This window comes from Aquarana catesbeiana, linkage group LG10 (assembly GCF_042186555.1).
Source record: "Aquarana catesbeiana isolate 2022-GZ linkage group LG10, ASM4218655v1, whole genome shotgun sequence".
NCBI lineage: Eukaryota > Metazoa > Chordata > Amphibia > Anura > Ranidae > Aquarana > Aquarana catesbeiana.
Window position 1 is genome coordinate 233,208,796 of NC_133333.1, and position 144,179 is coordinate 233,352,974.

The 144,179-nt window shown below is 46.9% G+C and overlaps 1 protein-coding gene across 1 annotated transcript; it reads right to left on the reverse strand.

Moving 5' to 3' along the window:
• Positions 1-13,079: 13,079 nt before the first annotated feature.
• Positions 13,080-70,225, reverse strand: LOC141111276 (indolethylamine N-methyltransferase-like). Its single transcript, XM_073603421.1, has 3 exons — positions 70,024-70,225; positions 68,159-68,366; positions 13,080-13,691 (listed from the first exon to the last, which is right to left on the reverse strand). The coding sequence occupies exons 1-3, from the start codon at positions 70,172-70,174 to the stop codon at positions 13,268-13,270; spliced, it is 783 nt and encodes a 260-aa protein (XP_073459522.1). The 5' UTR covers positions 70,175-70,225; the 3' UTR covers positions 13,080-13,267.
• Between the last annotated feature and the right edge of the window lie 73,954 nt (positions 70,226-144,179).

Sequence of the window (144,179 nt, forward strand, 5' to 3'; positions counted from 1 at the left end):
TGGTGTAGCATTAAGGACTTGAAATCTTTGGGATGAATGTATCCTCAGCTCAAGAATAAATCTTTGCCCGTCTGGATAGGTCTCTCTCACCAACCTAGCAGCCGGTACGCAGCACAAACAAAAGTCTCTGCCACAGACTTGATTGAAATAAAACCCATACGTTCCTTTGCCACAGGATGTATTAGTTTTGATGAACAGCAAACACAGTACAAGAACCTTTCACCTGACCCGGCAGTACTTGTGTGGTAAGGTAGTTTAGGATACGTCCTCCAATCGAGTCACCCAGCCCTTCTTAAGACCAGCCTTGCACGGTCCCTTCCAAGATGGGTCCTTCCCTGGATCTTCCCGATTGTCCGGCTTCTTCCCGCAGGACAGACAGCACAGGACCATCCCAGCAATAGCAGGCCCCAGACAGGCTTCTGGGTCCACCCGCTCGGCTGCCGTAACGGAACCCTCCAAGCCGGAGGGCCGCGAAGTAGAACTCACTGACACATGCCTCTAGGCCAGGAGGGCCAGGAGGGAAAAGCTCCCCAAAACATTGCATCTGTCCCATAAATACCCTCTTCCAGAATGCAACTCGGAGGACCACCTCCACCGAGTTATTTCCGGGACAGAAGAGCACTCATACACTTCAGCTTGTTGCTTTTCCAACACTGACCCATGGTGACAACGACACCCACAGGTACAGTGTGAAACTACACGCTACACAGCCAAACTGGAACAGAGGCTCAATCTGACAATAAACTAAATCTGAACTATGTACAGAACAGATGACCCACTAAATTTACCTAGAAGCAGTAGATTGGAAAATCTACCAGCGCTACACAAGTAATAAGCTTTTTTTTCCTCGTGCTGACAGTGTGAGGAGAAAAGAAAAAGCAGATCACTGGCTTCTGTAAACGGGACTTCGGTCATTCACACAGAGAGGCACTGCCGTCTTATCAGTGCCCACCAGTGCCCACCAGTGCTGCCAATCAGTGCCCACCGATTTTGCATCATCAGTGCCACCTATCAGTGATGCCTATCAGTGCCACCTACCAGTGCCTATCAGTGCCACCTATTAGTGCCACTTATTAGTGCCGCCTATTAGTCCCCTTCAGTGCCACCTATCAGTGCCCATCAGTGCAGCTTCATCAGTGCCTCCTGATCAGTGCCCACCAGTGCCGCCTCATCAGTGCCACCTATCAGTGCCCATCAGTGCAGCCTATCAGTACCCATCAGTGCAGCCTATCAGTGTCTATCAGTGCAGCCTCATTAGCGCACATCAATAAAGGAGAAAAATTACCTGTTTGCAAAAGTTTATAACAAACTATGAAACAGTTTTCTTTTTTTTCGGTCTTTTTTTATTTGTTTAGCAAAAAATAAAAACCCTAGTAGTGATTAAATACCACCAAAAGAAAACTCTTTTTGTGTGAAAAAAAATGACAAAAATGTCATATGGGTACAGTGTTGCATGACCACGCAATTGTCATTCAAAGTGCAACAGCGCTGAAAGCTGAAAATTGGCCTGGGCAAGAAGGGGGTTTAAGTGCCCAGTAAGCAATTGCTTAATGAGCAATTACAGTAAGTGCGAGATCTCTGTACTTTTCTCTTATACATGTTAATGGGCCAATACCAGCTGCTTATGAAACACAAGCCTGCTGGGATTTTTTAATACACCTCCTTTATCAAAGGGCCAAAAGTGACCATCAAAAAATGTACCCCTATTGACTTGAACACAGTTGAAATCCTTTCTCTGCATTGGGATCACCCAAGCTGATGTCTATCAGAAAAACTAGAGAGAGTTGGAACTGCTCAAATCCAAGGCATCGCTGATCTAAGTTCTATATATAAGTTACAGATTGAGCTATTGAAGTAGAAGCCCAATCAAATACTCTCTTAACTTCAACCTGCTCCCACCTTTATTCTAAACCCTATATTAACTACCCTGTAAAGGAAATAGGTACCAGAATACCTATTCTGAAGGTGCTCTGGTCCCGTCACATGATCTTCTCAGCAGCCGGCTTCCTTGGAGAGGAGAGATCGCCGACAACGGCTGCAGTGCCTGGGTGGTGACATCACCCATAAGCTTCACAGTAGAGGAAAACGGTCTGGTTGGTCACATGATCAGCTCCCAGAGTCGGCTTCGGTGTATTGGAGGGACAACTAACTAAGGATGCCCCATAGTAAGCCTATAGGTTATGCATAATCAGGCCCAGACTGGGACAAAAAATACGCCCGGGCATTTAAGACTGAGCAGCCCAGGGAGCCGAAGGGGGTTGTGTTGGTCCTCCACACTGTAATGTGCAGGGACACTGTGATATAAATATAAAGGGGACTGCACTGTAACAATTACAGTGCCCCTTTACAGTGCAGTCCCCTTTATATTACAGTGTCCCTGCAATCATGCCCCCCTTTTACTCTGCTTCCTTACATCAGAGTCCACACAGTGGTGTTCTAAGAACCCAGATTTAGGGGGGAATGCTGTGGACTCTGGTGTAAAGGGGAACTCTGGTGTAAGGGGGTCTCTGCACACCAAAGCCCCCCTCTTGCATCAGAGTCCACAGAGCACCCCTTAAATTTGTTTTATGTATACACTGGGAGGCAGGAAAGAGGGTGACCTTACTCACCCCAGGATGGAGGCTCAGGCTGCCTGCAGCTTTTAATCTTGTGTTAAATCTTCCTTCACATATCCCCGGGGATGTGTGGACGGGGCAGACACAGGGGCGTGGGCGGGGCAGACACAGGGGGCGTGGGCGGGGCAGACACAGGGGGCGTGGACGGGGCAGACACAGGGGGCATGGACGGGGCAAACACAGGGGTATGGACAGGGCATTCACAGGGAGTGTGGGCATGGCAGACAGGAGTAGAGAGGCTGGAGGAGGAGGAGCAGTGTCCGAGCAGTTGACGTTAGCGGCTGATTGGCTAAGCTGTATGTCTCTCTCACACACAGCTAAGCCAATCAGCCGCTAATGTCATTTGTAGTTGCGCCGGAGCCCGGAGATGACACAGGCTTGACCGCATAGTGGTAGGTGAGCAGCGGCCGCAGCCTGTGTTAGCCCACTCTAGGCCGTGGGCGCCGCTTAGCTCTCGCTGTGCGGCCTGATCATCAACATACCACGGCATCAACAGGCCCGGACTAGCATCCTATGGCCAGTCCGGGCCTGCGCGTAATCACCGCTCACGATTGGTCTCCACCTAAAAACATGAAAAAAACTTTGTATTTTAAACAACTTAATAAATTAAATATACTCAAAAACAATAGAAGTTGCCTTTAAAGAAACAATCTTCTGCAACCTAAAATGCAAAAATCAGAAAGGTGATAAATCACCTCGTTACTTCTAAATCAGCTGTGGCTGATGATGTATGTGACCAATCATATGCTCCGGTACGGTCATGTAGCCATCTGTTCAGTTCCATGATACATTTCTCTTGGAATTTTAATAGGACTATATTTTTGAAAAACTTAGAGACGAAATAAAGATGGTGAATGATGGAACCAAGGCTGATGTCAATCAAAAATGTACCCTCAGCTCGACCTGGAGGAATATTAGAGATTCAGATGTTATCTTACCCAAAACTAATTTCACTACCAAAAAAGAGATTTCACACTTTCATAACATTTGGCATTTAATGACACTGCTAGATGAACATAGCTTTAAAAAATCCCAACCAATATATAATATGGCTCTGGGATTTCCTGCTAGGCCAGCCACCATTATATGTCACATTATCCTCCATATATGAAAGCACCAGATTAGCAAGGAGCTGAGAGGGAGGGTAAGGAGAGTATAAAGGGGTCAGAGGGCCATTTGCAGAGAAACTTTGCTCTACATCTGTTCTGATCATTTAGGCTCCATTCACACTTGTGCGACTTCAAAATTGTGTGATTTCCACTGCGACTTTACAGTGTGACTTGATGCGACTTTGATGCCACTTTGGACAAGTGTGACTTTGCTGCGACTTTGGCTTTCACCATGTGACTGCGTGTGCTCTACAAAGTCGCGCACACATGTATATGATTCAGGTGTGACTTTCATGCGACTTTTGAGGGTTTACATTGAAGTCTATGGCCCTCATGTTGCATTAAAGTCTGACCAAAGTAATACAGGAACTACTTTATAGTCACTGTGACCTTAAGGCCTCATGCACACAGTGCGTGAAAAAAAGAGCTGCAAAGCCAGTACCGACACCAGGAAAAACACGCTTTTAGAAGCGTTTCGCATTGGCGTTAATGCCCATTTAGCTGTGTTTAGCTGCGTTTAGCTGTGTTAGCATTTAGCTGCGTTAGCGTTTAGCAGCGTTTCTCTGCCCTCTTCTATTTTCCACTCCCAAATCCAATTACTATAGCTTAAAAACGCTTGAGGCGGCCTATCGCTGTATACAGCATTAACATGCTTTTAGCCGCATCAGGCATTTTTACAGCTGTAACGCTGCTGCTCAAGAACACGCTGGCCCTGGGGTTTTTGCAGTTTGAAAACTCCTATGCCACTAAAACCTCCTAAAAGCCTATGTGGACACATAGAATAACATGGAGAGATGTTTTTAATCTGTTAAAAAAAAAAAAAAAAACGCCTGACGCTCCTTAAAGTCTGAGGAAAAGAGTCCTGAGTCTTAAGTTGCACAAATATGAACAGTACTCATTGGAAAACATGGGGTGCAACTTGTCATGTGACTTTGGAGTCCAAAGTTGCGTGACAAGTTGTACAAATGTAAACTGGGCCTTAAAGATAGAAAACAAGTATGATAATGTTTGTGAATAGACCTTTTACAAGCAAATACATAAAAAGTAATGACAAGAGTGATTCACCAAATAAAACAGTCATAAGAAATAAATTATCATTTGTTATCGTCTCATCATAATGTGGTACCAGTTTATGATTCTGTTTTACAATAATCTTCTTTGGATCAGGCTGCCACTGTTGACCTCTCCACCTCAAGTTCTCCATCCCTTCATTGTGCCATTGGATGGAGTAAATGGACAGAGGCTTAATCTGGAAGTTGTTGTTTGCCTCCCATGGAAGTGGCACCCAAGACAGCTTTTCACAATAAAATGTTTTTTAAAACCCACTGGAGAAGTTTCCAAAAATTATTTCTAGAACCCAACCTTGATTGGTACTGGTCTAAACTCTTATCCTGGACTTGCTTACTCCAGGAACATTAATTACCCAAAAGTAGACTTCATTCAACCAATTATACTAAATCAGAGGGTGATTGATTGCTCCAGAGGAAAACCAATTTTTTTGTGTTGATCGTTGTTATTTATTTACAAATTCAATTTAATTTTATGTACTTCAGTGTTAAAAAATATCAATCAAATCAATTTCAATTGCAGGTTGTAACACAACAAAATGTGGAAGAGCCCATAGTGAGGTACAGTATTTACTTTTTCCTATAGCAACAGCTTAATTTTTGAGTAAGAAATAAAGCATTCTCGCTCTAGCAGAAATAAGAAGCTGTAAGGTCAGAGCTATGGGGACTGCTGCTTAAGTGAGTGATACTCTTATGCTGCGTACACACGGTCAGACACTCGGACAGACCAAGTCCGGCGGACAATTCAATCCTGTGTGGGCTTCATCGGACCTTCAGCGGACTTTTCTAGTCAAAAATCTGCCGGACTTTAGATTTGGAACATGCTTCAAATCTTTACGTCGTAACTCCGCCGGACCCAGAAATCCGCTCGTCTGTATGCTAGTCCGATGGACAAAAACCGACGCTAGGGCAGCTATTGGCTACTGGCTATCAACTTCCTTATTTTAGTCCGGTGTACGTCATCACGTACGAATCCGTCGGACTTTGGTGTGATCGTGTGTAGGCAAGTCCGTTCGTTAAAAAGTCAGTCGGAAGTCCGTCAAAAGTCTGTCAAAAGTCAGTCGAAAGTCCATCGGACCAGTCCGGTCAAAAAGTCTGCTCGTGTGTACGCGGCATTAGATTTATTACCAACATTAGTCTTTTTTGTTGAAAATATCAATCTATGCTGTACATACCAGTGCAAAGCTGATAGTGAATCATCGCCATTGGAAATTTTAAAGTATCCTCTGCAAAGACCATGTCCTCCTTATTAGAGAAATAAATATCAAGATAACTTCTGGAATCCATTCCATGTACATGATAGAGTTTATGTGTTGTGGAATCCATCGTCCTGCAATGCTGAACTTCACCTCTTTGATTTCTGCTTTCAACTAAGCTTTAATGTTTGAGTTCTATTTATATTCTTTTGAAATAAGGTGTTTACATTTTATTGTAATATAATCATAAATATATTTATAAAGCAGTCATGGGAATAGTGCTGACTGAGGTATGATTGCCATCTGAGTTTGCAAAGGTTTAACCACTTTAAGACCAGGATTTTTTTTTACATTTGTTGTTTTGAAGTAAAAATCTGTATTTTTTGCTAGAAAATTACTTAGAACACCCAAATATTATACAGTGGGGGAAATAATTTTTTGATCCCCTGCAGATTTTGTAAGTTTGCCCACTTACAAAGAAATGAAGGGTCTATAATTTTTTATCATAGGTGTATTTTAAATGATAGAGACAGAAGATCAAACAAAAATCCAGAAAAACACATAAAACAAGTGCTATAAATTGAGTTGCAGTTCAGTGAGTAAAATAAGTATTTGATCCCCATGTAAAATATGACTTAGTACTTGGTGGAGAAAACCTTGTTGGCAAGCACAGAGGTAAGACGTTTCTTGTAGTTGGTTACCAGGATTCAGTGTTGCCAACACCCCGAAGTGCAATTTACTGGCAGGATGCCAAAATTTACAAACAGCACCAATTTTTTACTGGGAAAAATCATTAAATTTACTGAAAGAGCCAAATTTTTTAATGACGCTGCAAAAGTACCTAAAATGCCAGTTTTCAGTGCTAAACAGTGCAAAGATCAATATTTCCACTATAAACATGTAGCTAGTGCTATTAGTAATGTGTTTAAGTTAAACAAATGTCAAAAACACAGAGTTCCTCCTTACATCAGAGTTTGCAGGATTCCCCCTTACAGTGCAAGGGAATTCTGACATAAAGGGGAATTCTGCAGATCATGATCTAAAGGGAAACTCTGATGTAAGGGGGGGCTCTAGTCACCAGAGACCACCTTTTATCAGAGTCCACTGCATTCCCCTTTACATAAGAGTTCTCACTTACATTAGGGTCTGCAGCATTGCCTTTTACATCAGAGTTCCCCTTTACATCAGGTTCTGCAGAATTCCCCCTGCAGACTGATGGAAAGAGGAACACCTGGAACTCTGATGTGGGGGCCCTCTGGTGACCAGAGTCCACCTTCTGTAGAGTGAAAACACTAACGTAAGGGGGGGTTCCTGATATAAGGGGGAACCTTTATATCAGAGCCCCCTTACATTATTGTATTCACTCCCCCCTTACACCAGTGACCCCCCCTCAGACTGGCCTGATGGTGCTGTCACTGACCTCCACTCTGGTGCACCGTGCAGGGCTCAGACAGTCGGATCCAGCTTGGTGGCTCTGGTTTTATCCTATAGTCTCCTCTCCACAGTCCACACCGTCTCCTCCCGTAATCCCCATCCCAGCGGCGTTCTAACTTTCAATGCCTCTCTAGGCTCCCCCTCAGAGACTGCAGATATGATACAAGACAAGAGATGGTCAGAGATTGCAGACATGATACAGGAGATGGTTAGCGGCTGCAGACATGGTACAGAGGAGGTCAGAGGATGCAGACATGGTACAGAGGTGGTCAGAGGATGCAGACATGGTACAGAGGAGCTGGTCTGAGAATGTGCACATGGTACAGAGGTGGTCACAGATGAAAATGTATTCATTTTAATTTTTCCTGATAAAATCCAGTATCCGTGCATTAACAATGCAATCAGAAAGTGGTAACACCTCCGGGGAGGTTATGTTTTCCTGTTCAGAATCACATTTAAAACCCTGCTTGATAAACTATTTTAGGTGCATTTCTTTCTCCTGAATTTCCTCTCTGAATAAAATATTAAATGGACATTACAGGGAAAGTTTCCAATATTCTGCAAGTGAAGAATGTAAATTTTGTTTCTGCAATGAATTTATCAGCAACGTCTACAAGTTATATTCAGAATTGATTGTAAAGTCTAGTTTTTTTTTTTCTATAAAAATAACAAACATGTTATACTTACCTCCTCTGTGCAGTGGATTTGCACAGAACAGACCGGATCCTCCTCTTCTCAGGTCCCTCTTTGGCTCTCCTGGCCCCTCCCTCTTGTTGAGTGCCCCCACAGCAAGCAGCTTGCTATGGGGGCACCCGAGCCACAGATTCCTGTGTCCATTCAGACATGGAACTGCGGCCCAGCCCCACCCCCTCTATCTCCTGACTTTGATTGACAGCAGCTGAGTCTCAGCCAATCAGGAGGGAAAGTCTCAGACAGCCGAGACACTCGTGGACATCGCTGTACAGGGATGGGGCTCAGGTAAGTATTAGGGGTGCTGGGCCACTGCTGCATACAGAAGGCTTTTTATCTTAATGTATAGAATGCATTAAGATAACAAAAACCCTCTGACTTTACAACTCCTTTAACCACTTGCTGACCAGCCGCCGTTATTATACTGCAGCAGGTCAGCACGATCCCGTGAGCCGTTGTAGATGTACGTCGGCTCGTGGGATCGGGATAGCAGGCACGCGCATGCCGCCGGAGGCACACACATGCGCCCACTGCACTGTGGGGGTGCAGATGCTTGTGGCCGATGGTCGCAATGACCGCCAGCCACGAGCGATCGCAGGCACGAGAGGCAAAACTGGGACGTGTGTGTGTAAACACACAAATCCCTGTTCTGTGAGGAGTGACAGATCACGAGTTCCTAATAGCTAGGAATCACGATCTGTCATTTCCTCTAGGTCAGTTCCCTCCCCCTACAGTTAGAAACACACATAGGGAACACAGTTAACCCCTTGATCGCCCCCTAGTGTTAACCCCTTCCATGCCAGTGAAATTTTTACAGTAATCAGTGCATTTTTATAACACTGATCACTATATAAATGCCAATGGTCCCAAAAATGTGTCAAAAGTGTCCGATGTGTCTGCTCATCCATGTCTTTATGGACCTTGCTTTGTGCACTGGTTTGCAGTCATGTTGGAACAGAAAGGGGCCATCCCCAAACTGTTCCCTCAAAGTTGGGAGCATGAAATTGTCCAAAATGTCTTGGTATACTGACGGCTTAAGAGTTCCCTTCACTGGAACTAAAGGGCCAAGCCCAACCCCTGAAAAGCAACCCCACACCATAATCCCCCCTCCACCCAAGGATTTGGACCAGTGCACAAAGCAAGGTCCATAAAGACATGGATGAGTGAGTTTGAGGTGGAGGAATTTGACTGGCCTGCACAGAGTCCTGACCTCAACCCGATAGAACCCGATAAACCATCCAATCAACTGATCACATGTGCAGCTTAATGGCAGTTGAAGAGTAAACAGAGACCAAGATGACAGCTTCCTTGGCTGAAAATGATAGTTGGGTTTACTTTCACTTTAAGTTGAACAATAGAGGACACCGTCATCGAATTTAAGAGTGTTGACTCTTGGTCAGCTGAATAGAAAGGTTTAGGTTTGTTTTTCACTAGCTTGGCAGCAGTAATACTTGTAAGTTCTGAAAGCCTTGTAAACATGGAACAGTTTCAGTTTAAAAAAAGTTTACTTCTTTCTGGGTCCAGGTCTTATCTGTTTATGTACCAATACAACCCATTGTTCTGAAGTTCAAACAACCTTTCAAACTCTGTGCAAATTCTCAGAGTCTTTTAGTTTTCTGTTTTAAAAGGTTTATCCAGAGGTTGATTAGTATAATTCATTGAGAAGTTATATGTAATAATTTTGAGGCTCTAACAAGTACAAACCAAAGAATTTAAGCTTGGTTTCTAATTTTTTTATGAAAAGATGAACTAGCTCACATCACCCTAACACCCTTCCCCCAATCTCTGCTGCACTTATACAGTATATTATGACCACCCACACCAGCCTGTGTAACAGACCCCACACTTGGAGTATTCACTGCACAGCTCTTGGGGCTATGTACTATCACAATGCATGCAATGAGGTGAACTTAGCCTTTAACTAATCCAATAGTTTAGTTTATATATATCTACAATCAGCTCCTTTGGCTACACTGTTTGCATAGTGGTGCATTTCCTAGCTGGCCTTTTTAACTCCTTTGCACTGACAGTACACAAATATGTGGCCTCTCCGAGCAGCCGCAGATTTGCATATCATTTTGTAAACACAGCTGTGCAGAGAACACCGCCCTGTGCGCTCCCAGCACAGTTACCGGCGACTAACAGAAAGCTTTCCAATTATGTGACAGACAATCATGGTGGTCACATGATCATAAACCCCGCCCTGCCTCCCGGAATCTGAAACCCCTTAAAAGGACAGGAGGCTCTGGCTCCAAGGGGTTTTCTCATCACCATAGGTCATAGAAAATGAGGACTGTAGCTGTCAATTTCAGTGCTATCTTTTAAGAAGGTGCTGAATGCAGGACCACAAATGTGACCAACTCCATGAGGTAGAGAATACTTTGATAATATGTTTTTCCAATTCTATTGGTCTAAGACACAGCATTGGCAAATAGGTATAGATAAGACTAGGCCTGGCCTATTGCATCTTGTATTCACCCTCATTTCTGTTCCTTTATATAGTTATGCAGTTTATAATGTTGAAAAAAAAACATCCAGTTAAACCTATGTAGTGTGATTTTTATTCTCTAACAATCCCGGTAGTCTTGTATATTCTGTCTTGTGAAAAAGACATCTAAACGTTTTTTGAAGTATAGTTCTTTACTTACATGGCTCCATTTATGTGGCCTCAAATATCCTGGTCAGCACATCTTGTAATTGGCTACTATGCAGCTTCTGCCTGAAGACCTGCAGATGCCCTTTTGCAGGTACTTTGTGTAGCGGTGTAGTTGCCACTAGTAACAAACATCCACCATATCATCCTGCTGCCAGACCTCCATATATCACCTCTGAGACAATGAACAGTCATCTGCTTTGTTTTGTTTTCGTTTATTGGGGAGGTATAACTTGGTTGGGGGAAAAAGTGTATATGGGATGGTAGTGGTAGAGGGTGCTACATTTGCAAAAGTCATTTATGTTAGTACTGTCCCTGGTGCTGGTTTAAAAAAAACACTAACCTAAAGCTTTAGCTAACTTTAGTAATAACAAATGATTAGTTATTACTACATATATAAACACATTATAGAATCGAAAAAGTATAGCTAAAGAAAGTCACCTTTTGTGATAATGTAAACATTTACTTTTTAGTTTCTATGATGTGTATATCTAATTAACATTTCAAGTAATTTATTTGGTATGCTATTTACAAAATGTAGTTTATTTATTATATATACACTGTGATATTGGAGCCGGAGATCATCAGCCAAGCACCTTAGTAAAAGCAAACAGTCCCTTTTACGGTCAAAAACAGGCCAACAGAAAAAACAGCTGGTCCTCCGGAAACAAAAAATGTCGATCAATTGTTGGTACAAAACATAAACGCTCGGCTCACTGCCAGTCACACTTCCAATTTAACAGGGTGTTTGAAATCTCCTGGATGTCTAAGGGGTCCCAAAGAGAAGATCATCAGAGTTCAGCAACCTTGTCTCGGCCAGGCGCTAGTCCACATTGCTCATTTACTTGTGTTCTTCTCTACTTCACCTCACAGACTGGCACTGAGTGTTTCCTCCACCTTTTCTGGACTCTGATGCAAACAGGTGAACCCTTTCAGGGTAAAAGTCCCTGTAATGAGGGATGGAAGTTCTTTCTCACCCAAATATCTTTCTGAAACTCCAAATTTCGGGTCCCAAATGAGGGCTTATCAAACCAGAGGGGACCATAAGACAGTCCTCTTCTTTCCCTTGAGTTCAGACTCACTGATCACAGTTTGAGTTAAAGGGCCAATCACAGCGGTCCTTTACCACATGATCAGCTGTGTCCAATGATAGCTGATCACGGATGTAAACACAAGCCGGTTATCTGTGTTTCTTTCCTCACTCTGACAGTGCTAGGAGAGAAGAAGGAAGCCAATAGCCAGCTTGTGTTAAAGGGACATCAACACTAATAATTAGGGCACTGATTATCAGTGTACTGATTATCAATGCAGTCCCAACAGTGCCCACCAGTGCTGCCAATCAGTGACCATCAGTGCTTCCTCATCAGTGCCACCTATCAATGCTGCCTGCCAGTGCCCATCAGTGCCACCTATCAGTGTTGCCTACCAGTGCCCATCAGTGCCACCTATCAGAGCCCATCAGTGCCACCTATCAGTGCCACCTATCAGAGCCCATCAGCGCCACCTATCAGTGACCATCAGTGCCACCTATCAGGGCAGTCTCATCAGTATCCACCAGTGCTACCTATTAGTTCCCATCTGTGCCACCTATTAGTGCACATCAGTGCCATCTATCAGTGCCCATCAGTGCCGCCTCATCAGTGCTCATCAGTGCAGCCTAATAATGGCCATCAGTGAAGGAGAAAAAGTATGTTTGCCAAATTCTATAACAAACTATGAAAAAAAAATTATTTTTGAAAAATGTTCGGTCTTTTCTCGTTTGTTTACAAAAAAATTAAAAACCCAGTGGTGATTAAATACAACCAAAAGATTCTATTTGTGTGAAAAAAATGACAACAAAGTCATATGGGTAAAGTGTAGCATGACAGCGCTGAATTGTCAATCGAATTGTCATTCAAAGTGTGACAGCACTGAAAGCTGGAAAGTGGCCAGGGCAGGAAGGGGGTAAAAGTGCCCAGTAAGCAAGTGGTTAAAGGGACCACAACCCAAACAGTGGGGAAATAAAGCTGCCAGCCAGGACCCATCCCTGCCGTCCTGTACAACACTTATCAATTTAATCTCTTCCATATTTTTTCTCCTCCTAAACTTTTAATAATGTTTAGGTATTGAACCTGATAATGTTAATTTGTTATGGTTTCTAATATATTGTCCATACACTGTATCTGATATTGTATTTTTATATAATCTTTATCCATATTCTGATGAAAGGCACACAGTAAATGTCCTGAAATGCGTTGGTGATCAATAAATAGATAAAAAAATGTATTGTGTACATAAAAGGTTTACAATATTCTTCCAAGACAAGTCAACACACATTTATATTCTTAATGATCTTTAATAAGATAGCGATATTTGTTAACACAATTTAACACAGATTGATGCAAAATAACATTGCTGACTTTAGCGCAGCTGCTGTGATTTCTGACTGCAATAAAACCTGGAGGCCAACATAATTCGATTTCCCTCGATTTGGCTCCAGATGAATGCTATTGGCTCCAATCATCTACTCCCCTTTGCGTCCAACAATGAATAGAACAGCTTTATAATCAGTGAGATCGCTGACATTGCGTCTCCTCTGCAATGAATAGTAATCAATGACTAAACCCACCTTACCAAAGGCGTTTTTCACAAACTCCTCATTACATTTAAAACAATGGAACCGTTCTGCTCCAACAACCCAGTAAGTTTCATCTAATACTGCAAAAAGTAACAGTTGGCCTCCAGGTTTTAGCAGCTTTATTGTCTTCTCCAGATTCTTCATATATTCATCTTCATTTTTACTGATCATTTCCAGTATCCCCGCACTGATAACACAATCAGCAAGTGGTAGTAGCACCGGGGAAGATATGTTTTCCTGTTCAAAATCACATTTCAAAATCTGCTTGATGGACGACCTTAGGCGCATTTCTGTCTCCTGAAGTTGATCTCTGAAAGAAAAAAAAAAAACATAATATGGATATTACAGGAAATATTTCAATATACAGTGATGTTGTGTGATAAGCAATTCTGCTAAAATTCAGTTAGACTGTAATTTGACAAGTTAAAATAAAATTGTCATACTAGTGTAGCACTACCCCTGTAGGAGTTGCTAATTGCAGAGTTCCCCATTACTACACAGCCAGTCACACAGCATTTCCTTCTTATATCCAGACACAGTGATCAGACCTTTGGCTTGTGTTTTTGTTGTTTTATTAGGGGATGATAACTTAGATGGGGTAAAGGCAGGGCCATCTTAAAGGGGTTGTAAAGGTTCACGTTTTTACCTTAATGCATCCTATGCATTAAGGTGAAAAAACATCCGACAATACCGGCCCCCCCAGCCCCCCATTTTACTTACCTGAGCCCGTTCACCTGCTGCGCTCACCCCCGAATTCCTCTTCACCGCTCAGCCTGGCCATTGATTGGCTAGAGTGGATGGATTGAAAGCAGCGCACCCATTGGCTCGCGCTGTCAATCACATCCAATGACACGGCGCGCCGGGGGGCGGGGCCGAGTGATACAGTCAGCAGCTATAGCCGCCGGCTGTATCACAGGAGCGTGCCAGCAAGAACTAAACACCATGCAAGAGAGCTCGCATGAAGGTGTTTAGTTCTTGCGGGGTGGAGCTGAGACAGCCGCCAAGGGACCCCCAGAAATCCAGGTTCGGGGCCACTCTGTGCAAAACGAGCTGCACAGTTGAGGTAAGTATAACATGTTTGTTATTTAAAAAAAAAATACCTTTACAACCCCTTTAATAGCATCATGGGCCCCTGGGCAAAGTAATGCTCTGGGGCCCCTACCAGCTTGCCCCAATTTACGCACCTACTTTCAAGAATTAAAGTATAAATAGTTGATAGAATTAAACATAGATTCATTAGTACTTTCAATAAAATAAATTTTACAAAAAGAAAACATTCCATAAATCAAAGACTAATCAACACAAAGGGCACAGTGCAGGAGGGGTCAGGAGGGCACAGTATAGGTTCTGGGACGCTTCCCGGGACACGGCCATCTCTGGACAGTTTAGTAAAAAGCATGAATGTCCCAAGCAGTTGGCAAATATGATGTAATGTAAGATTATTGTGGGGCCCTTTGCACCCGGGGCCCCTGGGCAGTGCCCAGGAGTGCCTTTGCATTAAGATGGCCCTGGTTAAGGGATTATGGGATACCCAACTTGAAAATGTCCAACAATTAACACCAGGGACAACTTCCTCCCTATTTACAGATTCCTCTTCTTCCTTCCACCTGCACAAACTTGGTTCCATTGTACAGATCCTGCTGGTTGACTCCTGTGGGAACTAACTGTCCCTAGTTAGTTCAGCAATAGCCCATTACAGGCTGGGAACAGTCCCTTGGTAAACTTGCAATGTGGAGTGAACAGCATCTAACACAACCTTCTGCCTCTTTGTAGACACTTGTCCCAGTTCTACTGCTTGCAGAAATTCTAGCTCACCTGGCTGCCACCAGCCCACCTGGCTGCTTTCTCTTCCCACTCCTGTAATGGGATCCTTCCAGGCCAGCCTCCCCAGCTCCAGCCCGAGGTGAAACCCCTCCTGGCAGGGGTCCCTCAAGGGCCACGACAGACTCTCTTCAACACTGCTTGTCCTTCTGCCACTCAACTCCTCTGCTGGTATGGCTCATTAGTTTCCTGCCAGGCCCCCAACCTGAGTATTGGCTAAGGACCCCTAAATATTCAAGGCAAACCCTCCCAGCTTTCGCCCACTATCTTCCAGAATGTTCTCCAACATTCTAGAAACAGGGTGGGGGCATCAGAGAGCTGCTATGAGTCATCCAGCCCTGGCCTCTAATAACCCTGACCTAGATGCAGTGACTCAGGTTTATCCCTGGGCTTGACTATAGTTTGCCTAATCTCCCTTCTAGTAGCACACACCGGAGGGTGCTACACTAGGATTTTGAAGTTGAATTACATTGCAGTCAATAGGAGGTCATATTTTATGTTTAAATTAGGTCATCTGGAGGGCTTGACAAGCTATTGTCATTGAAATAACATGTTTGTGTTTGCTTGTTGTTACTTGAACTGGTAAGACAATGGGGTTGGTTTACTAAAGGCAAAAAGGTTGTTGACTTTGAAAGTGAAGTTGAACTTTGCAAGGGCATTTTTCCCAGAGCTTAGTGAATGAGGTGATATTTCACTTTGCAAACAATATAAAATCAAGTACAAAGAAAGTGAAAAAAAAAATGTTTTACTTGCATGTGATTAGATGATGGAAGTCAGCAGACCTTCACCTTATTCGCTAAGTGCAGGGTAAAATTCCCTTGCAAAGTACAACTTCCCTTGCAATGTCTATTTGTCTTTAGGAAATTAACTCCAAAAAGTGTTATAATAGCACCCTAAAAAACAAAGAGGCAATATAATGTGTGCATTTATTTTAATGTTATTTGATATTTCTTACCAAATAGCGTACAATGCATCCAAACACAGTAAATGGCTCTTGCTGTCCCTTTATCACACATCATTTGTTTGGTTGGTCAGCGCCTGTTAAAACGGAATTCCACTCAAAAATGGAACTTCTGCTTATCCGTCTTCTCCCCCCCTCCATTACCACATTTGGCACCTTTTGGGGGGGGAACGGGAAGCTGTTTTTGACAGGTATTGTTTCCCACTTCCAGGAGAGAGGGCCGCAGCTCCATCTCTCGGAAGTTCGGCCGCCTACTACTTCCTCCGGCGCTGGACCAATTAGAAAGCATGGCGCGCTACGCGCATGCGCAGTAGGGGCCTGGCTCTGAAGCCAAAAGCCGGGTTCCCTTACCTGAAATGGTGGCGACCGCACCCGACAGACAATCAGAAGATCGGCTGGGGTGCCGACATTGCAGGCTCCCTGGACACATAAGTGTCCATATATTAAAAGTCAGCAGCTGCAGTATTTGTAGCTGATGACTTTTAATTTTTCAGGGGCCTCCTTCTTAAGTTCATTCTCATAACTGATTATTCACTATGATTGTATTTCAATACATTTTACCTTCGACTAAATGCATTTCTCATTTTTGCATTCTGCCTAATAGTCCTTTCCTGTGCATGGCATTGCAGCATACTGATGGGTCAAACCTTACAGGGCAACAAGGCTGACTATTCCATAAGTAAAAAAACAATACCTAGCACCAGAATCCTTTTTTTATCCTCACAGTAATAGGATGCAGCTACTGTCCCTAACAAGAACAGAGTAATGTGGTGTTCAATCAGTGAAGCACAGGACATGTGTTCCATGCTTTTATTTCCATGCTTTCCAACAGGCCTCCTGAGCCAGTGCGAATGGGGATCATTACTTCAGATAAGCCAAACTGGCTCTAGGTATTGAATCTGCAAAAGCGGCTGGACATGGGAACTTGGATCACAATATGTCAGATGTCAGCACTCAAGGCTGCAGAGATCATTTCAGGATATTCTAGTCCGGGGCAAATCACCAAGGTCAGAAATAACAACAGTCTTCAATATTCTGGAAATACCATCCTGAAGGAGACCAAGTCAATGAGCGCTGCATTCTGCTCCCTTATTGGGCAAAGCTTTGCCCAATCATGGCGCAGTGTAAGCTGGTTGTTAAGGAGCAGGGCCGGGAAGCCGGACGCAGTGCACTTAACAACCGATGACTCATCAGCTGTCAGGGGGGTTCCCCCGCTGCAAAAAAAAAAAAGTGGCAGTTAAAACATAAAGAAAAAAATGGTGTGGTCTGGTATGGGTTTGGAGGGGAACCCCACGCCAAATACAGTGGGGACGGAAAGTATTCAGACCCCCTTAAATCTTCCACTCTTTTTTATATTTCAGCCATTTGCTAAAATCATTTAAGTTCATTTTTTTCCTCATTAATGTACACACTGCACCCCATATTGACAGAAAAACACAGAAGTATTCAGACCCTTTGCTCAGTATTTAGTAGAAGCACTCTTTTGATCTAATACAGCCATGAGTCTTTTTGGGAAAGAAACAACAAGATTTTCACACACTGGATCCTCTCCAGTTCTGTCAGGTTGGATGGTAAACGTTGGTGGACAGACATTTTTAGGTCTCTCCAGAGATGCTCAATTGGGTTTAAGTCAGGGCTCTGGCTGGGCCATTCAGGAACAGCCACGGAGTTGTTGTGGTGCCACTCTTTCGTTATTTTAGCTGTGTGCTTAGGGTCATTGTCTTGTTGGAAGGTAAATCTTCGGCCCAGTCTGAGGTCCTGAGCACTCTGGAGAAGGTTTTCGTCAAGGATATCCCTGTACTTGGCCGCATTCATCTTTCCCTCGATTGCAACCAGTCGTCCTGTCCCTGCAGCTGAAAAACACCCCCACAGCATGATGCTGCCACCACCATGCTTCACTGTTGGGACTGTATTGGACAGGTGAGAGCAGTGTCTGGTTTTCTCCACACATACCGCTTAGAATTAAGACCAATAAGTTCTATCTTGGTCTCATCAGACCAAAGAATCTTATTTCTCACCACCTTGGAGTCCTTCAGGTGTTTTTTTTTGCAAACTCCATGCGGGCTTTCATATGTCTTGCACTGAGGAGAGGCTGCAGTGATGGTTGACTTTCTACAACTTTTTCCCATCTGCCGACTGCATCTCTGTAGCTCAGCCACAGTGATCTTTGGGTTCTTCTTTACCTCTCTCACCAAGGCTCTTCTCCCCTGATAGCTCAGTTTGGCCGGACGGCCAGCTCTAGGAAGGGTTCTGGTCGTCCCAAACGTCTTCCATTTAAGGATTATGGAGGCCACTGTGCTCTTACGAACCTTAAGTGCAGCAGAAATTTTTTTGTAACCTTGGCCAGATCTGTGCCTTGCCACAATTCTGTCTCTGAGCTCTTCAGGCAGTTCCTTTGACCTCATGATTCTCATTTGCTCTGACATGTACTGTGAGCTGTAAGGTCTTATATAGACAGGTGTGTGACTTTCCTAATCAAGTCCAATCAGTATAATCAAACACAGCTGGGCTCAAATGAAGGTGTAGAACCATCTCAAGGATGATCAGAAGAAATGGACAGCACCTGAGTTAAATATATGAGTGTCACAGCAAAGGGTCTGAATACTTAGGACCATGTGATATTTCAGTTTTTCTTTTTTAATAAATCTGCAAAAATGACAACAATTCTGTGTTTTACTGTCAATATGGGGTGCTGTGTGTACATTAATGAGGAAAAAAATGAACTTAAATGATTTTATCAAATGGCTGCAATATAACAAAGAGTGAAAAATTTAAGGGGATCTGAATACTCTCCGTCCCCACTGTAAGAAAAAAATGGCATACGGTTCCCCCAAAATCCATACTAGACCCTTATCTGGGCATGCAGCCCGGCAGGTCAGGAAACCATACCAGACCACATGCCCTCAAATGGAGGGTGGGTGCCTTGGGGCCACCCCAAAGCACCTTGCCCCCATGTTGATGGGGACAAGGGCCTCATCCCAACAACTGTGGCCATTGGTTATGGGGGTCTGCAGACGGGGGGCTTATAAGAATCTGGAAGCCCACTTTAACAAGGGGCCCCCAGAACCTCCCCCCATGTGAATGGGTATCAAGTACATAGTAACACTACCCATTCACCAAAAAAGTGTCAAAATGTACTAAAAACAAGTTTTTGACACCTTATTAAATAATAAAAAAATGGTGTCCCTCGATGTAAATCCATCGTCAATCACGCAACCCGCCGAACCGCCGACCGCAAAAAGTAAATATAAATTGAAATCGCTATGCCTCCTGGGACGGCCTCCCACCAAATGCCTGCTCTGCACTTTGACATTTTTTATATAGGTAAGGGGTGGGGCCACCTGTCTACGTCATTCAGGGGGCCCTTGTGACATCACAGGCCCAGCATGCACCAGTCCATGAAGTCATAAGAGGGTGGTGACATCGGGTGATGCCAGGTGGCTCCGCCTCTTACCTATAAGAAATGTCAAAGCGCAGAGCAGGCATTCAGCAGGAGGCCATCCCGGGAGGTTGGAGTGTTTTTTTATTTATTTATTGCACCTGAGTGGGGCAGAGGAGGGTATGAAATCTAAGATTATCCGATTTGTCTATATGTGGAGGCTTAAAAAATATGATTGAACAAGTGTAGAAGTTTAAGGATTACATTTTTTAATGTTGTTTAGTTATTGATGTTCACTTTAAAATATGTAGTACGAAAAAGCTAAAAAAAATACATGTCTTAAAAGACAGGAGAAAAACTTAGGTGGCGTTGAGATTGTGCCATGATAATAAACCTGCGTACTAAATCCCAATCATAAAACTCAATCAAAAATGATAAGAAAAGGTCCAAGATTCATAAAAAGAAAAAGGGACAATACACAAATGTTTAACAGAAATATTATGTAACAATCTAAGCAAGCTGATAAAGTAACCTATAGGGACACAATAAACTGGGATGAGTCTATTTACAGGATTCACTTGAGTGAATAAATGATCTCCAACTGAGAAAAGGGGAATAATATGAATAGTCTGTGTAGGTTCACAAGATATCATGGAATCCAGCAAAGATGATGAATGTGTAAATGTAAAAATAAGTTCACAGGAATAAATGAAGTCCTGAACTCAGAGGTAAATATGTGTGGTTAAATATCACAAGACTGTGACATAGCCCACAGAAGAAAGTAACCTTGAGGCAAGATTAAGAGCTCGTTCACACTATACGTGCGTGAAAAATGTTGAACTGAAGGGAATGCAGATTTTACTTGCAGAAACATCAGTTTCACGTCAGTTTCCATCAATTTTTATGCGTGTCAGTTCTGTGCCCTGTTCACACCGATGTTGATGTCATGTCAGGTTTTTTCCGTGTGGAAAACTGCGTACACATTTAAGATTTCTGCATAGAAAAAAATCCACACGTGATACCAGTGTTGTGGTGTGAACAGGGCACATAGGGAACCATTTTTTTTTGTGCCCTTGCAGAACGCATGCAGAAAAACTGGAGTCTCTGCACCATGGTGTGATCCAGGGGCTAAGGCCTCGTGCCCTGTTCACACCTCAACATGCAGATTTTTTCTGCGCAGGAATCTGCAACGTGTATGCAGTTTTCTCCATGGGGAAAAAAACTGACATGGCATCAACATTGGCGTGAACAGGGCACATAACTGACACACATGAAAACTGATGTCAACATGCATGAAAACTGATGTGAAGCTGATGTCTCTGCAAGTGAAATCTGCTCGGTTTTCACTTCAGTTCCCATCAGTTTTCATGCATGTATGGTGTGAACGACCCCTCATGGTAGAAATGTTTTTAATCCTGATCTGATTAAATGCGTATGAAAGGATGGTGATACTCTCCTTGATAATGGAATAGACTATAATCCAAAAAAAACTTCAAAATGGCTCAAATATGCAAATATTACTAGTGTAAATACAAGACCACCCTCTCAATGTGCTACACTGGTGGGGAAGTTCATGTGTAAAAAAGCAGGCCCGGGACAAGGGGTGGGCAGGACGGGTAGCTGCACTGGGCACTGTGGGTTCATGTGAGGAGGGGGGGGCGCTGCGAGGAGGTCAAGGGAGAGGGTATGTGGACTTGGAGGGAATTTTGAGGGGTAGAGGATCTGTAGTAGGAGACATGACTTTTTTGGGGGAGGGGTATTTGTGTTGGGGGGGTTTAGGGGATGGGGGCAAAGATTTGTGCTCGGAGAGAGGATTGCAGCAGGGAGGCAGATTTGTACTTGGGCGTAAGCATGCAGATCAGTGCTCAATTTTGTGGGGGGGGGGGGGTTTGCTGACACATAATGCTCATACATCTCAACATCGCTCTAGATTACTTTGTGACAGCACTGAAAAAAGCATAATAAACCATGCATACCAATCAGAGTGTCCACTGAGAAAAGTCTAAGTGGAAGCAATAAGCTAAGTGTTTGGTATATAAAATATAATATGATAATCCCTGTAGGGGCATGCCGAAGTACTGAAATCTCTACCATAAAAAAAAATTGGGTAAAAAATGACTGGAGGATTTGTCAACCTAGGCCCTTACAAATTTAGAATAAAGACACAGACTGAGTGACATGGGTTTTATACGGCCACAGCAGCCAATTTTATTAACCAAAGAATAAAATAACATAATATTAAAACATACAAATAAGTGGAAATTCAGCAATGTAATGCCCAACAACAGGAGATCTTTGGGTGTGCTTAAGGCATAATTTTAACTGGAATCGTCCATGTCCTCAGCCTCGCCCCAACTGGCTCGAAGACGTTCCGACATCACACATAATTGCATATTCCCCCTCCCCCAGGAGACCTCACTCCTGGGAGAACCACCAAGTGGAAGCGCCATACCTTAGACGGGCCCCACAATTTTGTAACCATGTATTTACTGACCCCCCAAAGACCCCTAGACCCACCAACTGCTGTGACAAAATAAGCAACATACAACATTTAGTAAATTATATATATATATATCGTATTTATCGGTGTATAACACGCACTTTTTTCCCCTTAAAATCAGGGGAAAATCGTGGGTGCGTGTTATACGCCGATCCCCGTCGATCTCCGCTGATTTTTTGCGATCGCGCCGACATACACATCCGAATGTACAGATTTAAATATGGCGCCGGCGGATTCGGCGAGATACGCGAAGCTGAGTGTACTCGGCTCTTTTCGGCTCCGCTCACAGTCCCGCCACTGGGCGGGACTGTGAGCGGCGCCGAAAAGAGCCGAGTACATTCGGCTATGTGTATCTCTGCTCCGCCGAGTCCCTCCGCGGCGCCATATTTAAATCTGTACACTTGGATGTGTATGTCAGCGTGATCACAAAAAAATCAGCGGACATCGGCGGGGATTGCAAGGCTGCACTGGGACAAGGCTGCAATGGACACTGGGGAAGGCTGCACTAACAAGGCTGCACTGACATGGCTGCAAGGCTGCCCTGGGGCAAGGCTGCACTGAGAAGGCTTCAATGACACTGACAAGGCTGCATTGATGGGCATTTAAATGTAATTTTTTTTCCCTTAAACTTCCCTCCTAAAAGTTTTTTTCCTTAAAATTCCCTCCTAAACTTGGGGTGTGTGTTATACGCCGGCGCGTGTTATACGCCAATAAATACGGTATATATTCTTTTTTTTATATTATTATTATTTGTTTTTTTTTTTTATAAACTCGATAAAAACTTTAGACACATAAATGCAACCACTTAGCTATCCACTTCGGTAAACCCCTATCACCAGGGCGGGTGGGTGGAAAGCTGTGACTTCTCCTGACTCCTTAGGAATGTGAGAGAACTACCTTACCACAAAGACCCTCTAATATGAACCCTGCCCCTTCGACCTATGTCTCCAATCAGGTAAGGGCTACACCCCCACCAAACACACTGACCTAGCTGACCGTTCCCTGACCTTGTTCCTCCCTTAGTCATGCAGCTCATCTGTCCATTTTCTCCTCCAGGTCTCACTCGACTAAAGGATTCATCAACCTAGGTCCTTACAAACTTAGAATAAAGACACAGACTGAGTGACATGTGTTTTATACAGCCACAGCAGCCAATTTTATTAACCAAAGAATAAAATAACATAATATCAAAACATACCAATAAGTGGAAATTCAACAATGTAATGCCCAACAACAAGAGGTCTTTGGGTGTCCTTAAGGACCAATTTTAACTGGAATCATCCATGTCCTCAGCTGCGCCCCAACCGGCCCAAAGGCTTTCTGACACACATAATTCCATATTCCCCTCATCCAGGAGACCTCACTTCTCGGAGAACCACCACTAACCAGGTGGAAGTGCCATACCTTAGATGGGCCCCACAATTTTGTAACCATGTAATTACTGACCCCCCAAAGACCCCTTGACCCGCCACATGAGCTTGAGTGACACCTCATTCAAGCGAATCCCTCCACACCTGCAGCGCCCTCATCACCCCCTCCTTTAGGCCCAAAGACCAAATATCTGTCCCTACTGCATTCAGGTGAACACCATCATCCCTCCAATAGCAGACAGACTGATCCTCCAGATCCCGGTGGCAAACCACCATGCCCCGGAGCTTAGCCACAAACCCGTCTACCTCTTTGTTTAACTTAATTCTCGCCTTGTTCAGACAACCAATGGAGTGAGCAAAACACCAAACCTTTTTAGCCACGATATCTGACCATACAATGATGCATCCGGAAAAATCACGCATCATGAGCAATAGTCAAATTGCCGCCCCTATCCTCCGTGGCTCCTTTGCCTTGAGGGGTTCCAACCCCCAGCCGTCTGCATCTGCAATGCAGACATAACATTGGAAACGGAGGACGCGATTGCCTCGGCCGTTCGCCCGGATCCCAGCTGGCTCCGAAAGGCAGGGTGACCTAACCAGATGCTGCAGAAGATTCCCACTGCATCGGCGTCCCTTGCACCCTGCGTTTTGGTGACTCTGGCTCAGGGTTCCAGGAAGCATCATCGTCTGCCCCAGCCATATCTTGCAAGGATGATGAGCTGCGGGGTACCTCAGAACCCTCAGCTGCAGCAGGGACATGCTGTCTCTTTAAAGTGGCGGATCCCCCAGCTTGAGTCTCCGGCCTCCTTCCACTGGCATTACCAGGCTGCAGCGGCACTGGAGGGCAAGCAGAGGGTGCCCGAACCCTCCTGCTGCCCATAGCTGTTCTAATTTCTGGCCGAGCTCCTCTCTGCACTGAAGCCACAGAGAGAGCTGACGGCTACAGATCCTCGCAGCGGCGGCCGGCAGGGGAGTAAAGTGGACCCCCCCTCCATGCAATCTCCTCTAGCATCCAGGGCAGATGATCTCCCGCTGGGAGCAGCTGAGGGGAAATGACACCCCCACTGCGTGTTTCTGATTGTCTGCCATGCTGAGCCACTCCCCCGCTTGGAACCTCAGCAGGGGGCGCAGCCACAAACTCAGGCATCTGAAGAGAGGGGGAGGAGAGGGAGTAAGAGCAGGATCCCTCGGGTCCCGCTGGCGACGAGGATTCCTCCCGGGGCCACCTCTGGGACTTAGAGCAGGAAGCCCAGCAGCAGGCCCTGGAGGGTCCCTGAGACAGGGGCTCCTACATGGAGGCTGGACCTGGGGCACAGGTGAAGGACTCGGGCGCTCAGGACGGGGAACCCTCCTAGCCTGTTTCCAAGCAGATGTGGAAGTAGCAGGTGAGGGAGCTGCTCCTGACCCCCCCCCAGCATGTCTAATAGCTGCTGCTGCAGCCACTGCGGACCCGATCCTCTGCTGCAGCCCCGACCTGGCCCAGCAAGGCCTCCACTTCACTCATTCTGTGTTTCTCTTCCAGCGGGGGGGGGACCGAAGCTGCCACTTCTCACTTCTCCTGACTCCTTGGAATGTGAGAGAACTACCTCAACACAAAGACCCTCTAATCTGAACCCTGCCACTTCGACCTCTGCCTCCAATCAGGTAAGGGCTACACCCCCACCAAACACACTGACCTAGCTGACTGTTCATTGACCTTGTTCCTCCCTTAATCATGCAGCCCCTCTGTCCATTTTCTCCTCCAGGTTTCACTTTATACGTGATCACTAAAAAGTGAATATACAAATGAAAGATAAAATAAGCTGATAAGTTTAGACCCCTAAACAAAGGTCAATTGTGCAGGAAATTGCATCTAAAAGGTTAAGAAAAAATGCTCCAGCTGTGTAACTTAATAATATCAGCCATGGCTCACACATTCAGCAAAGTGTCAGATTAAGACATCCAAGGAGCCATTATACTTGCAGATAAACCATCAAAAAGTCTCAAAAAAAGGTAATTTGTCCAACTGTTCACAACAGTCCATTTGATCCAGTCAGAGACAAGAACGTAGCCTCATTGTTGAGATTGTTTAGACCTGCGTACATGCTGGGATGTGCCCCGGCTGACAGCTCATTCACCAGAGTAGTGTCTTCAGGTGAGGCATAAATCATAAGCAATGAAGATAAGAATAAATATAAACAGACCAAGCAAGCAAGATCCTGTATAGAAATCAGGCTCTAAAGTGCATAGCTTCAATTCAAGTACACAATGGAACAAAGCCGAGACCAGGGAACCCGGACGTACTCACTGTGACCCATGATAAATGCTTAAGGGTACCCGCTCATGTTGTCAAGGTCCCATGAGTTGGATGCTGCTGACTAGTGAGGGTGCAGGCTGAGGAGAGGTCCGCCCAGACCAAAAGCATACTGCAGAAATAGGAAGGTATAGTCCAGCCACTGCACGACTCACCTGGCCCAAGTGGTTAGCAGGTAAAAGGTATCTCTGTGTAACTCTAAACGGGTAACCTGTAAAAGTGTTTAAAGCGTCGCCTACGGAGAATTTTAAGTGCCGTAGTTAGGCACCATACCACGGGCGTACGCAATTTTAAAGTGTGACATGTTAGGTATCTATTTACTCGGCGTAACATCATCTTTTATATTTTACCAAAAGTTGGGTATTATATTGTGTTTGTGTGCAAGTAAATTCATTTACTTGCACAACTATGAACCCTTAGTTGTTCAGTAACTACAATTCACATTATGCCTAGTCTGTAAATGTCAGAGTTTTTCAATGCCTTATGGGATGTGTAGTTCCGCAAAAGTTGAAGGGCCGTAGTTTGGAGATCCCTATAGCAACATGCAGAAGATTTCACTCCATTGGAGATTTTTAAGGCAGCAATATGGTAGTCTTATGCTACCTCCTTAACACATGACAGGGTCAATCCTATTGCCCTTACCACGGTGGACTTTGGAAGATCTGTAGTTTGCTCTTCTACTTTCAATATTAATAATTAAAAGAGAAGTAAGGGTTTTTTTTTTTAGATTTATACTTACTTCAGTGTATGCAGCATTAGTCCGATGCTGCATCTGTCCCCCGGCGCCTCTGCACTGAAAACAGAGCGATTGAACACCACCGATCGCTCAGTTTTCACAGCTCTGTGAGCAGAGAGCTGTAGACTGTCAGTCACAGCTCTCTGCTCATCTCCCTCCGCGCTCATTGGAGCACTGAGCTGTGGAGGGGCGGCTCGCTGAGAGGCTGAGACAGGTGTCAATCCAGGCACCTGGCGGATGCCTGGACTGATATCCATGACGTCAGCAGAGAGGGGACTTCAGTCCCCTCTCTTCTGAAAATGGGTCACAGGAGTGCAAAACAAATTGCACTCCGGTGATCCATAGGAGAAGCTCAGCCAAACAAGCTTTGGCTGGACTTCTCCTTTAAACTTCATAGGTAATTTTTACTTTGTTTTTAGATTGTTATATACTATCACTATGATGCCATACATATTGTAAGTGTTAATAAAGGAAAATGACCACAGGTACAGTTTTCTGATTTGTATGTGTCTTTCAATATTTTATATTTCAGTATCTACTAAAGCTGGCCATACATGGATCGAAATTTGACCGGTTCAGCAGGGACATTGTATGGGCACTGTAGTTGTACAGAAGTGACTTCTGTACAACCACCCTGTTGAATTCTCCACGCTCGATCAGTGCTGCAGGAAGATAATGACACAGCAGGGAGGATTCATTCATCCACCTTGAATGTGTGGATAGGGGGATCTGATCATTTTATTTCATTCAGCCCGCTCATCTATGGGCAGCCTAATACACCACTCTAATACCCACTAGCTGCTCCAACATATCTGGTGTAGCAAGGTCCCAGGCCTCCTTTATTCTAATGAGAACCACCAGAGCCAGGGACAGCTGACATCCTTCTGTATAGAGTGTAATGTAAGGTAAATTTATGGTCACCAGACACTTCTTGAATGCAAAGAGATTTATTTTCTCTTGAACAGAACGTTATGGGCCGTTCGTGCCAAATTCGATTGACGCGTCATGGCCCATAATTCACTGCGGCATTGCAGTGCGTTGCTGGCTGATAATTGGCCAAGCATGCACTATGACCCGCATGCTTGGCCAATCACAGCACCGTCTGTACAGAGAGCCATAATTGGCCAAAGCCAGGGTGGCTTTGGCCAATTATGGCTCAGGGGGTTTAGTACAAGGCCTGCGTGGCGGCCTTGTGTAGGGTGTTGTGGCGGCAGAGAGCGATAGACAGAGAGACAGTGTCATTTCATTTAAGTTAGATAGAGTAGGCAGGGGAGTCAGTTAGCTGCACTTACAGTGTATTGTGTATATATATATATGCATCCTAGGTGTATATATATGTATATATATATATATATATATATATATATATATATATATATATATATATATATATACACACATGTATATATATATATATATATATATATATATATATATATATATATATACACATATACACTCTATTCAGTTTAGCTAGAGCCGTTCCTGTTATTCTCTTCCTAATATACTGACAAAATACAGTATTTACAGTATTTACAGTTAGTGTACTGTGTCCTTTGCACAGTGTGCACCTAAAGCTACCTGAAGAAAATTGCTGTTTTTCTTCTGATCCTATTAGTACCACAGGCAGGCAGCTGCAGTATTTACAGTTAGTGTACTGTGTCCTCTGCACAGTGTGCACCTAAAGCTACCTGAAGACAACTGCTGGTGTTCTTCTGATCCTATTAATACCACAGGCAGGCAGCTGCAGTATTTACAGTTAGTGTACTGTGTCCTCTGCACAGTGTGCACCTAAAGCTACTTGAAGACAATTGCTGGTGTTCTGATCCTATTAATACCACAGGCAGGCAGCTGCAGTATTTAAAGTTAGTGTACTGTGTCCTCTGCACAGTGTGCACCTAAAGCTACCCGAAGACAATTGCTGGTGTTCTTCTGATCCTATTAGTACCACGGGCAGGCAGCTGCAATATTTAAAGTTAGTGTACTGTGTCCTCTGCACAGTGTGCACCTAAAGCTACCTGAAGACAATTGCTGGTGTTCTGATCCTATTAATACCACAGGCAGGCAGCTGCAGTATTTACAGTTATGCCGCGTACACACGGTCGGACTTTTCGTCTACAAAAGTCCAACGGACGCTGACGGACTAAAGCTGGCTGGTAATCCGATCGTGTGTGGGCTTCTCCGGACTTTCAACGGACTTTTTTAGCCTCAAATCCGACGGACTTTAGATTTGAAACATGCTTCAAATCTTTACGTCGTAAGTACGACGGACCCCGAAATCCGCTCGTCTGTGTGCTAGTCCGACGGACAAAAACCCATGCTAGGGCAGCTATTGGCTACTGGCTATGAACTTCCTTATTTTAGTCCGGTGTACGTCATCACGTACGAATCCGTCGGACTTTTGTGTGGTCGTGTGTAGGCAAGTCCGTTCGTAAGAAAGTCTGCCGCAAGTCCGCCGAAGGTACGTCGGAAGTCTGTCGGACAGGCTGTCGGACTTTTGTAGACGAAAAGTCCGACCGTGTGTACGCGGCATTAGTGTACTGTGTCCTCTGCACAGTGTGCAACTAAAGCTACCTGAAGACAATTGCTGGTGTTCTGACCCTATTAATACCACAGGCAGGCAACTGCAGTATTTACAGTTAGTGTACTGTGTCCTCTGCACAGTGTGCACCTAAAGCTACCTGAAGAAAATTGCTGGTGTTCTTCTGATCCTATTAGTACCACAGGCAGGCAGCTGCAGTATTTACAGTTAGTGTACTGTGTCCTCTGCACAGTGTGCACCTAAAGCTACCTGAAGACAATTGCTGGTGTTCTGATCCTATTAATACCACAGGCAGGCAGCTGCAGTATTTACAGTTAGTGTACTGTGTCCTCTGCACAGTGTGCACCTAAATCTACCTGAAGACAATTGCTGGTGTTCTGATCCTATTAATACCACAGGCAGGCAGTTGATTCTGCTAGCTGCAGTATAATCAGTAGGGATGAGCTTCATGTTCGAGTTGAACCCATGTTCGACTCGAACATCCTGTGTTTGGTCGTTTGCCGAATTATGAACGATATGGGCCGTTCGCACCAAATTTGAGTGGCGCGTCACGGCCCATAATTCACTGCGGCATCACAGTGCATTGCTGGCTGATGATTGGCCAAGCATGCACTATGACCCGCATGCTTGGCCAATCACAGCGCCGTCTGTACAGAGAGCCGTAATTGGCCAAAGCTTATGGCTCAGGGGGTTTAGTACATGCCCCACACTATATAAGGCCGCCTACATGGCGGCCCTGTGTAGTGTGTTCTGGCATTGAGAGAGAGATAGATAGACAGAGAGACAGTGTCATTTGAATTAAGTTAGATAGAGTAGGCAGGCGAGTCAGTTAGCTGCACATACAGTGTATTGTGTATATATATACATATTAGGTGTTGTGTATATATATATATATATATATATATACACTGTATTCAGTTTAGCTAGATTAGTTCCTGTTATTCTCTACCTACTACTGACAGGCCGGCAGGTGTTTTTATAGTATTTACAGCTACCTGAAGAAAATTGGTGGTGTTCTTCTGATCCTATTAGTCCTATTAGCTACAGTATTTACAGTTAGTGTAGTGCGTCCTCTGCACAGTGTGCACCTAAAGCTACCTGCAGAAAATTAGTGGTGTTCTTCTGATCCTATTAGTGCAGTACCACAGGCAGCTGTCGTATTTACGACTTAGTATAGAGCGTCCTCTGCACAGTGTGCACCTAAAGCTACCTGAAGAAAATTAGTGGTGTTCTTCTGATCCTATTAGTACAGTACCGCAGGCAGCTGCAGTATTTACAAGTTAGTGTAGTGCATCCTCTGCACAGTGTGCACCTAAAGCTACCTGAAGAAAATTAGTGGTGTTCTTCTGATCTTATTAGTACAGTACTGCAGGCAGCTGCAGTATTTAAAAGTTAGTGTAGTGCGTTCTCTGCACAGTGTGCACCTAAAGCTACCTGAAGAAAATCAATGGTGTTCTTCTGATCCTATTAGTACCACATGCAGGCAGCTACAGTATTTACAGTTAGTGTAGTGTGTCCTCTGCACAGTGTGCACCTAAAGCTACCTGGAAACAATTGCTGGTGTTCTGCTCCTATTAATACCACAGGCAGGCAGCTACAGTATTTACATTTAGTGTACTGTGTCCTCTGCACAGTATGCATCTGAAGCTACTTGAAGAAAATGAGTTGTGTTCTTCTAATCCTATTAATAACACAGGCAGGCAGCTGCAGTATTTACAAGTTAGTTTAGTGCGTCCTCTGCACAATGTGCACCTAAAGCTACCTGAAGAAAATTGGTGGTGTTCTTCTGATCTTATTAGTACAGTACCGCAGGCAGCTGCAGTATTTACAAGTTAGTGTAGTGCATCCTCTGCACAGTGTGCAGCTAAAGCTACCTGAAGAAAATTAGTGGTGTACTTCTGATCCTATTAGTACAGTACCGCAGGCAGCTGCAGTATTTACAAGTTAGTGTAGTGCGTTCTCTGCACAGTGTGCACCTAAAGCTACCTGAAGAAAATTAGTGGTGTTCTTCTGATCCTATTAGTACAGTACCACAGGCAGCTGTAGTATTTACCGAGGACTCCTGGTCGTTAGTGAAAGGAACAGTGTGACGGCGAGGTGGTGGCTCCATACTGACTGAGAACTGCTGAAACGGAGGCATCCACCTGCTCGGATCCTGTGTGGTGAGAGGGTTAACAAGTTTATTTAAATGCTACACACACATTTAGAACTGCACAGAGTGTTGCTGGGACTGATAGTCCCACGGAACAAGTTAAGTTGCAGAACTTCACATCTGAATAGACTTCAGTATTCAAGAGCGAATGCTAGATGTTTGTTTTCTTCATATGAGAACACTTAGTCAATCTGCTGGATTACAATTGTTTTAGTGTGTTACATTACACTGCGCAACACCCAGGAGGAACCCCTTTGCGGATTACAATTATAAAAACTAGCGAAGACTGAAGACGTCAGGACTACCTTTTCATTGCAGGGCCCTGCATTTAGTTACAAAGGATAGTGACTTTAAGGTCTAGAGCAGGGGGAGCTCCTGGGTATAGATTTATACAAATATATATACATATACATATATATATATATATATATATATATATATATATATATATATATATATATATATATATATACACATATATCTGTGTCTGTTATTGATTGTCATAATCATTTCTTATACTATTACACTATGCTGGTGTGATAGTATAGTTGCTGTACTAACTCTTTATATAAATATATTATTTACCCAAAGAAAGAAGTTATTTTTGGTTATTATTGAAATTTGTGTGCAGTGTTGTCATTTCTCCTGTAGGTGGAGTTACCAGCACCCAGATAGAGGTAACTATAACTATAAGTGTAAATTGTGGGTTAAAGTTGATATTCATATTGTTACAACACTGCACTACAGTTGTGTCAAGTGGATTGAACAATTTAAGAAGGGTGAAGAGCATAGAGGGCAGGCCCGCTTAAATCAGCAGCTCCACCGAGACTTATTGCTACATGTGGGAGCTCGTCCGGGATAACTGTCACTCTAAAGCCAAACACCCTTTTAAGAACCCTAGAATGGATCCCCCCACTGTGGCACAGTGGTGTGAGGCGGAAAGCATCCGCTCAGAAGCGAGCTTGGCCATGGAACTCTGGGGAGATATCTGAGAGAAGGAACACATTAACCAAGTGGTAAAAATACTATCCCCAGGACAAAGAGCCAAGGTGGTCGCAGTAAGGCCCGACCATGAGACATTTTGCACCTATGCATTATTGGAATGGAGGAAGGGAATTCCGGAAAATTTCAGGGGTGCAAGTGTTGAACTCGCTGACAAGACCAAATTTTATCTGACCCACCCAAGGGAAGATGGGGAGAGTCCTGCCCCCTTCTCCCAAATGAGTTTCACAGGAATCAAGGTTCCATCACAGTCAGCACCAGCTGCAATTGAGCCAGAACTCATCACAGCCCTGGGAAATTTGGTGTCCCAATGTCAAAAAGGGAACCCAACCTACTCAGGGACTGGGTACCGAAAACTGGGCATTTTCTCGGGACAACGGCCTGTACCCAAAGGAGAAGATACCTTTGAGGAATGGTTGGTACAGACCACGTTGGTGCTGGATGAGTGGGACATCCCTGAAACACAGAAGAAACAACGGATTACTGAGAGTCTCACGGGGCCTGCTTTTGAGGCCATTCGAAATTTAAAGCTCAGCAAACAGAACTGTGTAGCCCAAGACTACTTAGATATCCTGCAAGATGTGTTTGGACGTACTGAAAAGTAGGGATGAGCCGAACACCCCCCGGTTCGGTTCGCACCAGAACCTGCGAACGGACCGAAAATTCGCACGAACTTTAGAACCCCATTGACGTCTATAGGACTCGAACGTTCGAAATCAAAAGTGCTAATTTTAAAGGCTAATTTGCATGGTATTGTCCTAAAGAGGGTTTTAGGGATCTAGATCCTGCCCCAGGGGACATGTATCAATGCAAAAAAAACTTTTAAAAATGGCCGTTTTTTCGGGAGCAGTGATTTTAATGATGCTTAAAGTTAAAAAAAAAGTGAAATATTACTTTAAATATCGTACCTGGGGTGTGTCTATAGTATGCCTGTAAAGTGGCGCGTGTTTCCCGTGTTTAGAACAGTCCCTGCACAAAATGTCATTTTTAAAGGAAAAAATCTCATTTAAAACTGCTTGCGGGTTTAATGTAATGTCGGGTCCTGGCAATATGGATGAAAATCAGTGAGACAAATTTAAAAAAAGGAAAGGCGTGGGGCCCCAGGCCCTCTGAACAGCAGTATACGGTGCAAACAAGACAGGGACTGTAGATTTGTTGTTAAGTAGAATCTGTTTGTAATTTTGAACGGGTACATTTTTAACGTGTTTAGCTCCAGCCAAAAAATCTTTTTTAAGCTTTTTGGAAAACATAGGGAAGGGTTATCACCCCTGTGACATTTGTTTTGCTGTCTGTCCTCCTCTTCAGAAGATTTCACTTCACTTTTTGTCCCAATGACAAATGTTTTTTGAAAATTTGGGGTTTTTTGTGGAACAAGGATTGGAAAGCATCAGGGGAAAGGAGAAATGTTTTTCCCATATTAACTCTTACAGGAGAGAATTTCCCTTCCTAGGGGTAGATTTCATCTCACTTCCTGTTGTCTTCTTCCGTTTGCAAGTAGGAGTCGTTTGTAAGTTAGATGTTTGAAAGTATGGGCCTGCCCTATATACTCAGCAGAAATTTTGGCCTTAGGTGTTGTTGTGGCCACAACACTGTAAGCCCTCACAGGGCCCTGCTGTGAAATATTAGATCAAGAATTGTAATTACATGCCCCTGTTGAACAGGGGTTGAAAAATTGGGCCTTTGGTGGTGGTGCTGGTGCCACAACACTGTAAGTCCTCACTCGCTCTTGGTGGGTGCAGAAATAGGCCCTGCTGTGAAATATTAGATCAAGAATTGTAATTACATGCCCCTGTTGAACAGGGGCTGAAAAATTAGGCCTTAGGCACTGGTGCTGTTGCCACAACACTTCAACCCCTCACAGACACTCTAGTTGGAACGCAGGAATGAGCCCTGCTGCAAAGTATTGCATCAAAAATTGTAATTACATGTCCCTGTTAAACAGGGGCTGAAAAATTGGGCCTTAGGCACTGGTTCTGGTGCCACAACACTGCAACCCCTCACAGATACTCTAGCTGGAATGCAGAAATGAGCCCTGCTGCAAAGTGTTGCATCAAAAATTGTAATTACACGCGGCTGAAAAATTGGGCCTTAGGCACTGGTGGTGGCGCCCAGAACCAAAAATTTTCTTACAAGCTATCAGCATGATGATTGAAGAGGAAGAGGATAATTACTCAGGGATAGTCACTCAGCATCAGCATAGGCAGTCTTTGAAGGGATCTGAGATTTCAAAAAAAAATTTTCGGTTACATCAGCATCAGGTGCTTGGTAGCTGGTGGTGATCCAAGACTGATTCATTTTTATGAAGGTCAGCCGATCGACCGAGTCGGTGGACAGACGCACCCTGTGATCGCTTACAAAGTGTCCAGCAGCACTGAATGTGCGTTCCGAAAGAACGCTGGATGCAGGACAGGCCAGTAGCTCAATTGCATACTGTGCAAGCTCTGGCCAGTGATCCATCCTCAAGACCCAGTAACCCAGAGGATTTTCGGTGGGAAAGGTGTCCAAGTCAGATCTTGCCCCTAGGTATTCCTGCACCATGTAAAACAGACGCTGGCGATGGTTGCTGGAACCGATCATACCTTGGGGCTGCGGACCAAAAAATTGTCTGAATGCATCGGTCAGATGGCCACCTTCTCCACCGCTCCTTCTTTGACTGACCGAAGCCTCAGCAACACATTGTCCAGAAACAGGAGTTTGTAACCTCCCAGACTCTGGGAACGCGTTGCACAGACCTTTCTGCAAGGCCTCACGAAGATGTTTCATCCTCTGCTCCCTCTGCGATGGCAAGATAAGGTCCACAACCTTACCCTTGTAACGTGGATCAAGGAGGGTTGCCAGCCAGTATTGGTCCTTCTCCTTGATACCACGAATACGAAGATCCTTATGCAGGCTTTGCAGGATCAGGGAGGCCATGCAGCATAGGTTTGCTGAGGCATTCAGTCCGGAGTCCTCTGGGTCACTAAGGACGACATGGTCTGCAGCCACCTCCTCCAAGCCACGTACAAGTTCATGTGTTTCTTGGGACTGATCCCTTAAAGACTGCTGCTGATGCTGAGTGCCAGGCTCCACCTCCATACTGATACAATCCTCCTCCTCCTCCTCCTCTTCCTGTGTGATCGGCGGGCACGCAGGAACACTGTCTGGATAAAGGGGGCCTTGAGAGCTAAGGAAGTCCTCCTCTTCCTGTCTCTGTTCTGCCTCAAGTACCCTGTCCATTATTCCATGCAGCGTGTGCTCCTACAGGTGGACAAGGGGGACAGTGTCACTGATGCATGCACTGTCACTGCTCACCATCCTCGTGGCCTCCTCAAATGGTGACAGGACAGTGCATGCATCCCTGATCATGGCCCACTGGCGTGGGGAAAAAAAACCAAGCTCCCCTGACCCTGTCCTGGTGCCATAGTCGCACAGGTACTCATTGATGGCCCTCTGCTGCGTGTGCAGCCGCTGCAGCATGGCCAACGTTGAGTTCCACCTGGTGGGCATGTCACAGATTAGGCGGTTCTTGGGCAGGTTAAACTCCTTTTGGAGGTCCGTCAGCTGAGCACTGGCATTATATGACCGGCGGAAATGCACACAGACTTTCCTGGCCTGCCTCAGGACATCCTGTAAGCCCGGGTACAGTACCTGACCGCGAGATTGTGTTTCCAGCGCGATACCATCGCGCTGGTTCTCGGCGACAGGGTACTGTGCATGTCACGCTGGCTCACTCATCGGGAGAGGAAAACTTTGTTTTCCTTCCACGATGAGTGACAGGCAGTGCTGACAGCTGACATTCGGTGGGGACGAGCGAGCGCCCCCCCTCCTGAGCCGTACCAGGCGCGCATGCCCTCAACATGGGGGGGTGGGTGCCTTGGGGGAGGGGGGCACCCTGCGGGGCCCCCCCCACCCCAAAGCACCTTGCCCCCATGTTGATGAGGACAAGGGCCTCTTCCCGACAACCCTGGCCGTTGGTTGTCGGGGTCTGCGGGCGGGGGGCTTATCAGAATCCGGGAGCCCCCTTTAATAAGGGGGCCCCCAGATCCCGGCCCCTCACCCTGTGTGAATGAGTATGGGGTACATGGTACCCCTACCCATTCACCTAGGGAAAAGTGTCAATATAAAAAAAAAACACAGTACACAGGTTTTAAGAGTAATTTATTAGTCAGCTAATAATACTGCAGCTAGCAAAATCAACTGCCTGCCTGTAGTATGAGAACACCACCAACCTTCTACAGGTAGCTTTTGCTGAACACTGTGCAGAGCTCGCAAAAAAATAACTTGTAGCTTTTTTAGCTGCCTGCGGTAGTGATAGGATCAGGAAAACACCACCAACCTTCTACAGGTAGCTTTAGCTGAACACTGTGCAGAGCTCGCAAAAAAATAACTTGTAGGTTTAGCTGAACACTGTGAGGTGGACGCACCCCACTAACTTGTAGGTTTAGCTGAACACTGTGAGGTGGACGCACCACACTAATTTGTAGGTTTAGCTGAACACTGAGGTGGACGCACCGCACTAACTTGTTGTTTTAGCTGAACACTGTGAGCAGGACGCACTGCACTAACTTGTAGTTTTAGCTGAACACTGTGAGCAGGACGCACCCCACTAACTTGTAGGTTTAGCTGAACACTGTGAGGTGGATGCACCACACTAACTTTTAGGTTTAGCTGAACACTGTGAGGTGGACGCACCACACTAACTTGTAGGTTTAGCTGAACACTGTGAGGTGGACGCACCGCACTAACTTGTTGTTTTAGCTGAACACTGTGAGCAGGACGCACTGCACTAACTTGTAGTTTTAGCTGAACACTGTGAGCAGGACGCACCCCACTAACTTGTAGGTTTAGCTGAACACTGTGAGGTGGACGCACCACACTAACATGTAGTTTTAGCTGAACACTGTGAGCAGGACGCACCCCACTAACTTGTTGTTTTAGCTGAACACTGTGAGCAGGACGCACCCCACTAACTTGTAGGTTTAGCTGAACACTGTGAGGTGGACGCACTGCACTAACTTGTTGTTTTAGCTGAACACTGTGAGCAGGATGCACTGCACTAACTTGTAGTTTTAGCTGAACACTGTGAGCAGGACGCACCCCACTAACTTGTTGTTTTAGCTGAACACTGTGAGCAGGACACACTGCACTAACTGTAAATAGTCTAGCTGCCTGACTGTTATACTAATAGGATCAAAAGAACACCAGCAATTTTCTTCAGGTAGCTGTAAATACTGTAACAAGACAAGCCTGCCTGTCAGTAAGAAGATAACAGGAACGGATCTAGCTAAACTGAATACAGTGTATATATATATATATATATGCAACACCTGGGATGCATACATATACACAATACACTGTAAGTGCAGCTAACTGACTGACTGTTCTGCCTAATCTATCTAACTTAAATCAAATGACACTGTCTCTCTGTCTATCTCTCTCAACGCCGGAACACACACTACACAGGGCCGCCGTGCAGGAGGCCTTATATAGTGTGGGGCGTGTACTAAATCCCCTGAGCCATAATTGGCCAAAGCCACCCTGGCTTTGGCCAATTACAGCTCTCTCCACTGACGGCGCTGTGATTGGCCAAGCAAGCAGGTCATAGTGCATGCTTGGCCAATCATCAGCCAGCAATGCACTGCGATGCCGCAGTGAATTATGGGCCGTGACGCGCCACACGAATTTGGCGCGAACGGCCAATATCGTTCGCAATTCAGCGAACGGGCGAACAGACGATGTTCGAGTCGAACATGGGTTCGACTCGAACATGAAGCTCATCCCTACTGAAAAGGTTTCCGACCTAATTTACCAATTAGAACACACCTATCAGGAAGCTGGAGAGAAGTTGTCAGACTATATGAGACGGCTGGACAAGGTCATTCACCAGATATTACTGAAGAAGGGACTAGATCCTTGGAAGGTGGATGAGATTCGAGCCAAACAAGTCCTAAGGGGTGCCCAACCCCTGGACCCCATCACCCTCCAGTTAAGAATCCACCAAGATGGAGGCATATTGAAGTACCCAGATCTAATTCGGATTGTAAGGGAGGAAGAAGCTATTCTAGAAAGGAAGAAGGAGAACATTCAAGAACCAAAGCACACTGTTGGAGTCCGAACAGTTAAGGTGATGGAGGATGACCCCCAGATTGAGCTTCTAAAGACTCAGGTGGCTCACTTAATGAAAATGATGGCTTTGCTGACCATGAGACCCCCAAATCTACCCAATGGAGGAACAGAAAAATCGAAGAGAGTACCAGACTCCACCTTTAGAAGCCGATCTGGACGTTGTTTCAACTGTGGAGGGGTTGGGCATTTCGGGAACGTGTGCCCAAGTCCGAGAGCAGCAGTACAATGTCAAAAGCCGGCGGAAAACTTCAAAGAGCCCCAGTGAAGGAGTCAACTGGGCGTCCTGTAACTGTCGTCAACTCCAACAAAACCCAAGTTCCCAAAGTTTTGAGAGAAAGGAGAAGAATGAAGTTGAGGGAGCGTCCATGGAAAAGAGGAGTCAAGATGCGCTCTAGTAGGCAGAAGAAGGCGAACACTCAGGGCGAATTTCCCCGCAACTTAGTGGGACCCTCTCCAATCATCCCAATTCAGGTAGAAGGAATCTACGCCAAGACACTGTTGGATACCGGAGCTCAAGTGACCTTATTATACAAAGACTTCTACATGAAGCATCTCAAGCATCTGCCCCTGCAAAAGTTGGAGTAATTGGAGATATGGGGTCTAGGTACCCAGAACTTTCCTTATGAGGGATATATACTGTACCTATCAAACTCACCTTTGACCCAAGTGTGGCTGGAAAGGGGGAACTTTCGACACCCTGGCGGTTGTATGCCCCCGACCCCCTGGGGCCCACAAAAGTTCCCTCATCTTCGGAACAAACACTGATCTGGTCAGAAGACTCCTGACACCACTTGTACAGAAGGAAAGTGCCCCGGCCATGAAGGTACATCCCATGCTAACCCAAGTGTACGAGGACATAGTACACGAGCAGAAGGCCCCACCAGAAGGAGTGGGAAAAGTTTGGCGTTTAGACCGAGGTGAACAACTACTACAACCGGGTGAAGTGGTATGCATGAGGGCCTCTGTTAAGTTGAGCTGGAGACGACCTGGTCCTTTCATTGTCTTGGAGACAGACACTCAGGAAGAGAATGTGGGTCTGGAGATACTTCCCAAAGTGTTATCTACTAAGGCACTTAAGAGAAGCAGGGGGAGAGTCTCAGTCAGTGTTCGGAACACGACAGCCTTGCCTGTGAAGATACCAGGAAGAATGCTGCTTGGGCAGGCGAATCAAGCAACCCCGGTTTCGCCAAAAGATGTAGAGTGGGGACCCGAAGAGGAGATTCCTATAGAGAATTTCTACCCGAAAAACACCTCCCTTACGCCTGCTTGGATGGAGAGGGCAAAAGCCCAGCTCATGAGATGGAAGGAAGTTTTCTCAAAGAGTGAGTTTGATGTGGGGTATGCCAAGAGTGCAGAGCACAAGATCCGGCTGGAAGAAGACAAACCCTTCCGCGAAAGGGTCAGGAGGATCCCATTGGGAGACCTTGAAGACCTCCGAGAACAGCTGGCTGACGGCGCTGTGATTGGCCAAGCATGCGGGTCATAGTGCATGCTTGGCCAATCATCAGCCAGCAATGCACTGCGATGCCGCAGTGAATTATGGGCCGTGACGCGCTACACGAATTTGGCGAGAACGGCCAATATCGTTCGCAATTCGGCAAACGGGCGAACAGACAATGTTCGAGTCGAACATGGGTTTGACTCGAACACGAAGCTCATCCCTACTGAAAAGGTTTCCAACCTAATTTACCAATTAGAACACACCTATCAGGAAGCTGGAGAGAAGTTGTCAGACTATATGAGACGGCTGGACAAGGTCATTCACCAGATATTACTGAAGAAGGGACTAGATCCTTGGAAGGTGGATGAGATTCGAGCCAAACAAGTCCTAAGGGGTGCCCAGCCCCTGGACCCCATCACCCTCCAGTTAAGAATCCACCAAGATGGAGGCATATTGAAGTACCCAGATCTAATTCGGATTGTAAGGGAGGAAGAAGCTATTCTAGAAAGGAAGAAGGAGAACATTCAAGAACCAAAGCACACTGTTGGAGTCCGAACAGTTAAGGTGATGGAGGATGACCCCCAGATTGAGCTTCTAAAGACTCAGGTGGCTCACTTAATTAAAATGATGGCTTTGCTGACCATGAGACCCCCAAATCTGCCCAATGGAGGAACAGAGAAATCGAAGAGAGTACCAGACTCCACCTTCAGAAGCCGATCTGGACGTTGTTTCAACTGTGGAGGGGTTGGGCATTTCGGGAACGTGTGCCCAAGTCCGAGAGCAGCAGTACAATGTCAAAAGCCGGTAGAAAACTTCAAAGGGCCCCAGTGAAGGAGTCAACTGGGCGTCCTGTAACTGTCGTCAACTCCAACAAAACCCAAGTTCCCAAAGTTTTGGGAGAAAGGAGAAGAATGAAGTTGAGGGAGCGTCCATGGAAATGAGGAGTCAAGATGCGCTCTAGTAGGCAGAAGAAGGCGAACACTCAGGGCGAATTTCCCCGCAACTTAGTGGGACCCTCTCCGATCATCCCAATTCAGGTAGAAGGAATCTACGCCAAGACACTGTTGGATACCGGAGCTCAAGTGACCTTATTATACAAAGACTTCTACATGAAGCATCTCAAGCATCTGCCCCTGCAAAAGTTGGAAGAATTGGAGATATGGGGTCTAGGTACCCAGAACTTTCCTTATGAGGGATATATACTGTACCTATCAAACTCACCTTTGACCCAAGTGTGGCTGGAAAGGGGGAAACTTTCGACACCCTGGCGGTTGTATGCCCCCGACCCCCTGGGGCCCACAAAAGTTCCCTCATCATCGGAACAAACACTGATCTGGTCAGAAGACTCCTGACACCACTTGTACAGAAGGAAAGTGCCCCGGCCATGAAGGTACATCCCATGCTAACCCAAGTGTACGAGGACATAGTACACGAGCAGAAGGCCCCACCAGAAGGAGTGGGAAAAGTTTGGCGTTTAGACCGAGGTGAACAACTACTACAACCAGGTGAAGTGATATGCATGAGGGCCTCTGTTAAGTTGAGCTGGAGACGACCTGGTCCTTTCATTGTCTTGGAGACAGACACTCAGGAAGAGAATGTGGGTCTGGAGATACTTCCCAAAGTGTTATCTACTAAGGCACTTAAGAGAAGCAGGGGGAGAGTCTCAGTCAGTGTTCGGAACACGACAGCCTTGCCTGTGAAGATACCAGCAAGAATGCTGCTTGGGCAGGCGAATCAAGCAACCCCGGTTTCGCCAAAAGATGTAGAGAGGGGACCCGAAGAGGAGATTCCTATAGAGAATTTCTACCCGAAAAACACCTCCCTTACGCCTGCTTGGATGGAGAGGGCAAAAGCCCAGCTCATGAGATGGAAGGAAGTTTTCTCAAAGAGTGAGTTTGATGTGGGGTATGCCAAGAGTGCAGAGCACAAGATCCGGCTGGAAGAAGACAAACCCTTCCGGGAAAGGGTCAGGAGGATCCCATTGGGAGACCTTGAAGACCTCCGAGAACAGCTGGCTGAGCTAAAAAGGACTGGGATTATCAAAGAGTCCAGGAGTCCATACGCCTCTCCGATAGTGGTAGTGAGGAAGAAAAATGGGTCACTCCGGCTGTGTATCGACTACAGGACTCTGAACCGACAGACCATCCCTGATCAATACACTACCCCCCGCATAGAAGATACCCTACAGAGCCTGTCAGGGGCGAAGTGGTTCAGTGTATTAGATCTGAAGAGTGGCTATTATCAGATCCCCATGAGTCCTGAGGATAAGGAGAAGACTGCTTTCATCACCCCCGTGGGGTTCTATTAATTCAACTGGATGCCACAAGGTCTGTCTGGTGCCCCAGCAACTTTCCAGCGGCTCATGGAGAAGACAGTAGGTGACATGAACTTGATTGAGGTCTTAGTATACTTAGACGATATTGTGTTTGGCCAAACTATTGAAGAGCATGAAGAGCGACTGGAAAAGGTTCTAAAGAGGCTACATGAAGAGGGTTTGAAACTTTCAATGGAGAAATGTCAGTTCTATCAATCTTCAGTGAACTATCTGGGGCACATTGTGTCTGAAGAAGGAATAGCAACTGATCCTGAGAAATTGGAAGCTGTTACCTCTTGGCCAAGGCCCACGAATGTGACTGAGCTCAGGTCCTTCCTAGGATTCTGCTCCTACTACACTGGAGGGGTTCGCAAAAATAGCCCACCCACTTACATAACTACTAAAGAATCAGGAAGAGGCTGATGTGGATTCGGAGAAATCTGGGAGACAAAAAGAAGGGCCCCGGAAGAAAAGGGAATCTATTCTGGATCAGTGGACTCAGGAATGTGAGGAGACATTCAGTCTATTGAAGAAGAGTCTTACAACTGCTCCAGTGTTAGCTTATGTGGATCCTACCAAGCCCTATAAACTGCACTTGGATGCAAGCCAAGATGAGCTGGGCGGAGTGCTCTATCTGGATCACAACGGACAATTAAGGCCTGTTGCTTATGTGAGCCGAAGCTTGTCTCCTGCTGAGAAGAACTACCCAACTCATAAACTTGAGTTTCTGGCCTTGAAGTGGGTTGTGGTAGACAAGCTGAGAGATTATCTGTATGGTGCCGAATTTGTAGTTAAAACAGATAACAACCCCCTCACATACTTATTCACCACCACAAAATTGGACGCCACAGGCCATAGGTAGTTGGCTGCTCTCTCAACATTCTCCTTCAGCCTGAAATACAGACCGGGAGTGGGCAACAGAGATGCAGATGTGCTGTCGAGGAGACCCCACAGTCCCCTGAGCTCCCAAGAGGATTGGACTCAACTTGCCCCTGAGGGGGTAAGAGCTGTTTCTGAAGGAGCAGTAAAGCAGGAGAAAGGTGGAGCCAGAGCTGAAGAGATTGGAGTGACTACAGCAGGAGTACCCAGGTATTACTGTAATGTCTCCCAGATTGCTCCAGAGGGTTTACCTAAATGATCAAGGAAAGATCTTAGGAGAGATCAACAAGAGGATCCACTCTGCAGCTTGGTATTGGAAGCTCTGGAGGGTAAACACCCTGATCTACTTTTGAAAAGTGCCCAAAAAGAAGCTCTGCTGTTACATAAAGAGTGGGATCGGTTGCAGTTGTTGCAAAGGGTGGTCTACTGAAAGGGCCCCTCTGAAGATCTGGAGTAGAAGTGGCAACTGTTACTGCCAGAGAAGCACAGAGAGACAGTGTTAATTGCTCTGCATGATTGTCATGGACATTTGGGGTCAGAAAGAACTCTTCAATTGATAAGAGATAGATTCTACTGGCCTTACATGAGGAAAGAAGTGGAGAGTTACTGTCACTCCTGCCATAGGTGCATCCAGAGAAAGACTCTGCCACAACGGGCAGCCCCAATGGGACATTTATCAAGCCAAGGTCCCATGGATCTAGTTTGCATAGACTTCCTGTGTCTAGAATCTGACTTGAGTGGGCATGGAAATATTCTGGTAGTTACAGACCATTTTACCAGATACGCTCAAGCTTTCTCCACGAAAGATCAGAAGGCAGTCACAGTGGCAAAGACATTAGTGGAGAAGTTCTTCGTCCATTACGGCTTACCACAGAGAATCCACTCAGATCAAGGAAGGGACTTTGAGAGTACACTCATCAGGAGGTTGCTGGATCTACTGGGAATTCAAAAGTCCAGAAATACACCCTATCATCATCCGCAAGGAGACCCTCAGCCGGAGAGGTTTAATAGAACTCTTCTTAATATGTTGGGGACACTGACCTCTGAACAAAAGCCCAACTGGAGTAAGCATATTGCCCCTTTAGTGCATGCATATAACAGCACCAAGAGTGACGTCACAGGATATTCACCTTATCAGCTGATGTTTGGGCGTGAGGCTAGGTTACCAGTGGACCTGGCTTTTGGAACTTTTCTGGATCACACATCAGAGGCTTCTCATCGAGGATATACAAATAGGCTGAGGAAGAGTCTGAAGGTTGCTTATGAGAAGGCTCGGACTCTGTCAGAAAGCAGAGGAAGTAGGAATTAAAGAAACTTTGACCTTAAAGTGAGGGTCCAAGATCTTCAACCCGGTGACCGAGTCTTATTAAGTAATTTGGGTATTCCTGGCAAACACAAGTTGGCGAATCGCTGGAGATCACAGCCATACGTTGTGTGTAAACAGCTCCCAGGACTTCCAGTATTTGAAATCAGGCCAGAAGGAAGTGCTGGACCAACTAAGACTAGGCATCGGAATCACCTTTTGCCCCTTACTGATGCAGTCAGGATAAACCCCGAGGAGGAGTTATCATCTACATCAGAAGTTGCACAACGGCCTGTAACTAGGTCCCAAATTTGGGGCTTTGACAACTGAAGACAGTGAGGAGAGAAAGATAGACATTAGCTGGTTGTGGTCATCTAATATACCTGAAACTGAAGCGAGTGTTTCATCACCCACAGCCGAGGAAAGTAGTGAGGCCCTCAGGCCAGAAGCTCCAGAGTTTGTGCCATTGTCTGGGAAAGCTGAAAAGTGTTTATCTCCCACTGAAGTAGAAGAAAATGGTGTCCATCCAGAAATAGGGGACACACCAAAAAAACAAAGGGAAAAGAGGAACATTCGCCCACCCAAGAGACTAACATACTATACATTGGGCGAGTGTTCTGAAACAACAAAGATTACCAGCAAAAGGAATGTTGATGAGTCTAGCTCCTCCTCAGTCAATCTGGACAATGAGAGCCCTGTTTCACCCCTTGGCACACCTGTATCTGATACTAAAGTGAAAGTTGTGGGTACACAGAGTAGCTTTCCAACACCTGAGAACTGGTGGGAGGCTCCTGTCGGTCCTGTGCTCTCGTTTAGAGGCTAAGATGTGTAGCAGGAACAAGGTCTTACATATCTTTGGGGACCAAAGATTTAAAGCAGGGGGAGTATGTAGCGCTAACAACTTGTGTTTCTAGTCATATGTGTGTTATATAGTACATAAGTTGTGTTAGTGCCATCTTGTGGACAATTGAGAAAGTACAAGATGTTTACGTTTCATGATTAAGTGAAGTGACATGGAAGTGATTTATTGTTTACTTCGGAACTTTAGCTCTGACCCACCCACAATGCTCCTGGACAAGGTGAGAACTGAACTGCATTGTGGGAGGATATAAAAGGGTAAGGAGCGGCCATTTTAGGTCTCTTGTTCCTGGGACGCGTGGCCTGCCAGAAGGACTCTGTGGGTGTGTGTGTCCCACAGGGTTGTGGCCTACTTTGCGAAGGAGTGGAGCAGCTGCAAGGATCCTGCCATCGCATCACAGTATGCTAGGACAGCATAAGTGATCGTTCCGGAGACCCGTGGGGAGATAACCGAGGACTCCTGGTCGCTAGTGAACGGAACAGTGTGACGGCGAGGTGGTGGCTCCATACTGACTGAGAACTGCTGAAACGGAGGCATCCACCTGCTCGGATCCTGTGTGGTGAGAGGGTTAACACCCAGAAGTTTATTTAAATACTACACACACATTTAGAACTGCACAGAGTGTTGCTGGGACTGATAGTACCACGGAACAAGTTAAGTTGGAGAACTTCACATCTGAATAGACTTCAGTATTCAAGAGCAGATGCTAGATGTTTGTTTTCTTCATATGAGAACACTTAGTCAATCTGCTGGATTACAATTGTTTTAGTGTGTTACATTACAATGCGCAACACCCAGGAGGAACCCCTTTGCGGATTACAATTATAAAAGCTAGCGAAGACTGAAGACGTCAGGACTACCTTTTCATTGCAGGGCCCTGCATTTAGTTATAAAGGATAGTGACTTTAAGGTCTAGAGCAGGGGAAGCTCCCGGGTATAGATTTATACAAATATATATATATTATATATATATATATATATATATATATTTATTTATTTATTTATTTATGGTCATGGCCCTAAGACCGAGATAAATGTGGATCACATAAACACGCGACAAGACTTACAACATAAATAACATAAATAGACCTGAGGTGTGGCTTTTGGTCGTCTGGTAGGTATGGCAAGAAAAGGGGCCATACCCAAGATAAGTAATGGATGATTGTGGAGGAGAATTTGCTGAGAAGTGCTGTAAAAAGGGTAATGGGAGGGAGGGTATCATGCACTGGAACTGACAAAGAGGAAGGGGAAGTGGTCAGCTTAAATACCCTCTGGGCCCCTCCCATAAACTCAGGCCAGCATACTGGCCTTCTAATTTATGGTCGTGGCCCTAAGACTGAGATAAATGTGGATCACATAAACAGGCGACAAGACTTACAACATAAATAGACCTGAGGTGTGGCTTTTGGTCGTCTGGTAGGTATGGCAAGAAAAGGGGCCATACCCAAGATAAGTAATGGATGATTGTGGAGGAGAATTTGCTGAGAAGTGCTGTAAAAAGGGGAATGGGAGGGAGGGTATCGTGCACTGGAACTGACAAAGAGGAAGGGGAAGTGGTCAGCTTAAATACCCTCCGGGCCCCTCCCATAAACTCAGGCCAGCATACTGGCCTTCTAAAATTGTTACAACACTGCACTACAGTTTTGTCAAGGGGATTTAACAATTTAAGAAGGGTGAAGAGCATAGAGGGCAGGCCCGCTTAAATCAGCAGCTCCACAGAGAGTTATTGCTACATTAGTGTAGTGCGTCCTCTGCAGAGTGTGCACCTAAAGCTACCTGAAGAAAATTAGTGATGTTCTTCTGATCCTATTAGTACAGTACCGCAGGCAGCTGCAGTATTTACAATTTAGTGTAGTGTGTCCCCTGCACAGTGTGCACCTAAAGCTACCTGGAGACAATTGCTGTTGTTGTGCACCTACCACAGGCAGGCAGCTACAGTATTTACAGTTAGTGTACTGTGTCCTCTGCACAGTGTGCACCTAAAGCTACCTGATGAAAATTAGTGGTGTTCTTCTGATCTTATTAATACCACAGGCAGACAGCTACTCTATTTACAGTTAGTGTAGTGCGTCCTCTGCACAGTGTGCACCTAAAGCTACCTGGAGACAATTGCTGTTGTTCTGCTCCTATTAATACCACAGGCAGGCAGCTAAAGTATTTACAGTTAGTGTACTGTGTCCTCTGCACAGTGTGCACCTAAAGCTACCTGAAGAAAATTAGTGGTGTTCTTCTGATCCTATTAATACCACAGGCAGGCAGCTACAATATTTAGTTAGTGTAGTGCATCCTCTGCACAGTGTGCACCTAAAGCTACCTGAAGGAAATTAGTGGTGTTCTTCTGATCCTATTAATACCATAGGCAGGCAACTACAGTATTTACAGTTCGTGTACTGTGTCCTCTGCACAGTGTGCACCTAAAGCTACCTGAATAAAATTGGTGGTGTTCTTCTGATCCTATTAATATCACAGGTAGGCAGCTACAGTATTTAAAATTAGTGTAGTGCGTCCTCTGCACAGTGTGCACCTAAAGCTACCTGGAAACAATTGCTGTTGTTCTGCTCCTATTAATACCACAGGCAGGCAGCTACAGTATTTACAGTTAGTGTACTGTGTCCTCTGCACAGTGTGCACCTAAACTACCTGAATAAAATTGGTGGTGTTCTTCTGATCCTATATTAATACCACAGGCAGTCAGCTACAGTATTTACAGTTAAGGTTCTGTGTCCTCTGCACAGTGTGCACCTAAAGCTACCTTAAGAAAATTAGTAGTGTTCTTCTGATCCTATTAATACCACAGGCAGACAGCTATAGTATTTACAGTTAGTGTAGTGCGTCCTCTGCACAGTGTGCACCTAAAGCTACCTGGAGACAAATGCTGTTGTTCTGCTCCTATTAATACCACAGGCAGGCAGCTACAGTATTTCCAGTTAGTGTACTGTGTCCTCTGCACAGTGTGCACCTAAAGCTACCTGATGAAAATTAGTGGTGTTCTTCTGATCCTATTAATACCACAGACAGGCAGCTACAGTATTTACAGTTAGTGTAGTGCGTCCGCTGCACAGTGTGCACCTAAAGCTACCTGAAGAAAATTGGTGGTGTTCTTCTGATCCTATATTAATACCACAGGCAGGCAGCTACAGTATTTACAGTTAGTGTACTGTGTCCTCTGCACAGTGTGCACCTAAAGCTACCTGAATAAAATTGGTGGTGTTCTTCTGATCCTATTAATATTACAGGCAGGCAGTTACAGTATTTACAGTTAGTGTACTGCATACTCTGCACAGTGTGCACCTAAAGCTACCTGAAGGCAATTGCTGTTGTTCTGTTCCTATTAATACCACAGGCAGGCAGTTACAGTATTTACAGTTAGTGTACTGCATCCTCTGCACAGTGTGCACCAAAATCTACCTGAAGACAAGTGCTGGTGTTCTCATACTAATAATACTACAGGCAGGCAGTTGATTCTGCTAGCTGCAGTATCAGTATATATATACATCCCTGCTTTGTGCAGCTACATCTCACTGCAGGCCATTAGTATGTCTGGAAGGCCAACAAGGAGAGGCAGACAGTCACAAGCCAATAAAAGAAGGAAGCAGGCTCTGTGTCTAGAGGAAACAGTGCTAGTCGTAGAGACGGTGCATCCTCATCAGCACATGGCTGTGGGACACGCTTGTCCTTTTTTTCGGCAGCTGGCCGTGTTGTGCAACAACATGCGGAAGACTTGGTAGAGTGGATGACCAAGCCGTCCTCATCCTCCTCATCCTCTCTCATCCAGGCTCAGGGTACTTTGTCTGGCAAAGCAGCTGCCAACGCTCCCTCTTCCCTCGGCTCAATGGCATCAGTCACTCCTTCCCTAGCCCCACGATGTCCTCCTGAGGAGTCCCCCGAACTGTTTGACCACAGTGTTGGGTACATGCTCCAGGGGGATGCCCAGCATTTTGAAGGCTCAGATTATGGTACCCAGCTAGAGTAAGGCAGTAACATGAGCCCAGAGAGAGGGGGTGCCCAAGAAGGACAGCAATCTGGCAGTCATGTTTTTTTTTTTTTTTTTCTTTTTAGCCTATGGCGTGCAAAACACACCCCAAGAACTTCACCCGGTGCATAAAAAATGTGCACACACATAGAGAGTGCTCACAAAAAAGTGCCACGGGTACACAGACGTGCCAATTCCCTGATCCTCCGGGGCGTTAGGCTCCTGCGGGGACAAAGGTACTTACAATGGTCTATCCGGCCGAAACCAGACAGACCCCGTTCTCTGGAGGGCCTGCCGAGACAGGACCCACCCAAGTACTAGGTGGGGCTCCCCCGAAGGGAGACCCCATGAGAGAGGGCGAACTAAGCCAAAAGGCCATGTCCACCCCCTCCCAAGACGTTCAGGGCTGGCCCGAGGACCCGCATCCTTACTAGTCAAACGTGCAAAAACGTGTAAGACAAAACGTGACAAACATAGGGTTTCAATCAAAAAATAAATAAATAAATAAAAAGTGGGGGAAGGGATAGTGAAGAGGAGAGTGAAAGAAGTGGCCATTGTGGAACACTCCGTGTCTAGAGGCAACAGTGCTGGTAGTGGACACGGTGCATCCCCATCAGCACATGGCCATGGGACACGCTTGGCCTTTTTTTCGGCAGCTGGCCGTGTTGAGCCGCAACATGCGGAAGACTTGCTCGAGTGGATGACCAAGCCGTCCTCATCCTCCTCATCCTCTCTCACCCAGGCTCAGGGTACTTTGTCTGGCAAAGCAGCTGCCAACGCGGCCTCTTCCCTCGGCTCAATGGCATCAGTGACTCCTTCCCTAGCCCCACCATGTCCTCCTGAGGAGTCCCTCGAAATGTTTGACCACAGTCTTGGGTACATGCTCCAGAAGGATGCCCATCGTTTTGAAGGCTTTGATGATGATACTGACCTAGATGAAGGCAGTAACGTGAGCACGGACAGAGGGGGTGCCCAAGAAGGACAGCAATCTGGCAGTCATGTTTCCCCAGCTGCAGCATACTGCCAGCTTTGCTCCAGTGATGAGGAGGGAGGGGATGATGAGGTCACTGACTCCACGTAGGTGCCTGATAGGAGAGAGGAGGAGGGGGAGGAAGAGGCAGATCACCAACGAGGCAGGATGCCCTCCAGGGGCCAGCTTAAGGGTAGCACACCAACTGCATCAAACCGCAGAGCTCCGCATATGCAGGGCGCTGCTGTCTCTGCGTGTTATTCCAAAAGTTCTTTGGTGTGGGCCTTTTTTGAGACGCGTGCATCAGATCCCACCACTGCTATTTGCAACATATGTCTCAAGCGTATCTCGCGCGGCCAAAATATCTCGCGTACCTAAAAGACCCACACCAAAGAACAAAGAGGACCTCTCCTTGCTCCTCATCAGCTGGGATCTCCAACCCCACTATACCTTCAGACGTGCACTGAGAGGAATGAACGTGTAGAATTAGCTGTGTCACAGCCAAGTACTTGGGGGCAATCTGCTATCGGTACACCGACGTCAGATTGTACCAGGCAAATTTCCCTACCCCAGCTGCTGCACCGCCGAAAGAAGTTCACTCCCAGCCATCCACATGCCCAGCGGTTGAATACTAGCTTGGCTAAATTGCTAGCACTTCAACTGCTACCTTTTCAGTTGGTAGACTCTGCCCCCTTCCGTGAGTTTGTGGAATGTGCGGTTCCTCAGTGGCAGGTTCCCAAACGCCACTTTTTCTCATGGAAGGCAATTCCGGCTCTCTACCGGCATGTGAAAGGCAATGTCTTGGCCTCGCTGGACAGGGCGGTCAGTGGTAATGTGCATATTACCGCTGACTCATGGTCTTGCAGCGCAGCACATGCAGCAGATGGCCATCAATGAGTACCTGTGTGGGGCATGATCAGGGATGCATGCGCTGTCCTATCACCATTTGAGGAGGCCACGAGGATGGTGAGCAGTGACAGTGCATGCATCAGTGACACTGTCCCCCTTGTCCACCTGTTGGAGCACATGCTGCGTGGAATAATGGACAGGGCACTTGAGGCAGAACAGAGGCAGAAAGAGGAGGACTTCCTTAGCTCTCAAGGCCCCCTTTACCCAGACAGTGTTCCTGCGTGCCCGCCGATCACACAGGAAGAGGACGAGGAGGAGGAGGAAGAAGAGGATTGTGTCAGCATGGAGGTGGAGCCTGGCACTCAGCATCAGCAGCAGTCTTTAAGGGATCATTTACAGTCCCAAGAAGCCCATGGACTTGTACGTGGCTGGGAGGAGGTGGCTGCGGATTATGTCGTCCTTAGTAGACATGTGCACACTGAAATATTTCGTTTCGGAATTTCGTTTTCGTCCGAAAAATAAATGTATTTAGTTACTCCTGAAATTCATTTTTATTTATCTCGTTTTTCGTTAAAAATTGCATTCGTCCGAAAATCCAAATTAAGGTTGAATCTGTCATTGAAGGCTTATGGTGTCTGTCGAATGTGCAAAGAAGATTCGACGGAGCAGCTAAACTGTACAACGCCATATAGTTTACTTGCTCCGTCGAATCTTCTTAGAACTTTCAACAGACACCATAAGCCAAAGTACGTGTGTACTTAGTTCTAGCTATTTTACTGCTCCTCCTCTTTGGTTACAATCAGCCAATAACATTCATCACCATCATTATTTTTATTTATCTTTTCTCCCCTACGTCGAATCTTTTTTCCCCTACGTTGAATCTTTTCTCCTCTACGCAGTTCTAGCTATTTTACTGCTCCTCCTCTTTGGTTACAATCAGCCAATAACATTCATCATCATCATTATTTTTATCTATCTTTTCTCCCCTACGTCGAATCTTTTTTCCCCTACGTCGAATCTTTTCTCCCCTACGTCGAATCTTTCCTCCCCTACGTCGAATCTTTTCTCTCTACGTTGAATCTTTTCTCTCTGTGTAGAATAATCTTGGACTAATAGAGCTAAGCTTAGGCACATTCGACCACAGGTTTGATGGACAAAGACTGTTATTGTCATCATCATGTCGAATCTCCTATCTATATCGAACTGTTGTAGCAACGAAAACAAAAATAAAGCATTTGTTTATGTCGGATCTTTCGTTTTTCGGACTCTGCACTTTCGTTATCGTTTTAACGATAACCTGAAATACCTGAAATTCGGACGAAAATGCATTCGGACGAAAACAAATGCACATGTCTAGTCCTTAGTGACCCAGAGGACTCCGGACCGAATGCCTCAGCAAACCTACACTGCATGGCCTCCCTGATCCAGCAAAGCCTACGGAAGGATCCTCGTATTCGTGGTATCAAGGAGAGGGATCAATACTGGCTGGCAACCCTCCTTGATCCACGTTACAAGGGTAAGGTTGCGGACCTTATCTTGCCGTCGCAGAGGGAGCAGAGGATGAAAAATCTTCGGGAGGCCTTGCTGAAAGGTCTGTGCAACGCGTTCCCAGAGACTGGGAGGTTACAAACTCCTGTTCCTGGACAACGTGTTGCTGAGGCTTCGGTCAGTCAAAGAAGGAGCGGTGGAGAAGGTGGCCGTCTGAACGATGCGTTCAGACAATTTTTTAGTCCGCAGTCCCAAGGTATGATCAGTTCCAGCAACCATCGCCAGCGTCTGATTCACATGATGCAGGATTACCTAGGGGCAAGATCAGACTTGGACACCTTTCCCACCGAAAATCCTCTGGGTTACTGTGTCTTGAGGATGGATCACTGGCCAGAGCATGCACAGTATGCAATTGAGCTACTGGCCTGTCCTGCATCCAGCGTTCTTTCGGAACGCACATTCAGTGCTGCTGGAGGCTTTGTAACCGATCACAGGGTGCATCTGTCCACCGAATCGGTCGATCGGTTGATCTTCATAAAAATGAATCAGTCTTGGATCACCAGCTACCAAGCACGTGATGCTGATGTAACCGAATATTTTTTTTTAATGTGAGATCTGTTCAAGTCTGCCTATGCTGAGTGACTATCCGGTTATGCTGAGTGACAATCCTCTTCCTCCTCAATTTTAATGCTGATGATAGCTTTTAAGAACATTTTTGGTTCTGGGCAACGGCACCAGTGGCTAAGGCCCAATTTTTCTGCCCGTTTAACAGGTGCGTGTAGTTACAATTTTTGATGCAATACTTTGCAGCAGGTCTCATACCTGCGCTCCAACTATAGTATCTGTGAGGGGTTGCAGTGTTGTGGCACCAGCACCAGTGCCCAAGGCCCACATTTTCAGCCCCTGTTCAACAGGGACATGTAATTAAAATTCTTGATCTAATATTTCACAGTAGGGCCCATTCCTGGGCCCAGCAAGAGTAACTGTGAGGGCTTACAGTGTTGTGGCAACACCACCACCACCACCAAAGGCCCAATTTTTCTGCCCCTGTTCAACAGGTGCATGTAACTACAATTCTTGATATAATATTTCACAGCAGGGCCCGTTCCAGCGCCCACCAAGAGTAACTGTGAGGACTTACAGTGTTGTGGCACCAGCACCACCACCACCACCAAAGGCCCAATTTTTCTACCACTGTTCAACAATGGCATGTAATTACAATTCTTGATCTACTATTTCACAGCAGGGCCCATTCCTGCGCCCACCAAGAGTAACTGTGAGGGCTTACAGTGTTGTGGCAACACCAACACCTAAGGCCCCAATTTCTGCAGAGTATATAGGGCAGGCCCCTACTTTTAAACATCCAACTTACAAACGACTCCTACTTGCAAACGGAAGGAGACAACAGGAAATCTACCCCTAGGGGGGCGTGACCGGAAGCTGCCCTGCATGGAAGCCTGAGCGCTTAGCTCTCCACCAGCCCACAGCTACAAGGCCTTTTAGGGGGATTTCTAACACCTGTATATGGGTGGAAGCAGAAAGAGATCCTCCAAACCTAGGGGATCATCCCAGCCACCTTCCGGCTCCTCAGCGACCCTTCATGGGTACTTTAAGCCACCCTCCATGTCTGACGATGGACAGGACAAGATGGCGCCGGCGGCATCTTCCTCCTACACGAGGCCGCCGCTCCAGCCGAGCTCAACATCGCCATCACCTCATCAGAGCGCATCGGCTACGGATCAAGAGGCAGGCGGACTGCGATGTCAGGGATCCCGAGCGGTGAGTCCGTCTCTACCCCACGTATTACAGGGGAAGCCTCTGAACAATCCCTGGGACACAACGCCAGGCCTCACTGCAGCCTTATATACGCAGTGCTCCAAGGCCTTCTCGCGGCTACTGCGCACGGCCTCGGACCCGGTCCTGTCCCTGGGAGGAACTGTATCCCCGACCCCCTCTCTGCAATCCACTGACTTTCCACCACTACCAGACCCAGAGGGGGTCTGGGGACTAGGAATCAGGTCAGAGGCGCAGCATGGAGGACATACCCCTCAGCAAATGTGCTTACTACCCCCTGACTCCCCTCAGCCGCAGAGACCAGCCCGCCACAGTGCCTCCAGATCCGCAGAGCGGGGTACAGGCCAGACACTGTCATATGCCCAGGTGGTCAACTCCCCGAATTTGGCCCCTATGGAGGTTCAGGCCTGTGGCCTTCCCTCTCCTACACAGATGCCCCTCTGGGGGAGCTCGCAGGACCCCCAAATGCAGCCCTGGGAGCCACGGAGACCTGCACCTCCCCCTGTCTTTCAAAGAGCACCCACTCCACCACAACAACCTCAGTATCGCATGGGGGATGACCCACGATCTCAGCAAACCCCCCATGGCAGGAGTATCTCCAAGCCATTCCTACCAAAGAGGACTTTAAACTCCTGATTGAGGAAGTCAAATCTGCTTGCCGAGCGGAAATTCAAACAATCCATGTCAACCTTAAACATCTTTCGGAGCGAGTAGAGATGGCAGAGAAAGAAATTCAAGAGACAAAGCTAGCCGTACATCGCACCCAGTTACAGGGGGCTGACCACCACCTAATGCTTTGGAATATGCAGCGCCATATTGAGGACTTGGACAATAGGGGGCGCAGAAATAATATCCGAGTCAGGGGCCTACCGGAGTCAGAGGGTCCTGAGGACTTACACGAAACCCTACAAGCCTTATTCAATGATCTCTTGGGGGGGGACCCCAAACAAACCCATAGAAATGGACCGTGCACAACGAGCTCTACGCCCTAAGGGGCCTGCCTCCAGACCCCGCGATGTTATATGCAGAGTCCATTCCTTCCCTTTAAAGGAAGACATCATGCGAAAAGCCCGCATTTCCAAGAAGGTGGTCTTTGAAAATGCACAAATTCAGCTGTTCCCAGATCTATCTTGGATCACCCTGCAGAAAGGAAGACTCCTCCAACCTCTACTCAGTTCACTGGAAGAGAACAATATAATTTACCACTGGGGATTTCCTTTTAGCTTGACAGCTCATCGACAGGGAAAAGCAGCAGTGCTACGCTTCCCAGAAGACTTGAACAACTTCTGTGACATCTTGGAGATCCCCGCTCCACGTCTGCCTGATTGGGACTTAGTGGACTTGCCAACGCCGCCTCCAACGGTCTGGCAGAAGATCCCCCCAACTAAATGTCCCAGAGACCGGGACTCTCCCCGAGGATCCACCAAATCTAAGAAAAGCTGACTGCCATAATTGTTTCTCCTGCCCCACTCATCAACCATATTTGCACTCCCCCTAGGCCCCCCCCAGCCTGTTTATTTGTTTTGAACATTGAACATAGTTGCAATCTCGAAACACCCAATACGAGGACAATATGCGACCGGTCTAAACTATGTGGCATGTTCACCAATGCCAGGAGCATGGCGGACAAGATGGGTGAACTAGAGATACTGTTGTACAAGGAGGATTTGGATTTTGTGGGAATTTCAGAGACCTGGTTCAACAGCTCTCATGATTGGCTGGCAAACATTCAAGGGTATACCCTATACTGCAAGGATAGAGAGGGTAAAAAAGGGGGAGGGGTATGCCTATACATCAAGAATAATGTACAAGCAAATGTGAGAGATGACATCACTGAGGGAGCTAGAGAGGAGGTGGAATCCTTATGGGTAGAGCTCCAAAGGGATGAAGCTGAGAGGAAAATAATACTAGGAGTATGCTATAGGCCCCCTAACCTGAGGGAGGAAGTGGAGACGGATCTCCTATCACAAATTGGATTAGCAGCAAGGATGGGAAGTGTTATCATAATGGGGGATTTTAATTATCCAGACATAGACTGGGCGGAGGGAACCGCGCATTCATTTAAGGCTCGCCAGTTCCTTAATGTCTTGCAGGACAATTTTATGGGTCAGATGGTAGAAGTACCAACTAGAAATAAAACATTACTGGATCTACTGATTACCAACAATACAGACCTGATCACAGATGTGGAAATACGGGGCAATTTAGGTAACAGCGATCACAGGTCAATTAGTTTCAGTATAAATCACACAAATAGGAAACATAAAGGGAACACAAAGACACTGAATTTCAAAAGAGCCAACTTCCCTAAACTACAAACCTTGCTAAAAGGCATAAATTGGGATAAAATATTAGGAACAAAGAATACGGAGGAGAGATGGGTTTGCTTTAAGAGCATATTGAATAAGGGAATTAGCTAATGTATCTCATTGGGTAATAAATTTAAAAGAGCGAACAAAAATCCTGGATGGCTTAACTCCAATGTAAAAATGCATATAAAAGCAAAGGAGAAGGCCTTCAAAAAATACGAGGTTAAGGGATCATCCTCAGCATTCAGACTTTATAAAGAATGCAACAAGAAATGTAAGGGTGCAATTAGGACGGCTAAGATAGAACATGAAAGACACATAGCGGAGGAGAGCAAAAAAGATCCCAAGAATTTCTTTAAGTATGTAAACAGTAAAAAAGGGAGGACAGACCATATTGGCCCCATAAAGAATGAGGAAGGACATCTGGTTACAAAGGATGGGGAGATGGCGAAGGTATTGAATTTATTCTTTTCCTCAGTCTTCACGAGTGAATCGGGGGGCTTCAGTAACCAAAACTGCAGTGTTTATCCTCATGATACAACACAGGAAGCACCTCCATGGTTAACAGAGGACAGAATTAAAATTAGACTTGAGAAACTTAACATTAATAAATCACCGGGACCAGATGGCTTGCATCCGAGGGTACTTAGGGAACTCAGTCAAGTGATTGCCAGACCGTTGTTCCTAATTTTTACAGACAGTCTACTGACTGGAATGGTACCAGCTGATTGGAGAAAAGCCAATGTAGCACCAATATTTAAAAAGGGCCCAAAATACATCCCTGGGAATTACAGACCAGTTAGCCTAACATCAATAGTATGTAAACTCTTGGAGGGGATGATAAGGGACTATATACAAGATTTTAGTAATACGAACGGTATCATTAGCAGTAATCAGCATGGATTCATGAAGAATCGTTCTTGCCAAACCAATCTATTAACCTTCTATGAGGAGGTGAGTTGCCATCTAGATAAAGGAAGGCCCGTAGACGTGGTGTATCTGGATTTTGCAAAAGCATTTGACACAGTTCCCCATAAACGGTTACTGTACAAAATAATGTTGGTGGGCGACTACATGGCAAATGAGGTTCAATGTAGAAAAATGTAAAATAATGGGTGGCAAAAATATGAATGCAATCTATACACTGGGGGGAGAACCTCTGGGGGAATCTAGGATGGAAAAGGACCTTGGGGTCCTAGTAGATGATAGGCTCAGCAATGGCATGCAATGCCAAGCTGCTGCTAACAAAGCAAACAGAATATTGGCATGCATTAAAAGGGGGATCAACGCCAGAGATAAAACGATAATTCTCCCACTCTACAAGGCTCTGGTCCGGCCGCACCTGGAGTATGCTGTCCAGTTCTGGGCACCAGTCCTCAGGAAGGATGTACTGGAAATGGAGCGAGTACAAAGAAGGGCAACAAAGATAATAAAGGGTCTGGAGGATCTTAGTTATGAGGAAAGCTTGCGAGCACTGAACTTATTCTCTCTGGAGAAGAGACGCTTGAGAGGGGATATGATTTCAATTTACAAATACTGTACTGGTGACCCCACAATAGGGATAAAACTTTTTTGCAGAAGAGAGTTTAATAAGACTCGTGGCCACTCATTACAATTAGAAGAAAAGAGGTTTAACCTTAAACTACGTAGAGGGTTCTTTACTGTAAGAGCGGCAAGGATGTGGAATTCCCTTCCACAGGCGGTGGTCTCAGCAGGGAGCATTGATAGCTTCAAGAAACTATTAGATAATCACCTGAATGACCGCAACATACAGGGATATACAATGTAATACTGACACATAATCACACACATAGGTTGGACTTGATGGACTTGTGTCTTTTTTCAACCTCACCTACTATGTAACTATGTAACTATGTAACATTGGGCACCCCCTGATGGAGACTTGACAGTGGTAGTTTTTTTTCTGGTCATTAGTCCCCCTATAGGTTTAACCTACCAAAGTTCCCCTTTGTCACCTTGTTTAGATATCTCGAACACTGTTGACTGTGTTTAAAGCGGTTCTCTATGTTCCCCTGCTCTGGGCCATTGTTGGGGGCTCTGATCGGGGGAACCTACTGGAACTTAATAGACCCCGGGCGGTATAGACTGCCCGGAATTTCATCGCAAAGTTTACTTTTCTTCTCATACCTTTCCCCCCCACCCCCCTGTTTTCCCTGGCTCGCCATTGGATCGGGAAGGTCACCTGGACGCATTCCATCTATGGGCCTCCTCTTTGCTGGGACGTGGTAGCGGTCTCGCGGCTGGATAAGCTAAGTAATCTTGAGCGCACATACACCAGTGACCATGGTTAAGTTTATGTCACTTAATTTTCACGGGTTGAACTCAAACAGGAAAAGGCATCTGGCATTGAGAGAGCTCAGGCATTCTGGGGCGGACGTAGTCCTGTTGCAGGAAACACATTTTAACAAGGGAGATGCCTTTACCTTTGCATCTAGACAATACCCCCAAGTTTACCAAGCACATAGCCCCCGCAAAAGAGCAGGAGTGGCTATTCTATTTAAGCGTGGTTCCCCATTTAAATGCTCCGAGTCCTTTGTAGATCCGAGGAGACACTACATAATTCTACGAGGCCAGTGGCAAATGCAGGTGGTCACTATCTGTACCCTCTATGCCCCTAATACCCATCAGATACACTTTCTATCCAAGGTACTTGCACGTTTGTTTAGATCTCCCAATGACTATTTGATAATCGGTGGGGACTTTAATCTATCCCACTCAGTAGGTCTAGATCGACACGTGATTAACCCCACAGCCCCACAGACTCGCGCCGCCCGAGATTTCAAATTATTTCGTCAAATAAATAGGCATCATGCCTTATTTGATGCATGGTGGGCCTTACACCCGGGGGATAGACAATATAAATTTTTTTTAGCCCCTCACCGTATGCACTCCCGGATAGACTACTACTTTGTCAACAATGCCACTCTTCACGCCACGAAGACAGCTCAGATCTTACCTATCTCCTGGTCTGATCATGCACCTGTTATTATGTCCCTAGATATAGGTAACCCTATTCGTAAACCATGCAACTGGCAATTAAATAATTTCCTCCTTAAACATACCCCATCTAAATTGGAATTAGAATCAACATTGCAGAATTACTTTCTGGAAAATGACACCTCTGATATAACCCTCTCCACCTTCTGGGAGGCGCACAAGGCAGTCCTTAGGGGGAGGTGTATTGCGGTCTCCTCGGCCATGAAGAAAAATGCAATAGCGTCTAAAATTCAAGCTGAGAGAGATCTCAGAGCCCTAGAACTCCAATTACAAACCTTGCCATCCATACATCTCCTTTAAAAAGTTGTCTGTTTACGTACCACCCTCCGAGACCTAGCAATGGGCCATATAGAGAAAGCACTTCTTCGGTTAAAACAAACTTACTATGATAAAGGCAACAAAGCCCATTCCCTCCTAGCGCGCAAGCTGTCGGAACGCTCTCACATGTCCACCCCCCAACAAATCAAGGATAGACAGGGAGCACTCTTAACATACCCTCAAGATATAGCTCGGGCTTTTAGTGAATTCTACACAACCCTGTATAATGACCCTGAGATCCCTCAGGATCCTCTTTCTCCTGATCTGACCACTCGCATGCGACAATATCTAGAGGAAAGCGGACTTCCCAAACTGCAGGGATCAGACCTACTTTCCCTCAATGCCCCTATCACAGAAGAAGAACTGACAGCCACCATCAAAATTTTGCCCTCACATAAGTCTCCCGGCCCAGACGGTCTCCCATATGAATATTTCAAGACATTTCTCCCGATTCTTTTACCCCATATGTGTAAGCTGTTTAATGCCTTTTTCCAGAAAACTACTATTCCCCCGGACATGCAGAGGTGATTCCTCACGTTGGTCCCCAAGCCTGACAAGGATCCTTCACTATGTGCCAGTTACAGGCCAATCGTGCTCCTAAACTCTGATTTAAAATTTTTTACTAAGCTCCTTTCGATGCGATTGAACCTGATACTCCCTTCTTTAATACACAAGGATCAGGTGGGCTTTGTCCCCCTGCGTCAGGCGGGGGATAACACGAGACGGATTATTGACCTTATAGACATGGCGAACAGGGACAAGCTGGAAGCGTTAGTTCTCGGACTGGACGCAGAAAAGGCTTTTGACCGCCTTGGTTGGCCTTTCCTGTTCGCCACGTTGAACTGCATGGGATTTCGGGGCCCTTTTCTGCAGGATATTAGACACCTATATACTAATCCCACATCTCAGGTCAAGACCCCTTTTACCCTGTCGCCTGCATTCCCAATTGTGAATGGGACCTGCAGCCAAATCTGAAGCGTTACCTATTAACGTCCCAACATCAGAGACTCACCATCTACAGCAATGCTTCCCATACCACTGGAAGACAATATCCCTGAAACATCTAGGAGTACAGATTACTCCCTTCTGCTCTACCCTATATTGAGCCAATTACCCCCCCTCTTCAGATCTATAAGGGATCTCCTGCAAAAATGGAAGGCCCACCATATCTCCCTTCTAGGGAGGGTGGCCTCTGTTAAAAAGACCATCCTACCCAAGCTCCTTTATCTCTTCCAAACACTTCCCATCCTGATACCACATGCGGAACTGCAGAAACTCCAGGCAGATTTAATTCGTTTTGTCTGGAATTATAAAAGGCACAGAATATCACACTCGGTCCTCACATCAGCGCGCTCAGAGGGTGGGTTGTCATTTCCTAACCTACATAAATACTATGAAGCTACCCAATTGCGGGCCCTGGCCTCCTGGTTTCCCCAACGTTTTTACAACAGATGGACAGAAAATGAAAAAATATGGATGGCACCTGTCCACCCAAATAGTATGCTCTGGAATGCAAAGGTGGAGGTGGACTCAGCCCAGCTTTTGGGTCCCATGCTCCACCTCAGATCACTCTGGCGTAAACTATCTCGAGTTCATAAGCTATGTTCAGAGAGGTCACTCCTCACGTCTTTTCTATATAATCCCAGAATGCCTGCAGGCCTTATGCATCAGATGTCTTTCCCGTGGGCGACAAGGGATTTGTTCCACTATGGTCACCTGGTGCATTCCTGTACGCGCAGATTGCTATCATTTACAGATCTTCAAGAAAAATTTGACCTACCCCGGCATGTATTCTATGGGTACCTGCAGATTAGACATTATGCTCAATCATTTGCTCTGAACTTACAATTTTCGGCTCCTACTCCATTTGAGTGTTTAATGTTGGAGGGTGCAGCAAGACGAGGGTTAATCTCAGACATTTACCGGGTACTAAATTCCCATTGCTTCACAACCCAGGGTAAACATGCATATATGCTCCAATGGGAGAGAGTATTGGGGGAGGAAATCCCAGAAACCACCTGGCGGACAATCTGGTCTCAGGAAGCTAAGAGTTCCCTTTGTACACTCTATAAGGAGAAAGCTTATAAAATTTTGTTTTTCTGGTACTTGACACCAGATGTCCTCCGCGCTATTTACCCCACTAGCTCGGATAGATGTTGGAGGTGTATGAGAGACAGAGGGACCTTATACCATATCTATTGGACATGTCCTAAAATAGTCCCCTTCTGGACCGAGACGCAACTACTATTGAGCCGTCTGTTAGGTGTGCAGGTGCCCATGGATCCAAGGTTGTTTCTTCTTGGAGTGTCTGGGCTACATATATCTTGGCACTCCGGGAAATTGCTCCGACATGTCCTTACAGCCGCGAGATGTATTATTGCCCTACACTGGAAAAGACGAGACCCTCCCACTCAAACAGACCTATACACCAGAATAAAAGATATAGAGCTGATGGAAAAAATGACGGCTAGACTACAAGATAGATTGGAGGCACATGATAAGATCTGGGAAGAGTGGCATAGACGTGAAGACCCGCCATGAGCCATTGGCAGAGCCTCCCCTTCCCCTCCACCCCTCCACTACCCTACCCCTCTTTTCTTCTTTCCTCTTCTGTTCTTTTTTTCCCCTTTCCTCCTTGGGCTATGTTCAGGTCAAAACTGAGACCTGTTTGTTGACTACTAAGTGTTACCTGGAATTCACTATGAAGATACTGTACTTGGCTGCTCTTCTTTTAATGCTTAATACTTATCAGCAAGGCCACTGGCCAGTTGTAACCAGTGTATTAGACCCTCATTGTCTTTTGTACTTATTTACGTATATGTTTAATAAAAACTGTTATTTGAAAAAGAAATCTACCCCTAGGAAGGGAAATTTTTTTCTGTAAGAGTTAATATGAGAAAAACATGTCTCCTCTCCACTGATGCTTTATCACCAATCCTTGTTTCAATGAAAACCACAAATTTTCAAAAAACATTTGTCATTGGGACAGAAAGTGAGGTGAAATCTTCTGAAGAGGTGCACAGACAGCAAAACAAATGTTACAGGGGTGATAACAATTCCCTATGTTTTCCAAAAAGCTTAAAAATAGATTTTTTGGCTGGAGCTACACTTTAAAAATGTACCAGTTCAAAATTACAAACAGATTCTACTTAACAACAAACCTACAGTCCCCGTCTTGTTTGCACCGCCTGTATACTGCTGTTCAGAGTATATAGGGCCTGGGGGCCCCGCGCCTTTCCTTTTTTTAATTTGGGTGCGGGGTTCCCCTTAATATCCATACAAGACCCAAAGGGCCTGGTAATGGACTGGGGGGGGGGTTACCCATGCCATTTGCCTCACTCATTTTCATCCATATTGCCGGGACCCGACATTACATTAAAGCCTCAAGCAGTTTTAAATGACTTTTATTCCTTTACAAATGTCATTTTGTGCAGGGACTGTTCTAAGCACGGGAAACACGCGCCACTTTACAGGCATACTATAGACACCCCCCAGGTACGATATTTAAAGAAATATTTCATTAAAATCACTGCTCCCGAAAAAACGTCCGTTTTTAAAACTTTTTTTTGCATTGATACATGTCCCCTGGGGCAGGACCAGGGTCCTCAAACCCTTTTTAGAACAATAACTTGCATATTAGCCTTTAAAATTAGCATTTTTGATTTTGAACGTTCGAGTCCCATAGACTTTAATGGGGTTCTAAAGTTTGCACGAATTTTCGGTCCGTTCGCAGGTTCTGGTGTGAACTGAACCGGGGGGTGTTCGGCTCATCCCTAGCCGGGGATAGGCCCAAACTCTGGCCTAGCAGCCCGGACAGCACAACACACGTCCACCCAGAAAGCCGTCCAGGTGGCACCGAAACCCCGAACACCTGACCCCACCCAAACAAATAGGCTCTCCCAGAAGGCCAAGGGACCCAAGAAGATCCCTGCCCATTGGCTGAGACACCTTAATCCATTCCCAATCCGTCCTTGCAATGCCCTTGTCTTATCTAATGTCACCAGATACGCGTCCATCTAGTGACAGAAGAGAGAAGTGCAGCAATTCCAGACTTAGGGTGAACTCAATTAATTCCTAACAATTGGCCAAGGCCAATACACCTGACAGGTATATTTAGGAGCAACCCTGCCTAGACATCAGAGTGCTACACTGGAAAACACATCCCCTAATTTCTGATCAAATACAAATAAACATGATTTTATTTTATATCTGCTCTATACTATATCTATTAGGGGTGCAACGGATCGTCACCGATCCATGATCCGAACGGGTCAACCTGTTCGGAGCGGCTTCGGCCTAGCTCCGGCCATCTTGGTAAACCCGGCGGCGGCGGCGAACTGCGCTCTGATGTCATCACCCCTCTGGCCGATGTAACGACATATTCGGCGACCCATCGCAGTTTGCTACAGAAGTGACGTCCCGTCGCCGCCATCTTGCTACACCCCACGTTCGTCCACAGTAAGGATACACTAAGGGGGAAAGCGGACATGTTGTTACACCCACCGGAGTTTTGCATTTTACACGTATTTATAACAGTAAAGTCAGTTTATATAGTGAAATACAGGACTTACAACTCCGTCTGACTACTTAGATCTTGAATTTTAAAAGCAGCGTCAGCCCTGCTCATCTCACAGGTTTGATAATCTGACAGAAGTTCACTGCTTTTAAAATTCAACATGAGTGGGGGAGATGTCTATTACAGTGGGAGAGATTGTGGACATTACAGTGAGTGGGGGAGATGTCTTTTACAGTGGGAGAGATGTCCATTACAGTGGGGGAGATGACATGGATATTACAGTGGGGGATATGACGTGGATATTACAGTGGGGGAGATGACGTGGATATTACAGTGGGGGAGATGACGTGGATATTACAGTGGGGAGATGACATGGATATTACAGCAGTGGGGGAGATTGTGGATATTACAGTGGGGAGATTGTGGATATTACAGTGGGGAGATTGTGGATATTACAGTGGGGAGATTTTTTTTTTGCTGATCCGAAAAATGATCCGATCCGTGACTCTGATCCGAGGAATGATCCGAACCATGAGTGTTTTGATCCGTTGCACCCATAATATCTATCAATTTTAGGATTTAAAAAAAAAGCAGAACTCAAGATACAAATAAAAAGATGAATAGCATGTTAAAAGATAAAATAATAAAATAATACAACCAGATTTTTCTGCAATATTCACCTTCAGTCCAGAGATATCCCCCATAGTACCATTTTTCTGCCACTTGATGTCCTCAGTCTGATGGCCGGGATCATTGAATCCACTTCCTCTTAGCCCAGGTTGTCCTGGACCCTCCCCACTCTGTGACTGGACAGTGATATGAGAAGCAGCACAGTGATGGTCTTGTCTCTCTGTCACTCTGCTCCTTCCTTCTATCACCACATGAACATGTGCTGCTTTTTCCTCTCACACTCCAGTCCTGTAGTACAGAGACTGCAAGAGGCGGATAACAGGTTGGATTCAGGTACACTGTTTGCATTTAAAATGATTACAGAGCTCCGTTAATCTGAGTCTTTTATATCTGCCTAGAATTCAGTTTTAATATATATATAAAATACATCTCGTTATAGAAAATTATTATTACCTTTCTCTTTTTATATGCATAAATATTCACCTTATTCATCCAGTCAATGAGACTCAGCTGATCACAGATCGGAGTAAGGGGCCGATCCCAGCTCCTTACCACGTGATCAGCTGTCAGCCAATGACAGCTGATCACGTAATGTAAACAGAAGCAAGTAATAGACTTTTCCTTCTCGTGCTGACAGCGTGAGGAAAAAAAAAAGCCGATTACCGGCTTCTGTAAACGGGACATCGGTCACTCACACAGAGGGGCACTGCCGCCGCATCAGTGCCCACCAGTGCCACCTACCAGTGCCCATAAGTACTGCAAAGCAGTGCCCACCAGTGCCCACTAGTACCACCTATCTGTGTCTACCAGTGCTGCCAATCAGTGTCCACCAGTGCTGCCAATCAGTGCCCACCGGTTTGCATCATCAGTGCCACCTATCAGTGTTGCCTATCAGTGTCAGCTACCAGTGTCTATCAGTGCCACCTATCAGTGCCACCTTTCAGTGCCACGTATCAGTGCCCATCAGTGCCACCTATCAGTGCCTCCTGATCAGTGCCCACCAGTGCAACCTATCAGTGCCCATCAGTGCAACCTATCAGTGCCAATCAGTGCAGCCTATCATTGCCCATAAGTGCAGCCTCATCAGCGCACATCAATAAAGGAGAAAAATGACCTGTTTGCAAAATTTTATAACAAACTATGAAACCCCAGTAGTGATTAAATACCACCAAAAGAAAGCTCTATTTGTGTGAAAAAAAATGACAAAAATGTCATATGGGTACAGTGTTGCATGACCACGCAATTGTAATTCAAAGTGCAACAGCGCTGAAAGCTGAACATTGGCCTGGGCAGGAAGGGGGTTTAAAGTGGAGTTCCACCCAAAAGTGGAACTTCCACTCATCAGATTCCTCCCCCCCTCCGGTGACACAGTTGGCACCTTTCAGGGGGGAGGGGGGTACAGATACCTGTACCCACTTCCGGCATAGATAGCTGCAGAATCTGCGGTTATTTACGCCACTTCCTGCTCCCTCCCCGCTGCCTGCTGGGAAACACACGGGTCCCAGAAGCAGCAGGGACCATCCGTATTGCGCTGCGCGACTCGCGCATGCGCAGTAGGGAACCGGGAAGTGAAGCCGCATGGCTTCACTTCCTGATTCCCTTACCGAAGATGGAGGCGGCAGCACCCGAGGACGGAGAGACGCTTCGGCCTCAGGTGCCAACATCGCGGGCGCCCTGGACAGGTAAGTGTCCATGTTTTAAAAGTCAGCAGCTGCAGTATTTGTAGCTGCTGACTTTTAAAATTTTTTTCTTCGGCGGCGCTCCGCTTTAAGTTCCCAGTAAGCAAGTGGTTAATGAGCAATTACAGTAAGTACAAGATCTCTGTACTTTTCTCTTCTACATGTTAATGAGCCAATACCAGCTGGTTATGCAACACAGGCCGGCTGGGATTTTTTAATACACCTCCCTTATCAAAGGGCCAAAAGTGACCACCAAAAAAAGTACCCATATTGACTTCAAAGCATTTGAAATCCTTTGTCTGCATTGATGACACCCAAGCTGATGTCTATCAGAAAAACTAGAGAGACCTGGAACTGCTCAACTCCAAGGAGTGACTGATCTAAGTTATATATATAAATTACAGATTGAGCTATTGAAGTAGAAGTCCAATCAAAGACTCTCTAAACTTCAACCTGCTCCCACCTCCATTATAAGCCCAATCTTAACTGCCCTGTAAAGGAAAGATGTCTATACATACCTATTCTGAAGGTGCTCTGGTCCAGTCACATGATCTTCCTAGCAGCCGGCTTCCATGGAGAGGAGAGATTGCCAACAACGGCTGCAGTACCTGGGTGGTGACATCACCCATAGGCCTCACGGTAGAGGAAAATGGTCTGGTTGTCATATGATCGGCTTCCAGAGCCGGCTTCAGTGTATTGGAGGGACAACTGACTAAGGGTACCCCAAAGTAAGCCTACAGGTTACGAGTAATCACTGTTCAAGGTTGGTCTCCATCTGTACCACCTTCACTGCATACTACCAGGTGCTGACCCTATTCATTACGGGCTTCACAGTAGAGGAAAAGGGTCTGGTCAGCCACACAGCCGATAAAATCACATTAATTTAGATATATTCCAAATAGACACTCCACAATGTACAATCAAGGGAAAATTGAACACCAGCTAGTGCTATTTTCCCTCAATTGTACATTGTGGAGAGTCTATTTCGGAATATGTCTAAATTAAGGTGATTTTATCAGATGTGTGGCCGACCAGACCCTTTTCCTCTACTGTGAAGCCTGTAATGGACAGGGCCGGCACCTGGTAGTGTGCACTTGAGGTGGTACAGGTGGAGACCAACCTTGAGCAGTGATTACTCTTCACCCATAGGCTTACTATGGGGCATCCGTAGTCGGTTTGGACTTTAGGGCCCTCAGAATAGGTAAGCATAGACATCCTTTCTTTACAGGGTAGTTAGTATAGGGCTTAGAATGGGGGGTGAGAGCAGGGTTATGTTTAGATTTGACTGGACTTCTACTTTAAACAATGTGAATAGGCTTTTTCAACGCAGTAGATAAGGAGAGCCCAGAATAAAAACATTATAAAGAGCTGAGAGCTCCATCTGCTGGATGAAAATATAGATTTGAACTTTTCAAATACAATATTTCAAAGTTACCTGACTAAAAACATGAAAAAAAAAAAGTTTGTATTTTAACCAACTTAATAAATTAAATATACTAAAAAATAATAGAAGTTGCCTTTAAAGAAACAATCTTCTGTAACCTAAAATGCAAAAATCAGAAAGGGGACAAGTCACCTCGTTCCTTCTAACTCAGCTGCGGCTGATGATGTATGCGACCAATCATATGCTCCGGTACGGTCATGTAGCCATCTGCTCAGTTCCATAATACATTTCTCTTGGAATTTTAATAGGACTATTTTTTTGAAGGAATTGGAGGCGGAATAAAGAAGGTGAATGATGGAACCAAGGCTGATGTCAATCAAAAATGTACCCTCAACTCGACCTGGAGGAATATTAGAGATTCAGATGTTATCTTACCCGAAATTAATTTCACTGCCAAAAAAGAGATTTCACATTTTCATAACATTTGGCATTTAATGACGCTGCTAGATGAAAATAGCTTTAAAAAATCCCAACCAATATATAATATGGCTCTGGGATTTCCTGCTAGGCCAGCCATTATATGTCACATTATCCTCCATATATGAAAGCACCAGATGAGCAAGGAGCTGAGAGAGAGAGAGAGAGAGAGAGAGAGAGAGAGAGAGAGAGAGAGAGGGGGGGTAAGGAGAGTTTAAAGAGGTCAGAGTGCCATTTGCAGAGAAACAGTCACTTTGCTCTACATCTGTTCTAATCATTTAGGCTCCATTCACACTTGTGCAACTTCAAAATTGTGTGATCTCCACTGCAACTTTACAGTGTGACTTGATGCAACTTTTATGCCACGAGTGCGACTTTGTGCCTTTGGCTTAGACCATGTGACTGTGTGTACTCTACAAAGTCGAACACACATGTATATGATGCAGGTGCAACTTTCATGCGACTTTTGAGGGTTTACATTGAAGTCTATGGGCCTCAGGTTGCATGAAAATCTGACCAAAGTAGTACAGGAACTACTTTAAAGTCGCTGTGACTTTAAAGCCTCATGCACACAGGGCGTTAAAAAAAAACAAGCTGCAAAGCCAGTACCAACATCAGGAAAAACGCGCTTTTACAAGTGTTTTGCATTGGCGTTAATGGTGTTAATGCGCACAGAGTTCCACTTTACATCAGAGTTTGCAGGATTCCCCCTTACATGCTACGTTAGCGTTTAGCATCGTTTCTCTGCCCTCTTCTATTTTCCACTCCCAAATCCAATTACTACAGCTTAAAAACGCTTGACACGGATTAATGCTGTATACAGCATTAACATGCATTTAGCCATGTCAGGCGTTTTTACAGCTGTAACGCTGCTGCCTAAAAACGCACTGGCCTGGGGTTTTTTTGCAGCTTGAAAATGCCCCTGCCACTAAAAGCTCCTAAAAGCCTATGTGGACACATAGAATATCACGGAGAGACGTTTTAAATCTGTAAAAAAAAAAACGCATGATGCTCCTAAAAGCAGCAGGAAAAACACCCTGTGTGCATGAGTCTTAAGTCACACAAATATGAACAGTACTCATTGGAAAACATGGGGTGCAACTTGTCATGTGACTTTGGGGTCCAAAGTTGCATGACAAGTCGTACAAGTGTAAACTGGGGCTTAAAGATAGAAAACAAATATGATAATGTTTGTGAATTGACCTTTTGCAAGCAAATACATAAAAAGTGATAATATAATGACTAATGCCGCATACACACGGTCGGACTTTCCGACGGGAAATGTTCGATGTGAGCTTGTTGTCAGAAAGTCCGATCGTGTGTATGCTCCATCGAACATTTGCTGTCGGAATTGCCGGCCACAAATGTTTGAGAGCAGCTTCTCAAATTTTCCGACAACTTCACTTGTTGTTGGCCAACAATTGTGTGCCGTTAGTTTGCAAGACAAGATCCCGGCACACGCCCTTCGGACAAAAGTCTGACGCTCTGTTGGCCAACAATCCGATCATGTGTACGAGGCTTTAGATTTATTAACAACATTAGTCTTTTTTGTTAAAAACATCAATCTATGCTGTACATACCGGTGCTGAACTGATAGTGAATCATCCCCATTGGAAATTTTAAAAAATCCTCTGCAAAGACCATGTCCTCCTTATTAGAGAAATATAAATCCAGAAAACTTCTGGAATCCATTCCATGTACATGATAGAGTTTATGTGTTGTGGAATCCATGGTCCTGCAATGCTGAACTTCACCTCTTTGATTTCTGCTTTCAACTAAGCTTTAATGTTTGAGTTATATTTATATTCTTTTGAAATAAGGTGGTTACATTTTATTGTAATATAATTATAAATATATTTATAAGGCAGTCATGGGAATAGTGCTGACTGAGGTATGATTGCCATCTGAGTTTGCAAAGGTTTAACCACTTTAAGACCAGGCTTTTTTTTACATTTGTTGTTTTCAAGTAAAAATCTGTATTTTTTGCTGGGAAATTACTTAGAACACCCAAATATTATACAGTGGGGAAAATCATTATTTGATTCCCTGCTTATTTTGTAAGTTTGCCCACTTACAAAGAAATGAAGGGTCTATATTTTTTTCTCATAGGTGTATTTTAAATGATAGAGACAGAATATCAACCAAAAATCCAGAAAAACCACATAAAACAAATGCTATAAATTGAGTTGCAGTTCAGTGAGTAAAATAAGTATTTGATCCCCATGCAAAACACGACTTAGTACTTGGTGGAGAAAACCTTGTTGGCAAGCACAGAGGTAAGACGTTTCTTGTATTTGGTCACCAGGATTCAGTGTTTCCAACCCCCCCCCCCCGTGAAGTGCAATTTACTGGCAGGATGCCAAAATTTTCAAACTGCCAATTTTTTACTGGCAAAATTAATGAAATTTACTGACAGGGACAATTTTTTTAATGACACTGCAAAAGTACCTAAAATGACATTTTTCACTGCTAAACAGTGCAAAGATCAATATTTACACTATAAACACATAGCTAGTGCTATTAGTAAAGTCTTTAAGTTAAACAAATGTCAAAAACACAGAGTTCCTCCTTACATCAGAGTTTGCAGGATTCCCCCTTACAGTGCAAGGGAATTCTGGCATAAAGGGGAATTCTGCAGATCATGATCTAAAGGGGAACTCTGATGTAAGGGGGGGGGTGCTCTGGTCACCAGAGACCACCTTTTACCAGAGTCCACTACATTCTCCTTTACATCAGAAACAAAAAACTGGCCACTGGCGATCCATGGAACAGAGGGGAGGGATCTCCGTCATCTATCAGTCACTAGCCCTTCAATCCCAAAAGACTCCTTACATGCTAGCCTGGGAGAGTGATCTTTCCCTCGACTGGGACCTTGATAAATGGAGAAGCTCCTTCAACAGATCCTTTAAGGGCATTAAGAATATCTCCCTTATTGAATCTAGTATCAAGGTCATTACCAGATGGTACCTCACCCCGGACAAATTGCCCAAAATGTTCCCAACAGCAGACCCCAAGTGCTTCCGAGGGTGTCAGCTCTTGGGCTCAATGGCCCACACATGGTGGGAATGCCCCAGACTGAGGCCCTACTGGAGCAAGATATTCTCCCTGATTCGAAAAATAACGAAAATCCAAATCCCGAAAACCCCAGCCATAGCTCTTCTCAATGACAACTTACCTAAGACACCAAAACGGTCACGTAAACTAATACACTTCATCCTCCTAGGTGCCAAACTCGCCATTGCCAAAGCATGGAAACAACCCAAGGTTTCCTTCAAGGCAGCTATTCGTAAAATATCATGGTTTATGTCCCAAGAGAAACTCTCGAGTGTTCTATACGACACCAAAGCACAATTCGAAGCTATCTGGGAACCATGGGCGCAATTTATGGGTATTTCTCTCATACCTGGTGTCCAACCTTAAAAGTACAAGCATTTCAAAAGGGGGCGGGGGCCCCTCCCAACGATAGGCTAGCTTCTCTCTCCATCTCCTCTTTTTCCCTTATCTTCTCCCCTTCTCTCCTTTAATGCCACTATTCTTATGCTCTCCACTTTAGGGGGACTAGGAAAAGTCCTCCGGACTTGGGTGCAAACCATACCCCGGAAGGAGTTTTCTCCCTAGAAAGTTAGCAAACCAGGCTACAGCTACCTCAAAGCTTTTCCTTAACCCCGAGGCTATAAGGTAAACATAAGTTGGGGGTGGCTTGCGGAGATTCTCCCGTGCACAGCTTGATCCCTTTTGGGGTGCTGGCGGAGTCTCTTCTGGCCACTCTACGCAACTATACTTAAACATGGCGATCTACACATTCTTGGAAGAGTTGCAGGAGCTCCGTAGGTCATGTATATTGATTTGGTTATACGATGGACTTTTACACCTAATGTTGTCAGTTCATGCATCCCCTTCAGGGGTATGCCATGTAATAGTCTGATGTTTTTCTTATTATTCTGTATTGCTTTTTTTTATTTTGTAAAATAAATAAAGACAAAAAAAGGGGGGAAGTGGGACTTTAAATGAAACAGTTGACAGATTGGGGTTGAGAGTAAAATACAATTTATTACATGTGATTTATGCTGATATATACCTTCAACATATAAAAGGTTGCCGGTGCATATGCACCAGGCATAGCCTATATACATGCACATGCACAGAAAACAAGCAGCGTTACATTCCAGTAATAAGTAGCTAACACGTATGTCATGTAGAGATTGTACATATAAAAAATCACAGACCATGATGATGTAATAAATAGATACACAAGTATTTCATAAAAATAGAATCCTAAAAAGCGCACAAGGGCTGCATCCATCGTGCCCGACGCGTTTCTGTGAAATACACTTCTTCAGGGGCGGATGCTCTAGGGTTTCTGAAATAACAAGGTAAGTAGCATCAGAAAGTGGGCTGCTTAATGACCAGAAGGGGCAACAAGTCAGTTTATAGAGATTTGCATACGTGGCCAAACTGTGGTGAAGTGCAGGTATCGGGTCAACAAACACTGCCCCCTTCCGGAGCTGAGGCGACAGAGACACCAACACACGACAGTCGCACACAGGTATCTTCCACTTGGTGCATATTGTTTCCGCAATATGGTGACCATGAGCTTCAAATGGTGAGGACTGACTTGTTGCCCCTTCTGGTCATTAAGCAGCCCACTTTCTGATGCTACTTACCTTGTTATTTCAGAAACCCTAGAGCATCCGCCCCTGAAGAAGTGTATTTCACAGAAACGCGTCGGGCACGATGGATGCAGCCCTTGTGCGCTTTTTAGGATTCTATTTTTATGAAATACTTGTGTATCTATTTATTACATCATCATGGTCTGTGATTTTTTATATGTACAATCTCTACATGACATACGTGCTAGCTACTTATTACTGGAATGTAACGCTGCTTGTTTTCTGTGCATGTGCATGTATATAGGCTATGCCTGGTGCATATGCACCGGCAACCTTTTATATGTTGAAGGTATATATCAGCATAAATCACATGTAATAAATTGTATTTTACTCTCAACCCCAATCTGTCAACTGTTTCATTTAAAGTCCCACTTCCCCCCTTTTTTTGTCTCTCTGAATCCGGGATGGAGGCAATACCCCAAGCCTCACTTAAAGTCCCACTCCTATTTTTTACTTGAAACCCAGGATGGAGACAGTTGACAGTAGCAGGCAGTTTTCCCCTGCCTGGCTTTTTTTGGGGTATCAATATGTTTTGGTGAACCTAGGGTGGGAGGGGATGGCAGTTTGTTGCGACCGGTGTCTGTGCAACCATATGCTAGTTATTCATTGCTGGAATTTTGTATTACGATTTTTTTTTTTTTTTTTTTTGTTAATATTTGTTGCGTATGCACAGGTAGCTTCCCACATATAACAAGCATACCAGCATGAATCATATGCAACTAAGTATACTTTTATTTTTCTGTCAACTGTTTCATTTAAAGTCCCTTCTCGTTTCTCTGAATTTGGGATGGAGGCACTAGGTTTTGCCTCACTCAAAGTCCCACTCTTCTATTGATACTTGATACATGGGATGGAGACAGTTGACAGTACCAGGCAGCCACCTTCTGCCTAGTCTTGTCTGCATATCTACAAACCCCTTTGGTCTGCATGCACCGGTCGCGGTGATGTGTCGTTTCCCACCCTGGGGTACCATATACATTCCCCAGCATGGTGGCCGGTTTTGGGCCAATCCTTGTTCCACATCCGGAGCTGCGATGCGCTCTGCGGGCCCCTCCCACCCCCCCCACGTCCACCCCAATTGGGGTTGGTTTGGTGTTGGGGGTCGGGTGGGCGCCGCACATCGCATCGGCGTCACGCTCCACTCCCGCACACGACGTCATCGTCTGGCGCCGTTGCGCGGAAGTGAACTTTTTCCATCTCGCTGGCATGGTTGGACGTGACAGCGCCTGTCATGGGCGGACTTTCACGGCCTGGGCAGGGGCCACGCCTCTTGCCTCGTCAGCCTTACGTGACGTTGGCGGCAATCACCGACGCAGATGAGTTGCATATCAGGTGTCTCCTTTCGTGCAGTCCTTTTCTCCACTCACACACAAATGCCGCATTGATGTAGACGCTGTATTCTTTTTGGACAAATTCCTTTTGGACAATTTTTGTTTCCAGCAATCTAAGGTACTATATTTTTGACCATTCTTTCCAAAGTTATCTACTTTCCCAATACCTTCCCCTCTTTGAGTTCCCACACCTCTGGTATATCTTAGTGGACTTATCTATCCATTTCAGATATTCCTCACCATTTGAAGCTCATGGTCACCATATTGCGGAAACAATATGCACCAAGTGGAAGATACCTGTGTGCGACTGTCGTGTGTTGGTGTCTCTGTCGCCTCAGCTCCGGAAGGGGGCAGTGTTTGTTGACCCGATACCTGCACTTCACCAGTTTGGCCACGTATGTAAATCTCTATAAACTGACTTGTTGCCCCTTCTGGTCATTAAGCAGCCCACTTTCTGATGCTACTTACCTTGTTATTTCAGAAACCCTAGAGCATCCGCCCCTGAAGAAGTGTATTTCACAGAAACGCGTCGGGCACGATGGATGCAGCCCTTGTGCGCTTTTTAGGATTCTATTTTTATGAAATACTTGTGTATCTATTTATTACATCATCATGGTCTGTGATTTTTTATATGTACAATCTCTACATGACATACGTGTTAGCTACTTATTACTGGAATGTAACGCTGCTTGTTTTCTGTGCATGTGCATTTATATAGGCTATGCCTGGTGCATATGCACCGGCAACCTTTTATATGTTGAAGGTATATATCAGCATAAATCACATGTAATAAATTGTATTTTACTCTCAACCCCAATCTGTCAACTGTTTCATTTAAAGTCCCACTTCCCCCCTTTTTTTGTCTCTCTGAATCCGGGATGGAGGCAATACCCCAAGCCTCACTTAAAGTCCCACTCCTATTTTTTACTTAAAATAAATAAAAGATTTTGAAAGAAAAAACTGGCCACTGCCCCCACCTATAACTGGCCAGTTTTTTGTTACTGTTCGTATAAATGGTCCGGGGACACACTGGGCACCTTCGCTGCCATCGTGCTCTTGCTGGGTGTCCAGTGTGCTCCTGTTCCCTTAAGGGGGCTTGGGCTGCCTCCAGGCTCATGTGCCCCACATCTATCCATTCCATGCATGTGTTTCCACTGTGGAGACACTTATAAATTTGTAGTGTTAGGACTGCAAGCAACATAGGGTGCCGTGACGAGGCCTTGCAGCTTTTACATGCGTTTGCAAATGTGTGCTAACTAAACCCCTGCTTTTAACAGACGGTTAGACAGGTTAATTTGGTTGGTCAGCAGACTGGTTGGTGAGTTGAGCTATGGAATTGTTTTTGACCTCCTTTACATCAGAGTTCCCCTTTACATCAGGTTCTGCAGAATTCCCCCTGCAGATTGATGGAAAGGGGAACACCTGGAACTCTGATGTGGGGGGCACTCTGGTGACCAGAGTTCACCTTCTGCAGAGTGAATACACCAACGTAAGGGGGGGTTTACTGATTTAAGGGGGAACCTTTATTGTTTTCACTCCCCCCTTACACCAGTGGCCCCCCTCAGACTGGCCTGACGGTGATGTCACTGACCTCCTCTCAGGTGCACTGTGCAGGGCTCAGTCAGTCAAATCCAGCTTGGTGGCTCTGGTTTTATCCTATAGTCTCTTCTCCACAGTCCCCACCGACTCCTCCCGTAATCCCCATCCCGGCGGCGTTCTAACTTTCAATGCCTCTCCAGGCTCCCCCTCAGAGACTGAAGATATGATACTAGACAAGAGATGGTCAGAGATTGCAGACATGATACAGGAGATGGTTAGCGGCTGCAGACATGGTACAGAGGTGGTCAGAGGCTGCAGACATGGTATAGAGGTGGTCATATGATGCAGACATGATACAGAGATAGTCAGAGGATGTGGACAGGATACAGAGGAGGTGGTCAGAGGATGTGGACATGGTACAGAGGTGGTCAGAGGATGTGGACATGAATGATGCAGAGGTGGTCAGAGGATGTGGACATGAATGATACAGAGGTGGTCTGAGGATGTGCACAGGGTACAGTGGTGGTCAGAGATTAAAATGCATTTATTTTAATTTTTCTTGATGAGATCCAGTATCCGTGCATTAACAACGCAGTCAGCAAGTGGTAACACCTCCGGAGAGGTTATGTTTTCCTTTTCAGAATCACATTTAAAACCCTGCTTGATAAACTATTTTAGGTGCATTTCTTTCTCCTGTATTTCCTCTCTGAATAGAATATTAAATGGGCATTACAGGGAAAGTTTCCAATATTCTGCAAGTGAAGAACGTAAATTTTGGTTCCGCAATGAATTTATCAGCAACATCTACAGGTTATATTCAGAATTGATTGTAAAGTCTCGTTTTTTCTTCTATAAAAATAACAAACATTATTATTATTATTATTTTTATCATACAGGATTTATATAGCGCCAACAGTTTATGTAGCGCTTTACAACTTGAGGGTAGACAGTACAAATACAATACACTTTAATACAGTAGGAATCAGAGGGCCCTGCTCCTTAGAGCTTACAATCTAAGAGGGAAGGTCAAGAGATACAAGAGGCAATAACTGTGGGTGATGTGCTGATTGAGAAGATAAATGTACAGTTGTTAGGTGGGGGCCAGATAGGCTTCTCTGAAGAGATGAGTTTTCAGGGATCGTCTGAAAGTGGATAAAGTAGGAGAAAATTGGACAGATTTGGGTAGAGCATTCCAGAGGATGGGAGAGGCTCTGGAGAAGCCCTGAAGGCGAGCATGGGATGAGGTGACAAGGGAGTTTGAGAGCAGGAGGTCTTGGGAGGAGCGAAGAGAACGATTAGGTTGGTATTTTGTTACTAGGTTAGAGATGTAGCTGGGGGCCAGGTTGTGGATGGCTTTGTAAGTTATAGTTAGTATCTTGAATTTAATTCGGTGACTGAGTGGCAGCCAATGGAGGGATTGGCAGAGGGGTGTAGCAGACGCTGAACGGTTTGTGAGGTGGATGAGCCTGGCAGCAGCGTTCATGATGGACTGAAGTGGGGATAGCCTATTTAGAGGTAAGCCAATGAGGAGGGAGTTGCAGTAGTCGAGGCGGGAGATGACCAGGGAGTGGATTAGAAGCTTTGTGGTGACATTGGTTAGGAAGGGGCGTATCTTGGAGATGTTGCGGAGATTGAGGCGGCAAGTTTTGGATAGTGATAGAATGTGGGGTCGAAAGGTTAGTTCAGAGTCCAGGATTACACCTAGGACCTTGGCATGGGGAGATGGGTTGATAGTTGAGCCGTTGATATTGACAGAGAAATCAGGGGAAGTGGCACCTGAGGGAGGAAATATCATGAGCTCAGTTTTGGATAGGTTGATTTTCAGGAAGTGATGTGACATCCAGGCTGATATGTCTGCTAGTAAGTTGGTAATGCGTAAGGAGACAGATGGAGAGAGCTGGGGGGTGGAGAGATAGATTTGGGTGTCATCAGCGTAGAGATGATATTTAAAGCCGTGGGAGGCAATCAACTGACCCAAGGAGGTGGTATAGATTGAGAAAAGGAGAGGTCCAAGAACAGAACCTTGGGGGACCCCAACGGAGAAAGGAAGAGGAGAGGAGGAAGTAGAGTTGTAAGTGACACTGAAGGAGCAGTGGGATAGGTAGGATGAGAACCAGCGAAGAGTACAGTCACGGAGACCAAAGGAGTGGAGTTTTTTGAGGAGGAGGGGGTGGTCCACTGTGTCAAAGGCAGCAGAGAGATCCAGGAGAAGTAGTACAGAATAGTGTCCACTAGTTTTAGCCATTAGAAGGTCATTTAAGAGTTTAAGGAGAGCAGTTTCCGTGAAGTGTTGAGGGCGAAAACCGGACTGAAGGGGATCAAGAAGTTTGTTCATGGTCAGATGGTCGCTTAGTCGGTTGTAGACCAGTCTTTCAAGAAGTTTGGAGGAGAAGGAGAGTAAGGAGATGGAACGTAGGTTGTTGAGATTGGTGGGGTCCAGTGAGGGCTTTTTAAGTATGGGGGTGACTAGCACATGTTTTAGAGAGTTTGGGAAGATGCCACAAGAGAGGGAGAGGTTGAAAATGTGATTTAGAGAGTGTACAATCGAGTCAGCGGGTGAGCGTAGGATTTGCGAGGGAGCAGGATCCAGGGGGCAGGTGGTTAGATGAGTGTTAGATAAAAGTTTAGCAACCTCAGTAATAGTAGCAGGGTTGAATGAGGGAAGTAATGATTGTATCTGTGGACATGGGGTGTTGCATGGGGGAGGTTTTTGCTCATTGGCGATCTCCTCATGAATTGTATCAATCTTAGTTTTGAAGTGATTGGCAATCACCTGGGCAGTGAGTGAGTTGGTGGGTGGAGGCAGTGGAGGACAGAGTAGAGTGTTGAAGGTAGAGAAGAGTTGACGTGGACTGGATGAGAAGGTGTTAATGAGTGTGATAAAGTAGGTCTGTTTGGCAGTGTGAAGGCAGGAATAGTATTTTAGGAGGGCAGATTTATATTGTGTAAAGTCATCCTGGATCTTAGTCTTATGCCACAGGCGCTTAAGAGCGCGGCTACGTTTTCTGAGACTTCTGGTGTCATCTGTTTGCCAGGGTTGTAGCAGTCAGGGCCTAATTCTGCGTGTAGTGAGGGGGGCAAGCTTGTCTAGGGAGGAAGACAGTGAGCTGTTGTAGATGAAAGTGGCTAGGTTGGGGCAGGACAGAGGTGAGATTTTGTCATAGAGGTGATCAGTAGCAGAGTAGAGAAGAGAAGGGTTGAGGTGGCGAAGGTTTCTACTTGTAACTGTTAGGCAGTTGGAGGGAGAAGAGGTGGAAGACAGGGAGAGAGCAAAACTAATAAGGTGGTGATCAGAGAGTGGGAGTGGATTGTTGGAAAGGTTGCATGGAGTGCACAGATAGGAGAAGACAAGGTCAAGGGTGTTGCCGTTGGAGTGGGTAGGAGCCTGTATCCATTGCTTCAGGTCAATCGATGAGGTTAGACTGAGAAGTTTAGAAGTAATAGTAGTGTTAGTGTTAACAGGGATGTTGAAGTTCCCAAGAATAATTGTGGGGATTTCAGAAGAGAGAAAGTAGGGTAGCCAGGCAGAGAAGTCATCAAGGAAGGCTGATACTGGTCCAGGGGGCCAGTAGATGACTGCAATTCTTAGAGAAATGGGAGAGAATAGACAAATGCAATGTGCCTCAAAAGAGGAGAGTGTCAGAGAGGGAGGTGGGTGAAGTACCTGATAGGTGCTGCATGGGACTAGAAGGATTCCCACTCCACCTCCCTTCCGTCCACTTGGTCTGGGGGAGTGAGTCCAGAGAAGGCCCCCATGGGAGAGGGAAGCAGGGGAAGTAGTATCTGATTCATAAAGTCAGGTTTCAGTAATGGCAAGTAGGTTAAAGGAATTTGTGATAAAGAGGTCGTGAAGGGCGGTGAGTTTGTTGCAGACAGAACGTGCATTCCAAAGGGCACAGGAAAAGGGGGGCTGGTTTTGGAAAGGGGAACAGAACATGACATTCTTACCTCCTCTGTGCAGTTGGCTTTGCACAGAGCAGCCCGGATCCTCCTTTTCTCAGGTCCCTCTTCGGCTCTACTGGCCCCTCTCTCCTGTTGAGTGCCCCCACTGCAAGCAGCATGCTATGGGGGCACCCGAGCCGAGCCACAGCTCCCTGTGTCAATTCAGACATGGAACTGCGGCCCGGCCCCACCCCCTCTCTCTCCTGATTGGCTGACTAACTTTGATTGACAGCAGTGGGTACCGCTGCTGAGTCTCAGCCAATCAGCAGGAAGTGTCTCGAACGGCCGAGACACTCATGGACATTGATGGACAGAGGTGGGGCTCAGGTAAGTATTAGGGGTGCTGGGGCGGCTGCTGCAAACAGAAGGCTTTTTATCTTAAGGCATAGAATGCAAGATAAAAAAAACTTCTGACTTTACAACTCCTTTAAGGGCCGCGCACACGGGCCACATGTCAGGTGGCATAGACCGATTCAATAGAAATTGCCTGACATTCGGCCCTTCTGTTGAAGGGGCATGACCGAAAAAGGTTTGTTGATCACCACCCCATCAGCGTTCTCAGCCAATGGCTTAGAGTGCTGACCAGTGTGTTCTGGCAGGGACCCCTGTCAGAACACAATAGCTCAGCCGGGGAGATCGCTAATATTGGATAGTTAGGAAAGCGGCTCCTCCCAAGCTCTTAATTTTTTTTGTTCGGCCTGCAAAAAAAACTGTTATGCCCCGTACACATGGTCGGATTTTCCAACGGAAAATGTTCGATGGGAGCTTTTTGACGGAAATTCCAACCATGTGTAGACTCCTTCAGACATTTTTCATCGGAACTTCCGACAAACAAAATTTGAGATCTGGATCTAAAATTTTCCGACAACAAAATCTGTTCTGGAAAATTTTAATCGTGTGTACACAATTCCGACGCACAAAGTTCCACGCATGCTCAGAATCAATTACGAGACGGAAGCGCTCGGTCTGGTAAAACTAGCGTTCGTAATGGAGATAGCACACTCATCACGCTGCAAATTTTTAAATCTTTTAACCGCTTCAGCCCCGGACCATTTGGCTGGCCAAAGACCAGAGCACTCTTTGCGATTTGGCACTGCGTCCAATTAGATGACAATTGCGTGGTCATGCGACGTGGCTTCCAAACAAAATTGATGTCCTTTTTTTCCCACAAATAGAGCTTTCTTTTGGTGGTATTTGATCACCTCTGCGGTTTTCATTTTTTGCGCTATAAAAAAAAGAGCGACAATTTTGAAAAAAACACATTATTTTTTACTTTTTGCTATAATAAATATCCCCAAAAAATATTTAAAAAAACATTTTTTTCCTCAGTTTAGGCCGATACGTATTCTTCTACATATTTTTGGTAAAAAAAATTGCACTAAGCGTATATTGATTTGTTTGCGCAAAAGTTATAGCGTCTACAAAATAGGAGATAGTTTTATGGCATTTTTATTAATAATTTGTTTTTATTAGTAATGGCAGCGATCAGTGATTTTTATTGTGATTTCGACATTATGACACATTTTTGGGACCATTGGCATTAATACAGCGATCAGTGCGATTAAATATGCACTGTAAAAATGTCACTGGCAGTGCAGGGGTTAACACTAGGGGGCAGTGAAGGGGTTAATGTGTGTCCTAGGAAGTGTTCTAACTGAAGGGGGATGTGGACTGTGCAGGGAAACTAACAGATCGCCTGTTCATACTCTGTATGAACAGAGGATCTGTCAGTTCTCCAGTCAGAGAACCGGAAACTGTGTGTTTACACACACAGCACGCGGTTCTCCATGTGCCCCGAGCGATCGCGGGAGTCCGGCGGTGATTGAGATCGCCGGGCACTCGCATCGGCTCCGTGGGTGGGTGAGCAGGGGGCGCGCGCGCTCCCTAGTGGCCGTCTATGGTACCGACGTACCATGATGGCGATTCGCCTGCCTGTGCCATTCTGCCGTAGTATAACTGTGGCGGACGGTCGGCAAGCGGTTAATGCAGCGCATTCTCTTCTTCTTTAGAATGCTAGAATAATGAAGTTGTTTTACTGCTCATATTCACACAGAGTTCTGACAACCTGATTTCTTTATTATTTCTCGTGATCTCATGAATAATTGTTTTTTTTTTTTTTTTCGTCAGATCTCCATAATAATGTTTAGACTTTTTGGTTAAAGTGTTTTTTTTTTTTTTAATCCAGATCTCCTATTTTTTTTTTTTATAGTGATCTCCATAATTTTTTCTTTCGTTTTGTGTCAGGTTACTACAACACCATTATTATCTTGTATTTTTTAACCTCAAGGTGGTTGGTGTTGGTGTCCCTTGTTAATTTGACTGTATTTTTGAAATGTACCTGCCTACTCACAAACAAACTGGCCTTTTTGAAGTTAAACACATAGGCAAGTATTTGTGAAAAATAAGTAGCCATTTATTATGGGTCATAACAAAATAAAGAGGCAGACAACGCTGGAGAAACTAGTGAAATTTGTGAAGCCTTTGTACCCCAGGGCACACATCATTTATTTTACAGTCAAAATTGGTGGCCTGGTCCAGGACTAAAGAGATCAGGAATAGCAGTAGATGACATATATGTCCCCAGGCTGTGGTCTTACAACAGCCTGCGTCTTTTGTAAGACCACACCAAACCCAGGCCATCACTCTCTTGTCTTCCTTGCATGCTTGCTTCCAGGCTGTGGCTCTGGTGTTGTAGTTGTGGCAGGCAGTGGAGGAGGAGGACCGTGGTTAAACTCACAAACGTGGCTTTGGCTTGTGAGTTCACCCCTCTACCCCTTATTTAGGGCTTGTAACATAACTTCCTCACATAAGAGGCGCTTGCCCTCCTCCATTTCCTGCATATTGCAGGCTGCCATGTAGGCAGAGTCCTCTTGATTATTGGGGGAGGGGTTCCATAGTTGCCAACATTGTAAAAAAGTTTTTAGGGACACTTTTTTGGCTGTAGGCAGAGTCTTATTATAATTAGGGTGCGGGGCATGTGTTTGTAGGCGTTAAATGGCAAAAAGAGAAAAAATTTGGCGAGGGCAGCGCCAAAATATGGGCGTGGTTTACGTCAATTGGTGGGCGTGGCTTACATGGCCGTGGTTCAATGGGGTGTGGTTAGAGTCTGAGATGAATGAGAGATGGAGAAAGAAAGGGGAAAAGAGGGCGGGAGAGAGAAAGAAAGAAAGAACGAGGGAAGGAAAGAGGGATGGAGGGACAGCAGGCCCAGATCCTACACCACAATAGAAATGTGTATTCCAGAGTTTAACAAATCAGCAGATAAAGACACTCCAAACACCTGGTGTTAGCGCTTCAATCATCACGGCACCATGGTTGTTATGGTGTCAGGGTGATTGAAGTGCATTATTACTATTATTACATCGTAATATAGAATGAAATCATTCAACTCACCATAATCCAGAATCAGTGGGACCCCGAGTGTGTCACCTGCCACGTCGCCTGCCACCAGATGCCATCAGGAGCCCCCAGCAGAGTCTGTCCTTACATCAGGTGCCCCCAACAGAGTCCGTCCTTACATCAGGTGTCCCCAGAAGCAGAGGCCCTCCTTACAGATCTGTGTCCCTGGCAGTGGAGCCCCCCTTTACATCTGGTGTCCCCAGCAGTGGAGCCCCCCTTTACATCTGGTGTCCCCAGCAGTGGAGCCCTCCTTTACATATGGTGTCCCTGGCAGCGGAGCCCCTCCTTACATCTGGTGTCCCCCAGCAGTGGAGCCATCCTTTACATCTGGTGTCCCCGGCAGTGGAGCCCTCCTTTACATCTGGTGTCCCCGGCAGCGGAGCCCTCCTTTACATCTGGTGTCCCTGGCAGCGGAGCCATCCTTTACATCTGGTGTCCCCAGCAGTGGAGCCCTCCTTTACATCTGGTGTCCCTGGCAGCGGAGCCATCCTTTAAATTTGGTGTCCCTGGCAGTGGAGCCCTCCTTTAAATTTAGTGTCCCAGGCAGTGGAGCCCTCCTTTACATCTGGTGTCCCCGGCAGCAGAGCCCTCCTTTACATCTGGTGTCCCTAGCAGCGGAGCCATCCTTTAAATTTGGTGTCCCAGGCAGTGGAGCCCTCCTTTACATCTGGTGTCCCCCGCAGCGGAGCCCTCCTTTACATCTGGTGTCCCCGACAGTGGAGCCCTCCTTTACATCTGGTGTCCCCCAGAAGCAGAGCCCTCCTTTACATCTGGTGTCCTCAAGCAGCGAAGCTGTGGAGAGAGACAAAAAGGGGCTGGCATTACATTATTTTGTGTGACCACTACTGTTAACTCACTACTAAAACAACCCAGAGACCCTAAATTACAGCGGTTCCCTACTTACATTGCAGCCCTTCTTGGCTTCAGATAACACCATTTTGAGTAGGGTTTGTGGAGAAAGGGAAGAGGGGCTGGCATCAAATCGATTTGCATTGTCTTGCTGGAACCTAAAGCCTCTCAGGAATAGATGTGGCCTCTACTGCTCATCCATAAACAACCAAGCAGAATGAAGCAACGAGGAGTCCCTACATTTTAGCAGTTATTTGCTTACATTAGGCCCCTTTCACACTGGGGCGGGAGGTGCGTCGGCGGTAAAGTGCCGCTATTATTAGCAGGGCTTTACTGCCGTTTTAGCGGCAGTATTTCACCCCGCCCTGCTAGCGGCCAAAAAGAGTTAAAAACCACTGCAAAGCGCCTCTGCAGAGGTCCTGCTAGCACCGCTCCAAAGATGCTGCTAGCTGGACTTTTTATCCTGTCCTGCTAGTGCACCGCACCAGTGTGAAAGCCCTCGGGGCTTTCACACTGGAGACATAGCAGCGGCTGTTTCGGGTCGGTTTGCAGGCGCTATTTTTAGCGCAATAGCGCTTGCAAACCGCCCCAGTGTGAAAGGGGTCTTACAGTCCTTCCTGGTCTCAGAAAACAACATTTTGAATAGAAGTTTGTGGAGGGGGTGGGAAGAAGAGCTGGCATTAAATCACTTTTCATAGTATTGCTGGAATTTAGGGCCTCTCGGGTATAGATATGACTACTGCTCACTCACTACTAAAACAACCAATAAGAGAGGGAGAAGGAAGAAAAACCGGTATTGCTCATAACACTAGCAGTATTTACAGATATGTGGTTGAAGTTATCTGTCATGCCTGTCACACATGACATGTTGGAAGGTTATGGTTTGCTGCTCTGTTACCATAGATACCTCAGCATATATAACACTTGACTGCTGAGGCGCAATGGGCTTAGGTCCCACTTAACGTAACACCAAGGGATCAAATCCCCCACCACCCTAGTCCTTTACTCCATTAAGACACTTACAACCATTAGGTTGGAAAGGGCAAGGCCACAGCTTTATTAAATTCCAACACATAACATGTGAACATATTTAACTAGTGCCAATCACAATCGTACTGTGAGCACTTAACCAAAGAGGGAAGTGGGGCCTGTCCTTACTATAAGTGCTGGACAGACAGCCTACTTCCAATTTTCCATCAAGGGCATAGCCCATTACGGCAACTTTAACTGCTGGCAAGGTCAAGAAAACCCGCAGCAAGCTGTGACATACCAAACATAGGAAAAAAGGGGCGGGAGGGTGGGCAGCTCTTCCAACGACTCTTCCGAAAGACCCAGAATTCCCTGGGGCACACGATTTCCTGAGCTCAGGCCCATCCCATATGTCCAAACCAATCGTTCCCCTTGTCACGCACCTAGCCATGCCCCCATCAGTCAAGGCTCTCTTTCCCTAGGGAGGGGCTCAAGAGGCCTTCATGACTGCTGAGGCGCAATGGGCTTAGGTCCCACTTAACGTAACACCAAGGGATCAAATCCCCCACCACCCTTGCCCTTTACTCCATTAAATAAGACACTTACAACCATTAGGTTGGAAAGGGCAAGGCCACAGCTTTATTAAATTCCAATGTCACGGAACGTCCCACACTCCGCTTGAGTGCTTCCGTCTGTATACCGCTTCCTAAGTTCTGGAACACAAGTCCAATGGATCTGGCTATAGGAACCCCCAAGAACTAGACAACACCAGTCTTGGAGTACATCAGGACTCACTTTTTATTTGAGATCTCACAGACCTTTATACAGCAGGGATGACTCAAAGCTAACCTAATTAACATGAGCTAATTATCTCATCCTTTATACAACCTAGGTGACTGGGACATGACCTTTCGCCCAGACTTGTGGTCACCGAGCTTCACACAGTTATATCAACATAATAGCAGTCGTCCCGTCTCCTACATTGTATAGAGGACAATGTCATTAGCTCATTCAATTAACATAAACACAGGTTGCGTTCAGAATCAACCAAACCAATAATAGTCTCTACATACATCCTGGGAGATATTGTGGACAAATATTACTGTCCCATTTTAAGTAGTCCAAGATATATTTTCTCACTCACCCTGTGCCAGGATGGCACAGGGTGACTTAGACATAAGATGTATTCTGAGTTCCACGGGCCCTCCCGTCACATCTCTCCCCTTTCGGCAGGAGACTAACACAGGAGGAGACCCCAGACGGGTTGACTCCGAAGTTAGTCCATAGTTCCAGTCCTCTACTGCCTGTACCCACACAGTACCCCAAACAAATTATTCCAAACAGTGTATTACTCACCCAGCCATCCTCTGCCTCTCTCAGAGAACATATCTGCCGCTGGGGAGAGGCCCGGACTGGCCCTTCTCCCTGGAATCCTTACTGCCGCTGGAGAGAAGACAGGGGGACTGGGCTCACTCCATCCTGCTGTTGGGGATCTGGGCCGACTGCCCAGCATCCCTGGGGCATACAGGTGGGGACTGAAGCCCCATCAACTGACACCAGATCAAGCTGCAGTTGTGAGGTGATGACTGCATTTTCTCCTTGGATCCTGATCTGCAGCTCGCGATAGACTGCCACCTCCTCACCTTGGGCCTCCACAATTGCTGCAGGTGTGGGGCAGAGGTCTTGGACCCTCTGTCCGGTTGCCAGCACTTCTGCTGGGGGTTTGCCAGGTGGTTCCTCCTCTACAGAAACGTCTATTAAATCCCCAGTCTCTGGAAGTGGTAAAAGTGTGGGACAGAGGTCTTGGACCCTCTGTTCAGTTACCAGATCTTCAGCTGGAGAAGTTTGTTTTAACTCCATAGAGGCTGCTGGCAGAAAATCACATGTCCCTGTCAGTGTTGTGGGAGAAAGGCCGACTACCTCTTCTCTCAAGAAGGCCGAAGCCACTGTTGGTGCTGGGCAGAACACAGTGAACTTTGGCCCTGATAGCAGCTCTTCTGCTGGAGGCTCATCAGGTTGTTCTTCCTCAGCAGAAAAGTCTATCAAATCCCATGTCTCTGCAACTGATGTCTGGGGATAGAGGTTCACCATCTCCTGTCCATGGAACCCACAAGATGCTATCATTTCTGGGCAGAGGTTAGCAGAGCTCTGCCCTGTTGTCAGCACTTCAGGTTTGGGGACGGCAATCTCCAGATTTTCCACTGCCGATTCTCTGGCATGCTGCTGAACTTGTTCTAGCAGTTTCCTGTATGCCCTTTCCAGATGCTGTTCCTTCCTTAGCAAATGGTCCAGATCAGGTTTGAGCTCTGAGACCCCTGCAAGACCGAGCATAGACTCTCTATAGTCTCTCAGGTCCTCAAGGTCAGGTTCCCCTTCATCGCCAAACATAAAAAGATCTGTAAGGTTCTCCCACAGCAATCCAGGGCCGCCAAAGTCATATCCCTCCGGAGAGCATTCTGTTGTCTCCCCTAAATATCCCTCCTCTGCGTGCCATTGCAGAGCCCGATAACGATTGTCCAGCTCTATCTCCTGCTGGACCAACCTGTCCAACTCAGTCACCCATTGCTCCTGGGGCTGCTCTCCCAGGAATGCCATCCGCAATGCCTGTTGGTCACTGGCCCGTTGCTCTTGGGTTGGAAAGCACTTGCCCTGTTTTATACCAGCGAGACGGAGGGCTGCAATCCAGAGCTCCACCCGAATTTGCTGCCTAAGCTCCAGGTATTCATCCTCAGACACAGTCCTGGTGTATGTTGAAAGGATGATCCGCAGCAGCCCCGGGAATTCTGATGCCAGGTCCATATCTCCGCTGGGGTGACTGAAGTCTGCTATGCTGATCTTGGATCCAGTTGGAGGTTTGGATGTCCCAGACTTCAGGAAGCTTTCCCGCTGCTTGCCACCAATGTCACGGAACGTCCCACACTCCGCTTGAGTGCTTCTGTCTGTATACCGCTTCCTAAGTTCCGGAACACAAGTCCAATGGATCTGGCTATAGGAACCCCCAAGAACTAGACAACACCAGTCTTGGAGTACATCAGGACTCACTTTTTATTTGAGATCTCACAGACCTTTATACAGCAGGGATGACTCAAAGCTAACCTAATTAACATGAGCTAATTATCTCATCCTTTATACAACCTAGGTGACTGGGACATGACCTTTCGCCCAGACTTGTGGTCACCGAGCTTCACACAGTTATATCAACATAATAGCAGTCGTCCCGTCTCCTACATTGTATAGAGGACAATGTCATTAGCTCATTCAATTAACATAAACACAGGTTGCGTTCAGAATCAACCAAACCAATAATAGTCTCTACATACATCCTGGGAGATATTGTAGACAAATATTACTGTCCCATTTTAAGTAGTCCAAGATATATTTTCTCACTCACCCTGTGCCAGGATAGCACAGGGTGACTTAGACATAAGATGTATTCTGAGTTCCACGGGCCCTCCCGTCACATCCAACATATAACATGTGAACATATTTAACCAGTGCCAATCACAATCGTACTGTGAGCACTTAACCAAAGAGGGAAGTGGGGCCTGTCCTTACCATAAGTGCTGGACAGACAGCCTACTTCCAATTTTCCATCAAGGGCATAGCCTATTACGGCAACTTTAACTGCTGGCAAGGTCAAGAAAAACCGCCACCCGCCCGTCAGTTAATAACTGACGAGCGCCCCACCGCAGCCAGCGCCTGTTCCACACCTCGCTACAGGCCAAGGTTGAATATGTCCAACCCAATGTCATTAAGGTTTAAAGCCATCCAGTCTCAACAGGTCATCATTATTACCCTCCAGATCCTTGTGACGGATGACGAACCCCCCTATTTGCCGAACAAACTTGGCAACCTGAGCGTTCACCTACTGATGGAAGTGTTCTAGCCGGGGGCCAGGTAATTCCTTAGCCCACAGCAGGCGAGGCACAATTTCCAACCAGATGAGCACCAAATTGGTGTAAACTACATAACATTGAGCTATGTCCCGCTTGATGGGAGAGAACAAGTCCACAGAATGTCTGTAACCCACATCATTAACCCCAGCGTGAGAATCAAGATGATGGTGCTAGAACGTGGGACCGAAGATGTAAACACTCTGGAAGGACCTGAGTCCAGCGTAAATCCAAGCCAGCGGATCCTGGCGAGATCACAGGTAAAAAAACCCCAATTCTTCCCATAGCTCCGAACTTCCACCCAATGAGCGGCCCAGTAAATGAAGGAATCTCCCACGATCCATACCATGGGCGGATAACGATCTGAAATTTAAAACAGGTGTGGGCAAATGTAGAAGGAAAAAACGGGACGATTCCCACCTACCCAAACGCTGAAATCATTATCAGAAAAAACCCATACCCAAAGCCGCGGTGGCAGCTCTGATTTGAAAGAAGTGGGTCGCAAAGTCACGTGAAGGGAGACCCAGTATTTCGAGGCAGCAACGAAAAAACCAGCAGAAATCTGGAATCTGCCAAGAGAGGAGGAATCGGCATGGACAAAGAAAATAGGGGTCGGGGGGGTACAGACAGGAAGGGTAGACCAAAGAAACAGGGCAGAATGGGCCCCTGCAAGGGTGCAAAACAACCCTTCTGCCCTTGCGAAAACTGTCGGTTTTGATGTGCGCAACAAAACTGACACGCAGCGCTCAGAGAAGGTAACGACCTCTGCCAGGACACCGCCCGTGGAGGAGGTGGATTTCAAAAACCAGTTCGCCGGTGCGAAAGGCCCCGAAAAACGCCCACGAGAAAGCCACTTGGAAGAGAAGGGTCTCGAACGGGAGAAGCAAACGGACGGCAACAGAGAAAGGATACCGGAGAGAATAGTGGGCGAAAATGGGAATCGGAGGAATGGGTCGCACGTCTCCAACCCCACGAGACCCGACGGACAGGGAATGCTTTTGTGATGTCCTCCACCCAAGGAGCTGAAACCAGAAAGACAAAGCAGACATAGCCGACGAAACCGTGGATCTGGAAGAACGTTTTTGAAGTAAATGAAGGTACGAAAATAAAGCCACGTGTCTTTTCTGTGAAGACGAGATGAGAACTCACCCCCCCGACACCTGGACCCATTCGTCCCACACGCAACGCCCGGAGGAGGTCTAGCAAACATCAGAAACAAGGTTCCACAAGTAGGCCGGACAGGGGAGGCCCTCCAGGGAAGCCGACAGGGCAAGGGCTCGGAAACTATTGAGTGAGCGCATCGGCAATATCATTGGCGGTTCCAGGGACATACCTAGCTCTAAAACATACGTTAAACCTGAAGACACTTTAAAACCAAAAAACGCCACAACGACACGATAGGAGGGGATCTGGCAGACTGTTTATTAACAACCTGCACCATGCTCATGTTATCGGACCAGAAAAACCACCTGGTGATTTCGAAACCGCTCGCCCCACAGCTCAATGGCGACAATAATCAGAAAGAGCTTCAGCAGTGTAAGGTTGCGCAAAAGATCCATGCGGGCCCACGAGGCCGGCCAACACTCAGCAGACCACTCCCCTTAGAAAAAAGGCACCGAAACCACAGGGGCCTGCCGCATCAGTGTATAGCTCGAGCTGTGAATTCGGTACCTCCTCCATCAACCAGCATGACTGGCCATTGTAGGACTGGAGAAAGGATATCCACATCCAAGTCATCCCGCGTGGGCTTGGTGATACGGAAGTAATGGTGAGGGGCAGCCACCCCTTTTGTGGCCCACCAGGTGTCTACAGAAAGCCCTTCCCATGCGGATGACGCGACAGGCAAAGATCAAGTGACCCAGCAAAGACTGAAGTTGTTTCAACTGCCGTTTTTTTTTTTTTTTTTTTTTTTTTAGCCCCCATTGCCAAGCGGACCAGGGAGAGTAGCCTAGCCAGCTTGTCACTGGGCAGCCGGAAAACCATCACCACGTCAATTTCGATACCCAAGAAGGCCAGAACCGTCACAGGGCCCAGCGGGATGGCAAAAAACGCTCACAGGTGTCCTGAAAAACAGACAGAAGCTGCTGGCACTCACCGCTGGCTGAGTAAGGGGATCCAAAACCATGGTCCAAAACATCCCTCAAGATCAAGGCCTCTCTATGAAGGGGGGGATACCGGTCTAGCCAGGGAAGCATCTCTGAGACGATCAATGGGGTCCCCCGGTTCAGAAATGTCAAGCTTGGCCCCCGGCCCAGGAAAGAGGTTATTTTCCCTTTCAGGAGCACCGGCTGACTGGATGAGCACTCCCACAAAGTGAGCACTCATGCTTAAACGGCACACGGTGTACCACTTGCAGTGGCTCTCGTTGTTACAGCCGGCATAGACTTTTTTTGGGGGGGGGGGCAGACGACGCTCCGGAGTGCCGGCTGCGGACTGAAAAAAGGACGAAGGCCTGTGGGGGCACATGAGCAAAAAACCACAGGCTACCTGTCCTGACAATCGAAGCGGAACTGGACGTCTTTTTTTTTTTTTTTTGCGAAACTGGGTGTCGTTTAGTAGAACCAACACTCACCAACAAACTTTACCATTGGTCCTTACTCCAAGACAGGTAGTGTCATGGTTGGGTTCCGAACCAGTGAACCTCATCACTGGTAGGCAGAGTGCTATCCACTACACCACTGTGACTATACTCCGTACACTTTGCAGGCACCCCAAATGAGATCAAGATGGCAAAAAGAGTGATGCAGCTAACTCTGGAAAATGCTCGCAAAGCACTCCGGCGTAAGCACAGAACCCCTGCAGAGAGGTTCCTAAACGTCCAAGGAAGCCGTCGAAATTTTTTATTTTTTTTTGCCCTGCGCCGCAACGTCAACCCGATGGGATTTGTCGATTAAAGTGAGGAAATCCATAACTTTGCGACGCCGAACTGCATGCCGGACCTGACACACCCATGCGAGACAGACCATAACAATGCGTTCGTCCGGCGGACCCGATATGGCAGCGTCACTGTTCCTACCCCAAATCAAATCACAATCATACTCACTGAGGTGCGGATGTGCTGCCGAAGAAGAGCGACCAACGGCAGGTCCAGGAGGAATGCCCGGTGCAGGATCATCCGTGGGAGGAGCTGGCAGGCGACGTCCATCCTCTTGGGGAATGTTGATGGCTGGCGAGGCCGAAGGATGGTGGAATGAGAGGTCCAGGGGTGGCGGTCCAGCCACCAAACCCAAGGAGCCCGGGGGGCCGAGGACGGCAACCGAGCAGCGTCTGGAGCAACCGGATGTAGGACTCGTGACAGGTGCAGCCCACATCCCAGGCGTGCACATCTCCCGCCCTGCCAGGCACAGGAAGATGGTGCCAAGCCACAGGCAGGGGCAAGGCCGCCACGGCAGGCATCAGATGGGCATCTCCCACCCTACCGGGCGCAGGGAGGTGAACCAGGCAAAGCTGTGTCAGCAGACGTCTGGACGGAATCTCCCGCCCAGCCAAGCGCAGGGAGCTGACAGTGGGCAGAGGTCAGTGATGAGGGGAGCAGGCGACCGCCGGCCATCCCCCGCCCGGTGGGCGCAGGGGGATGTGATAAGGCAGAGGTCCGAGGCAGGGGGTTAGAGGCCTGAGCAGCGCAGCCATCCCCCACCCAGCCGTGTGCAGGGGGACATGGGGCGGTAGGGGCCAGCGGCAGGGGTGAGCGGCATGTGCCGCCCCCGCCATCCCCCACCCAGCTGGGTGCAGGGGGATGCGGGACGGAGGGGTCAGTGGCAGGGGGTGAGCAGCCTGTGCAGCCCTGCCAACCCCCTCCCAGCTGGGTGCAGGGGGATGCGGGATGGTAGGGGGGTGAGCGGCATGTGCCGCCCCCGCCATCCCCCACCCGGCTGGGTGCAGGGGGATGCGGGCAGGCCCGGATTTACTCCCTTTGCCGCCCCAAGGCCGGGCCCTTCAATGCTGCCCCCCCCCACACACACACACACACACACACACCACCAGAAAGAGCCCCCAGACATAATACGGTCAAAGACTGCAGACATGATACAAGAGATGGTCAGAGACTGCAATCATAGTACAGGAGATGGTCAGAGACTGCAGACATGATACAGGAGACGGTCAGAGACTGCAGACATGATACAGGAGACGGTCAGAGACTGCAGGCACGATACAGGAGATGGTCAGAGACTGCAGTTCCTATGGACATTAGTAGATAATGGCCGATCGGCCCTCTCACCTGACCCAGCAATACAGCAATGGTTCCTCTGATCAGGAGTCAGCTCACTCTGAATTGCCCATGGCGATTCCACTGGGTAGCACCCAGATCTGTATTCCGGCAATGACTCCATTCCTTTCTCCGCCAGGGATGGCACCAGGCTGTGTGGCTTTCCCTCTGGTGGCACAGGGCAGCCGGGTTCTCTTTCTAATGGTTTTCCCTCAGCAGTGTCCTCTCCCTCTGGAGTCCTGGGTGTACTTTCCTGGGTGTAGACCCCCCCAGGACAAACCACCCCCCTCCATTAGTACAGACCCCCCCAGGACAAACCCCCATCCATTAGTACAGACCCCCACCAGGACAAACCCCCCTCCCTTCATTAGTACAGATCTCCCCAGGACAAACCCCCCTCCCTTCATTAGTACAGACCCCCCAGAACAAACCCCCCTCCATTAGTACGGACCCCCCAGGACAAACGCCCCTCTATTAGTACAAACCCCCCCCAGGACAACCCCCTCTCCATTAGTACAAACCCCCCTCAGGTCAACCCCCTCCATTAGCACAGACCCCCCCCCAGGACAAACCACCCCTCCCTTTATTAGTACAGACCCCCCCAGGACAAACCCCCCTCCATTAGTACAGACCCCCAGGACAACCCCCCCCTTCATTAGTACAAACCCCCCCGGACAACCCCCCCCTCCATTAGTACAGACATCCCAGGACAAACCCCCCCTTCACTAGTACAGACCCCCAGGACAACCCCCCCTCCATTAGTGCAGACATCCCAGGACAAACCCCCCCTTCACTAGTACAGACCCCCAGGACAACCCCCCCTCCATTAGTGCAGACATCCCAGGACAAACCCCCCCCTTCACTAGTACAGACCCCCAGGACAACCCCCCCTCCATTAGTGCAGACATCCCAGGACAAACCCCCCCTTCACTAGTACAGACCCCCAGGACAACCCCCCCTCCATTAGTGCAGACATCCCAGGACAAACCCCCCCTTCACTAGTACAGACCCCCTAGGACAACCCCCCCTCCATTAGTGCAGACATCCCAGGACAAACCCCCCTTCACTAGTACAGGCCCCCAGGACAACCCCCTCCATTAGTGCAGACATCCCAGGACAAACCCCCCTTCACTAGTACAGACCCCCAGGACAACCCCCCCTCCATTAGTGCAGACATCCCAGGACAAACCCCCCCTTCACTAGTACAGACCCCCTAGGACAACCCCCCCTCCATTAGTGCAGACATCCCAGGACAAACCCCCTTCACTAGTACAGACCCCCAGGACAACCCCCCCTCCATTAGTGCAGACATCCCAGGACAAACCCCCCCTTCACTAGTACAGACCCCCTAGGACAACCCCCCCTCCATTAGTGCAGACATCCCAGGACAAACCCCCCTTCACTAGTACAGACCCCCCAGGACAACCCCCCCTCCATTAGTGCAGACATCCCAGGACAAACCCCCCCTTCACTAGTACAGACCCCCTAGGACAACCCCCTCCATTAGTGCAGACATCCCAGGACAAACCCCCCTTCACTAGTACAGACCCCCCAGGACAACCCCCCCTCCATTAGTGCAGACATCCCAGGACAAACCGCCCCCTTCACTAGTACAGACCCCCCAGGACAACCCCCCCTCCATTAGTGTACAGATGGAGACAGGCTTGGGCGGGAGTGAGAGACACAGGAGGACACAGGAGAACACGCGCCCCCCCCCTCCCCCGCACAGAGACCAGCCGCTCCGATCTCCTTCGGCTGCTCTCCTTCTCTGACAGGAGGAGGGAGGGGGGACAAGCTTGAGCATCCTAAAACCAGCAGCGGCGGTGACCTGCAGAGGACGCCGCCTCAGTCTGGACACACACAGAGAGGAGGAAGAGGAGGGAGAGGAGCACTCTAGTGCTTCAGCGCCCCCACCTCTCTGGCGCCCGGGTGCGCTGCATCACATGCTGCTATGTTAGTGTGGGGGGTGGCCCAGAATTTGTTGCAGGAGCGGCGCCGCCCCTGTACCACTGCCGCCCCGAGGCCTGGCCTCGGTGGCCTTGTGGGAAATCCGGCCCTGGATGCGGGATGGTAGGGGTTGAGCGGCGTGTGCCACCTGCTATCCCCCACCCAGCCAGGTGCAGGGGGATGCAGGAAGGCAGGGGTCAGTGGCCGGGGTGAGCAACCCGTGCGGCCCTGCCATCCCCCACCCAGCTGGGTGCAGGGGGATGCAGGACGGCAGGGGCCAGAAGCAGGGGGTGAACGGCATTTGCCACCCTGCCATCCCCCACCCGGCTGGGTGCAGGGGGATGCAGGCAAGCAGGGGTCAGTGGCAGGAGGTGAACAGTCTGTGCAGCCCTGCCATCCCCCACCCAGCCGGATGCAGGGGGATGTGGCTGCACAGGAGACATTGCAGAGGCTGTGTGGACTAGAGCCATGTTTTAATCCCCCTCCCTGCTGGGCGCAGGGAGAGACACTGGCTGAGACATATCCGTGCAGCGTGGAGGAGGGAGGAGGATGCACGGCCAGTTCAGCAGCTCCGTGCTGGCGTGCCCAGCGTCTGGCATCACGGGAGGATCTCTGTCTGGTCCCCCCCATCCCCCAGTCTGCCGATAGCCGGCGGAGGGGGGGGACAGGGACAGTGGCTGGCTGTGACAGGGGGATGTGAGGAGAGGCAGGATGAGCTGCAGCTCCCGCCCGCGCTGACGAGTGGAGGGGGTGGATGGAAGTAAGAATGTCTGAAGGGACTGGGGCTAAGGCGGGAGGGCGGAGGGGAACGTCCTCTGACCCTAGGAGCCTGAGACCCCAGGGGTAGGAATGTGACAGGAGGGGGGGGGCATCCCAGAAGTAAAGAGAGAAAATATCCTTTTGGCCTGACCTTGGAGAGCCAGCTTGTGGACCCCGGCCAGCAGAATATCAGTGTCCATAATAGAGAGTGCAGGGTCCACAGCAGCTCTTCCAACGAGTCTACCGAAAGACCCAGAATTCCCTGGGGCACACAATTTCCTGAGCTCAGGCCCATCCCATATGTCCAAACCAATCGTTCCCCTTGTCACGCACCTAGCCATGCCCCCATCAGTCAAGGCTCTCTTTCCCTAGGGAGGGGCTCAAGAGGCCTTCATGTTGTCAGTGCTGAATTCCCATTTAGGACACTAGCGTGTTATCTGAAGGTGTACTGAATGCTGAGCTCTGCATAATCCTGTGGTCTGTCATGTGTCAAAGACAGTGCATGAAGGGAAAGCCTGGAGTTCTGCACACACAAGGGAAAATTCAAGCTCTGCAAAAACCTCCTAATCCAACACATCTCCACATGTGACAGAAATCAGAGGAGCCACAATGCAACTGGAAGGCTAAGACAATATGTTCCTATCCCCATGTGCACAGCATGAACATCATACAGTATATTATTATCATTAGACATTTTAGTGAGCTGAATAATATAAATAATCACATAGAAATGTTAGTCATTTCACATCATTTTAAAATCATGAATCCATCCTTCTTGTATCTAAAATCAGGCTCAGTTCACTAACTTCTTTCCCATTATTTCCTGTAAGGAGATGAAGTTAAATCCGATCCGTGAAGCTAACCCAGGCTGGAGATTTGTGAAGAGAGAAGCCGATGCATTGGCTGCACGGATCGGCCCCTTCCCTCTCCACCAAACATGAGGAACAAGAGGTGATGTAGCTGAAACACAAGAGCAAAGCTCTCACAGGGGCGCCGGCGGCCATTTTGTTGGAGTCAAGAGCCGGAAAACTGCTCCAGAGCCAAACATTCCTGGTTTTCCAGAGACAAAACTCAAAATCCCAATTCGGGACAGCCTCCCATCGGGATGAGGGTCCCAAAATAGGGATTGTCAAGGGAAAATCGGGACTGTTGGCAACTATGGGGTTCTGAGGGCTGCAGTAGCCTTCCGAAATAGGCCAAGTGCTGCCTCCTCCAGGTTATTCCTCTTCCTGGGACTTTTTTGTGGAAGGCGGAGGGGAGGGACCTGGGATTCGGGTAGGCTACTGGGCCCGGCCACCTCCTGGCTGCCACTTACCCCCGCCACCTCCTTGCTGCCACTTTCCATGGCCTCCTCCTGGCTGAGACTTTCCTGTCTGAAAAAGGGACATAGTTTTAGTTATTGGTTCATCAATCACACACAATTTTCAGCTCATGACTGTTGCAAACTGAATGTTAATAAATAGAAAAGACTATCATTCTGACCCCAGCATTTTTCATTCTTGTCTTGGCTACTACTGTCTATTGATATGCAAAACACTTTGTAAAATCAGAAATTACTGATCAATAATAACATCTAGTTAATATCATTAATTATTTCACTAGAAATATGTTGAACAATGCTATACCTGGCTCAAGCTGGGCTCCTCCACTTCTTCCTGGCTGGAAGGCCCAGGTTGGACGTCAGGAGCCCCAGCTGAGGTGGAAGGAAGCCTTGAAGGAAGATTGGAGAGTGCTGGCCTGGGTTCAGTCTGGCCTGCCAGAAAATGCAGTCTGTCATAGTACCAGAGCCTGGGTACATAAATGTCATCTGCTGCAGCTCCTGATCTCTGGGAATCCTTGACCTTCTTGCACTCCCTATTATAAGTGCTCCTCATGCCACCAATTAGGGCCTTCAAATAGGGGATGTCTACCGTGGGGATCACCGGCTTCACAAATTCCAGCAATTGATCCATCGCTGCCTTCCTCTTTGGTTTATTGTTATAAAAAAGGTGGTTTACCTGCCACAGACAGGGCAGCTCCCTGTACATATCAATGAATATGGGAATAAAGTCCTCATCATTGAATAGATCCATTTTCTCTGCAAGACACAACACAAGACAAACCCTAATGTCAGGCTAAACTCTCCTAATTATTTTCTAATATAGGCCTCAATCTAGAAGCAGTATAGGCCACTGATGCACCAAGTTAAAATTGTACCTTCGTTAGAACGATCTGCGCTTCTGCTACTCCTTCCTCCACTCACAGATCGTACGTATGACACACGCGTGCAACGCTTTCTATACACTGCGCATGCGTGAATCTCCGCCCACCCCTGACATTCTTTCTAGTCTATTCCCCGCCCCTTGGCTTTCGGTGCAGTGGGAGAGCACATGGCGGAGAGACAACAAGTGCATGCAGACAGCAGCAGCAGCAATGACAAAAGCCCGGAGCCACATATGTCCCGATCCCGGAGGATATTTAAGGCCTCAAATATGGCCTTTATAGAGATGGTGGACATCTTCAAGAGGGCCGACTAAGACGGGAAGCATGGACTGTACCCAAACCCAAACATGAGAAAGGCCAAGATCATGACTAAAGTTGTGAAAAATCTGCCAAAGAATTGGGGTACGGCGCTCCAAGGATCAACTGAGGAAAGGATGGTCAGACCTCAAATTGAGGGAGCAGGATCAGTACAGAAGAATCAAAAATGCTGCAAAAAAGTAAGTATTTGTCGTATGTTCCTATTCTTCTTCTTACGTTTGTGCTGCTCAGATTCGTGGGCACAGTAATCGTTTGTAGTAAACATTGTTCGCGTACTAATATGATGTTTTTTGCAGATGCAGATTAACTACATTTGGCCATGCTTATTTGTCTTAAAAGAAGTTTAGTACATTGTTGTCTAGATGGGTTTGTAACTAGAATGAAATGCAAACTTGATTCAGTGTAAGGAGAGGACATTCATAAGCTGTTTACACATCTGGACGCAGGAGCACTAGTGTGGGACACCAGAACAAGCTTTTTAGGGTGTCCCACACAGGTGCTACAGTGGATACTAGGGGTCTCTACATGTGTGATACTTTAACAAAAAAGGTAAGTATTCCAGCTTTGTAAAGGGAAAAAATAATGTCTTCAGCTTTAAACTCTGCCAAAACAGACAATTGTACGACACCTCCAAGCAATGTTTCATATTCCTATTTCTTGCCTCAAATATCTGTGTGCTAAGAAGGCATGAGCCGAACACCCCCCAGTTCGGTTCGCAGCAGAACTTGCGAACAGGCAAAAGATTTGTTCGAACACGCGAACACTGTTAAAGTCTATGGGACTCAAACATGAATAATCAAAAGTGCTCATTTTAAAGGCTTATATGCAAGTTATTGTCATAAAAAGTGTTTGGGGACCTGGGTCCTGCCCCAGGGGACATGTATCAATGCAAAAAAAAGTTTTAAAAACAACCGTTTTTGCGGGAGCAGTGATTTTAATAATTCTTAAAGTGAAACAATAAAAGTGTAATATTCCTTTAAATTTCGTACCTGGGGGGTGTCTATAGTATGCCTGTAAAGGGGCGCATGTTTCCCGTGTTTAGAACAGTCTGACAACAAAATGACATTTCAAAGGAAAAAAAGTAATTTAAAACTACTTGCGGCTGTTAATGAATTGTCCGTCCGACAATACACATAAAAGTTCATTGATAAAAACGGCATGGGATTTCCCCACAGGGGAACCCCGAACCACAATACAAATGCATGGGGGTCCCCCTAAATTCCATACCAGGCCCTTCAGGTCTGGTATGGATATTAAGGGGAACCCCGCGCCAAAATTTAAAAAAATGGCATGGGGTCCCCCCAAAAATCCATACCAGACCCTTATCCGAGCATGCAACCTGGCAGGCCGCAGGAAAAGAGGGGGGCATGAGAGAGCGCCCCCCCTCCTGAACCATACCAGGCCACATGCCCTCAACATTGGGAGGGTGCTTTGAGGTAGCCCCCCAAAGCAACTTGTCCCCATGTTGATGGGGAGAAGGGCCGCATCCCCACAACCCTTGGCCGGTGGTTGTGGGGGTCTGCGGGTGGTGGGCTTATCAGAATCTGGAAGCCCCCTTTAACAAGGGGACCCACAGATCCCGGCCCCCCGTGTGAATTGGTAATGGGGTACAAATGTACCCCTACCATTTCACAAAAAAAGTGTCAAAAAAGGTTAAAAAAGACAAGAGATGGTTTTTGACACGTCCTTTATTAATTTCTTCTTCTTTCGGCTTCTTCTTCCATCTTCTTTCTTCTGGTGTTCTTTCAGTGTTCTTCTTCTTCCTCCATCTTCTTCTTCTCCATCTTCTTCTTCCTCTGCTCTTCTCGTCCTGCATCTTCCTCCAGGCTTCTTCTCCGCTCCGTCAATCTGCCTCAGTGGGAGCCATGTGACGCTTCGCTTCTTCTGACATTTCTTATATAACGGAGGGCGGGGCCACCCGGTGACCCCACCCTCCTCTGACGCATGGGGAATTCACGGGAGTTCCCTGTGGCTTTCCCCGTGTTGACAGAGGGGGGCGGGGTCGGGATCTGGGGGTCCCCTTGTTAAAGGGGGCTTACAGATTCCGATATTCCTCCCGCCCGCTGATCCCCATAACCACCAGGAAAGGGTTGTGGGGATGAGGCTCTTTTCCCCATCAACATCAGGACAAGGTGCTTTGGGGGGCTACCTCAAAGCACCCTCCCAATGTTGAGGGCATGTGGCCTGGTACGGTTCAGGAGGGGGGGGCGCTCTCTCATCCCCCCTATTTTCCTGCGGCCTGCCAGGTTGCGTGCTCGGATAAGGGTCTGGTATGGATTTTTGGGGGGACCCCACGCCAATTTTTAAAAAAATTTTGGCGGGGGGGGGGTTCCCCTTAAAATCCATACCAGACCTGAAGGCTTGCAGCCTCAGGCTCAACTGAGGCAACATAGTTCATTGAATTTCTCCTTAAAGAGTTGTGGAGAATGCAGCATGCAAGGATTATATGGTTAAGTTTATATTCCACCATGTTGATTGCTGTAAGGAATAGGCGGAACTGGCTGGCCATTATCCAGCATTCTCCACCACTCATCTGGCTCTGGCCAGCCGGTAGTTAAAAACCCTCTGGTCCGGGGTGAGGGTCCTCATGGCTTCAAAACGGTAGGCTGGTCAGAACAAACTAACAGAAAGCACTGAAAAACAGAAAGGCCTGAAAAGAGCGAGCTGAAAATCAGAAACGAGCGGACAAGAACACACTGCAAAATCAAATACGTACTATAAAATACGCACTGAAAAACAAATGCGAAATGACTACACGCACTGAAAACCAGATATGAACCCACAAACTGAAGAGCAGTAATGATCGGAAAAGCAAGAGGCTGAAAAGCGCGAATCGTCTCTCACCAAACTTCTACTAACACGAGATTAGCAGAAGGAGCCCAAAGGGTGGCGCACTTGGTATTGAACTTCCCTTTTCTAGTGCTGTCGTACATGTTGTACGTCACCGCGTTCTTGACTTCAGAATTGTCAACAAGATTTGTGTGACCGTGTGTATGCAAGACAAGTTTGAGCCAACATCCGTCAGAAAAAAATCCATGGATTTTGTTGTCGGAATGAAATGCTTGTCTCCTGACTCATTTGGTTCTGCAGTAAATTTCTGCTTGAGCTACTGAGCTGTATTAAAGGAGCTGAGAGCTTTATATGTGGCTAGAAATATTATTAGTAAATATGAAGTATGTGTATGCAATATTTCATATTTTCCTGACTAAAAGTTTAAGGAGTGTAGTTCACTTTTTTTTTTGGGGGGGAGGGGTATATGGGAAATAGCAATCCCAAACAAGATATTGCACTAAACCCCTAGGAAAATAAGAGAACCAGAATCATTGGTAAGTGGAAGTGCGAGTTTGATAATAAAGTTGGCAGTGTCTCCACCCAGGGTAGGGCCTCTGTGAACAGTGGGGACTCCCTTACTCAGAAATTAAACAGAAATCTAAACAAAGGAATTAGGAGCAAAGGAACTACTGCAACCAGCATATACCATTATTAATCTCTATCCACAGGGCTTTCCTTGTCATGCTAATGTTATCACAGCAATAGTACCGTACATGATCTCATCATATACTGTATGCATTTGTGCATTAAATACAAAATTAATGAAACGGATATAACAAGAAATAATAAATTATTATACCAATTTCATTAATTTTGTAATTAATGCACAAATACATATATGATGAGATAATATTAGAATGAGAAGGACAGCGCTGTGGATAAAGATTAATAGTACAAACAACTGCCCAAAATTCTGGTACTTGATAAACAGCAAGCAGTCCAAGGCAAATATTCATGCTTTTAAAGTGACAGCGCCTTGGTAAATTTATCAGCATATACCATTAACCATAAGTATAAAGATAAAACCACAAAACTCAATACACTACAGCGCTATCTCTGTGCCAATCCCATGGTCATAGGATATAATTAAGCAACTGATTAAAATAAACAGCCAAAAAAAGTCTTATTCCCGGAGGTATAGGAATAAATGTCAATAATAAAAAAAGAGGCTGTTGAAGGTAGTGTGGTTTCAGGGGCGGACTGACAACTCATGGGGCCCCCGGGCAATAGAAGATCATGGGGCCCTCTGTGTCTCCGCCCACATGCAAGCCGCACCTACACAAAGCCCCACTTACATGGGGCACACAGTAAGGCACATCACATGGCACACTGCAGAGCACGGGGCACATCATGGGGCACAGGGCATGGGGCACACAGTAGGGCACATCACAGGACACATAATGGGGCACCCAGCAGGGTTTATTATGCTGTACACATCAGGGCACATTATTGAGCACAGCATGGTGCATCACAGAGGGTACAGGGCACATCAGTGAGTACACAGCGGGGCACATCACAGAGCACATCAGGAGATACACAGCAGGGAACGTGCTGCACATCACAGGGCATGTGGCAAATAGTAGGGCACACAGCAGGGCACACAGTAGGGCACATCCTTGGGAACAGGACACAGGCGGTACACATCAGGGCACACATCCCAGGGCATGGGGCACACAGAGCACATTACAGGGCACACAGTAGAGCACAACAGGCAGTACACAGCAGGGCACATCACAAGGCACATCACAGGGCAAGGGGCACAGAGTAGGGCACATAAGGGGGTACACTAGCAGGGCACATCACAGGCCATGGGGCACGCAGTACGGCAAATAGCAGGGCACAAACCAAAACACAGGGCACACAGTAGAGCACTGGGATCCTCCAGACTTAACACAGTGTCTTTCAGGGTAGCCATCAGGGCGGAAGGCGACACAGTGGGGGTGGAGGACACAGGGAGACACCATGGGGGGGGGTTGGAGGGCACAGGGGGACACTGTAGGTGGGTGGAGGGCACAGGGGGACACTGTGTGTGAGTGGCACAGGGAGACACCATGGGGGGGGATGGAAAACACAGGGGGACACTGTGGGGGGTGAAGGGCACAGGGAGATACTGTGGGGAGGTGGAGGGCACAGGGGGACACTGTGGGGAGGTGGGGGGCACAGGGGGACACTGTGGAGGGGTGGAGGGCACTGTGGGGGGGAGGTGGAGGGCACAGGGGGGCACTGTGGGGAGGTGGGGGGCACAGGGGGACACTGTGGGGAGGTGGGGGCACAGGGGGACACTGTGGGGAGGTGGAGGGCACAGGGGGACACTGGGGGGGTGGAGGGCACAGGGGGGCACTGTGGGGAGGTGAGGGCACAGGGGGGCACTGTGGGGGGGGTGGAGGGCACAGGGGGGCACTGTGGGGAGGGGGGAGGTGGAGGGCACAGGGGGGCACTGTGGGGGGCACAGGGGGACACTGTGGGGAGGTGGGGGCACAGGGGGACACTGTGGGGAGGTGGAGGGCACAGGGGGACACTGTGGGGGGGTGGAGGGCACAGGGGGGCACTGTGGGGAGGTGGAGTGCACAGGGGGACACTGTGGGGAGGTGGAGGGCACAGGGGGACACTGTGGGAAGGTAGGGGGGCACAGGGGGACACTGTGGGGAGGTGGAGGGCACAGGGGGGCACTGTGGGGAGGGGGGAGGTGGGGGGCACAAGGGGGCACTGTGGGGGGCACATGGGGACACTGTGGGGAGGTGGGGGGGCACAGGGGGACACTGTGGGGAGGTGGGGGGCACAGGGGGGCACTGTGGGGAGGGGGGAGGTGGGGGGCACAAGGGGGCACTGTGGGGAGGTGGGGGGCACATGGGGACACTGTGGGGAGGTGGGGGGCACAGGGGATCACTGTGGGGAGGTGGGGGGCACAGGGGGTCACTGTGGGGAGGTGGGGGGCACTGTGGGGAGGTGGGGGGCACAGGGGGACACTGTGGGGAGGTGGGGGTCACTGTGGGGAGATGGGGGGGCACAGGGGGACACTGTGGGGAGGTGGGGGTCACTGTGGGGAGGTGGGGGGCACAGGGGTCACTGTGGGGGTGGAGGGCACACAGGGGGGCACTGTGGGGAGGTGAGGGGCACAGGAGGACACTGTGGGGAGGTGGGGGGTACAGGGGGACACTGTGGGGAGGTGGAGGGCACTGTGGGGACCACAGGGGGCACTGTGGGGAGGTGGGGGCACAGGGGGTCACTGTGGGGAGGTGGGGGGCACAGGGGGACACTGTGTGGAGGTGGGGGTCACTGTGGGGCACAGGGGGACACTGTGGGGAGGTGGGGGTCACTGTGGGGAGGTGGGGGGCACAGGGGGTCACTGTGGGGGGTGGAGGGCACAGGGGGCACTGTGGGGAGGTGGGGGGCACAGGAGGACACTGTGGGGAGCTGGGGGGCACAGGGGGACACTGTGGGGGCACAGGGGGACACTGTGGGGAGGTGGGGGGCACACAGGGGGCACTGTGGGAAGGTGGGGGGCACAGGAGGACACTGTGGGGAGGTGGGGGGCACAGGAGGACACTGTGGGGAGGTGGGGGGGCACAGGGGGACACTGTGGGGAGGTGGGGGGCACAGGGGGACACTGTGGGGAGGTGGGGGGCACAGGAGGACACTGTGGGGAGGTGGGGGGCACAGGGGAACACTGTGGGGAGGTGGGGGACACTGTGGGGAGGTGGGGGGCACAGGGGGACACTGTGGGGAGGTGGGGGGCACAGGAGGATACTGTGGGGAGGTGGGGGGCACAGGGGGACACTGTGGGGAGGTGGGGGTCACTGTGGGGAGGTGGGGGGCACAGGGGGTCACTGTGGGGGTGGAGGGCACACAGGGGGGCACTGTGGGGAGGTGGGGGGCACAGGAGGACACTGTGGGGAGGTGGGGGGTACAGGGGGACACTGTGGGGAGGTGGAGGGCACTGTGGGGAGCACAGGGGGCACTGTGGGGAGGTGGGGGCACAGGGGGTCACTGTGGGGAGGTGGGGGGCACAGGGGGACACTGTGGGGAGGTGGGGGTCACTGTGGGGCACAGGGGGACACTGTGGGGAGGTGGGGGTCACTGTGGGGATGTGGGGGGCACAGGGGGTCACTGTGGGGGGTGGAGGGCACAGGGGGCACTGTGGGGAGGTGGGGGGCACAGGAGGACACTGTGGATAGGTGGGGGGCACAGGGGGACACTGTGGGGGCACAGGGGGACACTGTGGGGAGGTGGGGGTCACTGTGGGGAGGTGGGGGGCACACAGGGGGGCACTGTGGGGAGGTGGGGGGCACAGGAGGACACTGTGGGGAGGTGGGGGGCACAGGAGGACACTGTGGGGAGGTGGGGGGCACAGGGGGACACTGTGGGGAGGTGGGGGGCACAGGGGGACACTGTGGGGAGGTGGGGGCACAGGAGGACACTGTGGGGAGGTGGGGGGCACAGGGGGACACTGTGGGGAGGTGGGGGACACTGTGGGGAGGTGGGGGGCACAGGGGGACACTGTGGGGAGGTGGGGGGCACAGGAGGACACTGTGGGGAGGTGGGGGGCACAGGGGGACACTGTGGGGAGGTGGGGGACACTGTGGGGAGGTGGGGGGCACAGGGGGACACTGTGGGTGGGAAGCTGTGCAGCAACTTTCTAATAGCAGCACGTGGTACAAGCTGCTGCACTTTCCTTCCTACATGCAGAGTAGCGCGGGAAGCGGCTGTATACAGACCTCTCGTGATGCGCTCCTCCTCCTCCTCGCCGGCCCCTCCTCTTTTCTGTCCGTCTGAGGTGATGACAGATACAAGCACCTGGGGTGGACGGGAGGGAAGGAGGGGCCGGCGGGGAGGAGGAGGAGCGCATCACGAGGTGTGTGTATACACTGCAGTCTCTTAGCAGTGAGCAGAGACCCGATCAGCCCGTCAATCACAGCTAGCTGACGGGTAGATCGGGTCCCGAAGTGGAAGCTGCCATGGGGCCCCCTACTGGCCACGGGCCCTCGGTCAGCGTCCGAACTGCCCGATGGTCAGTCCGCCCCTGTGTGGTTTGCTTCCGAAATGCGTTCCCATTGGTTCTCATGGCAGACGGACTGGCAGCTCCTCTCTACACTCCCACTGGAGATACATACTTTGGACGGATATCCGAATACCAGACGAACCATCCCGGCTATACAGGGCAGGACAACGCCGACTCCATCTGGACAGATCTCAGGCTGATCTCGCTCCATCTATACAGCTTGCCTTCTTCCTACAATGGATAAAGACCATAGCTCCCGGTTCACACTTGGACTTCCCATCCACTGCAAACTTCATCCCCCACCACACCCGCTTGTGAGTGTCATTGCTGTTTATATCATTTTTTATACTTTAACAAATTGTGCTTCACGATGCCTGCTTGGCGCTTTTTTTCCTTTTCCTCTTGCATAAGTATAAAGATGCACATCTGTATGGAAATAATACAAGCTTTATATAAGAAAAGGTTATTAACAGTACATACATCCAATGTACAAAAAGGTATATCAGCAATAGGAATTTTGCACATGTACCTGAGTATATACACTATATTACCAAAAATATCAGGACGCCTGCCTTTACATGTGCATGAACTTTAATGGCATCCCTGTCTTAGTCCGTAGGGTTCAATATTGAGTTGCCCCCCCCCTTTGAAGCTATAACAGCTTCCTTCAACTCTTCTGGGAAGGCTGTCCACAAGGTTTGGGAGTGTGTCTATGGGAATGTTTAACCATTCTTCCAGAAGTGCATTTGTTAGGTCAGGCACTGATGTTGGACGAGAAGGCCTGGTTCGCAATCTCTGCTCTAATTCATCCCTAAGGTGATCCATTGGGTTGAGGTCAGGACTCTGTGCTGGTCAGTCAAGTTCCTCCATCCCAAATTTGCTCATCCATGTCTTTATGAGCCTTGCCTTGTGCATTGGTGTGCAGTCATGTTGGAACAGGAAGGGGCCATGCTCAAACTGTTCCCTCAAAGTTGGGAGCATGAAATTGTACAAAATGTCTTGGTATGCTGATGCCTTAAGAGTTCCCCTCACTGGAACTAAGGGGCCAAGCCCGACCCCTGAAAAGCAAGCCCACACCATCCCCTCTCCACCCAAGGAGTTGGACCAGTGCACAAAGCAAGGTCCATAAAAACATGGATGAGAACGTTTGGGGTGGAGGAACTTGACTGGCCTGCACAGAGTTCTGACCTCAACCCGATAAACCATCCAATCAAATGATCACATGTGCAGCTTAATGGCAGTTGGAGAGTAAACAAAGACCAAGATGACAGCTTCCTTGGCTGAAAATGATAGTTGGGTTTATTTTCACTTTAAGTTGAACAATAGAGGACAGTGCTTTTTCGGGCGGTGCTTTTTTGGTACTGCCACGTCACTTCGAGTTTCCCGGCAGGCTCACTGACACTGACTTGTGGAGTGCGGACACCGGAGACGTGACTGCAACTATCTGGGACCGAGACCCTTTGATGTGAGGCGGGGAGCGGATCACAGTGGCAGCGGATGGATGGACACAGAGCTGGCAGTGTACCAGAGAGCACCAGGGCTTGCCAGTGATATCCCGGGCTGGGGTTGCAGCCATTCGCCTGGTGTGGTCCCCTGTAACAAGGGACCAATACCTTCTGGTAAGCAGCAGTACTTTTTGGTGGAGGAGGAGATTCCTATATTTCACTAGTCACCTTGATGTGAATTTTCACCATTCATCACTGTGGACTCACCCTCAATGTTTGAACTTCTGATGTTCACTTAAACCTATTGTGGTTTTTTTTTGGACTGATTCCTATGAACTTTGGATTTTTATTATTACTTCATTTTCTACTTAATTTTTCACCTGCACATTTGATGTTTAATCACGGGATGGGCTGCTAGATAGACGCCATATGTATTAATATGTGTTCATGACACGGGTTGTGTGTTATTCACATTAGATATATTTGCTTTTCATTTTTTGCAAATTTCATTGATTAGCGTGACTTTTTCACTTTATTTGTATATTTGTTTGGAATAGAGGACACCATCATCAAATTTAAGAGTGTTGACTCTTGGTCAGCTGAATAGAAAGGTTTAGGTTTGTTTTTCACTAGCTTGGCAGCAGTAATACTTGTAATTTCTGAAAGCCTTGTAAATATGGAACAGTTTCAGTTTTAAAAAAAGTTTACTTCTTTCTGGGTGCAGGTCTTATCTGTTTATGTACCATTACAACCCATTGTTCTGAAGTTCAAACAACCATTCAAACTCTGTGCAAATTCTCAGAGTCTTTTAGTTTTCTTTATTAAAAGGTTTATCCAGAGGTTGATTGGTATAATTCATTGAGAAGTTATATGTAATAATTTTGAGGCTCTAACAAGTGAAAACCAAAAAATTTAGCTTGGTTTCTAATTTTTTTATGAAAAGATGAACTAGCTCACATCACCCTAACACCCTTCCCCCAATCACTGCTGCACTTATACAGTATATTATGACCACTCACACCAGCCTGTGTAACAGACCCCACACTTGGAGTATTCACTGCACAGCTCTTGGGGCTATGTACTATCACAATGCATGCAATGAGGTGAACTTAGCCTTTAACTAATCCAATAGTTGGGTTTATATGTATCTACAATCAGCTCCTTTGGCTACACTGTTTGCATAGTGGTGCATTTCCTAGCTGGCTTTTTAACTCATTTGCACTGACAGCACACAAATATGTGACCTCTCCGAGCGGCCGCAGATTTGCATATCATTTTGTAAACACAGCTGTGCTAAGGTTGTCTAAGACACAGCATTGGCAAACAGGTATAGATAAGACTAAGCCTGGCCTATTGCATCTTGTATTCACCCTCATTTCTGTTCCTTGACATAGTTATGCAGTTTATAATGTTGAAAAAAAATATGTCATCCAGTTAAACCTATGCTAAACAAAAAACAGTAACCTAAAGCTTTAGCTAAATATAGTAATAACAAATGATTATTATATAAACACATTATAGGATCGAAAAAGTATAACTAAAGAAAGTCACCTTTTGTGATAATGTAAACATTTACTTTTTAGTTTCTACAATGTGTATATCTAATTAATATTTAAAGTAATTTATTTGTCATGATATTTATAAAAAGTAGTTTATTATATATACACTGTGATATTGGAGCCGGAGATCATCAGCCAAGCACCTTAGAAAAAGCTTTTACGGTCAAAAACAGGGCAATAGAAAAAACAGCTTGTCCTCCAGAAGCAAAAATAGTCGATCAATTGTTGGTACAAAACGCTTGGCTCACTGCCAGTCACACTTCTCCTTTAACAGGGTGTTTGAAATCTCCCGGATGCCTAAGGGGTCCCAAACAGAAGATCATCAGAGTTCAGCAACCTTGTCTCAGCCACACGCTAGCCCACATTGCTCATTTAGTTGTGTTCTTCTCTACTCTCTACTGAGGGATGGAAGTTCTTTCCCACCCAAATATCTCTCTAAACCTCCAAATTTTCAGGTCCCAAATGAGGAGTTATCGATCCAAAGGCGACTGTAAATCAGTCCTCTTCTCTCCCTCAAGTTCAGGTAGTTTGGGGTAAAGGGCCAATAACAGCGGTCCTTTACCACATGATCAGCTGTGTCCAATGACAGCTGATCACAGATGTAAACACAACCCGGTTATCTGTGTTTCTTTCCTCACACTGACAGCGCTAGGAGAGAGGAAGGAGGCCAATAACCGGATTGTGTTAAAGGGACATCAACACTGATAATAAGGGCACTGATTATCAGTGTACTGATTATCAATGCAGTCCCAACAGTGCCCATCAGTGCTGCCAAACAGTGACCATCAGTGCTTCCTCATCAGTGCCACTTATCAGTGTCGCCTACCAGTGCCCATCAGTGCCACCTATCAGTGTCGCCTACCAGTGCCTACCAGTAAGTGCCCATTAGGGATGAGCTTCGTGTTCGAGTCAAATCCATGTTTGACTTAGACATCATGTGTTCGGTGAATTACGAACGATATGGGCCGTTCGTGCCAAATTTGAGTGGCGCGTCACGGCTCATAATTCACTGTGGCATCCCAGTGCATTGCTGGGTGATGATTGGCCAAGCATTCACTATGACCCGCATGCTTGGCCAATCACAGTGCCGTCTGAACAGAGAGCTGTAATTGGCCAAAGCCAAGGAGGCTTTGGCCAATTATGGCTCAGGGGGTTTAGTACACACCCCACACTATATAAGGCTGCCTGCACGGCGGCCCTGTGTAGTGTGTCCCGGCGTTCAGATAGAGAGATAGAGAGAGAGACATAAATCCAGAAGGTATGCATTAACATAATTGATAGGCATACATTGTGATCATAACTCACAAATAATATTATGTGACACACTATTAAAAAATAAGTCAGTGAAAAAATCCTTAAAGATATGTATATATCTGACACCAAGAAGTGTGGAAAGGCAATGTAGTGTTGATAGAAGGTCCACCACCGTTTTTATAAAGGGGGGGCTTACCGGAACGATTGGACACAGATGGGTATACACCCACTGTGTCAATCAGGCTTGTAAAGGTGAGGATCCTTGAAGATATTTGAAGGAACTTATCAAGGTGACCAGGATACTTGTGGGGAATGTATATGGCAAGAAGGGCAAATCAGATATCCAAAGAATATGTGGAAAAAATGTGAGAACACATAGCGTGATACTGTATGAAAGGCTTTAAAGCATATTTATTGAAGGTAAAAAACTCTCATTTATGGAGATTAAAAACAGTGCTGAGTACTTGAATAATATGACAGTGTCAGTAGTGTCAGCAATCCGTTTCGTCCAACCAGACATCATCTGGGGTGCCTCACCACTCTGTACACTGCCTCTTATATATGGTAAGTGACCCCTGTGTTAGAATGTGGCTCCAATCGGTAACGCCGTTAGTGGGAAGCTACTTCCGGGTATATAAAAGATGGCACTGATCACGTGCGTTGCACGCCTCTCTTGGGTGGATGTGTTGGAATGCACGCATGTGCGTCGCCATAGCAACATCTCACGCTCCAAACCTCACTCCGAAAGCATACGTCCGAACCCATCAACGTAGGCCGATAGCGCAGCGCCAGACAAAAAAGCGTTATGACGTCACAGCGCTGTGTTTCAGGCCTCGCTCTGGATAGAGGATGGAACGCACCAAAGGAGGAAGTGAAAGTATACGATATAACCTTAGTTATATGTATTAACGCAGAGTCTAGATAAAGCCTACGTACGTAACGAAAAAGAAAAACACCGTCATATAACAAAAGATGGGCGTATATTGAAAATAAACTATATAAAATCAAAAATTATTAAAATTAAGTCTGGCCCTTGCATACAGATATGTGACATGAATTTGTGCATTCAAGCTCTATCCTTTATAGCCTAAACGCGGAATGTATAAATTGGTATACCATAGTATAAACGGTACCTGTAGGGGGGTGTTAATCCACCAATATAGTACATAAAGGAAGGAAAAATAAACCGATAAGGAGCCACGGTCCCACATAGGGGTCTAGGGTAACAGAAATCAATTATATAGGTGACTAATACATATCCCAATCTAATAGATATCATCTCGACCAAGCATTAGAATTATATAATAGTACGGAAGGGAGGGACAGACAGAAGAAGGCATAGCAGTTTAGGATTGATTAATGAAGGCGTTAATGTCCCACTCGACATTGAGCCCCAATGGCGTATGGGACTGGATTTCATATATCCAGTATGTCTCTAGTTGGGATACGCCACGGGTTAAAGCCCCTCTACACCAAGTAGGGACATATCTATCGATAATAAGAAATTGTGATCCAAACATACTGTCCCCAGACATTACAGACAGCATCACAATCGAGATCCCTCTGGATCACAATTTCTTATTATCGATAGATATGTCCCTCCTTGGCGTGGAGGGGCTTTAACCGTGGCGTATCCCAACTAGAGACCTACTGGATATATGTGGATTAACACCCCCCTACAGGTACCGTTTATACTATGGTATACCAATTTATTCATTCCGCGTTCAGACTATAAAGGATAGAGCTTGAATGCACAAATTCATGTCACATATCTGTATGCAAGGGCGAGACTTAATTTTAATATTTTAATAATTTTTGATTTTATATAGTTTATTTTTAATATACGCCCATCTTTCGTTATATGACGGTGTTTTTCTTTTTCGTTACGTACGTAGGCTTTATCTAGACTCTGCGTTAATACATATAACTAACGTATACTTTCACTTCCTCCTTTGGTGCGTTCCATCCTCTATCAGGAGCGAGGCCTGAAACACAGCGCCGTGACGCTTTCTTGTCTGGCGCTGCGGTATCGGCCTACGTTGATGGGTTCGGACGTATGCTTTTGGAGCGAGGTTTGGAGCGTGAGATGTTGCTATGGCGACGCACATGCGTGCGTTCCAACACATCCACCCAAGAGAGGCGTGCAACGCACGCGGTCAGCACCACCTTTTATATACCCGGAAGTAGCTTCCCACTAACGGCGTTACCGATTGGAGCCACATTCTAACATGGGGGTCACTTACCATATATAAGAGGCAGTGTACAGAGTGGTGAGGCACGCCAGATGATGTCCGGTAGGACGAAACGCATCAGGACGGATTGCTGACACTACTGACACTGCCATATTATTCAAGTACTCAGCGCTGTTTTTAATCTCCATAAATGTGAGTTTTTTACCTTCAATAAATATGCTTTAAAGCCTTTTATACAGTATCACGCTATGTGTTCTCACATTTTTTCCACATATTCTTTGGATATCTGATTGGATTTGCCCTTCTTGTCATATACATTCCCCAAAAGTATCCTGGTCATCTTGATAAGTTCCTTCAAATATCTTGAAGGATCCTCACCTTTACAAGCCTGATTGACACAGTGGGTGTATACCCATCTGTGTCCAATTGTTCAGGTAAGCCCCCCCTTTATAAAAATGGTGGTGGACCTTCTATCAACATTACATTGCCTTTCCACACTTCTTGGTGTCAGATATATACATATCTTTAAGGATTTTTTCACTGACTTATTTTTTAATAGTGTGTCACATAATATTATTTGTGAGTTATGATCACAATGTATGCCTATCAATTATGTTAATGCATACCTGGATTTATGTACCTACATTGTATGATATGAACCAATGTTATTTATCACTCATTTTTTAGCGCTGCACTTCCCTTTACACCATATTATTTACAGGTTTAGATTACTTGTTTGTGCTAGCTGCTCACATTTTCATGACAGCGCGATATTCACATTTTACTTTTTACATAGAGAGAGAGACAGTGTCATTTGATTTAAGTTAGATAGAGTAGGCAGGTCGAGTCAGTTAGCTGCAGTTACAGTGTATTGTGTATATATATATATATATATATATATATATATATATATATATATACACACACACACATACACTGTATTCAGTTTAGCTAGATACTGTTCTTCTCTTCCTAATATACTGACAGGCAGGAAGGTGTTTTTGCAGTATTTCCAGCTACTGTACTGTGTACCCTGCACAGTCTCACCTACAGTATAGCAACCTGCAGCCAGGTGCTTGTGTAGGCTCATTGAAGTATTTCCAGCTAGTGTACTGTGTACCCTGCACAGTCTCACCTACAGTATAGCTACCTGCAGCCAGGTGCTTGTGTAGGCTCATTGAAGTATTTCCAGCTACTGTACTGTGTACCCTGCACAGTCTCACCTACAGTATAGCTACCTGCAGCCAGGTGCTTGTGTAGGCTCATTGAAGTATTTCCAGCTACTGTACTGTGTACCCTGCACAGTCTCACCTACAGTAAAGCTACCTGCAGCCAGGTGTTTGTGTAGGCTCATTGAAAGTATTTCCAGTTAATGTACTGTGTACCCCGCACAGTCTCACCTACAGTATAGCTACCTGAAGACAAGTGCAGGTGTTATCATACTAATAATACTACAGGCAGGCAGTTGATTCTGCTAGCTGCAGTATAATTGGTATATATATATATATATATATATATATATATATATATATATATATATATATATATATATATATATATATATATATCCCAGTTTTGTGCAGCTCACTGCAGGCCAATAGTATGTCTGGAAGGCCAACAAGGAGAGGCAGACAGTCACAAGCCAATAAAAGAGGGCAAGCAGGCTCCGTGTCTAGAGGCAACAGTGCTGGTAGTGGACACGGTGCATCCCCATCAGCACATGGCCATGGGACACGCTTGGCCTTTTTTTCGGCAGCTGGCCGTGTTGAGCCGCAACATGCGGAAGACTTGGTCGAGTGGATGACCAAGCCGTCCTCATCCTCCTCATCCTCTCTCACCCAGGCTCAGGGTACTTTGGCAAAGCAGCTGCCAACGCGGCCTCTTCCCTCGGCTCAATGGCATCAGTGACTCCTTCCCTAGCCCCACCATGTCCTCCTGAGGAGTCCCTCGAAATGTTTGACCACAGTGTTGGGTACATGCTCCAGAAGGATGCCCAGCGTTTTGAAGGCTCTGATGATGATACTGACCTAGATGAAGGCAGTAACGTGAGCACGGACAGAGGGGGTGCCCAAGAAGGACAGCAATCTGGCAGTCATGTTCCCCCTGCTGCAGCATACTGCCAGGTTTGCTCCAGTGATGGGGAGGGAGGGGATGATGAGGTCACTGACTCAACGTGGGTGCCTGATAGGAGAGAGGAGGAGGAGGAGGCACATCACCAATGAGGCAGGATGCCCTCCAGGGGCCAGCCTAAGGGCAGCACACTGACTGCATCACACCGCAGAGATCCGCATGTGCAGGGTGCTGCTGTCTCTGCACGTTATTCCAAAAGTTCTTTGGTGTGGGCCTTTTTTGAGACAAGTGCATCAGGTCGCACCACTGCTACTTGCAACATATGTCTCAAGCGTATCTCGCGTGGCCAAAACATCTCCCGCTTGGGCACCACATGCTTGACTAGACATATGTTGACCTGCCATGCAGTTCGTTGGCAAGCGTACCTAAAAGACCCACACCAAAGAACAAAGAGGACCTCTCCTTGCTCCTCATCAGCTGGGATCTCCAACCCCACTATACCTTCAGTCCTCTCTGAGACCTGCACTGAAAGGAATGAAGGTGTAGAATTAGATATGTCACAGTACTTGCGGGCAATCTGCTATCAGTACACCAACGTCAGATTGTACCAGGCAAATTTCCCTGCCCAGCTGCTGCACCGCAGAAAGAAATTCGCTCCTTGTCATCCACATGGCCAGCGGTTGAATGCTAGTTTGGCAAAATTGCTAGCAATTCAACTGCTACCTTTTCAGTTGGTAGACTCTGCCGTGCCCCTTCCGTGAGTTTGTGGAATGTGCGGTTCCTCAGTGGCAGGTTTTCTCACGGAAGGCAATTCCGGCTCTCTACCAGCATGTGGAAGGCAATGTCTTGGCCTCGCTGGACAGGGCGGTCAGCGGTAAGGTGCATATTCCCGCTGACTCATGGTCCAGCAGGCATGGACAGGGACATTACCTAAGTTTCATGGCGCATTGGGTGACTCTGCTGGCAGCTGGGAAGGATGCAGGACAAGATGCAGTAGTGTTGGAGGTTGTTCCGCCACCACGCCTCCAAAATGCCACTACTGGTGATTCTGACACACCTCTCATCTCTACCCCCTCCTCTTCTTCTTCCTCCATGGCCTCTTCCTGTGCTTTGTCCTCGGAACCAGCGGTGCTCCGTAGGCATTCAAGGGGCTACGCAAGTACGCAGGCCAAAAGATGCCATGCGGTGCTTGAGCTGGTGTGCTTGGGGGACAGGAGCCACACTGGGGCAGAGGTTCTGTCAGCTCTGCAGGGGCAGGTTCAAAGGTGGTTGACGCCCTGCCAACTTAAGGCAGGAATGGTGGTTTGCGACAATGGCACCAACCTCCTCTCCGCCCTCCGACAGGGACAAATTACTCATGTGCCCTGTTTGGCTCACGTCCTTAACTTGGTGGTGCAGCAGTTCTTGGGCATATACCCGGGCTTACAGGATGTCCTGAGGCAGGCCAGGAAAGTCTGTGTGCATTTGTGCCGGTCATATAATGCCAGTGCTCGGCTGGCAGACCTCCAAAAGGAATTTAACCTGCCCAAGAACTGCCTAATCTGTGACATGCCCACCAGGTGGAACTCAATGTTGGCGATGCTGCAGCGGCTGCACACGCAGCAGAGGGCCATCAATGAGTACCTGTGTGACTATGGCACCAGGACAGTGTCAGGGGAGCTTGTTTTTTTTCCCCACGTCATTGGGCCATGATCAGGGATGCATGCACTGTCCTGTCACCATTTGAGGAGGCCACAAGAATGGTGAGCAGTGACAGTGCATGCATCAGTGATACTGCCCCCCTTGTCCACCTGTTGGAGCACACACTGCGTGGAATAATGGACAGGGCACTTGAGGCAGAACAGAGGCAGGAAGAGGAGGACTTCCTTACCTCTCAAGGCCCCCTTTATCCAGTGTTCCTGCATGCCCGCCGATCACACAGGAAGAGGACAAGGGGGGGGGGGGAGGAGGAGGAGGATTGTGTCAGCATGGAGGTGGAGCCTGGCACTCAGCATCAGCAGCAGTCTTCAAGGGATCATTTACAGTCCGAAGAAACCCATGGACTTGTACGTGGCTGGGAGGAGGTGGCTGTGGATCATGTCATCCTTAGTGACCCAGAGGACTCTGGACCGAATGCCTCAGCAAAACTACGCTGCATGGCCTCCCTGATCCTGCAAAACCTGCGGAAGGGTCCTCGTATTCGTTGTATCAAGGGGAGGGATCATTACTGGCTGGCAACCCTCCTTGATCCACGTTACAAGGGTAAGGTTGCGGACCTTATCTTGCCGTCACAGAGGGAGCAGAGGATGAGACATCTTCGGGAGGCCTTGCAGAAAGGTTTGTGCAACGCGTTTCCAGAGCCTGGGGAGGTTACAATTTCCTGGTCCTCCTGGACAACGTGTTGCTGAGGCTTCGGTCAGTCACAGAAGGAGCGGTGGAGAAGGTGGCCGTCTGACCGATGCGTTCAGACAATTTTTTAGTCCACAGCCCCAAGGTATGATCGGTTCCAGCAACCATCGCCAGTGTCTGATTCACATGGTGCAGGATTACCTAGGGGCAAGATCAGACTTGGACACCTTTCCCACCGAAAATCCTCTGGGTTACTGGGTCTTGAGGATGGATCACTGGCCAGAGCATGCACAGTATGCAATTGAGCTACTGGCCTGTCCTGCATCCAGCGTTCTTTCGGAACGCACATTCAGTGCTGCTGGAGGCTTTGTAACCGATCACAGGGTGCGTCTATCCACCGAATCGGTCGATCGGTTGGCCTTCATAAAAATTAATCAGTCTTGGATCACCAGCTACCAAGTACATGATGCTGATGTAACCGAATATTTTTTTTTTTTTTTATGTGAGATCTGTTCAAGACTGCCTATGCTGATGCTGAGTGACTATTCGGTTATGCTGAGTGACAATCCTCTTCCTCTTCAATTTTCATGCTGATGATAGCTTTTAAGAACATTTTTGGTTCTGGGCAACACCACCAGTGGCTAAGGCCCAATTTTTCTGCCCGTTTAACAGGTGCGTGTAGTTACAATTTTTGATGCAATACTTTGCAGCAGGTCTCATACCTGCGCTCCAACTATAGTATCTGTCAGGGGTTGCAGTGTTGTGGCACCAGCACCAGTGCCCAAGGCCCAAATTTTCAGCCCCTGTTCAACAGGGACATGTAATTACAATTCTTGATCTAATATTTCACAGCAGGGCCCATTCCTGCGCCCAGCAAGAGTAACTGTGAGGACTTACAGTGTTGTGGCACCAGCACCACCACCACCAAAGGCCCAATTTTACTACCACTGTTCAACAATGTCATGTAATTACAATTCTTGATCTACTATTTCACAGTAGGGCCCGTTCCTAAGAGTAACTGTGAGGGCTTACAGTGTTGTGGCAACACCAACACCTAAGGCCCCAATTTCTGCAGAGTATATAGGGCAGGCCCCTACTTTTAAACATCCAACTTACAAATGACTCCTACTTGCAAACGGAAGGAGACAACAGGAAGTGAGATGAAATCTACCCCTAGGAAGGGAAATTTTCTCCTGTAAGAGTTAATATGGGAAAAACGTGTCTCCTCTCCACTGATGCTTTATCACCAATCCTTGTTTCACTAAAAGCCACACATTTTCAAAAAACATTTGTCATTGGGACAGAAAGTGAGGTGAAATCTTCTGAAGAGGTGCACAGACAGCAAAACAAATGTTACAGGGGTAATAACCCTTGCCTATGTTTTCCAAAAAGCTTAAAAATAGATTTTTTGGCTGGAGCTACACTTTTAAAAATGTACCAGTTCAAAATGACAAACAGATTCTACTTAACAACAAACCTACAGTCCCTGTCTTGTTTGCACCGCCTGTATTCTGCTGTTCAGAGTATATAGGGCCTGGGGGCCCCACGCCTTTCCTTTTTTTAATTTGGGTGCGGGGTTCCACTTAATATCCATAAAAACCCTAGTAGTGATTAAATACCACCAAAAGAAAGCTCTTTTTGTGTGAAAAAATGACAAAAATGTCATATGGGTACAGTGTTGCATGACTACGCAATTGTCATTCAAAGTGCAACAGCGCTGAAAGCTGAAAATTGGCCGGGGCAAGAAGGGGGTTTAAGTGCCCAGTAAGCAAGTGGTTAATGAGCAATTACAGTAAGTGCAAGATCTCTGTACTTTTCTCTTATACATGTTAATGGGCCAATACCAGCTGCTTATAAAACACAAGCCTGCTGGGATTTTTTAATACACCTCCTTTATCAAAGGGCCAAAAGTGACCATCAAAAAATGTACCCCTATTGACTTCAACACAGTTGAAATCCTTTGTCTGCATTGGGAACACCCAAGCTGATGTCTATCAGAAAAATTAGAGCTGGAACTGCTCAAATCCAGGGCATGGCTGATCTAAGTTATATATATAATTTACAGATTGAGCTATTGAATTAGAAGTCCAATCAAATACTCTCTAAACTTCAACCTGCTCCCACCTTTATTCTAAACCCTATAATAACTACCCTGTAAAGGAAATAGGTACCAGAGTACCTATTCTGAAGGTGCTCTGGTCCGGTCACATGATCTTCTCAGCAGCCGGCTTCCTTGGAGAGGAGAGATCACCGACAACGGCTGCAGTGCCTGGGTGGTGACATCACCCATAGGCTTCACAGTAGAGGAAAACGGTCTGGTTGATCACATGATTGGCTCCCAAAGCCGGCTTCAGTGTATTGGAGGGACAACTAACTAAGGATGCCCCATAGTAAGCCTATAGGTTATAATCAGGCCCAGACTGGGACAAAAAATACGCCCGGGCATTTTAGACTGAGCAGCCCAGGGAGCCGAAGGGGGTTGTGTCGGTCCTCCACGCTGTAATGTGCAGGGACACTGTGATATGAATATATAGGGGACTGCACTGTAACGATTACAGTGCCCCTTTACAGTGCAGTCCCCTTTATATTACAGTGTCCCTGCAATCATGCCCCCCCTTTTACTCTGCTTCCTTACATCAGAGTCCACACAGTGGTGTTCTGAGAACCCTGATTTAGGGGGGGAATGCTGTGGACTCTGGTGTAAAGGGGAACTCTGATGTAAGGGGGTCTCTGCACACCAAAGCCCCCCTCTTGCATCAGAGTCCACAAAGCACCCCTTAAATTTGTTTTATGTATACACTGGGAGGCAGGAAAGAGGGTGACCTTACTCACCCCAGGATGGAGGATCAGGCTCAGGCGCAGGCTGCCTGCAGCTTTTAATCTTGTGTTAAATCTTCCTTCACATCTCCCCAGGGATGTGTGGGCGGGGCAGACACAGGGGCGTGGGCAGGGCAGACACAGGAGGCGTGGGCGGGGCAGACACAAGGGGCATGGGCGGGGCAGACACAGGGAGTGTGGGCGCTGCAGACAGGAGTAGAGAGGCTGGAGGAGGAGGAGCAGTGTCCGAGCAGTTGACGTTAGCGGCTGATTGGCTGAGCTGTGAGTCTCTCTCACACACAGCTCAGCCAATCAGCTGCTAACATCATTTGTAGTTGCCCCGGAGCCCGGAGATGACACAGGCTTTACCGCATAGTGGTAGGTGAGCAGCGGCCGCGGCCTGTGTCAACCCTTCTCCAGGCCGTGAGCGCCGCTTACCTCTCGCTGTGCGGCCTAATCATCAACAGGCCACGGAGCGGGCGGCCCCGGCCCACCGAGCAAATGCCCGGTCTGCCCTATGGCCAGTCCGGGCCTGCGCGTAATCACCACTCAAGGTTGGTCTCCACCTGTACCACCTCCACTGCATACTACCAGGTGCTGGCCCTGTTCGTTATGGGCTTCACAGTAGAGGAAAAGGGTCTGTTCGGTCACACATCTGATAAAATCACCTTAATTTAGACATATTCCGAATAGACACTCCACAAGCTACAATCGAGGGAAAATGGCACACCAGCTAGTGCTATTTTCCCTCAATTGTACATTGTGGAGTGTCTATTTGGAATATGTCTAAATTAAGGTGATTTTATCAGATGTGCCGCCGAACAGACCCTTTTCCTCTACTGTGAAGCCTGTAATGGACAGGGCCAGCACCTGGTAGTGTGCAGTGGAGGTGGTACAGGTGGAGACCGACTTTGAGCGGTGATTACTCTTCGCCCATAGGCTTACTATGGGGCATCCGTAGTCGGTTCGGACTGGAGGGCCCTCAGAATAGGTAAGCATAGACATCCTTCCTTTACAGGGTAGTTAGTATAGGGTTTAGAATGAGGGTGAGAGCAGGGTTAAGTTTAGATTTGACTGGACATCTACTTTAAACAAAATGAATAGGCTTTTTCAGCACAGTAGATAAGGAGAGCCTGATTAAAAACATTATAAAGAGCTGAGAGCTCCATCTGCTGGATGAAAACATAAATTTGAACTTTTGAAATAAAATATTTCAAAGTTACCTGACTAAAAACATGAAAAAAAGTTTGTATTTTAAACAATTTAATAAATTAAATATACTCAAAAACAATAGAAGTTGCCTTTAAAGAAGCAATTTTCTGCAACCTAAAATGCAAAAATCAGAAAGGGGACAAATCACCTCGTTCCTTCTAACTCAGCTGATGATGTATGCGACCAATCATATGCTCTGGTACGGTCATGTAGCCATCTGTTCAGTTCCATAATACATTTCTCTTGGAATTTTAATAGGACTATTTTTTGGAAAAACTTAGAGACAAAATAAAGATGGTGAATGGTGGAACCAAGGCTGATGTCAATCAAAAATGTACCCTCAGCTCGAAGTGCCAACATATAATATGGTTCAGTGCAGTCCCCTATATATTGCTAGGCCAGCCACCATTATATGTCACATTATCCTCCATATATGAAAGCACCAGATTAGCAAGGAGCTGGGAGAGAGAGAGAGAGAGAGAGAGAGAGAGAGAGAGAGAGAGAGAGAGAGAGAGAGAGAGAGAGAGAGAGAGAGAGAGAGAGAGAGAGAGAGAGAGAGAGAGAGAGGGTAAGGAGAGTATAAAGGGGTCAGAGGGCCATTTGCAGAGAAACTTTGCTCTATATCTGTTCTGATCATTTAGGCTCCATTCACACTTGTGCGACTTCAAAATTGTGTGATTTCTACTGTGACTTTACAGTGTGACTTGATGCGACTTTGATGCCACTTTGGACAAGTGCGACTTCGCTGCGACTTTGGCTTTGACCATGTGACTGCCTGTGCTCTACAAAGTCGCGCACACATGTATATGATTCAGGTGTGACTTCCATGTGACTTTTGAGGGTTTACATTGAAGTCAATGGCCCTCATGTTGCATAAAAGTCTGACCAAAGTAATACAGGAACTACTTTAAAGTAACTGTGACTTTAAGGCCTCATGCACACAGTGCGTGAAAAAAACGAGCTGCAAAGCCAGTACCGACACCAGGAAAAACGCGCTTTTAGAAGCGTTTTGCATTGGCGTTAATGCCCATTTAGGTGTGTTTAGCTGCATTTAGCTGTGTTAGCTTTTAGCAGCGTTTCTCTGCCCTCTTCTATTTTCCAATCCCAAATCCAATTACTACAGCTTAAAAACACTTAAGGCGGCCTATCGCTGTATACAGCATTAACATGCTTTTAGCCGCGTCAGGCATTTTTACAGCTGTAACACTGCTGCTCAAGAACACGCTGGCCCTGGGGTTTTTTGCAGCTTGAAAACTCCTATGCCACTAAAAGCTCCCAAAAGCCTATGTGGACACATAGAATAACATGGAGAGACCTTTTTGATCTGTTAAAAAAAAAAAAAAAACGCCTGACACTCCTAAAAGTGGAAGGAAAAGAGTCCTGAGTCTTAAGTCGCACAAATATGAACAGTACTCATTGGAAAACATGGGGTGCAACTTGTCATGTGACTTTGGAGTCCAAAGTCGCATGACAAGTCGTACAATTGTAAACTGGGCCTTAAAGATAGAAAACAAGTATGATAATGTTTGTGAATTTACCTTTTGCAAGCAAATACATAAAAAGTAATGACAAGAGTGATTCACCAAATAAAACAGTCATAAGAAATAAATTATCATTTGTTATCATCTCATCATAATGTGGTACAAGTTTATGATTCTGTTTTAAAATAATCTTCTTTGGATCAGGCTGCCACTGTTGACCTCTCCACCTCAATAATGCCCCTTACACACGGTCGGATTTTCCGATGGAAAATGTCCGATCGGAGCGTGTTGTTGGAAATTCCGACCGTGTGTGGGCTCCATCGGACATTTTCCATCGGATTTTCCGACACACAAAGTTGGAGAGCTGGCTATAAAATTTTCCGACAACAAAATCCGTTGTCGAAATTCCAATCGTGTGTACACAAATCCGACGGACAAAGTGCCACGCATGCTCAGAATAAATAAAGAGATGAAAGCTATTGGCCACTGCCCCGTTTATAGTCCCGACGTACGTGTTTTACGTCACCGCGTTTAGAACGATCGGATTTTCCGACAACTTTGTGTGACCATGTGTATGCAAGACAAGTTTGAGCCAACATCCGTCGGAAAAAATCCTAGGATTTTGTTGTCGGAATGTCCGAACAAAGTCCGACCGTGTGTACGGGGCATTAGAGTTCTCTATCCTTTCATTGTGCCATTGGATGGAGTAAATGGACAGAGGCTTAATCTGGAAGTTGTTGTTTGCCTCCCATGGAAGTGACACCCAAGACAGCTTTTCACAATAAAATGTTTTTTAAAACCCACTGGGGAAGTTTCCAAAAATTATTTCTAGAACCCAACCTTGATTGGTACTGGTCTAAACTCTTATCCTGGACTTGCTTACTCCAGGAACATTAATTACCCAAAAGTAGACTTCATTCAACCAATTATACTAAATTAGAGGGCGATTGATTGCTCCAGAGGAAAACCAATTTTTTTGTGTTGATCGTTGTTATTTATTTACAAATTCAATTTAATTTCATGTACTTCAGTGTTATAAAATATCAATCAAATCAATTTCAATTGCAGGTTGTAACACAACAAAATGTGGAAGAGCCCATAGTGAGGTACAGTATTTACTTTTTCCTATAGCAACAGCTTGATTTTTGAGTAAGAAATAAAGCATTCTCCCTCTACCAGAAATAGGAAGCTGTAAGGTCAGAGCTATGGGGACTGCTGCTTAAGTGAGTGATACTCTTATGCCGCGTACACACGGTCGGACTTTTCGCCCGGACTGGTCGGACGGACCAAGTCCGGCGGACAATCCAATCGTGTGTGGGCTTCATCGGACCTTCAGCGGACTTTTCTAGTCGAAAATCTGACGGACTTTAGATTTGGAACATGCTTCAAATCTTTACGTCGTAACTCCGCCGGACCCAGAAATCCGCTCGTCTGTATGCTAGTCCAATGGACAAAAACCAACGCTAGGGCAGCTATTGGCTACTGGCTATCAACTTCCTTTAGTCCGGTGTACGTCACCACGTACAAATCCATCGGACTTTGGTGTGATCGTGTGTAGGCAAGTCCGTTCGTTAAAAAGTCCGTCTGAAGTCTGTCAAAAGTCCGTCAAAAGTCCGTCGGACGAGTCCGGTTGAAAAGTCCGCTCGTGTGTACGCGGCATTAGATTTATTACCAACATTAGTCTTTTTTGTTGAAAATATCAATCTATGCTGTACATACCGGTGCAGAGCTGATAGTGAATCATCGCCATTGGAAATTTTAAAGTATCCTCTGCAAAGACCATGTCCTCCTTATTAGAGAAATAAATATCAAGATAACTTCTGGGATCCATTCCATGTACATGATAGAGTTTATGTGTTGTGGAATCCATCGTCCTGCAATGCTGAACTTCACCTCTTTGATTTCTGCTTTCAACTAAGCTTTAATGTTTGAGTTCTATTTATATTCTTTTGAAATAAGGTGTTTACATTTTATTGTAATATAATCATAAATATATTTATAAAGCAGTCATGGGAATAGTGCTGACTGAGGTATGATTTCCATCTGAGTTTGCAAAGGTTTAACCACTTTAAGACCAGGCTTTTTTTTACATTTGTTGTTTTGAAGTAAAAATCTGTATTTTTTGCTAGAAAATTACTTAGAACACCCAAATATTATACAGTGGGGAAAATCTTTTTTTGATCCTCTGCAGATTTTGTAAGTTTGCCCACTTACAAAGAAATGAAGGATCTTTAATGTTTTATCATAGGTGTATTTTGAATGATAGAGACAGAATATGGCCCAAAAATCCAGAAAAACCACATAAAACAAGTGCTATAAATTGAGTTGTAGTTCAGTGAGTAAAATAAGTATTTGATCCCCATGTAAAATATGACTTAGTACTTGGTGGAGAAAACCTTGTTTGCAAGCACAGAGGTAAGATGTTTCTTGTAGTTGGTTACCAGGATTCAGTGTTGCCAACCCCCTGTGAAGTGCAATTTACTGACAGGATGCCAAAATTTACAAACAGCACCAATTTTTTACTGGGAAAAATCATGAAATTTACTGACAGAGCCAAAGTTTTTAATGTTGCAAAAAGTACCTAAAATGCCAGTTTTCTGTGCTAAACAATGCAAATATCAATAGTTCCACTATAAACATGTAGCTAGTGCTATTAGTAATGTGTTTAAGTTAAACAAATGTCAAAAACACAGAGTTCCTCCTTACATCAAAGTCTGCAGGATTCCCCCTTACAGTGCAAGGGAATTCTGACGTAAAGGGGAATTCTGCAGATCATGATCTAAAGGGGAACTCTGATGTAAGGGGGGGGGGGGGGCTCTGGTTACCAGAGACCATCTTTTATCAGAGTCCACTGCATTCTCCTTTACATCAGAGTTTCCACTTATATTAGGGTCTGCAGCATTGCCTTTTACATCAGAGTTCCCCTTTACATCAGGTTCTGCAGAATTCCCCCTGCAGACTGATGGAAAGGGGAACACCTGGAACTCTGAAGTGGGGGGCACTCTGGTGACCAGAGTCCACCTTCTGCAGAGTGAATACACCAACGTAAGGGGGGGTTACTGATATAAGGGATAAGGGGGAACCTTTATATCAGTGCCCCCTTACGTTTTTTTTTTTCCAATAAAAGTTTATTTTATGAATTCAACAGCATACAAGTTAAATGTACGCATACAAAGTGCGAAAACATTAATCAACAGTAGACATATCATATGGCTGAACAGATCAAAACAGCTGTAACATCTGTGGAGAAGAATAGCTCATGCTAGATGAATGCTAGGGAATGGGACTGATTCTTTCTCCCGCATAATAAAGTGTTTATTTGGAGGTCAACCCACACTCATGACTATGTTTGAGGGAGGGGGGGGGGGAAGAGGTGTGGGGGAGAAGAGGGGGTGTAGGATGAACATTTGGGGGAGTGGCATAGAGATAGGCTGCCAGACAGAGAGGGGGCGGAAAGTTCCACCAGCTACCCTCTCCATCTACCTTTAGCGAAGTTTCCTAATAAACCAAAGCTACCTGATGCTCCAGGTATGAAGAAGAACATAACACTGTCTTTGTACTAGACATCAGTCACACTGACATAATCTCTTTGCCAAGGATCAGTCGCTACTCTGTATCAGTACTTGATATTGTTTTGAATTTTTAAAGGTGAGCCATGCTCCCCAGACAGCTGAAAAGCTAGATATTCTATCCTGTGAGGTGTGAATCAGCTCCTCCATTGTCTCTATACGGTTGATGCGTTGTATCCAGTTTTTGGAATACACATTCTAGCAGCGTTAATCATATGCATGGCTACCGACTTAAAGTATTTTTTGGGGGGGATTTTATACAGGTGAAGGAGATATTGCGCTGGCGTAAATTCTAGAGGCAAGGAGGAAATGGTAGTTGTCACTTCATGCACCTTCCTCCAGTAAGTCTCTATTAATAAGCTTGTCCACCACACATGGAGAAAGGTGCCCGTTTCCTTCTCACATCTCCAGCATCTATCTGATACTGTTGGAAATATCCTATGAAGCAATTCTGGGGTTTTGTACTATCTCGGTTTAATCACACACTCATTTTCCTGTACGTTTACATTGAGCGACCCCTTGTGTATGAGTAGGTGGATGTGATCCCAGTCTGTGTCTTCCAACTCCCTGTCCAGCGCAGATCCCCAGAATGCATGGTCTGCATGCAGTAAGGAGCGGGTCTCTCCAAACATAGAAGCATAGAGTGCTGAGATCACATGACTCTGGGGAGCTGAGCTTGAGCATAGGGTTTCAAACATGGTGGGTATTTTTGTAAATTCTTCCCTTCTCCCCGGGTCATCTAGAAAATGTTTCAATTGCATGTAGGGCAAAAAGGGAAAGGATTTGGTTTTGGACAATGCTGCTAGGTCTTGTTGTCGCACGAACTTGCCCCTATGGAAGAAATGCTTCGCGAGCATCTCTGTATATGGCCATTCTTGTGTTAGGTAGGACTTGGCTAGCCCTGGGGGAAAGTCAGGGTTTCCTTTTATTGGAGTGATTGAGCATTCTGTGGTTGACAGCGCATGTGTTTTACATACCCTATCGAATTCATGAAGTGTTGCCCCAATGAGGGGGTGTGAGTGTAGATGTGGACTTGTAGGTTTCTTGGAGAACCAAGGGAGTAGACGAAGATCGCACCCCGAAATTAGTCGTTCGAGGTCTATCCAGTCTTTGTAACCGGCATGAATCCTCTGGTCTACAAGCCTAGTCATGTGTATCGCCCAGTAGTAACATAGTATATCCGGGAGGCCAATTCCGCCTTTGGATTTGGGTAACACTAATTTCGCCCACCCGATACTTGCCGCTTTGTTGCCCCAGAGGAAAGATCTACACATCTTCTTGTAGGCTGCAAAATAAGTTGGCGGTAGGCGTATTGGTACCATTTGCATTTTTTATAGTATGCGTGGGAGAACTGTCATTTTCAGAGCAGAGGCCCTTCGAAACCAGGACAGGGTGGGGACATCCCATTTTTGTAGGTCATGTTGTATATTTTTCAGCTCAGATAAAAAGTTCTTTTCATAAAGAGTATCTAGGTTACTGGGGAGTTGAATCCCCAGATAAGTGATGGTATCTGTTTTCCATTTAAAGGGAAAGTTTGATTGGCATAACCGTACTGTATTGTTCGGTAAGGATACATTAAATGCCAACGATTTTGAGTAGTTCATTTTCAAGTTAGATATACATTTGAATTGTTCGAGAACTGGCATGAGGTTTGGTAGGGACGTCAATGGCGCTGATAGGAAAAGCAAAATGTCGTCCGCAAAGGCCGCAATCTTGTATTCCTTGCCATGGACTTCTATACCTTTTATGTTTGGGTTAGCTCTGTTGCATCTTAAGAGGGACTCTAGGGTTAGGATGTATAGTAGGGGTGAAAGAGGGCATCCCTGTCTTGTACCGTTATGGATGGGGAAGACGTCCGATAGGCGGCCATTGACCTTGACTCTGGCTCTTGGATTTACATAAAGCACTCTAATAAAGGTACGCATACAGCTCCGTAATCCAAGAGCGTCCAAGACTGCATCCATATAGTCCCAGGCCACCCTATCGAACGCCTTCTTCGCATCCATTGCAAGGAAAAACCCTTCTCTCTGGGTAGAGGTCAGCCAGTGATGTAAATTTAGGGCTTTAATAGTATTGTCCCTGGCTTCCCTGCCCAGGACAAAGCCTACTTGATCTCTTCCCACCCAGGCTGGGACATGATACGATAAACGAGTTGCTAGGATTTTCGAGAAAAGCTTTACGTCGACATTCAGAAGCGAGATTGGCCGATAGCTGGTGACATCAGCGGGGTCTTTATTATCCTTGGGAATCACTGTGATAAACGCCTCTAGTAAGGAATCTGAGGGGAAAGAATCAGTAGCCAGTGTGTTAAAAGCTTTAAGGAAACGCGGAGCTAAGAGCTCCGCGTAACACTTATAATATTGTGCCGTAAGGCCATCTGGCCCCGGGCTCTTGCCCGGCTTTGTGGTCTTCAGTGCTGCCTCCCACTCCTCAGAGGACAAGGGTGCCTCCACTGCTGCACGGTCGTTATCCGACAATGCTTGCGGGCTGAATTTGCTTAGGAACTCCCGCATCAAGCTAGAGCGCGCCTTGTCCTCCGCAGGGCCACGGATCATTTCATTAAGGTTGTAAAGTTTACTATAGAAATGTAAAAATTGTTGTGCAATGTCCTCATTTTTAGTGTGGGTTTTCCCTGATTGATCAGTCACATGGTGGACTGTTAAAGCCAGTGTACGCTTTTGCATGCACCTAGCCAGTAGTTTCCCTGGTTTGTTGCCTTGTTCATAAAATAATTTTTGTGACATAATGTGTCGCTTTTGCGCCTTTCTGAAAAGTTCTTCAACTAACAGTGCTCTTGTGTCCGCTAGCTCTTGTGCTACCTGAATAGCTCTGGTGCGTTTATGCTGGGTCTCTAGTCTGGTCATTCTCCCATAGAGAGCCAGTATCGTTGCTTGGTGTTCCCTTTTTTTTCTGGCTGCTATAGCTAGTAGATGTCCCCGTGTGACACACTTATGTGCCTCCCACTGAACCATGGGAGTCACATCCGGCGTGTCATTGTTATGCAAATAGTCCCGGAGGGCCTGTCTAATGTGTTCTGCGTCTCCCGGGTCTGCCAATATGGATGCATCTAGCCTCCACATCTTGGTAAACCCCTCACTTTGTGGGAATCTTAGTCATTGTGATTGGATGATGGTCCGAGAGCGCCATATTTTCGATGGTAGCGTCCGCGAGGTATGACAGGTCAGCCCGGTGTATGAAAATATAGTCCAGTTTCGAGTATCTATTGTGCGGTGTCGAGTAAAATGTGAAGTCTTTCTCTCTGGGGTTGAGGGTGCGCCAGGTGTCATGTAGTGTGAGGGCAGCTAGCTGAAGTTTCACTTGACGTAGCGCAGAATAGGGGAATGTGGAGGTGCCAGTAGAGGTGTCTAAGAGCGGATCTAATGCCATATTGAAGTCCCCTCCCAAAATCAATGAAATGAGGTCAGTTTTAGAAGGGTATTTTTCAGGAAGGGTACCCTGCCTGAATTAGGACAGTATACGTTTGCTAAGGTTACAGGTTTGTCTTTCCACATGCCTTTGAGAAATATAAATCTACCCTCGGAGTCTATAAGTTGGTTAGCAAGGTGAAACATCAGGGACTTAGCCAATAAAATGGAGACTCCCTTGGTTTTGGAGTCAGCACAGGTCGCATGGTAAACCTCTGTGAAACGTCTATCTGCTAAGCGTAGGACAGAACCCGTCTTAAAGTGGGTTTCTTGTAAGAATATGATTGGTGCTCTAAGTCAGTGAGCCGCGGCTAGAACACTGCTATGCCTTTCTGGAATGTTGAGACCTTTAACATCTAGCAAAAGCAACTTGAGAGATAGAGGAGCTGATTATTGTACTGCAGAAGACATTATTGAGCGAGGTTAGATCGTTTAGGATTCGTCAGGCTTTTTAGTAGACGGAGAGGGCTCGCACGAGAAAAGGAGGGGAAGAAAAGGGGGAGATGAATGGGGAAGGTGAGAGAAAAAAAAGAGTGCAGAAAAGAAAGATAGGAAAACGCAGGAAGATAAAGAAGAAGGGGGGGAGGGGATGGAGCTAAAGGGTGGGAGGACGGAGTGTGGCCTGAGAGAAAGAGGAAATTGGCAGCTTAGGTATGCTCAGTAGGTGGTTCCAGTACCAACTGGAGACCCCTACGTTTACTTAGTGGATGCCCCTAATATGGGCAAAGTGTTAGATCTACCAGAGGAGGGTGTAGTCCTGTAGTCCACCTAGTAAGAAGTCTACCTAAAAAGAGGAATGAAGATATACTATTCCGGAAATGTTCAAAGGAGGAACCTGCCTCTTTGGAGTGGAGAAGGGACCTAACATCAGGGGTGAGTCCAGATGCTATCGCCACCCAAAGGCCTCCAGGTTGGAGCGTGATCAGAATGGGATATACCTCCGCTAAAGAAGTCTACGAGTACCAACTATATCCCTTCAGTAGTCATCTACTCTAAATACTGTCAGGAGTGTTTCCCTTCCTCTGCTATCTCCCCTGACAGGCTAATAAACTTCAGAGGTTGGGATTGATGCATCTCTATGAGTAAATTAATACTTTTTATTTGTTTCTTTGTTCCCCCCACATACACTTAGTGAATTGAACAAAATATAAATAACATATAACATATACATTTGGGCTCGTCCCTTGAGTATTCAATGTTTAAGAGAACATGAGCAATCTCTGAATCGGTTCATCGGTGCCCCATTTCCAAAGGACCCAGCATTCCCCCCGGATCCCAAGATTCCGATCCAGGTGATGCAGGGCCCCTGGCCATGAGGCCCTGTAGGCAATCATGTATTCATATTATTGAGATCATTGAGTGTTGCAACCCCCACTCGTTCTTATTTTAAATCAAGGCTTTTGCTTGTCTAATAACACTTCTAAGCCCAGAAGCAACTCACAGTATTACCATCTTTGGGGTTGGGTCTCGGGGGTCCCAACAGTAGCTGCTAAGAGCCCGCTGGATTCCCCCGCTATCCAATGAGGGGCACGATTATTCATATAAAAACCTATAAATATAACCAAATTTAGTATGTATATAAAACTGTAAACAATTAAAGTAGAAAAATGTCAAACAACAGAGCCCCTGTATGCAGGAAACATGGTTATACTAGCGCTTTGGTATTCACAAGAGCCGTGTATTCTTTCCATCAATTAGGGATGAGCAGCGTGTCTCGCCCACCAGCACATGTCATTATAACTAAGTGACCCAGCTGTAGGGGCAAAATAAAGGGTTACTTGGAATATGTGCAGTATTTGGCAGGTTCCATTAAAGGCCCAGTGAGGGAGCACCGTGGTTCCCAAAATCCTCGCTTTGGGTTTGCTCAATGTTAGCTGTTGAAAAACGTTAATCACACATAGTTCAAGTAGGTTTGCAAAGTTCTGTATGACTCCCTGTGAGTAGGGGAACGTGTCCCTCCACTTTTGTGTGGCCAAGTCCTGTGTCTAGGACACCTGTTGGCTCACTGCGTTTCCACATAGCTTTCAGTGTAACCTAAACTGAGCCGGGAAGTATAAGTATATTCACCCCCAGGCCTGGGGGTATTACCTGTTGTCCTGTTCCAATAAGGCTGTAGGTCACTGGGCTATCTGGCATGTGCCAAATACATCGTCATCAGGCACTGATCTCCAGTTAGCGAGGGCTGCTCTTGTGAGGGTGCTAAATAAAGGTAACTTGGTTACCTATGACAAAGGTTAAGTCTTGGAGTTCAGGGTAGAAACATATGGGTGATACTAATCTGCTCACCCATCACTCTGTCATAGAGTTAGCGATCGGTTCTGCGTCGGACAGACGATAGGTATGCTCTTGGGCTTTCCTCTGTTTCCATGTCCTCCCGAAACCTCGGTGGTGAAGCATTTGAATTTCTGCGCCTCCTCTGCCTTTGTCTTTGTGATCTCGGCGTAGTTTCAAGCTGCGTGGGAATCCAAGGGTCTGGTTGTATAAACGCACTATACCAGTCCGGGACATCCACCGCAGGGATGCCCAAAGTATCACAAAAGGGTTGCAAGTCAGCAGGGGTTCCCAATTGTGCTGTGTGGTTGCCTGCAGTTGCTTGTAAGCAGAAGGGGAATTTCCACCGGTAGGGGATGCGTCTGTCACGCAGGGTTTGTAGCAAGGGACGGAGGTCCCTCCTGTGCTGCAGAGTAATGGTTGACAAGTCTGGAACAATTGAATACGTGCCCCTTCATGCTCCAGATGATCCTGATTGTGTGCAAGTCATAATATCTCTTCCTTTTGAGCAAAGTTCACTAGGCAGCATACTGCATCTCTAGGGGGGTCAGTGTCTCTGCCCCTCGACCTGAGCGCTCTGTGACACCTTTCCATCTCCACAGGTGCATCTGGTGGCCTGCCCAGCAGAGTGTTTAAGATGGCCCAAATAGTAGCCTGTAACTGGGGCCCTTCAACGGATTCTGGTATGCCTCTCACACGTAAATTGCATCTGCGACCCCTATTATCCAGGTCCTCCATGTGTCTGTGCATTTCTATTAGATGCTGGGCATGGACACTGGTGACTAGGGATGAGCTTCGTGTTCGAGTCGAACCCATGTTCGACTCGAACATCAGCTGTTCGCCCGTTCGCCGAATTGCGAACGATATGGGCCGTTCGCGCCAAATTCGTGTGGCGCGTCACGGCCCATAATTCACTGCGGCATGGCAGTGCATTGCTTGCTGATGATTGGCCAAGCATGCACTATGACCCGCATGCTTGGCCAATCACAGCGCCGCCTGAACAGAGAGCCATAATTGGCCAAAGCCAAGGAGGCTTTGGCCAATTATGGCTCAGGGGATTTAGTACACGCCCCACACTATATAAGGCCGCCTGCACGGCGGCCCTGTGTAGTGTGTGTTCCGGCGTTCATTGAGAGAGAGAGAGAGAGACAGACAGTGTCATTTGATTTGAGTTAGATAGATTAGGCAGAACAGTCAGTCAGTTAGCTGCACTTACAGTGTATTGTGTATATATATGCATCCCAGGTGTTGCATATATATATATATACACTGTATTCAGTTTAGCTAGATCCGTTCCTGTTATCTTCTAGACTATTTACATTTAGTACAGTGCTTTCTGCTCACAGTGTTCAGCTAGATCCGTTCCTGTTATCTTCCTACTGACAGGCAGGCTTGTCTGGTTACAGTATATAAAGCTACCTGAAGAAAATTACTGGGGTTATATTTGATCCTATTAGTACCACGGTCAGGCAGCTAGACTATTTACATTTAGTACAGTGCGTCCTGCTCACAGTGTTCAGCTAGATCCGTTCCTGTTATCTTCCTACTGACAGGCACGCTTGTCTGGTTACAGTATATAAAGCTACCTGAAGAAAATTACTGGTGTTCTATTTGATCCTATTAGTACCACGGTCAGGCAGCTAGACTATTTACATTTAGTACAGTGCGTCCTGCTCACAGTGTTCAGCTAGATCCGTTCCTGTTATCTTCCTACTGACAGGCAGGCTTGTCTGGTTACAGTATATAAAGCTACCTGAAGAAAATTACTGGGGTTCTATTTGATCCTATTAGTACCACGGTCAGGCAGCTAGACTATTTACATTTAGTACAGTGCGTCCTGCTCACAGTGTTCAGCTAGATCCGTTCCTGTTATCTTCCTACTGACAGGCAGGCTTGTCTGGTTACAGTATATAAAGCTACCTGAAGAAAATTACTGGGGTTCTATTTGATCCTATTAGTACCACGGTCAGGCAGCTAGACTATTTACATTTAGTACAGTGCGTCCTGCTCACAGTGTTCAGCTAGATCCGTTCCTGTTATCTTCCTACTGACAGGCAGGCTTGTCTGGTTACAGTATATAAAGCTACCTGAAGAAAATTACTGGTGTTCTATTTGATCCTATTAGTACCACGGTCAGGCAGCTAGACTATTTACATTTAGTACAGTGCGTCCTGCTCACAGTGTTCAGCTAGATCCGTTCCTGTTATCTTCCTACTGACAGGCAGGCTTGTCTGGTTACAGTATATAAAGCTACCTGAAGAAAATTACTGGTGTTCTATTTGATCCTATTAGTACCACGGTCAGGCAGCTAGACTATTTACATTTAGTACAGTGCGTCCTGCTCACAGTGTTCAGCTAGATCCATTCCTGTTATCTTCCTACTGACAGGCAGGCTTGTCTGGTTACAGTATATAAAGCTACCTGAAGAAAATTACTGGTGTTCTATTTGATCCTATTAGTACCACGGTCAGGCAGCTAGACTATTTACATTTAGTACAGTGCGTCCTGCTCACAGTGTTCAGCTAGATCCGTTCCTGTTATCTTCCTACTGACAGGCAGGCTTGTCTGGTTACAGTATATAAAGCTACCTGAAGAAAATTACTGGTGTTCTATCCCAGCTTAGTGCAGCTACAGGCCATTAGTATGTCTGGAAGGCCAAGAAGGAGAGGCAGACAGTCACAAGCCAATAAAAGAGGGCAAGCAGGCTCTGTGTCTAGTGCTGGTCGTGGAGACGGTGCATCCTCATCAGCACGTGGCCATGGGACACGCTGGGCCTTTTTTTCGGCAGCTGGCCGTGTTGAGCCGCAACATGCGGAAGACTTGGTCGAGTGGATGACCAAGCCGTCCTCATCCTCCTCATCCTCTCTCACCCATGCCCAGGGTGCTTTGTCTGGCAAAGCAGCGGCCTCTTCCCTCAGCTCAATGTCATCAGTGACTCCTTCCCTAGCTCCACCATGTCCTCATGAGGATTCCCTCGAACTGTTTGACCACAGTGTTGGGTACATGCTCCAGGAGGATGCCCAGCGTTTGGAAGGCTCTGATGATGATACTGAGCTCGATGAAGGCAGTAACATGAGCACGGACAGAGGGGGTGCCCAAGAAGGACAGCAATCTGGCAGTCATGCTCCCCCTGCTGCAGCATACTGCCAGGTTTGCTCCAGTGATGAGGAGGGAGGGGATGATGAGGTCACTGACTCAACATGGGTGCCTGATAGGAGAGAGGAGGAGGAGGAGGCGGCACATCACCAACGAGGCAGGATGCCCTCCAGGGGCCAGCCTAAGGGCAGCACATTGACTGCATCACACCCCAAAGCTCCACATGTGCAGGGTGCTGCAGTCTCTGCGCGTTATTCAAAAAGTTCTTTGGTGTGGGCCTTTTTTGAGACGAGTGCATCAGATCGCACCGCTGCTATTTGCAACATATGTCTCAAGCGTATCTCACGTGGCCAAAACATCTCCCGCTTGGGTACCACATGCTTGACCAGACATATGTTGACCTGCCATGCAGTTCGTTGGCAAGCGTATCTAAAAGACCCACACCAAAGAACAAAGAGGATCTCTCCTTGCTCCTCATCAGCTGAGATTTCCAACCCCACTAGACCTCCAGTCCTCTCTGAGACCTGCAGTGAGAGGAATGAAGATGTATGTAGAATTAGGTGTGTCACAGCCAAGTACTTGTGGGCAATCTGCTTTTGGTACACCGACATCAGATTGTACCAGGCAAATTTCCCTGCCCCAGCTGCTGCACCGCCGAAAGAAGTTTGCTCCCAGCCATCCACATGCCCAGCGGTTGAATGCTAGCTTGGCAAAATTGCTAGCACTTCAACTGCTGCCTTTTCAGTTGGTAGACTCTGCCCCCTTCCGTGAGTTTGTGGAATGTGCGGTTCCTCAGTGGCAGGTACCCAAACGCCACTTTTTCTCACGGAAGGCGATTCCGGCTCTCTACCGGCATGTGGAAGGCAATGTCCATGCCTCGCTGGACAGGGCGGTCAGCGGTAAGGTGCATATTACCGCTGACTCATGGTCCAGCAGGCATGGACAGGGACGTTACCTAAGTTTCACGGCACATTGGGTGACTCTGCTGGCAGCTGGGAAGGATGCAGGACAAGGTGCAGTAGTGTTGGAGGTTGTTCCGCCACCACGCCTCCAAAATGCTGATTGTGACACTTCCTTAGCTCTCAAGGCCCCCTTTATCCAGACAGTGTTCCTGCGTGCCCACCGATCACACAGGAAGAGGACGAGGAGGAGGAGGAGGAGGAGGAAGATTGTGTCAGTATGGAGGTGGAGCCTGGCACTCAGCATCAGCAGCAGTCTTTAAGGGATCAGTCCCAAGAAACACATGGACTTGTACGTGGCTGGGAGGAGGTGGCTGCGGACGTTGTCGTCCTTAGTGACCCAGAGGACTCCGGACCGAATGCCTCAGCAAACCTACGCTGCATGGCCTCCCTGATCCTGCAAAGCCTGCGTAAGGATCCTCGTATTCGTGGTATCAAGGAGAAGGACCAATACTGGCTGGCAACCCTCCTTGATCCACGTTACAAGGGTAAGGTTGCGGACCTTATCTTGCCATCGCAGAGGGAGCAGAGGATGAAACATCTTCGGGAGGCCTTGCAGAAAGGTCTGTGCAATGCGTTCCCAGAGACTGGGAGGTTACAAACTCCTGTTTCTGGACAACGTGTTGCTGAGGCTTCGGTCAGTCAAAGAAGGAGCGGTGGAGAAGGTGGCCGTCTGACCGATGCGTTCAGACAATTTTTTGGTCCGCAGCCCCAAGGTATAATCGGTTCCAGCAACCATCGCCAGCGTCTGTTTTACATGGTGCAGGAATACCTAGGGGCAAGATCAGACTTGGACACCTTTCCCACCGAAAATCCTCTGGGTTACTGGGTCTTGAGGATGGATCACTGGCCAGAGCTTGCACAGTATGCAATTGAGCTACTGGCCTGTCCTGCATCCAGCGTTCTTTCGGAACGCACATTCAGTGCTGCTGGAGGCGTGGTAACCGATCACAGGGTGCGTCTGTCCACCGACTCGGTCGATCGGCTGACCTTCATAAAAATGAATGAGTCTTGGATCACCACCAGCTACCAAGCACCTGATGCTGATGTAACCGAATAATTTTTTTTGAAATCTCAGATCCCTTCAAAGACTGCCTATGCTGATGCTGAGTGACTATCCCTGAGTAATTATCCTCTTCCTCCTCAATCATCACGCTGATAGCTTGTAAGAACATTTTTGGTTCTGGGCGCCACCACCAGTGCCTAAGGCACAATTTTTCAGCCCCTGTTTAACAGGGGCGTGTTAATTACAATTTTTGATGTAATACTTTGCAGCAGGGCTCGTTCCTGCATTCCAACTAGAGTGTCTGTGAGGGGTTGCAGTGTTGTGGCACCAGCACCAGTGCCTAAGGCCCAATTTTTCTGCCCCTGTCTAACAGGGGCGTGTAATTACAATTTTTGATGCAATACTTTGCAGCAGGGCTCGTTCCTGCGTTCCAACTAGAGTGTCTGTGAGGGGTTGCAGTGTTGTGGCACCAGCACCAGTGCCTAAGGCCCAATTTTTCTGCCCCTGTCTAACAGGGGCGTGTAATTACAATTTTTGATGCAATACTTTGCAGCAGGGCTCGTTCCTGCGTTCCAACTAGAGTGTCTGTAAGGGGTTGCAGTGTTGTGGCACCAGCACCAGTGCCTAAGGCCTAATTTTTCAGCTCGTGTTCAACAGGGGCATGTAATTACAATTCTTGATCTAATATTTCACAGCAGGGCCCTGTGAGGGCTTACAGTGTTGTGGCCACAGCAACACCTAAGGCCCAAATTTCTGCTGAGTATATAGGGCAGGACCCTACTTTCAAACATCTAACTTACAAACGACTCCTACTTGCAAACGGAAGGAGACAACAGGAAGTGAGATGAAATCTACCCCTAGGAAGGGAAATTCTCTCCTGTAAGAGTTAATATGGGAAAACAATTTCTCCTTTCCACTGATGCTTTCCAATCCTTGTTCCACAAAAAACCCAAATTTTCAAAAAACATTTTTCATTGGGACAAAAAGTGAGGTGAAATCTTCTGAAGAGGAGGAAAGACAGCAAAACAAATGTCACAGGGGTGATAACCCTTCCCTATGTTTTCCAAAAAGCTTAAAAAAGATTTTTTGGCTGGAGCTAAACGCTTTAAAAATGTACCCGTTCAAAATTACAAAGAGATTCTACTTAACAACAAACCTACAGTCCCTGTCTTGTTTGCACCGCCTGTATACTGCTGTTCAGAGTATATAGGGCCTTTCCTTATTTTAATTTGGGTGCGGGGTTCCCCTTAATATCCATACAAGACCCAAAGGGCCTGGTAATGGACTGGGGGGTACCCATGCCGTTTGTCTCACTGATTTTCATCCATATTGCCATCACCCGACATGACATTAAACCCGCAAGCAGTTTTAAATGAGATTTTTTCCTTTAAAAATGACATTTGGTGCAGGGACTGTTCTAAACACGGGAAACACGAGCCACTTTACAGGCCTACTATAGACACACCCCAGGTACGATATTTAAAGGAATATTTCACTTTTTTTTTTTTACTTTAAGCATCATTAAAATCACTGCTCCCGAAAAAACGGCCGTTTTTAAAAGTTTTTTTTGCATTGATACATGTCCCCTGGGGTAGGACCCGGGTCCCCAAAACCTTTTTAGGACAATACCATGCAAATTAGCCTTTAAAATGAGCACTTTTGATTTCGAACGTTAGAGTCCCATAGACGTCAATGGGGTTCTAATGTTCGTGCGAACTTTCGGTCCGTTCGCAGGTTCTGGTGCGAACCGAACCGGGGGGTGTTCGGCTCATCCCTACTGGTGACCTTTTGTACTTGCTGTATTGCTGCCCCATGTGTCATGGCCGCTGCTTCCACGTGTTCCAGCCTAGAGGCTACAGCTCTTATGTCCGTTTTAAGGTCAGATATGGCTACATATAATGTGCTTTTAATGTCAGTGGCAACCATCTGGAGGTCTGCTAGGCACAATAGGGGAGAGGGGTGCGCGCTGAGTGTACCTGCGGTAATGGAGGCTCCAAGAGTGTCGGCGGTGAAACTCCGGTCCGAGGCCTGAGAAGCAGCCTGTGGGTGCGCCGGTTGCATGCGGAACATAGCCGGTATATTGCAGCTCAGCTGCGTAGATGAATCCTGCAGGGACAGTGTGGCTGAGGAGCTTCTCCCGGTCATCCTCGCTGCTGTGTGGGAGGTTTATCCCGCTAATTAAATGCTGTCTGGAAGCCCTGGATGGCGGAGCTCTCTGATTAAGCTGCCATCTTCCTCCGGTGCTAGGCCACACCCCCCCTTGCGTTATTTTGTTCACACCCCCTTACACCAGTGACCCCCCCCAGACTGGCCTGACGGCGATGTCACTGACCTCCTCTCAGGTGCACCGTGCAGGGCTCAGTCAGTCGGCTCCAGCTTGGTGGCTCTGGTTTTATCCTATAGTCTCTACTCCACAGTCCACACTGACTCCTCCCGTAATCCCCATCCCGGCGGCGTTCTAACTTTCGATACATCTCCAGGCTTCCCCTCAGAAACTGCAGATATGATACAAGACAAGAGATGGTCAGAGATTGCAGACATGATACAGGAAATGGTTAGAGGCTGCAGACATGGTACAGAGGTGGTCAGAGGCTGCAGACATAGTACAGAGGTGGTCAGAGGCTGCAGACATGGTACAGAGGTGGTCAGAGGATGCAGACATGGTACAGAGATGGTCGGAGATTGGAGACAGGATACAGACTAGGTGGTCAGTGGATGTGGACATGGTACAGAGGTGGTCTAAGTATGCACACATGGTACAGAGGTGGTCACAGGATGGAGACATGAATGATACAGAGGTGCTCAGAGGATGCGTACATGAATGATACAGAGGTGGTCTGAGGATGCGCACATGGTGCAAAGGTGGTCAGAGGATGCGGACATGAATGATACAGAGGTGGTCTGAGGGTACGCACATGGTGCAAAGGTGGTCAGAGAAGGTGGACATGAATGATACAGAGGTGGTCAGAGAATGCGGACATGAATGATACAGAGGTGGTCTGAGGATGCGCACAAGGTGTAGAGTTGGTCAGAGGATGCGGACATGAATGATACAGAGGTGGTCTGAGGATGCGCACAAGGTGTAGAGGTGGTCAGAGGATGCGGACATGAATGATAGAGAGGTGGTCAGAGGATGCGGACATGAATGATACAGAGGTGGTCTGAGGATGCACACATGGTACAGAGGTGGTCAGAGGATGCGGACATGAATGATACAGAGGTGGTCAGAGAATGCGGACATAGTACAGGAGATAGCAAGACAGATTGTGAACATCTCACCATTGCCATTCTTGCCTGATAACTGCTGCCTGTAGCTATGAAAATACATGGCAGCCAGCCAAGCAATGGATTGATGGATGCAGGCCAGGGGTCCAGTGGTGGGAGTTTCCAGAGTCCATTCCAGCAGCCAAGGATGGATGGTGCAGGCAAAGGCACAGTGCTGTGGTGCTGGTGGTAATCCCTGACTCCGAACAAGCTCCCCAGAGTCCAGCCATAATGCGGCGCAGCGGTGGGCAGGGGTTTGGTCTCTTGCCCGCTCCACTGATGCAGTGCCGACACGCGCAATCCATCCAAAAATGGCACCAGGCGGCGCCATTACGTCACTTACACACTGCGCCCGCCTGGCCGAAAAAGGCAGAGTGCGTATGAGCCCAGCGGGCTTCACAAAGGCACATGCGCAGTGTAATTGCCATATTTATTACCAGCACCGCTGCCCGTAATGGGCATTTACAGGCAGCTCGAAAGTGTGCTGAAATTAACAGGCGGTTGGCAACACTGCAAGGATTGCACACACCTCAGGGGGGATTTTGTTCCACTCTTTTTTACAGATCTTCGCTAAATCCTTAAGGTTTCTTGGCTGTCGCTTGGCAACTCAAAGTATCAGCTCCCTACATACATTTTCTATAGGATTAAGGTCTGGAAACTTGCTAGGCACTCGATTACCTTAATGTACTTCTTCTTGAGCCACTCCTTTGTCGCCTTGGCGGTATATTTTGGGTCATTGCTATGCTGAAAGACCCATCTATGACCCATCTTCAGTGTTCTGGCTGAGGGAAGAAGGTTCTCATTCAAGATTTTACAATACATGCAGTGGCGTCACTAGGGTTGGTATCACCAGGTGCGTAAAAAATTGATGTCACCACCCCTCCACCAACTATAGTCCCCCCTCAGTACAGACCCCCCTCCACTAACTACAGACCCCCCTCTCTCAGTATAGACCCCCTACTAAGTACAGACCCCCTCCCGCAGTATAGATCCCCCTCCCTCAGTACAGACCCCCCTCCATCAGTATAGCCCACCTCTATCAGTGTAGACCCCCCATCCATCAGTGTAGACCCCCTCCCTCCATCAGTGTAAACCCCCCTCCATCAGTGCAGACACCCCAGCGCAGACCCCCCTCCTCCATCAGTGCACACCTGCACACCCCCCTCGGTGCAGACCCCCCTCCCTCCTCCATCAGTGCATGTAATAATATGAATGAACCATCATGACTCTATTTTGTGTAACCCCGCCATTTTGTATGAAGTCCCTTATTGTGTAAGTTCAAACTTGTGTTAGAATGCTTGCACAGCATCCCCCCTTTCCCCTTATGTTTGTCACTACGGTCAAACCTGTTCCTCGGAATGTATATCCTGTTTAGTCTTAGGCGATCAGGTAAAATATGTGACTAATGACCAGACGTCTTATCTAACTCCTGTTAGATAAGTAACAAACTTGATTAACCCTAGACACGTATGCATTAAACTAACCAATCCTGTTCTATACTGAATATAAGCCACATTCATGCTCTATAAAGACAGACATCTTTTGAATTCATTATCTGTTTCATGTGTTTAATTGGGTGTCTCACGGTACTCGGGGTCATGGTGGTCTGCCAAAGTTAACCAGGGTGGTCATCCAGAACCAGAATTCCTTTCAAATGGGGGCTCGGCCGGGATAAAGCAATCATCCGTGGTAAGTAAATTTTGTCTTATTTTGACGAATTGTTTTCTTGCCTCAGTTCTGATAAAGCTTTAGTCCCTTAAATTTATTAGAAAGGAGATGGACCACATCTTATAAGTGATAAAGCGGTCTTGGGTAGACCTGTCCTCAGGAAGGAATTTGTAAAGTTTAAAAAAGTAGTACTACACTCCTTTTGGGAAGGAGGAAAAGTGTTGGTGTTAATAAGGCAATTACCACTGAGGCCCACATCTGTGTCTTGCTTTTCTTATCTATCGCATAGAAGTATAAGATAATTTGTGAATTTTGTGAACTGAAACTGCAAGGTAAGGCAGTCTTTCTTTCACTGTGATAATGGGTCAATCACAGGGAAAGGATCTCCCACCTCCTTCAAACCCCAGGGAAAATTGTAAAGATTATGTAGCTAGAGTATGTGGAACTGATTATGAGTTTATAAACCCTTGGGTATCTAACTTGGCTGGGTGGACAGAAAATATGCACAATAGTGACCCATTCCCTCAAGATAATGATAAATTTCGCATGGATATGGTGAAGGGTATATGTCTTGGAGACAAGAAAGCCTTCCCGTGGTATTCCGGTGACCCTCAATGGGACACGGAATACATGAGAAAAGAGGGGGGGGACTGGTTAAAGTATGCCCCTTATTGGTTTCAGAGAAATAGTAAGAAACAAAAGAAGCCCTCTAAAAAACAAAATAGAGAGGATACTTATAAGAAACATAAGGATGAGGCAGATAAGAAGAGACCAGACCCAACTGCCCCTCCCCTCTCATTCAACCCTCCACCATACACAAACAATATCCCCTGTCTAAAGAGAAAGAGGAGGAAATTGCTCCGATGGTGGAGGACTTTCCTAAACAGAGAATTTTAAAAAAGAGACAGTTTCACCCTACAACACACCTATAAATCCAGTTAAAAAGCAGCATGGCACTTATAGCCACTTCAGCCCGGGAAGAATTGGCTGCTCAATGACCAGGCCATTTTTTGTTATACAGCACTGCGACGATTTAACTGACATTTGCGCGGTTGTGCGATGCTGTATCCAAACAAAATTGACGTCCTTTTTTTCCCCACAAATAGAGCTTTCTTTTGGTGGTATTTGATAATCTCTGTGGTTTTTATTTTTTGCGCTATAAACAAAAAAAGAGCGACAATTTTGAAAAAAACACGATATTTTGCTATAATATATAGCCCCAATTTTTTTTTAAAAAAGCTATTTTTTCCTCAGTTTAGGCTGATATGTATTCTTCTACATATTTTTTGGTAAAAAAAAAAAAAAGCGCAATAAGCGTATATTGATTGGTTTGCGCTTAAGTTATAGCGTCTACAAAATAGGAGATAGATTTATGGCATTTTTATTAGTATTATTTATTTTTTACTAGTAATGGGGGCGATCTGCGATTTTTATCGAGACTGCGACATTATGGTGGACACTTTTGACACATTTTTGGGTCGATTGACAATTATACAGCGATCAGTGCTATAAAAATGCACTGATTGCTGTATAAATGTCATTGTGTAAGGGCTTACCTTGGTTGGAGTCCATAGTGCAGAGATGTATGCTCACCCTTTAAATACACACAGCCCACTGTAACAAGGTAAAAAGCTACCTGGGCTGTGAATCTGTGCACAGGGGCTTGACAGGAATTGACAGGATTGTCAAGGTGAAGCTGTAGTCAGGCATTCCAGAAGTCAGAGTTAATGATGAACAGAGCCAGGGTCAGAAGCCGGGGTCAGTCTTGGAACACTGCATCTTGAAAACAAGAACACAGGAACACAGGAACCTTTGACAATACAAGAGACAATGAACTAACCCAGCCCTCAGCGTGAGGCAGTGTTTTATACCCAGATGATTTCATAAACTGCCTCAGCTGAACCAGAAGTGACAGGTGCTAAATGCAAAGCAAGATCCAGAGTATAGCCCTTAGTGCTGCATGCAGAACAAGGCATAGCTGGAAACCAGGCTGAATAATGAACTGAGGTGTAGCTCAGAGGCAATACAACAGGAACAGTACACAGAAAGTCATGGGTTCAATACCTCCTTGAGCCACTTGGGGCGTGACCACGCCTGGCCGTTTGCATGGCACGGTAGGAACCGTGACACATTGGCAGGGAAGGGGTTAACACTAGTGTGTGATCAAGGGGTTAACTGTGTTCCCTAGGTGTGTGTTCTAACTGTAGGGGGATGGGACTGACTATAGGAGATGAGAGATTGTGGTTCCCAGCTCATAGGAACTC

What these genes read in the sequence shown, in the direction of transcription:
- LOC141111276 (XM_073603421.1), bottom strand. Translation starts at nt 70,174, where the DNA reads ATGGATTCCACAACACATAAACTCTATCATGTACATGGAATGGATTCC. An exon ending in TCACTATCAGTTCAGCACCG is followed by an intron (nt 68,367 to 70,023) that starts GTATGTACAGCA and finishes ATATTCCTCCAG; the next exon opens with GTCGAGTTGAGGGTACATTT. An exon ending in GCTGAGTTAGAAGGAACGAG is followed by an intron (nt 13,692 to 68,158) that starts GTGACTTGTCCC and finishes TTTTTCTTTCAG; the next exon opens with AGATCAACTTCAGGAGACAG.